General features: G+C 44.0%; 5 protein-coding genes across 13 annotated transcripts in view; 1 reads left to right on the forward strand and 4 right to left on the reverse strand.

Annotated features, from left to right (window-relative positions):
* The window catches only part of dnai7 (dynein axonemal intermediate chain 7), an 82,877-nt gene extending 79,693 nt beyond the window's left edge, over nucleotides 1–3,184 (reverse strand). For all 4 annotated transcript variants that reach the window (XM_048554092.1, XM_048554095.1, XM_048554094.1 and 1 more), the window contains exon 1: nucleotides 3,053–3,184. In XM_048554092.1, the coding sequence (XP_048410049.1) occupies nucleotides 3,053–3,055 (3 nt within the window). In that variant the 5' untranslated portion in view covers nucleotides 3,056–3,184. The remainder of the gene's footprint in view (nucleotides 1–3,052) is intronic.
* Nucleotides 3,185–3,244: 60 nt separating this feature from the next.
* LOC125463222 (electron transfer flavoprotein regulatory factor 1-like) lies at nucleotides 3,245–8,951 on the forward strand. Of its 2 annotated transcripts, none has more exons than XM_048554183.1 (3): nucleotides 3,245–3,362; nucleotides 5,552–5,635; nucleotides 8,195–8,951. In XM_048554183.1, the coding sequence occupies exons 2-3, from the start codon at nucleotides 5,591–5,593 to the stop codon at nucleotides 8,405–8,407; spliced, it is 258 nt and encodes an 85-aa protein (XP_048410140.1). In that variant the 5' UTR covers nucleotides 3,245–3,362; nucleotides 5,552–5,590; the 3' UTR covers nucleotides 8,408–8,951. The 2 variants fall into 2 exon arrangements, with proteins under 2 accessions (XP_048410140.1, XP_048410141.1); XM_048554184.2 differs by lacking the exon at nucleotides 3,245–3,362 and adding an exon at nucleotides 3,371–3,621.
* Nucleotides 8,952–9,695: 744 nt separating this feature from the next.
* Nucleotides 9,696–42,517, reverse strand: si:ch211-59o9.10 (uncharacterized protein LOC561841 homolog). The gene is made up of 11 exons (XM_059654705.1): nucleotides 42,441–42,517; nucleotides 38,167–38,319; nucleotides 37,953–38,046; nucleotides 27,762–28,404; nucleotides 25,594–25,721; nucleotides 24,435–24,488; nucleotides 19,126–19,315; nucleotides 18,249–18,337; nucleotides 17,928–18,049; nucleotides 12,802–12,901; nucleotides 9,696–11,616 (listed from the first exon to the last, which is right to left on the reverse strand). Exons 2-11 carry the CDS (start codon nucleotides 38,304–38,306, stop codon nucleotides 11,563–11,565), a joined length of 1,614 nt encoding a protein of 537 aa, XP_059510688.1. The 5' UTR covers nucleotides 38,307–38,319; nucleotides 42,441–42,517; the 3' UTR covers nucleotides 9,696–11,562.
* Nucleotides 42,518–47,683: 5,166 nt separating this feature from the next.
* On the reverse strand, nucleotides 47,684–101,004 carry LOC125463188 (GTPase KRas). Of its 5 annotated transcripts, XM_048554076.2 has the most exons (8): nucleotides 100,881–101,004; nucleotides 100,526–100,690; nucleotides 65,264–65,395; nucleotides 56,543–56,721; nucleotides 55,300–55,459; nucleotides 53,978–54,090; nucleotide 52,661; nucleotides 47,684–48,506 (listed from the first exon to the last, which is right to left on the reverse strand). In XM_048554076.2, exons 3-8 carry the CDS (start codon nucleotides 65,372–65,374, stop codon nucleotides 48,390–48,392), a joined length of 681 nt encoding a protein of 226 aa, XP_048410033.1. In that variant the 5' UTR covers nucleotides 65,375–65,395; nucleotides 100,526–100,690; nucleotides 100,881–101,004; the 3' UTR covers nucleotides 47,684–48,389. The 5 variants fall into 5 exon arrangements, with proteins under 5 accessions (XP_048410033.1, XP_048410029.1, XP_048410031.1 ...); XM_048554073.1 differs by lacking the exon at nucleotide 52,661 and having other exon boundaries at nucleotides 48,392–48,506; nucleotides 53,970–54,090; nucleotides 100,881–101,003; XM_048554072.2 differs by lacking the exons at nucleotide 52,661; nucleotides 53,978–54,090 and having other exon boundaries at nucleotides 100,881–101,003.
* Nucleotides 101,005–142,532: 41,528 nt separating this feature from the next.
* The window catches only part of LOC125463072 (prelamin-A/C-like), a 114,742-nt gene continuing 113,095 nt past the window's right edge, over nucleotides 142,533–144,179 (reverse strand). The window contains exon 17 of the mRNA XM_048553743.2: nucleotides 142,533–143,301. Coding sequence (XP_048409700.2) covers nucleotides 143,164–143,301 — 138 coding nt within the window. The 3' untranslated portion in view covers nucleotides 142,533–143,163. The remainder of the gene's footprint in view (nucleotides 143,302–144,179) is intronic.

The raw sequence follows: 144,179 nt of genomic DNA on the forward strand, positions 1-144,179 counted from the left end.
AGCCAATGATCTGGTAGAACTTGGGTGACTTTACCATTACCTTACACATTGACATAGATAGGTTAATTGAGTATGCAAAAAATTGGCAGCTGGAATATAATGTGGTAAAATGTGAGATTATGCAATTTGGCACTTTGCAGAAAGTATAAGAGAGCTGGATATTTTTTAAATGGAGAAAGACTGCAGAAAGATACAGCACAGAATGATATAGGAGTCCTCCTAATCACAAAAAGCGAGCATAAAAGTTCAGTAGGTAATAGGGAAGGCAATGGAATGTTGGTCTTTATTTAAAGAGGAAGGAGTATAAAAATCGGGCACTAGTCAGGCCACGGTTGCAAAACTGTAAATAGTTTTTGTTCCCTTATGTAAGGAAAGCTATACTGTCATTGCAGACAGTCCAGAGAAGGGCCACTAATCTGATTCTGAATATGAAGAAACTGTCTTATGAAGCTGAATGGGTCTGTACTCATTGGAGTTTAGAAGAATGCGCGGTGATGTTGTTGAAACATACAAGATGCGGAAAGATTATTTCCTCTTCTGGCAGACTCAATGACATTTATATTGTTAGCATTAATTACTGCCTGTTCCTATTGCTCTTGTACTGAAATGCCTTACCAGGACATATAAAGATCAGCTATGTAGCTGTGGGTCTGGAGTCACAGACCAGGGAAGGTCAAAAGATTTCCTTCCCTAAAGGCATTAGTGAACCAGACTGGCGTTTTTTGACAATCACAGTGATCATTAGTCTTCTAACTGAAATTTATTGAAATTTCGCCGTTTGCCATGGTGAGATGTGAACCCATGTCGCAAAAGTATTAGGCCAGATCTCTGAATTACAGGTCCAGTGATACATCTTCACAACCACCTGGCCATTATTCCGCACTCTCTTTGTCTCATGTTGCCAATTGCCTAGCTACGTCAATAGCTCGCTTTCAATTTGGTGATCTTCAGCTGTAACTAATCCCTGGACTTTAGCAAAAACCCACTGGAAGTCACACAAATAATATCCCATAATTCAGAAGATGTATTCATAACTTGGCAACTCCTTCCAACATGTGCTAGGGGTGGGCAGAAAGAGTGACAGAGATTCCTGGCCAGACATGTGAAAGTACTACAGGTTCTATCATGCTATGTATAGCTCCAGGCTACAACATACTTGGAAATGCATGTGTTGCAACCCACACTCAGCAAAACAGGCCCTGCACGGCCGGCCATGCAGTCATGCAGATTAGGTCGCATTGTATCCAGGGAGAGCTAGGTAATTGGATTCAAAATTGGCTTGATGGTAAAAAGCAAAGGGTGATGGTTGAAGATTATTTCTCGGACTGGAGACCTGTGACTAGTGGTGTGCCATGGGGGTCAGTGCAGGGACTTTTGTTATTTATTATTTACATAAATGTGAATGTACAAGGCATAATTAGTAAGTTTGCAGGTGATCCAAAATTAGGAGGTATCATTGATAGCAAGGAAGGTTATCAAAAATTACAGAGGGATCTTGATCAGATGGGGAGTGGGCTGAAGATTGGCAAATACAATTCAATACAGATAAACATGAGGTGATGCACCTTGGAAAGTCAAACCAAGATAGGACTTAGACAGTAAATGGTAAAGTCCTGAGGAATGTTGTCGAATACAGGGACCCTAGAAGAACAAGCACATACTTCATTGAAAGTGGAGTCACAGGAAGACAGAGTGATGAAGAAAGCATTTAGTGTGCTGGCCTTCATCAGTCAAGGCCCTGAGTATAGGAGTTGGGATGTTGTGTTACAGTTGTATAAGTTATTGGTCAGTCCACACTTGATGTATTGTGTATAGTTTTGGTCACCCTGTTATAGGAAAGACACTAAACTGGAAAGTGTGCAAAAAAAAATTTACGAAGATGTTGCCAGGACTTGTAGGCCTGAGTTATAGGGAAGAAGTTGGCCAGGATAGGACTTTATTCCTTGGGTTGTAGGAGAATGAGGGGTGACCTTACTGAGGTGTATAAAATCAAGAGGGGCACAGACAGTTGAATGCATATCATCTTTTTCCCAGGGATGGGGAATTGAAAACTAAAGGGCACAGGTTTAAAATGAGAGGAGGAAGAATTAAGAAGGACCTAAGAAGCAACTTCTTCACGCAGAGAGTGGTGCGTATTTGGAATGGATTGCTGGAGAAAGTGGTTGAGGTAGGTACAATAGCAACATTTTAAAAACATTTGAATAGGTAAATGGACGGGAATGGTTTAGAGGGATATGGACCAAATGTGAACAATTGGAACTGAGTGGGCAGCATGGACAAATTTGGGACAAAGGGCCTGTTTCCATGCTGTATTACTCTATGACTTTATATGATATGGAATATATCTACACAATATATCTATATTATTCTAGTGATATTAAACTATTACAATATTAATATTAAACTATTTATTACAATTAATATTAAACTACTATTCTATTGATATTAAACTGTTATGATATTCAAATTAAATCACATGATGCATTGACACAAAAATATGTAACATTTTTGATACGATACTAGGCCAGTGTTGACATGCTTACATTATATTGACATTAAACCACATTACAATACTGATATCAAAGTATGTTATAATACTGATATTAAACCACGTTACTGACATGAAACTGGGGCGGAGAGCAGTAAAGATGGGAAACTTTGAAGAGAACTTGAATGAGCTCTTTAAATGTCGTAACGTTCAAGGCTATGGGGCCAAATGCCAGAAAGTGGGTCTGGTACAGGCTTAGAGATAGTAGGAACTGCAGATGCTGGAGATTCTGAGATAACAAGGTGTAGAGCTGGATAAACACAGCAGGCCAAGCAGCATCAGAGGATCAGGAAAGCTGACGTTTCGGGCCTAGACCCTTCTTCGGAAAATCTGAAAGGCCTGTTCGGCCTGCTGTGTTCGTCCAGCTCCACACCTTGTTATCTCTGGTGTAGACTGAGATTAGTTTTCTTTTGTCGGTGGGTACTGGATGGGCCGAAGGGCCTCTTCTGTAACATATTATAGTACTGCATTTTTTAAAAAAAACCTCTCCCTGCTTGAACTCACCATCTTGGCTTCTTGTTCGAGGAGCTGTTCACAATAAAAACACAAAGTTGCCCGATATAACCGCAGACAGGTCGAAGGCCCGGCCGCGTTGCTAGGGACAAGCTTGTTTACCACGGCTCCGTTGCTGGGAGACGCTCCCGGCCGCAAGACGCAGGCGCGGCACACGTCGCCTCTCCCAACCCCCATGCCCGCTGCCGCAAAGGACTGAGTACGACAGGGGCCGGCGGTCAGTTTGCGGCAACGGCCTCCGTCACTGCACCAGTGGCTCCCCTCACCCTGCGGTTTTCGTCGTCGGTGTCTGCTGCCGCCGGTAGGGCCTGGGATTGTAATTGAGGCTCGGTTACTAGGTGTAACGGGGGGAGAGAGAGAGAAAAAAAGGGTGGGATTGACGTTTTGTTGGAGTCAATGTGAAGGTGCTGATGGTGTCAGGCAAGAACGAGGATAATGAACCACACAACATGGCTGAACATGGATCAGAATTAGGGTATAAATTGGGACAAGCCTGGGAGTGTGATTTGGTGTTACGGTCTCCATCAAAGAGCAAATCAGTACCAATCCGGGTGGTACAGGTAAAGTTTAGTGATTTGGAATATTTTTATTGCACAACTATACTTTTATTCATTAAAAAACACCTGTGCATACACAGAAAGAAAATCAGAAGTTGATGGCAAAACTCAGCAGGTCTGGCACCATCTGTGAAAAAAAAATCAGTTATCTTTTCGAGTCTGGTCATTCTTCCTCACAACTGAACTTTTGCCCGGAAGAGACAGGAGATGTTGAGTTCCCGGGAAGGGTTACTGGACCCGAAACGTTACTCTGATTTTTTTTTCTTCCCTTAACAGATGCTGCCAGACCTGCTGAACGTTTCCGGCAACTCGTTTTTGTTGCTGATTTACAGCATCTGCAGTTTTTTTGGTTTTTATATATGCACATACTGAAGCACTTCTGTGCAGTCTTTGCACATGAATAACAAAGAAACATTGGAATTTGGCATTTCCTGCAGTTGAAAAAAAAACAAGGCATTTCTTTTTTGTACATGACTGTGGTTGGGTCCATTTGACACATTGAGTGGGTTTGATAACTGAATGGATGCACATTTTAGTTTGTCAGAAAAATGCTAAATGGTGGTTCTCTCTCGGTGGCAGCTGCCCCAAGCTTTAGTGCTTACCTCAGCACATAGTCCTCAACCTTGGAATTTGAACATTTGGTTAGGTTCTTTGCAGTGGAAGGCCAGCAAGTTTTGGGCAACTCAAACAGCATCTCTGGAGTTGCTAGTCCTCTAGGTGCAGTCAGTGTTTGTCTCGATGTGCTCTACGATCTGTTCTCCAAAACGCACAGTCCTGTATCACAGCTGCGTGGGACAAACCACGACAAGAACCACTGCATCATCTTCACAACTTGGCAAAAACACATTCCCGAAGGAGACGTGGGACAGTCTGTTCGCCTAGTTCAGCTGCAGCATGTAGTGGTGGACAAAGTCTGGATGTAAAAATTAAGCTAGCAATGTCCTGGTGGTTTGTTTTGACAGTTCTTATCTATCAGCCAAACAGCGAATAGAGATGATGTTGGGAACTGAACTGGCTAGTTTTGTTCTTGTTTAACTGGTGAAATACCTATGTTTTGAATTGTGGTTATGTACTATAGTTGGAAGACAAAGCTTTATACCATCAGCAAATAAACAGATTTGTATTTAAATAATGCTTTTTATGATCACTAAAAGAAAGCAGGCTGATAGGGTCCTTGGTTTAAAAAGAACTCATCCAAATAACAGCATATCCAAAACAATGCAGTTCTCCCTCAGTACTATGCTGGACTGTAAAATTTTGTAGATAAGTCTGGACCTTGTGACTCTGACAAGAGTGCCATGGCTGATGTGAAGCAACGTATGGATGCCAGTTTTGATGAGTGAGCCACGGTCATTACTTAGAAGGCAGAGGGCAGAAGGTTTTGAGCGGATGCTGTTTTTCCCAGATGTAACATTTTTTTTCCCTACATTCACAACTTTTAACAACACTTATCAGAATGTGACGTGAATTACTTTAGTGACCATTTACAATGTTTGATCTATGATAATCTAGTGATGGTTGTTGTTCTATTACTGAGTGTTAACTTTTGTTTACACACATTTCAAACATCACGTTTAAGGTCCTTCAAGGACAAAGGTTAGCCGATAAGTGGTTAAAATGAAATTATGATTGTCCACAAAATGAGGAACTAATTTGTATTCTAAAGTCAGCAAGGAAACTTAATGACCTTCTGTTGACAAGGAGAGCAAGAACTTTCCAGAATTTGTAGTATGAGGGGATCATTCTTAGTCGAATAGTTAATGTAAATCATTGAAACACAAAACTCCATTACTCTTTGAACAGAAGTGTCAGCACAAATTCTAGACTCGAGTCTTGCAGTTGGGCTTGAATTCTGTCTTCAAGGGAAGTCTGCTTCACTGGCCTGAGACTGCTATTTAAAGTATGCCTAAACTTGACACCTGTTTTGTTACAGAGACAGTGAAAAGCTGGATGGAAAAGCTTTTGTTTGAACATGGCAAATCCTTTAAGAAGTGAAGTAATAAAACTGTATAAAAATGTAAGTTTCTGGTCATCTACTTTAACTATAAATTTAATGTTACACAGTTGTTTCAGCAGGTAGATCTACTACTTGATATGGTATTAAATCATGCAAAACCACAAATTTCCAGGCCAAACCCTTTGTTTGTAAACCTGTGCTGTCTTAGGTACACAGCAAATCAACCTCAATCCTCTTTAGGATAGGGTAGAGAAGGGTACAGAATCAATTGGGTTTCTAATTTCAAAATCTAATTATCTTTGTGGTACTTTAAAGCAACCTGCCATGACATCACCTGGGCAGGTGGAACCTTCCGCCCTAGAGGAAGGGTCACTTCCTCTACGGTACAGAGCCCTCAAACTGAAACTGAGTTCATGTCCAAAAGAAAGGAACTGCTACAAAGAGCCATTTGCAACAAATTTTCACACCACTCAGGTTCAAACTCATGCCCCTGTGGTGATTAGAATCTGAATCTAGTGCCTTAGACCAAATTAAGTATTGTATCGTCAAGTAAAGCTGAAACAACAGAAAAGATCCTCAGTGGATGTGTAGCAACACGTGTTAACAGAGACACAGTTAATGCGCCCAACCCTTTCTCAAGGTTGGACACAGTGGTACTATTAGGCAAATGTCAAAAATCCCTCAGGGTTTGGAACACTAGATGGTCAATTGGAGGATAAGAATCAGAGGGCAAGAACTAGAGGCAGGAATTTATCCCGTGGCAAGGATGTGGAATGTGCACGAGTATGGTAGAGGCTTCAATCATGGCTTTCAAAAAGAGGTCTAAGAGAGTGTGGAAATCCATAGTTTTGGCAAAGAGGTTATTGACTTGCTTGCCAAGCTGCCTTGTTCTCATTCAGATGTTTCATCACCATCCTAGGTGACATCAGCAGTGGAACCTCAATGAAGCGATGTTGTTCTACTCCATTTGGAACTTGTACTGTCTGGTCCGTTTATCGCGAGTAGTGTCATCGCTGGTTTTGATCTGTTTGGGTTTGTATATGGGATTGTATCTGTTTGTTGATAGAATTGCTTCAACAGAGGCTCCACTGCAGATGTCACCTTGGATGGTGATGAAAAGTTTAAATGAGAACAAGCCAGCTTGACAACCAAGTCAACAATCTCAGGTGTGGAAGTGGCAGGGAACTGGGACTAGATGACATGTTGTGGAATCTGACACCCTGTGGAAATGGACACCTTAGTAACTACATGAATGTTGCTTGTGACTGTTAGATTTTAAAAACACTTCATTTTTTTTCTACTGTCATTATTTTTGTGCAAAGAATGGAAGTTTCAGATGAATAAGGATTAAAGAAACTTTTTAATACATTAGTGCTTGCAAATTGCAACAGTCCATATTAACTTTGGAAAAATAATAAGGAAAAAAAAAACTCCATGACAGCCATTGCAATAGTCACATTCTTTACTTCTCTCCTCCCTGAGAAGTCAAAGTAGCAGCTTGAGTACCAATATTTAAAAAAAAAAGTGTAGAAAAAGAGCAGTGTCCTGAGTTGTTTTCACATGATGTCAGGACAGGCTATTCGCTAATGCTTCTAATGTTCACCTCCGTTGCCTGTGAAATTACAAATGAAGCATATTCAAAAGTATTGACAAAGCCCCTGGTTTTGGCTGATATGGTGGGGAATATTTGCCAAGCAATGATAAAAGGTATTAACTTGGTTAAAAGGATCTTTTCATTTCAGCACAACAAATGCCAGTCTTCCATCTAGCCTTTGACTTAATGAATGCTTTCTTAACATGACACTTGAGCACCAATCATCCCATACCTTCAACAAAGCATCTTAGACATTGGAGAAAAGGGACTGGACAGACTAGCCTGTCAGTTGTTTCAGGGAGGCTGGATAAGAAAATAGAAGAAAAAAGAAGGAACAAGGATAGAGAAAATATTCCAAGAGTTTGGTAGCAAGAAAGCTGAAAGCTTCTCCAAGGAGGCAAAGCTGGAATCATTCTGTATTATAGGAGGATAAAACAGGGTTTCAAGCCTTGCTGCATATTTAACAGAACATGCAATCTAGTACCAACTGAGTTGCTAGGGACGAGGGAGTTAAACAGAACAATGGTAGAAAGTGAAAACCCCTTCCATCCAGGCTGTCCAGTACAGTTGTTTTGCAAAGCACCCTTCTAGAAGAGGTGAGATAAAAATTAAAATCACAGGCCCAGTGGGAAGACAGATTTGGGAATTTCATTTCAGATTTCAACTTGAGCAACTGAAACTGACCCAGGAAGAGATTGCACTGGCCTGAATAAGGAATTTAGAATTGTGAATCATTGTCACCGTAGTTGGAGCATTTCCCCCCCCCCCCTTGCAAAAAGAACCACCCAACATTGATAGAGACTGTGGTCCTCCCTCGCCTACTTATTTGGAAGTTCTCAACCGAATTCCTCTATTCATCTCAAATACAGATTATTTCAAAGTTTTGAAAAGTTTTTTAAAAAGTGGATGAAAATCCCTTAACTAAATGAGGGAACAGCATGTAAAAGATACTTATTGATTTATTTTAAAAAACAACTTTAAAATACATTTCCCTGGACTAAAAGATGAACATTTTATCTTAAAAGTTGCTGTACCTTGGCAAAGAATATCCAAAAGGAGAAGACTACTTCAGAGATCGTCTTAAGGCAGCTTTCATTAAAAATAAAGACATTACAGATCCTGAACAAATCAAGGCATTAATAGCTCGAGGAGAGTTTGTGATAAAGGAACTGGAGGCACTGTATTATCTTAGGAAATACAGAGCTATGAAACAGCGTTATTATGAGAAGAATGAATGACCTTATGATGGGGGCAACTTTAACACCTCAATTTGAAGACATGCAGAATGTATCACTTTACAAGTATGGCTCTGGGATTTGGCCAAATCCTCCACATCTAGATGCATGTCTTAAAATGCTGTTTAAATTGGTTAATTAAGAATGGAACTTTTAAGAAGCCATTGCTAGGGAGTGTTCCAACAATATCTCTGTAATACAAGTACTAATGCTGGTCAGTATTCATTCAATCAGATCTTGCTATAATAGCATAATCAGCATGGAACTTGCTCAATCACTGCAACTAGTGGATATGCCAGTCAAAATCCCAAACAGATTTAAGAATGTTGGCCTTTGATCAAGATTATTGCTGCCCAATTGTGCCATGATCGTACTAAAATGAGATCCATACTTTTGGGGTAAACCAGTTTTAAAGTGTGCCTTTCAATTAATAAACAGTTACAATGCAAATGCTGAAAACCATGCAACAGTTGCAGTTTTAGGCAACTGTAATGTGTTGTAAAGTGATAATAATAAAACACTGGTGCAAAGAAGTTTGCAGACAATACAGGAGGTGTATTTTGTTTTACTTCTGCCTGGATTAGTGTTTGTAACACACTAGATACACGTGTATTAAATCACTGCTGAAAAGTATCAATTTGCAAAAAATTCAAGAACTTCATAGCAATATTTGGTCAGCATTCAGCTGCTATAAGTTGAGAAAAAATTTCAAGTGTACTAGCTTTGTGATTTGTGCATAAGTAGACTCGAGTCCTTGATTGTTTTTCTCCTCTGCAAAAAGAACTTCACATTTCCCACATTGTACTCTATTTGCCAACGTTTAAACCCAGTTTACAGAAAGTGATAAGTTGTTTGTAACTCTTACAAACTGTTTTTCCACCAACTTCTCATCTGCAAATCTGGCTATAGTTCATTCAATTTCTCCAAGCCACTTAATACTTGGTAAAAATTATGCACATCTCTTATAAATGATTGATGTTTCCATGTATTAAGCATTAAAAGAAGCAAATTCTCAGTATCACTATGTTTAATAGGCAAACAGAATGAAATGGAGGTTTCAGTTATGACCTTAGTGAATGGTGGACGCTGCTGTGCCTGCTTGGGATGCAGACAGGAAAATCAATGTTGCATCTCCATCTTGAAATGAAGACCCAGTAGTCTGAACTGGTGACCCAGTTCTAGATTTCCCCATAAAGGGGGAAAACATCTTCAGCATCTAACCTGTTAAAGTATCCACAGAATCCCACAGGTTTCAATAAAGCTTTTTGTAAACCAACATCTTCATCCTAACTTCCTAAAGGTTCCTCCTAATAACCAAAAAAAAACTGCAGCGTAGGTACACAGTCTCACTAATGTCTGAATTTTATTTAAATCATTGCGTTTGCAGTGAAGATCAACATTTCATTCACCTAATTACTGGATGTATGTGCATGCTAATTGTGTGGGGGTGTACAAAGACCCCTAGTTCCTTTTGTACAGCAGAATTCTGCTGTTTCCACGCAAGTAATATTCTGCTTTTCTCCTCCTACTGCCAAAGTGTAGACAGTCTGACTTTCTCTGCCACAGCCTGCATCCTGCAGCTGGCTAGCCATCAGGTACTGGAGATGTGAGAGCCTTTGTTCCCATTAGATTTCACCTGTAGTAATTCTGATAAGTTCCTCTTTTGCTCTGCTGGTATCATTGGCCATTTTTTAAAAAAAAAAGCAGAACTAATGTATTGACACTTTAATTACAAATTAAAACTAAATTCAGTACATTTATGTTCAAACATTGATATTGAGACAACAGATTCAAACAAAAAGTGACATTACCACACATATACATCAAGCTATTCAATAATGCTTGATAAAAATGACTGATCCTTGATACATAAAGGACCAAGTATAAATAAAATTCTATTTTCAATTTTGGATTTGTAAATAACGTGTGGATGGCCAATCTATATGTAGCCTACCATTCACGCAGATAGTTATTCATTCAACAAGCCGAGTTTAGTACTCTTAAGTGCACCCTTTTCAACACTGCTGAATGTCAGTTTTAAGATTCACAGGCTGTTAAGCACCATGCTAAGAACTGGTCAGTGCAAAAATTGTTGAAAGCTTCCAAGTTAAAGATACTGTACACAAGTTTTAAACCAAAACTAAACAGCAGTAAAATCATTTGTCTTATTTGCCAATTTACGAAGGTGTCTTTTTTTTTAAAATGCTGTGAGACTTCAAACTGCAAAAAAAAACAAACATTCAAGTCATGACATCTGTAAGTACAAATTTTATCTTAAATAATCAATTTGCAGAAAAAATGTAAAATAGATAAGCTGTTTAGTTTGAGGGAACTGACTTTAAACAGCATAACATAACCTGAGACCTCACCTTCAGTGCTGAATGTTAAGTCAGACTCTTGAGCATTTACTTGACTCAACTGATCAGCAACAAAGGGTGTACAAAACCAGGCCAGGGCGATTCCAGACACTTTGCTCCAAGGATTGTTTAGGTTCCATTGAATACCTTTGTCCTCAAAAGAAACCTGCAAATCTGTCCATTCTATCTTAACCTTGCCAGCAATGGGAGCTCCAATATGTACTGTATTGTAATCAAGACAAGTGACTTTTTAAAAAACAGGCACAAAGTTAAATCTTACTGCAACTTTTAAGTTTCCTATTGTTAGGAGCAGACAATGTGTAAGGCATGTTAAACGCCAGCAATCTTAGTTTCCATGAGGAACATAGTGGTCTTTCTTACCAGTAAGATTTATCTAACCCTATGCAAAACTGTACTAAACTGATCTTAGTGATGCTAATGCAATAATCTGGAAGATAAGTTGCAACACCCATAGCACGTTAAAGTTTGAATTGTCTAATATTCAAAAAAAACATCTATTTTTGTGCAGCAAGTGTAAGTATGGAATGTTATTCTGAATTTTAAGCTTTATTTTGGTCTTTTGTTTAAAAAGGATTCAGAGATCAGTTCTCAAAAAAGGGATATTAAACAATATACATTAAGTTGTTATCTGTTGAAATTCTTAATCATTTTATAGAAATAAAACCCTGTTAACAAAGTTTCATGTATGCACAATTGAATGCATCTTAAAAAAACAGTATTCAAGTCGTCAAAAAAATAGTTTATTGCACTAACTCATGACTCTGGTACTTCTTATGGTTGTCAAGACTGATCCAAATTCACATCGACTCTGCAGATAGGGCAACTCGAGTTTCCCTGCAGGATAGAAACCATTGAGCTTTGAATTAAATCTTGTAACACTACCAACTATTACTATCACCAAACTGAACAGATTTTAAAGCCCATCTTAGTGCATCTTGCACGTTAAATTGCTTCTGTAACAAGAGTTCTTTAAAGGACAGTTTTAAAGTGGAAATTGATCAAATGGGGGTCAAGTATAGGAATTCCACTTACAAAGAATCCAGTTCAAAAAATGTAAGCGTACCAAGTGCGACTGGCTATAATGTCAGTCTTCCTTAGCGTCTAAGGTGGTGCTGGAGAGCTGAATTGCAAACATTACATCTTTGTACAAAAAAAGGGGGTGCAAGGATAAGCCCAATAAAAGGCACCAGTTTAAATTCCAGTGGTTGATGATGTACTTCTAGAAACAATTATTTGGAATAGAAGTATAGTCACATGGATAATTACAAATATCAATTATACAGGAACAGCATGGATTTTGTAACGGAAAATCATGTTTAACTTTAAGAAATATTTTGTTAGAAACATGAACAGACAAGAGTGTATGTTGGAGCAACTAGGATGTGTGCGCCAGTCATTAAAAGTGGCAGGACAAATGAAGTAAGCAGTTCATAAAGCATTAATCTGGGCTTTATTAAATAAAAACGGGTTTACAGTGAGACTCAGACACTGGTTTGACCTCAGCTTGAGTACTGTGTAAATACCTGCATGGCAGTATACTTAAAGCATTTAGATGATCATTTGATTAGAAGTTATATACAGGGTTACAGCCTCAAGACCTGTGGAGACATGGGCCAAATTGCCTTCTTCAGGACCATCACAATTGCAATGGAATCAAAACTAGCTGCTGAATCTCAAAAGTTTACATTTACTAGGTTCAAACAAGTCCTTAAAATACACACTTACATTTTAATTGGTTTCTACATAAATTTCAGATTTTAAGTTTAAAAAGGATGTTAACTCTTTCACCCAATTGATTTTAGGTTCAGAAAAAGCAAGTTTTCATCTGACAGTAGCTAATTAGTGACTTTATATCCTCAGCAACCACTAATTCAAGAAAGTGCTTTACACATGCAGTACCTTGCAATTAAAATCTTGACTCTGCAGTGTTTATATTTTCTGCTGTCTATACTGTTTAACCTCAAATGGACCCAGCCTCTACCCAGCCACCAATGCCAGAGCATTTCTTTTGCTAAATACCTTTAACCAGCGGTCAATACATTTTCTGTGATAATCATGAAGACATGGCAAGATCCTCAACTTCTCTTGAGGCATGTAGTCATTGAAGCAGATATGACACCTGATGAGATTAACGTGAGGAATGTTTTACTAATGCACATCTCAACTCAGAAAAATTGCACTTATGTCATTTATGAAAGCAAACAAATCAAACTACCAAAACCACACAAATTAATTACACTGAATAAAACTTTGGGATAATGCAGAAATGCTGAACATCGCATTGCTAGTTCAAGAGAAGTCTCCAATGTAAATTCGGGGAGTTGGGACTAAACTAATCACTGTTTGCACTAAGCAGGATGCCACAAATAGTATAAGATAATTATCTATATTAGGGGAGATCGATTGACAGTCAAATGTCATCAAGAGCAAGGAACTCTTGTGCTTTTCTAAATCTATTTCACATGGCTGGATTGGATTGTAAACAGCTCTAAAGAGGCAGATGCTATTTGGCTACACAGTTTTCTGAAAACAAACATTAGCCTAGATTATGTTCAAGTCTCTGGATAAGTCTCAAACATTTGGTTGCCAACCATACCTTTGACATCCTTAAGTTAACTTGGAGACATGACAGGGTAATAAAGGCTCAAGTTTGTCTGCTCAATTAAAAGGACAATATTTTGACCAAAGAGCATTGCCAGGGAGAATAAAGTAGCAGATATTTAAATATTAAGAGATTAAATACATTTCACCAGAAACGTGAAGGCACAAAGATTGGTACTTGATTAACACAAAGAAATAAATAATGGGTGTTTAATGCTACACAGGAAAGAAAAAAAGTCCTGCCACAAGCAAAGCAGAAAAAGATACAAAAAATAAATAATCAAAAAACAAAACAGCAAAATTAAAGATGAAAATGGAATGAACTAAGGGTGTCAATACTGATGGATTAAAGACCCATGCTATTATGCATATCATTATCAGTATATTCAGGTATACAAATGGAAAATAAGTGTGATAATTAATAAGAACTAATCACAATTTAATAAACAAAACATGACTTGTAGATCACAGTTTTAACTTAGTCTTGAAAATAATTAAGGATCCACAAGAGCTGAAATCAGGTAAAGGATTCCAATGGAGAAAAAAACCTACACTGCTGTCCAACCCAGCAGCAAGTCTTTACAGCTATTGCCTCCGCTCTTTGATTTCAAGTATCTCATGACATCGGAGTTCGTCCAAGAAAAATTAAGTGAAATTCACAGCTGACCTTTGAGAAATCTGCATGAGAAGAGCTCACAGCAGGGGAGCAGGAAAGTGGCTTTTTAAAAGTGCAATTTTACTGTTTATTTTGTAAAGCTGAGTGGAGTGGGTTCTTTGATTATATGTTTTATTATAATCTATCTTGATTAAACTCAAAACTATAAAACATAGGTACTAAATTAGCCTGGAGCAGTGGTTTTTTTTGAAAAAGAGAACAGTAAGACTGCTATTTTCTGGATCTGTAGATTGTTAAGATGCAAAGATGGCCTTTAGTCAAGTGAGCTGCTCTTCCTGTCAGATGTGGAGATTAGGGAGAGTTTCCATATTACTGATAATTATGTCTGCAGGAAGTGTGGCTGTGACTCCGATCGGATCACATGGATCAGTTGGAGCAGCAGTTAGAGGTAATGGGGAATTAACAGAAGGCAGGGACTGTGATGGACAGATGCTGTAGGAAGGGAGAAAAACCAAATATATAGTCAGGTGGATGGGTTACTGCCAGGAAAGTTAGGAGAGAACATTTCCACCATTTGGTCGAATTAGTAACAAGGAGACACACCAGATTACCACACAAGTGTTCCCTTATCATCCACTGCAAGAATATCAGAAAGCAGAATACTGCATTGTTAAGGATCCAATATAGGTAACAATTTAAAAATTGAGCGTTTGAAAAGCAAGGTGTACGAAAGCAAATGTTCAGCTCCATTTGAAGAGCTGGAAGCAAAAAGGTTGAGGGAACCAATGGCTTTTGCTCCCATCTTCAATACTCAATGTATTTAATCAGGGGTCAAACCTTCCACCTGATGAGAAAATAAAGCCAATTTAAATCAAGTTAACAAGATATACAAGCTCGACTGATGATAAAAACATTAAAAAGGATGTTCCTGCATCAGAAACTGGTTTTCATTGAATCTCAACTGAGTCAACATCATTCATTTCAGGGATAAGTCTTCAGCAATGCATGCTATCCAAACTGGATCAGTAATCTAAAGACCCATGCTAATTCCCATAGCATTCAGATGCTGGAATTTGAAATGAGTCACTAAAAACCTTGAAATTATCAGCCAATCCAGTGGCAAACATGAAACTATTGCTGTCCCATGTAAAATGAGACTGTTGTTCTCTTAACCACCCTCTGAAATAGCTTAGTAAGTCTGTATTGAACCGCTACAATAAGTCCACTGAAAAGAATGTCAGATAGATCACCTGACATCAGCCAAGGCATGGAAACAATAGTAAATCCAGCCTTGATCATGCAGTCTTCCTTAATATCTGGGACTTGTGCAAACATTGGCAGAATTGTCCCACTGAACCATGTAAGGCTGTTGCTTGGCTGGTTTTACTCAGATTCATACTTCACAAATTCCCAAATGCCACTCCCTCCGTCCTTGCTATGGATTTGTCCTGTTGGTACATACGTACAGACATGAGAGGGGATGACGGAGTGGCAGGCACCCAGTCAGGAGGGAGCTGCCATTGGAGTCGTCAACATTGCAGTAGGAATTCAAGGTTCTGGATTCATCAAGTAAAACGTGGCAAGAGAAATCCTCTGCTGGGTGAAGTCTTTTTGCAATTGTGCAAAGTGCTGGTGAGACCACATCTGGAACACTAAGCAGTTCTGCCCCCTTTAAAAGGGAAGATATCATTTCATTGGAGGCAGTTCAGAGAAAGTTCACTTGGATGATTCCCTAGTCTTATGAGCAAAGCTTAAAGAGGTCAGGATTTTACTCCAAGGAGTTCAGAAGAATACGATGAGCTCATTGAAACATAGAATTCTTAAGGGACTTGACAGAGTAAATACTGAGAGGATGTCCCATCAGGAGAAACAGTCTCGGACCAGACGCCACGGAGAATGAAGGGGTACCAATTTAAGACAGAGATAGCATCATGAAGAGGAATTTCTTTGGAACTCTTCACTGCTGAGGGCTGTTGAGGCTGAGTCCTTGTGCATATTTAAGACTGAGCTAGATAGGTTCTTGATCAGGAGAATGAAGGGTTACAGGGAAAGGGCAGTGAGAAAGATTGGATCAGCCACAATCTTGATAATTGGTGGACAGGCTCAAAAAAGGAATAAAAGCCTATTCCTGTTGTTATAGTACCTGCATGCTCAAATAGAGGCAGCATATGCTAGACAGGGCCAATGTATCCCATAGACAAATGATCTGACCTCAGCTCCCTAGCCCTGCCATGTGCAGACATAGATAGGAATGGACAATTAGATAGCAGGAAGCAGATATTCCTATCCTCAACAATGCAGCGCTAAGCACATCAGGCAGAACACTAAAAACAAATGCATCCATTCTTCAGCCAGAAGTGCCAAGAGCATGCCACTTCCTGAGTTCCCCAACCTCATTGGTGCCAGTCATCTGCCAATGCTACTGAGCATGTACCCAAAAACTGAAGCCTATGGGCCCTGATGACATTCTGGCAAAAGTACTGAAGTCTTGAGCTCCAGAACTAGCCACACTCAAGTCAAGCTGTTCCAGTTTAACTACAACTCTGATGGGTATATGCCAATGCAGAACCCTGGCCAATTACCACCCAAACTGTGGAAAAGAGTCATGGACAATATCAACTACACTTGCTCAGTTTGAACCTGCTCGCTAACACTCAGTTGTTTCACTTGTGTTAGTGCTACTTGGCCACTGATGCCATTATGTTGTAAGCATGGGCAAAAAGAGCAGAATCTCAGAACTGACAGGAGTGTGACTGCCCTGAGTACTTAAAATAGCATTTGACAAAGTATGACATCAAGGAATCTGAGTGAAACGAATGTCAAATGGTAATTGAGTAGATAGCTTTCTGCTGAGCAGCAAGTAACAGCCAACCATTCCAAGAAGTGGCAGGCAGTGATTTTTTTCAAAAATTCACTCATGGGGCATGGCCATTGTTGGCAGGGCCTGACCCTAGTTACCAGAGGTGGTGGTAAGTCGCATTTTTGGGCTGCTACAGTTCACAGGCTGTAGGTTGAACCACAATGCCATTAGGGAAAGATTTCCAGGATTTTGACTTAATGACAATGAAGTGGTGATATTTTCCCAAGTCAGGACAATGAACGGTTTGGAGCTGATGTTCCCATCTGCTGCCCTTGTCCTTCTAGAGATAAGAGTCATTGTAGGTTTGGAAAATGCTGCCTTAGGGTCTTTAATGAACTTCTGTATCCAAGAACAAATACCACTCCATGACAGTCGTGTACATTCCAATAACGATCACCCACCAATGTCATGTGGAGGATGACCATTGACAACAGGTCAGAATTTCTGAATAAATAGTTCACTTGTCTCACCAAATACTAGTCCATCAACAAAAGGTGCAAATCAAGAGAGTGTGATGGAATGTTCTCCTACTTTCTTGAACAGATACTGTTCTAACACTCAGTTCAACATCATCCAGGATGAAAGCAGTCCATTTGATTAGCACCCCATCCACTGACTCTCATTGTGCAGTCTACAAGTCACTGCAGTAATTCACCCAGGCTCCTCAACAGCATCGAACAAACCTGTGTCCTCCACCACAAAGATGAACACGTATGTGAACGCAATCTGCAAGTTACCCCTCCAAGAAATGTCTGAAATCGGAACCATATAATTATTTCTGCACTGTTGCTGGATCAAAATCTCACACCCACTGGTGGTTTGGAAAGGGATTCTATCTACATCTTGAAAACTGCCGGGGTACAAAGCAGAACCTACCACAACTTCAAGGTGAGTCAGTGATGACCAATAAACATTGGCCTAACACCAGCTACATCCATGAATGGATCAGGCAGGCAGTTTTCTTCCCCCCCCCCCCCCCCCCACTTTTTCCAACTTAGAATCGGAAAAGCTTAAAATTAAAAGCTAAATGCTAGTACAAGCCAAAAGCAAGAACAAATTTTTACTTACTGTGTCTTTTCAGCAGCATGTGCTGGATCAAATAACTTGACTGGCAAACAGTTAATCTCAGCACTACTGAGTTTTCTCTGTGCAACAGCTGAACCCTGCCTTTCTTCATAAGCCAAGAGTTCCTGGGTTTAAAAAACATTATTGTACTTTTTAAATGTAAAGACAGCTGCTGAAAACTAGACAGATTTATAGTTTGTCAAACATGTTGGATGCAGTCTTATGGGTGTTCAGTATTAAAAAGGCTTCTTGATGCTGGTATTGCTAGCCTCCAATATTTCACACTGAAAATGCAGTGAAAACAAAAGAAATGCATCTACTCACCTCATAGTCATTACCATCATTTATACTTTCATCTAAATACACAGAAGTATGCTGATGCCGGTTATGTCTTCTGGGTCTCCTGCTTCTACCTAAACATTGGGGATAAAAAAATAGATTTTGTTATTTGGGAATAATGCAGTTTTTAAAATAATCAAAAATATTTTGCTTTCAAGTCACTTTGGTTGTGTCAAAAGCCTCAGCTAGAAGGAGGTCTGGGCAGAACACACTAGTCAAACTGCAATGTGACTAACGGTGTGAAAACGTGTGCAACAATACACAGAGGCAGAGGAATTTGCAACAAGTTTGAGGACAACTGAATTTTTTTTTTAAAAAAAGATTATGAATGGGTGAGGTGGGGGCAGGAGGAGAAACACAACATTAACATAAGTCAGGACTAGGCCAGGGTAGCACTGGGAACAACTAGTTGAAAATTTAAAAAGGAGGAGGAGAATTCCACAAATGCTTTTGGACTATATGGTGCAAGGGGGAACTAAACAGGGAAAGAATCAGAGGACTTCCAAGCTTCTCCTCATATTACCTCACCCTTCCACACTCTTCTTCCCCCCCCCCCAACCCCCACACCAGAGCTACCAGCCCCAGCCCAGTATGTGAGCCCTCTTCCCTCAGGGATGTACCTCTCCCTGGATTGGACCCCACTGCAAATGTTCATACATCATTATGTAGCATTTCATGCATGAAAAATTGAGTTCAGAATAGTACGCATTAGTGCTCCCAAATAGGCACACGAGCCCTTGTCCGCAGTTACAGGTGTCAGCATATATTGCTTTTATTAAAAAAAAGTGTAAATCAAGCCATGGATAAGATCCAGGATTTTCTGTCACGTAAGCATATTGATATCCATCAAGTACACACTTACCACTTGTCTCATTGAAAAATCTTTGAAGATCAAGAACAGGGTCAATTCTCTCAGGACTCAACATTCCACTTTGGTACTGAAACTCAGTACATCCAGGCTTCCCACAATATCCAATGTCTGAGGAAGCTAATAAACCCGCATATTCTGAACACCCAGGCAATCCACAAAATTCATGGGAATTTTCCATTGTCTGTAAAAGAATAACTTTTGTTACTGCACTTTTAAAGTGAAAAGACCATTTCTTTACTGAACCTTCCAGACGTATAGACAAAAGATGCCATTTGCTCAGTGCTGGGTGATATTCACCTCAGATGTAGGCAGGAAAGCTAACTGGCCAGAAAGTGTGGTTATACAAATAGTAACTTAGAAGTCTGTAGATCAGTGAACTTTTCACACAGTCAGGAAGAGATCACCCGAGTGAGAGATTGTCTAAGTAGAGAGTTTGGAGACAGAGTGGGAATTCAGTTCAGAGGGAAAATAGTGTTTTGCATGCTTTTTTGGCTCAGTTTCAAAGATTCTGCTCAAAACAGGATAAATTGAAGCCTAGGATCAGGGCCCAGCAAAAAGTGACATAAGTCATTGACCAATGATAGCTACTAATTTGATGGTTACAGGCCACTTTCAGATTAAAAAGTAAACAGGAGAAATATTTGCAGACTAATTAAAAGGCCAGTCTGAAACTTAAATAAAATTTAAATATTAATTAAGTAAGAGATACCCTGGGTCAGGCAATGTGTTGTAACTGCATAACTGAGCACTGATGGGCCCATTGTAATTTGTAGTGACTACATCTGTAGTAAATATCCATAATGAGGGTCAGAGTACCTAGAATCCCTACAATGTGGAAGCAGGTTAACAAGTCCACACCCACCCTCTGAACAGCATTCCACCCAGACCCATCCCCACAACCATGCATGTCACATGGCTAACACACCTAACCTACACATCCCTGAATAACTATGGGTAATTTAGCATGGCCAATCCACCTAACTTACACATCTTTGGACTGAGAGAAAACTGGGCCACCTGGTGGAAATCCACACAGGCAGACAGTCACCTAAGGGTGGAGCTGAACCCAGGTCCCTGGTGCTGAGGAGGCTGTCCAAATCACTAAGCCACCGTGCCACCATAGAAAGTTTATTTCTGACAATCTGAAATGTCTGTTGCTCAATAGCCCTTTCACACCGACAGAAGTTCTTAATTTCTAAAAAAACCACACAGTCATCTGTTTCAGTATTTTTGATAGTTGATAGAGAGATCCCAGGAAGTACTGCTAAAGGGCCCTTGGCCCTTAAACTTGTCTAAGATTCTTGTCCCCTTGGATGAGAGCAGGAACTGTAGGGAGGAATAAGCAAATTGACCACAGCATCATACCACAGGGAGTCATTTGGGGTGAGGGTGGGGAAAGCATGCAGAAAAGAGAAATGTAGCTGTAATCAGGGAAAGCACAGAGGGGATTAGATACTCTACTGTGGCCAGAATAGAGAGAGTCCTGAAGGCTGTGTTGCCTCAGTGCCTAGGTTCAGGATCTCTCATCTGGCCTGACAGGAATTGAGGTGGAAGGGCAAGATTCACGTAGGTACGATGATATAGGTTTTTTTCATATATAAAAAAAGTTTCTGCTGAGGGAATAAGCAGCTAGGGATTAATTTTAAAAAGTAGAACTAAAAAAGCAGTAATCTCTGGATTACTATGGAGCCAACAATAAATTAGCATAGGGTCAACAAGGTTAAACAAGGAAACGTGGGACTCAAAGACTGCTGTAAGAGAAACAAACCATGAGACATTGGGACCAATGTGGAAGGACAGCTGTTCTGATAGGAAAGGTTCCACCTGAATCATGTTGTGACCAGAGTCCTGGCAAACTTAACTAGGGCTATAGATCAGGTTTTAATTTTAAATAGTGGCTAGGGGGTTTAATTACATGGAGACAGTATTGAAAGAGAGATCAGGAATCTAACTTCAGGCACAGCAGTAGATGAGGGGACAGTCAATGCAGGACAGAGTGTGTTGTACTTAAATGCTCACAGTAAATAAAGCATAAGCACAGTTTGAAATGGGCAATTATGTCATGGGTATCACAGACGTGGCTGCAAGAGGACCAGGGCAGGGGAGACAAGTTATCCAGGGGTACGCATTCTATCAAAAACAGAAGAAAAAAAAGCACAGATGAGCAGGAGCGTGAGATTGCCTTGTGAGCAAATAAGTAGCACAGAGGGATATAGAAAGTCAGAAGGTAGAGAATTGGTGTGGGTAGAGTTGAGGAACCATAAAAAAAGACAAGGACTGGGTTGGGAGTTGTGTATTGGCTTCCTAGCTATATCAGGTTATGGGGAAGGTGATGAAATCAGGAGTTGGAAAAGGCTTCTAAAAAAGGTATTATTACAACAATCACGGAGGACTTCAACATGCAGGTGGACTGGGAAAAATCAGGGTTGATAGTGGATCTTAGAGAAAAAAGGAATTCATGTAATGTCGGCAGGATTGCTCCCAAAACAAAAAACAAACAGCATGTGATAAAGTCTACTAGGGAACAGGCAATTCTGGATCTGGTTACACGTAATGAGGCAGGCTTGATTACAGAGTGGAAAGCAAAAGAGGAACTCCGAGGGGACAGTGACCCTCACAACAGAATTCACCCTGTCGTTTGAGGGGGGACCATGGTTGTCAAAGTCAGGGACAACAATAAGAGCAGATAGGAAACTCCAGGCAACGTGGTGAAGAATAGTGGCAAGCTACAGGACTGGGAAACCTTTTAAAAAGAGGATAACTTAAAGCAAGAGATAATGGGAACTGCAGATGCTGGATGAACACAGCAGGCCAAGCAGCATCTCAGGAGCACAAAAGCTGACATTTCAGGCCTAGACCCTTCAGACAGGGGGATGGGGAGAGGGTTCTGGAATAACTAGGGAGATGGTGGGTGGGAGGGCAAAGAAGAGGCGGCAGACCGAAGATGGAGAGAAAAGAAGATAGGTGAAGAGGAGAGTATAGGTGGGGAGCGGATAGGTCAAGGAGGTGGGATGAGGTTAGTAGGTAGGAAATGGAGGTGTGGCTTGAGATGGAAGGAAGGGATAGGTGAGAGGAAGAACAGGTTAGGAGGCGGGGACAAACTGGGCTGGTTTTGGGATGGGGGGGGGGGGGGGGGGGGTGAGAGAAGAAGGGAGATCTTGAAGCTTGTGAAGTCCACGTTGATACCATTGGGCTGCAGGGTTCCCAAGCAGAATATATGAGTTGCTGTTCCTGCAACCTTTGGGTGGCATCATTGTGGCACTGCAGGAGGCCCATGATGGACATGTCATCTAAAGAGGGGGAGGGGGAAAAGAGTTAAAATGGTTCGCAACTGGGAGGTGCAGTTGTTTATTGTGAACAGAGAGGTGTTCTGCAAAGCGGTCCCCAAGCATCCGCTTGATTTCTCTGCCCAGCCCGTCCCCTCCCCCCAGTGCATCCCAAAACCAGCCCAGCTTGTCCCCGTCTCCCTAACCTGTTATTCCTCTCACCTATCCCTTCCTCCCACCTCCATTTCCTACCTACTAACCTCATCCCGCCTCCTTGGCCTGTCCGTCTTCCCTGGACTGAACTATCTTCTCCCTACCTATATTCTCTTCTCCACCTCCCCCCCTCTCCCTATTTATTCCAGAACCTTCTCCCCATCCCCCTCTCTGAAGAAGGGTCTAAGCCCAAAACGTCAGCTTTTGTGCTCCTGAGATGCTGCTTGGCCTGCTGTGTTCATCCAGCTCCACACTTGTCTTGAATAACTTAAAGCAATATTGGGGGGTGTCAGAATATGATCGCAAGTTTTTTTAATAGATTTTTTTTCCCCCAAAAAAAACAACAAAAAAAGGTAAGATTGTATGCATCCTAACCCTCATTGTGGATTGGTTACTACAAAGAACACTGCAGCCCATCAGCATTCAATTATGCAGTTATAACATGTTGCCTCTCATTAAATTCTGTACTGGCCTTTAATTAGCAGTCTGCAGATATCTGAAAGTAGCCTATAATCATCAAGTTAGTAGCTATTGTTGGTAAGACTTTAGAATCCATTATTAATAAAATGGACATGACTGCAGAAGACTTGGAACTGTATTGTAAAAGAGGGCTGATTAAGTACAGTTTCAGGAGGTCACGTTTGATGAACATTAGAATTGAGGTGGTAACATGCAAATTAGACAAAAGGAGAACCAGTGGACATGAATTGTTTGGATAACCAGAAAGCTTCTGACAAGGTGCTGCACAGGGAGCTACTAAAAGACAGAACCCATGGCGTTGAGGGCAAAGTACTAGTACGGATAGAGGATTTGTCAAGTGGTAGAAGGAACAGAGTAGGAACACCAATTGCCGCATAAAGGTATGGAGGCCCAATCATTGTGTCATTAAAACACAAGTAGATTCTAAATAGTAAGGGGATTGAGGATTACAGGTAAAAAATAGGAGAATGGAGTTGAGAAACGTATCAGCCACGATCAAAAGGCAGAGCAACCTGATGGACTGAGTGGTTTAGTTCTGTTCGTGTGGTCTTATGCTGGAAATCTAAAGCCAAAAATGCTGAAGAAACTCAATGGATCTAGCAACTAAACGGTCATACTGACATGAAATGTTAACTCTGTTCTGTCTACAAAGAACAAGACTATTAACATAGATCTTACAGTACACATAAGGATGCCACATTTATCTCTTACTCAGGACTATCCAGCAAAGTGTTGTTTAATTGCAGAAACATATTTAATGTTGGTGATTTGCAATATTTGGAATCATGGTGGTTTTGCACCTCAAGATCATTGGCTGTTGACAACAAACAAGGTAAAGGGGAATGCTGTTTGATGCAAACTTCTCGTCTTTGGGAAGTACACAGTCTATGGAACTGGCATTACAAGTACTGTGGAATTTCAGGGCCAATGATTACCCAAAGACTCACGGCACCAGTTTGAATTCAAAATGGGCGACAGCCATAGCACATTCATCTCTCAGGGCAGTGCCTTGAGTAAAGCCAGCCTGCATGGTTTAAAGTTTAAATAAAGCATGGCTGTCACTTGTCATTAATGGGTGCATTTCTTATGGCATCACTTAGAATCCTCTTGTCAACTAAACAGCACTCATCTAATGCAGTGCAAGTGATTTTTCCCCTTGAATTAGTATTCAAGAATTGCCCTGATAAGCACAAGACATAGGATTTGCCAACATTTTCCAGCAGTATTAAAACTGGGTTAGCTGAAGCAGAATAGCTGTAGGGGCCAGAATTAAAACACTGTCTGCAGAATAATGAATTCTTCACATTCTCCTAGGACAGAGAAGAGGTGTCTTTTACTCACCGAGTTAGTTCTTGTATGTTCAGAGTGTTGCTGAGCTTCTCTGTCAAACTGCGCCTGCCAAAACAGATAACTTAACTCAAATCAGAACACAAGCAGAAAGGCTCTTGTGGTACAGCGGTTATGCCCCTATTTCTGAATCATGTCCCACCTGCCCTATAGATTGGTGTCGAAGTTGGTTGGAAAATATCTAGAACAAAAACAAAAAAAAGCAGATAACTCCAGGAGCACAGGCAGACAGATGTGGAGAATTAATTTTAAGGAACAAAGGAATGAAGTTGTGTTTAGGGCATCAATTGCTTAGTTACGAAGCAAATGGAACAATTTCAAATCAGTGAAAATGCTGGATTAGATAGAGGTCAAAAAAAGTTCACTGCTACAGTACAAGAACAAAGCCAAACCAAATAGACAGCTCAAGAACTGCACAGGCAAGAGAAACTGAATCCTTCTATATGCTTTGTACAATTTTGTAATCTGACAATTTGTTTCAAACATTACTACACAAGTTTTAAAGTGACAATGAACGTATGCTATTTATATTTTTAGTGATACCACAGAGCAAACTGCTCTACACCATTGGGTTATGGTGACTCAGTGGGTTTAGCACCAAATTATGGATTTTTTTCACTTTCACTGTGGTTTAGGGATTATATTCTGCAATTTAGAATTCTGCCAAAACCATCAATTGAAGAGCTGATACTCTTGGAACACCGGAGATCTGATATCTATTTCTACAGAAATGCAAAGTAATTAGAAACCTAGAAATCTTAGGCTGGATAAACCAGGGTGTTTTTCAATGGAGCATGGAAAGATGACCAGTGAGGGTTATAAAATCATGAGGAGCACAGGTAAAGTGAATAGCAAGAAGTCTGTTCCTTAGGGTTGGGGCGGGAGGGGGTCAAAACGAGAGAGAGAGAAATGCCCTGTGGGGCAACTTTTTCCACACAGGGTGGTTTATATGTGGAATGAACTGCCAGAGAGAAAGTGGTAGATGCAGGTACAGTTACAACATTTAAACAGGTACATAAATAAGAAGTGTTAAAGAAGGATATGGGCCAAAACAGGACAAGTATAGTTTGGGAATCCTGGTCAGCGTGGACAAACTGGACTGAAGAGTCTGTTTCTGTGCTATATGACAGACTCCAAGTAGCTATTCACATACCTGAAGCTGTCTAGCAAATGCTTCATCCTCTTCAAGTTGTGCAAAACGAACAAACCTATCAGTCGAGTCATCGTCATCATCAACCACAATTATCGGTGGCTCCCATTTCCATTGATCTCTTGAGGGCACTTAAAAACAATTAAATTAACAGATGGAAACATAACAGTAACTACACCTTCAGCTTTAAGGAACTTGTCCAGGACAGTGTTATTAGAAGTGCAGTGAACTATAACTTCAAGCCAAATGAAATCTCAAAATGACTGGGGGGAAATGCTGTATAGTGATACCACTTAATTTGCATTCAATAAGTGACATAACAATTCTAATTGCAGTAGTGTATTGCAATCATTATAGTACCAGGTGAACACCATAGACATGAATACATATTCCATAATTGGGACTGTTAACCTGGTTCAATCATGGAGTTCTGGCAAACAGGAGTATCAGGGGTTCTGTTCAAAGCTGGCTCTGAAGAACTTGGACCAGTGTAAAGTAATATGCAGGTGTTAAATAAAAGCATGACTTGGTGATAGGATACCAGTTTTTGGAGTTATTTCCTGACATGGCTATTCTGTGCAACTCGTGACTCCAATTTACTAGCTTCATTAGATAGTAAGATAGGTGGCATTGTAACTGGAGGTTGGAAGAACACAGCAGGCCAGGCAGCATCTGGAGAAAAGCAGCAGTCAACATTTTAACCCTAAAGAAGGGCAGTAGCCAAAATATTGACTGCTCTTTCCCTCCAGATGTTGACTGGCCTGCTGCGTTCTTCCAGTCTCCTGTTTGTCTACCTTGGATTCCAGCATCTGCAGTTTGTCTCTAAAGATTGTATCCTACCTTCTTAAATCAAGCTTGGAGAATTCAGTGTCTGTCTGCAGCATTTTTAAAAACAGCCAAATTATTAGGTTTACAAGGTCCCAATTAATGTAAGGCACATCAAGAAGTGCTAAATTAGAGTCACATAGCATAGAAACAGACCCTTTCGATTAAACTAGTCCATGCCTAACATGTTCCCAAATCAAGCTACTAACCCATATGTCAGCTTACTTACAACAAAGGCTCTAGCCAGAGCCGGGTATATAATACCTAGAGGGGTGCATGAAAAATTACCTACCCACAATGTGACTCCATTAACAACAAGTGACAGAATGCAACTTAGACCCCTATAATTAGATGTTGGGCACACACTTGTGCCCATTAAGACTTTTATAATCTTGGTCTGGATGAAGTGACCCCACACATCTGTATCATGGGAGTCTGAGCGCGAGAGCGAATATGGACTGGTCAACTGAAGTTTGACAAGAAAACCCAATGGATAGGGATCCAAGGCAGACAGTATTTAAAAAAAAGTTTAGATCAGTCATTATTTTACTAACTGAGAATGGATTGGAGACAATAGCCTGTTCCTGTTCAGGTTGTGTATAGTTTAAGCTTAGTCCCTTATGTCATTGTAACACCACTCGAGATTAATTACTGCAACTCCATCACTTTCATTCATCTCTTTGGTTACTCTCCTGAATCTGAATTCCTTAAAAATGTTTTCCACTATTTGTGCCAATCTTTTAGTCTATTTTTTAAACTATTCAATATTAAACAACCTTCTGTCAAACTAGATTAATTAGGTGGATAAAGGCTTGCTTTTGACTAAGCCACAATTGAATTCCATTTTATACATAATTACTGCCTCAAACATCACCTCTCACTTTTGAATTAAAAAGATCAATTTACTCAGTTTCATTTCACAGTGCTAGATTTAATATACCTTCATCCAGTTTAGTTTTCCAAGATAGATTAAATCGCTTTGACCAGTCACCAGATGATCCAACTGGAAGTTTTCATTTTAAAAAGGAAATAAAAAAAGTGTTGAATTCTGCCAATGCTAAAACAGATTCTATAAAAATCAATTGGAATTAAAGAGTTGCTTGAACAGATTAGAGACATGGAGTGAGTAGTGAAGTGGGATTAGACAAATTGGCTCAGAAATCCTGGCACAGATTTGATGGATTTAATGGTCACGTTTCTATACCAGAAACAAATCAATGTCCTTCTGCACTGAAGTACTGCTAAAAGAAACTTAACCTAAATGCCAAGTCATTGAATTAAATAAACCTTTATGGCATCAGGCAAGTCTTTAAACTTCCATACCTCAAAAAGACAGAGGAACCTACCTATTGTTTCTTCATCATCATCATCCAGGAGATCAGTCCAATCACTTGCACCATTTGCTAAGACAGTCAGTGCTGAGCCTGGAGAAGAAGCTGCACAGCTCAAAGCAGAGGCAACTGCAAATCCACCTGCACATAATTCAAAGGCAGAGGACGCTTGTGCCGAATGTATACTTAGTCTTTCTTTCAAACGTGGATTGCATACTGGAGAACTTCTTGAAGTGGAACTGCTGGCAACAGAAAAACCTTCTGAACTTGATTTTGCCCTTTTCATTGCTGGAGACGAGTGAGAGCTGGAGACAGCTGAAGGGGAATGACAACGTGAAGCCACACAGCAGTTTGTTTTAACAGAAGCAGCACTGGAATTTCTTGACATAGACAGTAGTTTTGACTCCCCAGGAGATTTTCTTGATGGCAAGTATCTTGTGGTAGCAACAGCTTTTGCAGTGCTTGATCTCGTTGAATTTGAACTTGAGAAAGGTCTATTTTCCTTTGGTTGTACAAGACTCTTCAGCAACGTGCAGGAAGAATGAGTTTTGCTATCTTCAGCAATTAGTCTTTTGGTACGTTTTTCAGGTGTCTGTGTTGCCGTACTATTTGTCATTACAAGGCACCTCTTTGGTGGACAGGTACTATTCTGTGCTACCTAGAACAGAATGCCAGAGTTCAACAAATAAATCATTTGTATAATTAATTACCTTCATGCAGAAGCATCCAGCAATAGAGCAGCCTTACTTCCTTTGCTCAAAATAGGAATAATTGAATAAAACTCCAAAGCCAAAAAAGCCAGTTTTTCCACAACCTTGAAACAGTAAGTGTTTACAGAACCTGTCCTGAAAACTAATACTCATTACATTGCAGCCTTTTTCTTTAAAACTACATTTACAAAACATACAGTCAGGACAGTTTGCAAGTCTTTTCTCTTAGCCAGGAGAGCCGGATTCAGGTCCCACCTGCTCAAAAGATGTCTAACAACATCTCCGAACAAGTTTATTAAATAAAAATATATATTTTTACAAGTTTTTTTTCCCCCCCAATCCATTTGTTTTATACATCTCACTCTGGATAGAGCAATATGTACGGAGGTTAAAAAAAGCAATACTGAAGTTGCTGGAGATTTGAAATAAAAAAAGAGTGTTGGAGAAAATCAGCAGTTCTGGCAGCATCTGTGGAGAGGGAAACAGTTAACTTTAAGTCCAAATAACATCTTCAGAAAACCATTTTGCAAAAGTCACTTCAACCTGTACAGGGGAAAACACCAACTCTATTAATTATTTGGGTTCTATGGCAAGGAGTGCCATCTAGTGTGGAAGTCAAGACCTGATGTATCAAATTCAATGATGGGAACTATCAAAATCTAAATAGAAATAAAACGCTATTCATTTGAATCAAGTGGGGAAGGATCGGTGGTGGCAAGATAGAAAGAGGAAAATAATGTACCCCCCCCCCCGCCATTTCTCACAATGGAATTAATCCAGTACTTCACCCCACCCTTTAGCTATCTTAAACTACAGTAATAAAAGGCAATATTTGTTTAACTGGGCTCTGCAATAGTGAGCAGTACACAAGAGGTGCAGTCAAGGATAGCTTTTTCAGAGCTGGGACCCAAAAAAAAAAGTGCAGTTGCCACAACATCCGGTAGTTAGAACTGACTTTCTTCCTGAGCATGGCTGAAAGACCTGAATTTACCAAAGCTATTGGTAGGCACCAGGGAAGAGCAAGCACACAAGAGATGTGTTATCTGCATTTACCCCACATGCCTCAATTATACCATGCAGTTGCAGTCCACAAGCTAATCACTACACAAATACACTTTTCCTGAAATTCTTACAGGAACTGCACTGCTTTTTATTTATGGCACCTGGTCTTGAGTTCCCCTGCCTGGTGTTGTTTGAGAATCAAAATCTCCAAGACCTCCATCAGAAATTTAGTCTCTTCTTCACATGAAGATGCCCCAGCTTGTTCAGTGTTTGTTAAATTAAACCTCAGTTCTGTTATTCTAGAAAGTAGTTTTCCCATCTTGGCCAGTATCTCTACACCCTTTAGAAAACAGGAAAGGAGGTTTAACTGGAGAGGACTGTGGATCTAACCGAGGTATGATACATCTTTTGAATTCAATCCCACTTGAAATGACTTCTGCTTTACTTGCATTGATGTCTCAAGACATTTTTCTATCAAGTTGCATGTCACATTTACATTGTGTAATGAATGATCTAACTAGATCTCAGATCTCAATGTCTCCTGCTTTCCTGGATTTTTCAGTTCTTCGTTAACTACACAATTTGATATTGCCCACAACACTAAAATTGTCATTCTGGACTTTCACCCAAGGTAGTTTCAGTTAAAAGATGAAGTAGTATCAGCCTTTACCCTGGTGAAACCTCACCTCTCATCTTTCAGTATTCAAAGAAAAGAATCACCACAAACACGTCAGTTTACAAAACCGACTAAACCAAAACGGGTCTCCATTCTTCTGTAGGTATTGTAAGGGTGACTGCTTCCCGGTGTCTGGCCAATGTAAATCTAGTGCCGCATTGAGAGTTGATTTTAATTAACAGATTCAGAGCATAGTGATGGTCAATACTGCATTGATCATGTCATCCACAAAAACCTTGATCTTTTCATATGAGACTGACATCTTGATGAATTTAAGAACAACTTCTGATGGTCCGATGCCTTATCGTGAAGTTGTTTCAAGATTACTACTTAATACCTGGGATACATTTGGCACTTCATGTCTGCACTATACAAGCCATAGTTCCAGTTTCCAAAGTATTTTCCTTTAGTGCTTGTTTTATGTCTTGAACAAACCTTCTGACGTTACTCAGGACTGGAGATGAAAGATGAACTTGAACCTGAATCAACATTCAGACCCATCAGTTTTGCTTCAATTTCCAACCTTCTCCCACCATCACTTCGTCCATCCCTAACCCTTTCCTTGACTTCAGTGTTACATTTCCGATATTCGCTAAGCCAACCAACTCCAAAATTACTACACTCACTCATCACTTCCTGCAAGGAAGCCATTTCATTCTCCCAAATTCCTTGTTGCACCTATTCTAATGATGCCACCTTTCACCAGGAAGCCTCCAACAGCTCCTATCCCCTCCCTCAGAGACTCCCACCCTCAACTTGTTGTGGTTGACAAGGCCTTCGGCTGTGCTCCAAACCAGAATGCAAAGAGAATTGGAGTAAAACAAAAAAAACCCAAAATGGTGTGGGAGGGACAGATTGAAACAACTAAATAAAGTTAAACAGTAATACAAAAATAAAAGCAAAATAAAGATACTGCTAAACAGCATGCTAGAAATACTCAGCAGATCCGGCAACATCTGTAGAGTTCAAGTCCAATCTCCAACTGCAAAGGCTTCTGGCAACAAGTACAACTCCAAGTTTGATACAGTCCATTACAAAAGCCAACTAAACATTAAGACCTATTTCTACAGAAAACAAAAGTGGCCAGTCATAAGTGGAGTTCTTTGCAACTGTGAAAAGATACAATATCCATCCTTTCCTTTCCTGCAACATTGACAGTTGATCATACTATCCCCCACCATCATCCAACCTGATGGGGCAACAATTGTCTGATTCCATTTTCTAAACCACAGCTAAACATCTTAGCAATAGGATCTCTACTTCATGCCAGTGAGCTCTCATGCTCCAAGGATGGTCCTGTCACTTACTTGCTATCCCTCAGCAACATCCTAAAATGTTTCCACGTGTACACTGACAAAATCCAATTCTTGAGGACAGAGTTCTCCATTGTCCAAAAGGTGTCAGACTGCTTGCCTGATGTCTAACTCTGACTGAGGAGAGATTGGCTCACACTATATAACAGTAAGGTTGAAACTGTTGCAGAAACCAGGATGAGAATTTCAAAAATCATGTTGGCTCTAAAGTTGGAGCCTGCAAGCAGGCATGACAGGCAAACAGACTTTATGGGACATGGACAGAACGATGAGAACCCGAGTAGGAATTAATAACAGGGAACACGAGGCAAAAATTTAAGTCAGTGACTCAGCTCATGAAGCAGAGATTAAAGAGTGCACAACATCAGGAAAAAACAAAATTAGTGTTAAAAAGGAAACATTAGCAAGAAGTATCACGAATAAAGCAGATGAGTTCAGGCCACAGAAATGACAGCATGATATTGCTACGACAGAAACGTGGCTCCAAGAGGAGCAAGGATGGTAACTCAACATGCCTGGACAGCACTTTCAGGCAGCACAGACAAAGGGGTTTTTAAAAAGGAGCATAACATTATTAGTTAAAGAATCAGTTACAACTAAATGAAGCAAAAAGTGATGCCATACGGGTTCTGTGCAAACTAGGCATAGCCACATTATCTCCATATTAAATGCCTACAGTAGACAGTTAGAGTAGCAAATAAATAGGCAACTTGGAGAGTGCAAAAACAACATAGTGGTAATTATTCAGGATTCAACAATGTGAAAGGCAAAAGGGCACAAAATTCTTGAACTGAGTTCAAGATAGCTTTTTAAACCAGTACACAAACCCAGAGGATGCAGTTCCTGATTTAAAGAAGTGAAGGCTGGGCAGACAGATGAAGCCACAGCAGATGACCACTTTCGAGACGATATTCATAATGCACAGTTATATTTTGCATTACCAAGACAGGCCAGGAAGGAAAGTTCTCAATTGGGGAAAGGCAGATTATCGGGATACAGCAACTTAAAATGGTTCAGTGGCAAATCAAGGTGTTCAAAAGTGAGGTTCTACATGGACAGTGGGGACAAGTCTCCTCCCCACCCCCAAGAAAACAGGGTTGCACTGCCAAATCTAGGTCTGAAAATGTTACACCATTATTATTTCAAAAAGATGAAGGAATAGACCATTATACAGATTGGACAGTCTAACCTCAGCAGTGTCAGACCCATAGTATGGAAAACAGCCTTTTTGTCCAAATTGGTGCTGGTCAAGTCTCATTTTACAGCATGAGCACACATGACTAGATTCACAGAAACGAAGAACTGCCGATGCTGGAGTCAGAGATAACACATGGTCGAGCTGGAGGAGCACAGCAGGCCAGGCAGCATCAAGGGGAGTAGGAAAGCTGACGTTTCGGGTCAGGACTGTTCTTCAGAAATTGGAGGGGGGCGGGGGGGGAAGCTCTGAAAATAAAAGAAAAGAAAGAGGAGGGGTGGGGCAGTGAAAGGTGAGTGCAGGTGGGCATTAGTGAGTGATGTGGGAGCAGCGGATAGGTGGAAGAGAAGACAGACGGTCAAGGGGTGGGGATGAGGGGGAGGGTTGGTCATGGGATGAGGCTGGGGGTGGGGAGATTTTGAAAAAATAGTGAAGTCCACATTTAGACCTTTGGGTTGTAGGCTCCCAAGGCAGAATGAAATGCTGCTCCTCCAGTTTCCGGGTGCTGACACTGGAAGAGGCCCAGGATGGACATGTTGCCCAGGGAGTGTGACGGGGAGCTGAAGTGGTTCATGACTGGAAGGTGTTGTCATTTACAGTGCAGGCGTTCTGCAAAGCATCTCCGAGCCTCAGCTTGGTCTCACCGATGTACAGGAGGCCACACAGGGAGCAGCAGATGCAAGAGACCACACTAGCTGATGCACAGGTGAACATCTGTTTGAAGTGGAAGTTTTTTTGGGTCCTTGGATGGAGATGAGAGGGTAAGCGTAGGGACAGGTGTAGCACTTCCTGTGGTTGCAAGAAAAGGAGCCGGGGGAGGTGGGGAGTATGGAGCTGACAAGGAAGTCACGGAGAGAGCAATCCATACGGAAGGCAAATAGGGGTGGGGAGGAAAATAAATCCTTGGTTGTGGGCTCAGATTGCAGGTGGAGGAAGTGGCAGAGAATGATGTGTTGAATCGGAGGGTTAGTGGGGTGATACATAAGAGTGGGGGATTCCTTCCTTGTTTTTCTTGCAGGGAGGGGTTGAGGGTGGAGATGCAGTCATGAGCATTTTCAACCACTGTGGGGTGTGAAGGGGGATAAAAAGAAGTTGCAATCCTTAAAATAGGAGGACATCTGGGATGTTTCGAAGTGGAATGCGTCATCTTGGGAACAGATGCAGCAGAGGAATTGAGTGGAGGATCACATTCTTGCAGGAAGGTGGGGGAGAAGAGGTGTAGTCTAGGTAGCTGTGGGAATCAGTGGGCTTGAAATAGAAGAGGGACTGTTCCACATAGCCTACAAAGAGGCAGGTATAGCTTGGACCCACGCAGGTTCCCATGGCCACCCCCTTTGTCTGTAGGAAGTGGAAGGAGTTGAAGGACTTGAAGAAGAAGTTGTTAAGGGTAAGGATGAGTTTGGTTAAGTGGATGAGGGTGTCAATGGAGGGGGACTGGTTGGGCCTGTGGGAGAGGAAGAAGCGGAGGGCTTTTAGGCCATCTGCGTGGGGAATTCATGTGTATTGGGACTGGATGTCAATGATGAAGGTGAGTGGTTGGAAAATTGGAAGCCTTGGAGAAGGTGGAGGGTGTGGGTGGTATCAAGGTTGGGAGTTCCTGGACCAGGGGAGAAAAGAGAGTTTAGGTAAGTGAAGTTTGTTTGGTGGGGCAGGAGCAGGCAGAGAAAGTGGGTTGGCTGGGACAGTCAGGTTTGTGGATTTTGGGAAGGAGATAGAAACGGGTGGTGCAGGTTTGGGGAATGATGAAGTTGGAGGCTGTGGGTGGTAGGTCACCTGAGGTGATGGATGGTTTGGGAGATGATGTTTTGATGGTCAGGGGTGGGGTCTTGGGGTAGTGTGCTGGAGGTGGCAGAAGGGGCTGTGGCTATCCCTCATCTCTTCCTCCGATACAGTCAGTCATCGATGTGGCGACGTTGCCTCATGCTCCCACAAGGCGCTTGAACAGCTCATCAACTTTACTAACACCTACTCAAACCTCAAGTTCACTTGGACTATCTCTGATGCCTCTCTCTTCTTCTTGGACCTCTGGTGTCCATCCGGAAACTGATATCTATTTTAAGCCCACCAAATCCCACAGCTACCTAGACTACACCTCATCTCACCCACTTTCCTGCAAGAAGGCGATCTTCCTACTCCCAATTCCTCTGCTTCCAAGATGAGGCATTCCACTCCCAAGCGTCCCAGATCTCCTCGTATTTCAAAGGACCACAACTCTCCACCCACCCACCCACCCCCCACCCTTCAGTGGTCAAAAATGCTCTCGACCATATCTCTGCCTTCACACCCCTACCCACAAAAGCAAAGACAGAATCCCCCTTGTCCTTATGTATCACCCCACTAACCCCTGGATTCAATGCATCATTCTCCACCACTACTGCTACCTGCAATCTGACCCCACAAACAAGGATATATTTCCATCCACTGCTCCCTGTGTGGCCTCCTCTACATCGGAGAGACCTAGCTGAGGCTTGGAGACCACTTTGTAGAGCGCCTGCACTCTGTTCACTATAAACAACAACACATTCCAGTCACAAACCACTTCAACTCCCCATCACACTCCCTAGGCTACATATCCATCCTGGGCCTCTTCCAGTGTCAGCACCCAGAAACTGGAGGAGCAGCATCTCATTCCGCCTTGGGAGCTTACAACCCAAAGGTCTAAATGTGGACTTTACTAGTTTCAAAATCTCCCCACCCCCAGCCTCATCCCATGACCAACCCTCCCTCTCATCCCTGCCTCCATGATAGACAGGTTGTGTCAGTCTTCTCTCCCACCTTTCCACTCCCCCCACCTCACTGACCAATCCCCACCACTGCCTACCTGCACTCACCTATCACCATCCCACCTACCTTCCCCAGCCCCACCCTTCTTTGTTTATATCAGAGCTCCCTTCCCCCTCCCCCATTTCTGAAGAATAGTCCCAACCCGAAATGTCAGCTTTCCTACTCCTCCGATGCTGCGTGGCTTGTGTTCCTCCAGCTCCACACTTAACTAGAATCAGAAATAGCATTAGCTGAGATTTAGAAAGGTACAGATTACATCCAGAATATTCCATGTGGTTTTCTTAAAGGAAAATTGGGTCATACTAGCTTAATTAAATATTGGAGGAAATAACAAGGATTGATGAGTCTAGTGCAATACATGTTGTCTATATAGATTTTAGTAAGATTTCAATGAGGTCCCACATGACAGACAAAATAAAAAACCCCATGAGAGTGTTGAGTGTAGATTCAAAATTGGCTGTGACAGGAAACAAGGGCCATTGTTAAACAAATTTTTAATCAATTGAAAGCAGTTTCCAGCAGTGTGCCACATGACTCAACATATGTTGTGGAATATATTAAAAATGATGTAGAATTTAAGGAGGCATGATATTGAAATTTGTAGAAGACAAATTGGCCATTACCAAGATGGCTGTCAACTATAGAATCTCTATGGTTTGGCTGAATGGGAAGTGGCAAATGGAATTCAAACTAGAGATGAGAAGCACAGTGGCTCAGTGGTTTGCACTGCTGCCTCAGTACCAGGGATCAATTTCACCATCAGGTGACTGTGTGTGGAGTTGGCACATTCTTCCAGTGTCTGCGTGGGTTTCCTCCCACAGTCCCAAAGATGCACAGGTTAGGTGGATTAGCCATGCTACACTGCCCATAGGGATGTGTAGATTAGGTGGGTTATAGGGGGATGGGATGCTCTAAGGTTTGGTGTGGACTTGTTGGGCCGAGGGGCCTGTTTCCACACTGTAGGGATTCTATAATCCAGATCCTCAAAAATTCCAAGGCTGCTTGGGTAATTGCAGATTTAAAATTTCCTGGGCAATGAGCCATTACCTGGCATTTGGGACAATGGGAACTGCAGATGCTGAAAAATCTGAGATAACAAAGTGTGGAGCTGGATGAACACGGCAGGCCAAGTAGCATCTCAGGAACACAAAAGCTGACGTTTCGGGCCTAGAACCTTCGTCAGAAAAGGGGGATGGGAAGAGGGTTCTGAAATAAATAGGGAGAGAGGGGGAGGCAGATCGAAGACGGTACAAGAGAGTTGCAGTGGGAGAGAGATCCCGAGGTTTGTCCGAAGGGAGGGGGGGTAAACTTCTTCAGATTAGGCATCCCTCAAAGAGGCTTTGCAGTGTCGAATTCTCCAGCATCTGCAGTTCCCATTATCTCTGATACAAATTCGATGGATAGAGGATCATTTTAACTGATTTATATCCATTAATTAAACAGATCATTTTTCGGGTTTAAGTAACAGCTGCTAAAAAAAAATTGAAGCTTGGACTTCATCTGTGTTATAAATACAACTTAAAAAACAGGTAAGAAAGTAAGCAGTAAGAAAAAGCACACAAGGTCACAAAGGGGATGGGAAATCAGATAAGTGGTATGGGCAGTATACATGGGGATTTATCAAGAATGGATAAAAATGCTTTTAAGAATTGCAACCATTGGAATTCAAAACAATTTCTGCTCCTTGAATGCAAGTCATAACATTAACAAAGGAACAGCAAGCGAAAAAAAAAGGAAGACAAATTGTATCAGAGATCGTAGGAACTGCAGATGCTGGAGAATGAGATAACAAGGCGTGCAGCTGGATGATTTGAAGGGTCTAGGCCCGAAACGTCAGCTTTCCTGCTCCTCTGATGCCACTTGGCCTGCTGTGTTCACCCAGCTCTGCAACTTGTTATCTTGAAGACAAATGGTATATTTGATACCACTGTTCCAAGATCACAGGTCAAGAAGGTGGTTTGTCTCCAGAGTAGAAGTGCCCAGCTTCACAGCGTTGACTGAAAAGCAGAGAACTCAGAACTTAAAAATATAACTGCAATATTCATTCCTCCTAAAGGCATCCAAGTCTCATGTTAAAACCTCACACCTTTGTATTGAAGCACGCTCAAAGAAGTTTGCCCAAATTACTTCACAAAGGCAGTATGCTTCACATTGCAAATTTACAACAAGGCAATAGGCTTGTTCTAAAAATCAAGCAAACTACGATTGGCTCTTTATCATTTAAAAAAATAAAATTAAAACCTCATGGATGGTAACTAGAGCCATATTGTTATTAACCAAGAAGGTTGAAAAGAAAGTTCACCCCTGCTCGCTGTTGTTCAACATCAAATTTACTATTTACCCTTGCCTCTCTTCTCAGTTTATAGTGTCTCCTACACCCCTCAGTATTCCTCTCAAATTTTGCTGCAATGATGCACTTTGACAGAATTGTGGTGGAAGGAACTATTTAAAGAAAAAAATTATTTGTCCTAACTTCAGTGGGAAGCAGAGTCAAATTTGCTGATACATGATGAAAGGCCAACTCACAGATACAGGTTTTCTCCCTTCACTAGCAATTCTCCTATCCTGGACTGCAGTCTCCACTCGATATGGTTTGCTGTTCGTCTTGGAAAAAACAGGGCTTAAAACAAAAACAAGAAGAGGGGAGTGAGAGATATACAAGTTACAAAAAAAAAGTTTAGAGATGTACATAATGTCAAGACTGTTGCAAATACAGTATTTTAAGACCTAACATCAGTACCTGGGTGTCTCAGGAACTTCGAATTCTGAAGCATCAGAATCCGTATTAAATAAATATCCTTTGTTCAAGGGATCAGGACTGAGACATTTTGTTTCCTCACAAGATTCATTTCCTTCCAGTCCATCCAAACTCTGATCCATGGTATCTTCCTTACTTTAAAGGGAAAAAAAAAGTGTTTAAAAAACCTAAAGGCAATCTAGTCAAATTGGAGCCCAATTGATTTTAACAGCTAACTGTAAACTGATTCCAATGCAATCCTCAGGATCTGCATTAAAACAAAAAGATGAACATTACTACAAATCAGGCTGCAAACTTGTTATCTCCATATTCTGACAATCACCATTATTAATAAATATTGCACAAAAATCTTGTCTAGCAAAGTATCAGGTTTTCTGACAACCATCTTGAGGGCGTGGAGTTAAATATCTAATACGACTGGTCTCTTTCAGGATGCCACCCGCATTAAGAAACACTCCTATTGTATAGGAAGTCATTCAGGGACGCTCCATGGCCAAACAGAACATGACCACTGATTTTCTATGAACCTTCAAGGCTATACGCCTACAAACAAGACAGCTTCCAGTATCTCACAAAAGTAAGAACTGCAGATGCTGGAGTCAGTGATCACAACATGGCACTGGAGGAACAGAACAGGCCAAGCAGCATCAGAGGAGCAAGAATGTTGATGTTTTGGGTCAGGACCCTTCTAAATTTCTGAGGAAGGGCCTCAACCCAAAACGTTAACTTTCTTGCTCCTCTGATGCTGCTTGGCCTGCTGTGTTCCTCCAGCTCCATGTCGTTATCTCAGCTTCCAATATCTGCCGGATTATTGCAGGTACTGTGATTTCCACATCCCTCAACACTGCAGTATGGAAAACAATCAAGAAATGGTGACGTGGTGAAAATGTTCCTGCATTAATAAGGGAAGAGGCTTAGGCCACAGCAGCTGGCAGAATTTAAATTCTCAGATAAAATCTGAAATTGAAAGCTGGTGGCAAATATCTCTCTGGCTCCCAAGTACCCTTTAAGGCAGGGAATTCAACCATCTTTACCCAGTCTGGCCTATGTCACTCCAGACCCACAGGAATGTCATTGACTCTTAACTGAAATGGTCCAGAGAGTCACTGCTAATAGGGCAATGAGAGATGGACAACACTGACTGTATCAGTCACACTCACAGCACATGAAAATGTGATTTTAAAAAAGGGAGTTATCTAAGCAGGGACAGCCAGGAAGCAGACTATATCTGATTCCAGTAAAAATATCCTGCGTGCCGTACATTTATTGTAACTTAGTGGTTCAGTTTCACGCAGTTGGCTGGATTGCTGGTGAGCAATACAAACAGTGATGCCCATAGCATGGGTTCAACTTCTGCACCAGCTGAGGTTATCATTAAAACACTCCATTTCATCCCTTGCCCAAAGCATGGTGACGCCCAGGTTAAATCACCAGTCATCTCTCTAATGAGAGCAGAGTCCTATTGCCTGGCAGCACTTTGGCTGCGATTAGAAGTCTAATAGTAATCGATTTCAATTAGCATTTAATAATTAATTCCAAACAAGTTTCAAATTCTTTACTGGGGTAGTAAAGAGACCCGTCAGTTCTACTCATCCATGACAACCAGACATCCTAAAATTAATCTAGTCCCATTTGCCAGCATTTGGTCCATATCCCTCTAAACCCTTCCTATTTATGTATCCATCCAGATGCCCTTCAAATGTACCAGCCTCCACCACTTCCTCTGGCAGCTCATTCCATACACAGCACCATCTGCCCTAAAAATGTCACCTAATTCTATTAACAGCAAGACATTCCTAGCTTTAAGAAACAAGTCAGATTTGTCATTAGATGCAATTAGTGTCAATTTAAACATGGCAAAAAGGGGACAAATCAAAAGCCTTATGTCTTACATCATCACACTTCAGGTTGCAAGAAAAGGAACCAAATTTAGACTGAGAGAGAAGTGGCTGCTCAGTTAGGCTATCCATGACATGCAAACACAGCAAGAATAGTTAACTGTCATTCTTGGATCTCAATCCGGGCAGGCAAACTAATTGGTCAGGGTGCTGCCATCAGAACAGTGGATATCAGTAGTCTCCATGATCTTATTCTTTCATGAAAGAGGGTGCAAAGAGGTATTGCGTACTTGTATATCTATTGCCGAGCACGCACAAATACTGCATGACCAAATGGTGAACACGAACTGTTTTCCCGATGTAATTCTTAGCACAGGTTGGATTATTCAAGTGATTAAAATCACATCTACTATTCCGATGTTTACTAGAACACGATTAAGCATAATCAGCCTGCTGCCCACTGAATGGTCAGCAGGACATGTAGTTTGATGCACTTGGTCAATTATTGAGACACGTGGCCTACAAATGAGGCTTCACACCAACTCCCATGTTATTCATGGTAGGCAAAAAACTTTTGTTTGACAGCAGTATCCTGTTGGAGAAAACTACTTGTGGGCATATCTATCACAAATGATAACAGGATGCTGACAGCAGTTACTTATTTACAGACAAATTCATACACATTTTCATTAAATGAATGTAACAGAGTGTCAATCTGGCACTCCAATGACAACATGCTGACCAACCAGTATCTGCCTGGCAGGAGTGTGACAACTGACAGTTAACATCTCCGATACCTGCTACATCCCCACACCAACTAATGTAGCGATGCTGTCAGAATTACTGTCCCTTACCAGCACCTTATCACATGGCCTCCTTTACCACTGACAAACTTCTCCTCCGTCCAACATCCCAAATCCCTAACCACCCCTACTCCTTCTCCAACCCAGCACAGACTCCCTGCCACTTTGATAGTACAAGAAGAGTTTCAGACCAAGTTAGCACTAGTCTTAAGCTTTAAAGAAGTGACCGAGAGGCTACTAGTTACCAATAAGCTGAAGAGAAGAGGATAGATGTCAAGAGAATGTTTGCTACTTACTGCACACAAAGACTATAACTACAGTTATTTAAAAATCAAAGCAGCACAATTTGTGTGTCCTTATAAGTGGACACTACGCTGCAACAGGAAGTAGGTCAAGCAGGTTAGATGCTTCCAGAAACAAAGCAGACAAGTGAAAAAGAAGTGTACTGAGAAGCCAACACCTGGTGCACAAGCATGTAGCACAGACTGGGTGGGCCAGTCAGTATGTACTGTATGCAACACTTATTTTACCATTCACAAAACAACACACTGACACAAGCAACAAATAAAGTTCAATTTTCAGTGAACACACTGCATAGTTGGCAAGGCCCAATCTGCCTTTGCTCTTAGAAAGCAGGGGCCTTCAGTATCTCTACCATTACATACTTTCCTGAAGCAATGAGATTAGGTCATTCAAACACAAGCAGTTTGAGAAATCATTTCTATGACAGGACTATATATTGGCCCCCATTTAAGAGCTGAAACTGCTTTCCAAACAAGAGTCATATGGGACTCAATGACAATTTTGTCTTTCCACTGCTGCTGCCAGACAGCTGATTTCTGTCATAAGATAATAAAATGTGAGGCTGGATGAAGACAGCAGGCCAAGCAGCATCTCAGGAGCACAAAAGCTGACATCTCGGGCCTAGACCCTTCATCAGAGAGAGAGAGAGCTCTCTCTCTCTCATGAAGGGTCTAGGCCCAAAACATCAGCTTTTGTGCTCCTGAGATGCTGCTTGGCCTGCTGTCTTCATCCAGCCTCACATTTTATTATCTTAGAATTCTCCAGCATCTGCAGTTCCCATTATCTCTGATACTGTCAGCTGATTTCTGTCTGTAGTTTCTACTTTCATTTCAGATCTCCAGCATCTCAGTTTTATAACTGAGCAAGTACTGAAGAACAACATGTGTATTTGCTAAAACAACTTTTAAAAGCTGATCAGCTTGTAGTATCTTTAAATTCCTTCAACGTGGTCACCACCATCCAGCTTGATCAAGAAGGTGTGGGGCAGGCAGGTGGGGGTAACACCGCCATCCAGCCTGGCAGGGTTAGGGCACACTACCATCCAGCCTGGTACCTGCCTGGTAGGGGGGTTGGGGGGAAACACTACCACCCAGTCTGGTAAAGGGGCGGGGAGACATCATTCTACCATCCATCCAGCCTGGCCTGGCCTGGGAGTAAAGAACTGCAATGAAGCAGTACAGGGAGAAGCCTAAGCCAGCCCCCAGCGCCTTTTGCCATGCTAAGTGCAATAGTAGCGGAAAGGGCATGAAGAGAAAGGATTGACGGAGGGCGAGGCGGGAGGGTAGAAAATGTTGGGGAGAACAGGCCTCACCTACCGCAGACGGAACCACTCCTGCGCACCAGACTCCCACTGCGCAGACTCAGCACCACACAGCCAGCCACTACCACACTTCCGCCTTTCAGGCGGCCCGCCGCCGCGCGCGTCACCGCCGGTCCCAGCTTCCCATTGGCTGGCGCCGGAGAAATCGTCGTTGCACATCCTGGTGACGCGAGTGACCGTTAGTGCCCAGCGCGCTCCCCTTTGAAAGGACATCTCTGATTGGCTGGGACAGGTAAAGGCGGGACATTTATATCAAATAATGGCAAAAGGAGTATTCATATGTCAGCCTGGGTGAATCAATGGACAATAAACAATGGTTCCTATTACCAGCTGACAATGGGTTGTGTGTGTAATAGCAGCCCATGTGAAGACAAGGCCTGGTGCGTGGGGATTGAGCAAAGGGCATGGAAGAAGTGTCTGAGGTCCTCAAGTTGTTGAACTCAACATTGAGTCCAGAAGGTCTTGTAGGAATTTCTGACCAATGAAGAAGCTGCTGTTTGAATTATGGTGAAAGAGAAGGTAGTCCAGACACTTGTGAAAATAAAAATTGGTAAAGGCAAGGTTTTTGATAGGCTGTTCGTATTTAAAGTTGATGAGCCACCAGAACCAGATATGATGCATCCAAGGATATTAAAGGAAGTGAGCAGAAATTGTGGCAGTAATGCCCATGATTTTGCCATCTTCCTAAGACACGTATGGTGCCAGGGGACTGGTGAAATGCAAAAATACCCTTTTAAATGCTGCCTACCTAGTCATAACGTTGCAGTGCTCACCACCACCATCCCCCCTCCTTTACCCTTTAAGAATCACCCTCTCCCCGCCATTCAACAGTGGTCAGCCGTCTCCAAGTATGTTACCTCTCAGTTTTCCGGGTTGATTCTACTTGCTACTTTTCTGCCTAACACTGCCTCTCAACACTGATACTTTAAAGTGTTGAAGGCATTACTACACCCAAAAATTTTGTAATATCAGCTTAATTCTGGTGGTATGGAGCATTAAATTTAGAGAAGAGGGAGTTATGTAATCTAATACTTCTGTAATCCCATTTATTGCTTTACAGTGACTTTAACATTGTATTCTAAAATTGCTATTGATGTCTTGGGAATCTGTAACTGTTCATTTTTCTGTGATAGCTGTAAATCAATTCCCTTTTTATTATGCTCATGCTTGGGTGATATTTTACTTGAGAAATACTTGGAGTCGGGGACATTGTAAAGAAAAGCATACACTACTGAGTTACTAAATAGTTTGGTGCAATAACAGAGTATGAGATATGAGGGTTATTCTGAACATATGGGGCAGAGAGATAAAATGCATACACAGGCTGGGAACAGGGAATAAGGTAGTGAGGAAGACATGCATGTGAACAGCATAAACATACTGTTCAAAATATCAGACACAAAGATATAGTGTATTGGTGCAGAAATACAGTTGAATAATGACAGTAAATACATGGAAAATAACATCAAATCTGCAGATGATGTTATCAAGAAGGAATAGTAGATAGATCAGGAAAAGGAGATAACTGAGAATTTGGGTGAGTGTCAACGCCAGAGAAGAATCGACCACTGGTATTGTGGTGTTTAAACATTGGAATGTTTAAACAGAGAATAAAATGATGAACCATGCCAAAATGCCACAGCTATGTCTAGAATGGCAAGAGAAAATAAAGTCAGCCACAGAACATCATTCAGTACTTTGTAAAGACAATCCCAAGGGCTGTGAGGAGGGTGAAAGTCAGATTGGAGCAGTTGAAAGATAGAGTTTTAGTAAAGATGGAAATAGAATGGTGAGGTGAAAACCATTTCAACACCCTTAGAGAGTGAAGGATTTTTAAATAATTAGTTTCCATGATGTGGATGTCACTGGAAAGGCCATTTGTTTCCTGTACCAAATTTCGCTGCAGTCCATCTTGTGAAGATAAACCGACCATACTGTTAGAAAGGGAGTGCCCGGATTTTGATGCAGTGACTGCACAGGAACAGCAATATTGATCCAAGTCTAAAACAGAAGTTGCTGGAAAAGCTCAGGTCTGGAATCATCCATGAAGAAACAATCAATCAGAGTCAACGTTTCAGGTCCATTGACCCTTCCTCAGAACTGATGGTAGTGAGGAAAATGTCAGTTTATATGCAGAAGATAGGGAGGGGGTAGGGAGTTAAACAGTCTGTTTGGGCTCTATCCCCACCTAAAGAAGAGCAGTTAAATAGATAAAGGAGTTGATATCGATTTGGCTAGGAAGGTGAACAGCTGTTAATGGGGACGGTTTGTGACTAACAATAGGTAGTGTGTAATGACAGGCTATGTGATTACAAAGCCTGATGTGGGTAGGGGATAGGACATGGGAGAGTTTAGAACCTAAAATTATTGAACTGATATTTAGTCCAGAGGGCTGCAGGGTCCCCAAGCAGAAAATGAGGTGATGTTAATCCAGCTTGCGCTGAGCTTTGCTGGAACACTGCTGCAAGCCTGAGACAGAGATCTTTGCCAGGGAACAGCATGGTGTGTTAAGATGGCAGGAAACTGGAAGCTCAGGGTCTTTTTCGCAAGCAAAACATAGATGTTCTGGAAAATCTAGTATACTGCTTTTGTTGCTCACAATGTGGTCTCCTCTGAGCTTCCGGTTGCTTGCCACTTCAACACACTATCCTGTTCCCTGATGAAGATCTCTGTCTCAGGCTTACGGCAGTATTCCAGCAAAGCTCAGGCAAGCAGGAAGAACAACATCTCATTTTCCACTTTAGGATCCTGCAGCCCTCTCTACTCAATATTGAGGTAAATAATTTCAGGGCCTGAACCCTCCCATGTCCTAGTCCCCTACCCCACACACCAGGCCTTGTTAACACACAACCTGCCATTACATACCACCTGTTGTCAGTTACTAACAGTTCCCATTAAGAGCTATTCACCCCTCTAGCTGGATTGGTATCAACTTCTTTGTCTATCCAACTGCTCTTCTCTCTCTTTGGGTTCTATTCCCCACCTATCATTTACTCCCTACCAACCACCCCCCCCCCCCCCACCCCCACTATTTTCTGCATATAAACCAACATTCTCCTACCAACATCAGTTTGGAGGGTCACCAGACCTGAAATGTTAACTGTTTCTTCACATTTGCTGCCAGACCTGCTGAACATTTTCCATGAATTTTTGGTTTTGTTCCTGATTTACAACAGCCACAGTGCTTTCAGTTTTTAGATGCAAGTCTAGATGGTGTACGGCAGAGGTTGTGGCTTTGAAGGAGCAATTGAGGGTTTGCTGTTGTACATCTCATAGAGGGTACACACTGTCACTGTGCAACAGAGGAAGGGTGTGTTTAAGGTGGTAGGTGGGAGGGATGCCAATCAAGCAAGCTGCTGTCAGAGATAATGGGAACTGCAGATGCTGGAGAATGAGATAAAGTGTGGAGCTGGATGAACACAGCAGGCCAAGCAGCATTTTAGGAGCATAAAAGCTGACGTTTCAGGCCTAGACCCTTCATCAAAGCAAGCTGTTGTGTCCTGGATGATATTGATCTTTAAATATTTTTGCAGATGTACTCAACTAGGTGTAGTTGGAGTATTTCTAAGTACTAACCTGTGCACCGTAGATGAAGGCATACTTTAGAGGTGGCTATTAATGTCAGAATTCCCAGTCTCTAACTGACTCTTGTAGCCATAGTATTTATATGGCTGGCCCAGTTCATCTTCTGGTGCATGGTACCCTTCCAGGATGTTGATGGAGACTTATCCAATGATGGCAATGCTGCTCAAATCTCCAGTGATTACTATCGGCAGGATCAGTAACTGAAATAACTCAGAGTTCCATTTTCTCACCTTAAAAGCAGCACAAGGAATGGATCATTTATCTGTCTTAAGGCATGGCAATGAAGTAAGTGTGCAAAACATAAATTAAGAGAAGTTGACCATTTCCCCCATGCTGTTTAATAAGATTATGGCTGATTTTATGCTTCAAATTCCCATCTAGCCCTGATCTTCGTGATTTTGGTTAAGGGAAATCAATCTACCTCTGCTTAAAAATACTCAATAAGTCTGCCTTCACCAGAATAATACAGCAAAATGCCAAATTGAAAATCAAGACTCAAGTACAAGAACACAACACAAATTCACATGTGACTGAGTTTTCAAATAACAAGGCTCTGTAATCTTGCTAGGTATTTTTCATAGAATACCTACAGTATGGAAACAGGCCCTTCAGCCCAACAAGTCCACACTGACCGTCAGAGCATCCCACCCAGATCCATCCCCCAATAACCCACCTAATGCATACATCCTGAACACTACAGGCAATTTAGCATGGCCAATCCACCTAGCCTGCACATCTTTGGACTGTGGGAGGAAACCAGAGCACTTGGAGGAAACCCACGCAGACATGGGGAGGATGTGCAAACTACACATAGTTACCCAAGGCTAGAATTGAACCCAGGTCCCTGGTGCTGTGAGGCAGCAGCGCAAACCATTGAGCCACCCTACCACCCCAAAGTTGACACCCTTTAATTCGTTGTCACTTTGACAAGTTTCTTTCACCACACCAAACAACATAACCCTACACTCAAACTGCAAAAAGGAACAACTACTGGATTTCGAATGGAAATAACTCTATACTGGAAAAAAGTTTCTAAAATACAGATTAAGTATGAAAGAACCTTTTTCCTAACAGGAAACTAGACAAATAGCAATGAGCATTAAAAAAATTCACAGATGTTCGTTGAATATACATTATACAAATATTAAAACATGGATTTTAGCCAGGCCAGAAATGCATTCCCTGCTCAAAACTTTACGTCCAATGCTATAATTTGAGCATATTTTCCAAATTGATTTACATCTTTCAGATGAGACACATGCTTACACACAACAAAAAGAGCAGGCACATTTCTCTCAACTGATCTGGTCATTGTTAAATTGCTGTTTGCGGTGCTTTGCTGTACACAGATTGTTATAATGTGGGAAACGTGGTGACCAGCAACTGTGCTTCAAAATGTAGTGTGTGGGTTGTACAGCTTATCCAGACAGAGATTTTGGAAGACGCTATATAAATTGTGACTCTCTGTTCTCAAACTTTTCTTTGGATTTTCACGTAAAAATAGTCCTGGGCTGCAGAGTTATGACATCTTGTATCACCAGTCCTTCATAATAACAGTGACACTTCTGTCAGATCAGAACAAAATACCTTTATAGTCAGGTGTGGGTCAATGATGCCATGGGTCCAAGTACACACAGCCAGAGCACATCTTTTAAAATGTCAGAACAAGGTTGGATTGCTTTATTTTTTAATCACTAAAAGTACATTTTTTTTGTCATCAAAGCCATTACAACAAATATCAGACAAACTTTCTACAGTATAAACATTACAAAGTCTGACACTGGCCACTTGTCAGTTCTTTAGAACATTAATGAACATTCTCAAGTCAGCACAATTAAAAGAACTGAGAGAAATTAAATCATTGACAAATAAAGCACAATGTATAAAATGTGCACCTTTTAAGTTTTACAACCATACAAAGATATTAAAATATATCCCAGGTAAACCATTCATGACAAGTGGAACCTAGCAGGCTATTGGCACTCAAGAGGAAATATACTTTTCCATATATATATTTTCAGCATGATAAATAAAGACAAAATGTATTTAGAAAAGCATAGTTACATGCACAAAAGCCCCAAAACAGCAATCAGTTTGTTTTCAGAACAACACAGTTGTGCTATTTAACAAAACAATGACAGACGGGGAATACTGGCTTTGGAAAGAAATTAAGGTTTTTTTTAAGAAAAGGTTCAGGCCATGACCCGACAGCTGTCAGTTCTGTTAAACTAAATTTGATTAAAAAAAAAGGACAATAACAAGAAAGCCTAATAATTTAGTGTAATGTACAAAAAAATACAAAAAATAATCAGATATCACTTTTCCAGCTAAGCATACATCTACACCAAAATGTATTCACATAATTAAACACTTCTTCTTGGTTTTGTTTTTCTTCTTTTTTTCCCCTTTACTCATTTTCTCTTTGTGTTTTCGAATTTCACGGACTAGTGTGTAGAAAGCATCGTCAACACCCTGAAAATAAAAAAAACACATCATTATTTTCCCTCCAGATGCACCATCTGCAAGTGCATAGTCAGTTGGTTTTGTACTTTTAATCTCAGAGATATATGCCTCTTTAACAAATAGTTGTTTGTCTCCATAGTTCTTCCCTCCTACCAACCATGCCATCTTACACAGGAGAGGAATGTCAAATGCAGCCAGCCACATGGAGAACACAAATTGCTTTTTCTGTCTCCTAGGAGGTACTGAGGCACATGCAAACTAAGGCATGGCACATTCTTAGATCAAAGCTTTTCAGTAACAAAGACACAAAGTGCAAGAGACTTTGAAATGTCAGGGCCTTCAAATTGAGCAGAGAAGGGAGATTAGATTTAGAGAAGCTATCTGATGGGTTAATATCTGGCCTGGGAGTTGCACAGGAATCCATCAGCAGCTTTAACTGCTATTCCTTTTTAACGTTCACTCACAGGACATGGGAATTACTGGCTGGGTCTGCATTTATAGCCCAGGTCTGGCTACCCTTCAGAAGATGATAAACTTCTCAAACTGCTGCAGCTCATGTGGTGAAGGCAGATCCACAATGCCAAAAGAAGTGCCAGTGACAGTGAAGGAACACCAATACATTTCCAAGCCAGGATGGAGACTTGGAGGGGAATTGTTTTGTCTGTCCAGGCAGGATGAAGATGCAGAGTTGCTACCAAAGACTGAGCAACCATTTATTACCTGGAACGTCAAGTGGCAGGAACGGCCATAGCTCCCTTGTGGAACCAGCACATTCTTTTTCCCTATTTCAAAAGTTTCAAGAACCTTCTGATCCCTGCCAAGGAAACTTTTTGACCAATCTCTTAAGTTTTCTTATTAGCAGCTGCTAACTCATGTTCTCTAAGCTGGAATGTTGCGGTACTATCTCCTCTCAAAGCCATTGTTCAATGCCAGCTGGGATACTGATGAAACAGGACTTAATACAGAGGGTGCCCTTCCTGTCTGCATGGCAACATAGTTAATGATAGGAACAGGCCCAGCCACACTGTTTCGTCTGGTTGCGAGGGTTAAACTGCACACCACCCTAACTCTGCAGGTGAAACTCCTGCAGTCCAAATTTTGTAGGCTTTCACTACAATGCACAATATAGTTATGATAATAAACTGTTGGAAAAGGTCAAAAAAAAAGCAGCAACGACCCAGCCAACAGCCCAATAATCTCCACTATGGCCATTTCACAAGGGTTTTCGCACTATTCAGACACAAATGTCACATTTAAACTGATTCCACATTATTTTAAAAGACAGACAAAACAGTGCAGAATTCAAAACTGTAATGGTATAAGGAAGCTACTGGAAAACACTCCGGTCAGGCAGCACATATGGAGTGAAAGAGTTGACGGTTTGGGTCAATGACTTTTCATCACAACCTGTTCAAAAATCAACAAGTTAACTTAGTGTTTTGCATTCCAGAAACACTGTCCGAGTCCAGAGGACTTTCTGTTCATATTTCAGATTTCCAGTATCTGCAGTATTTTCCTTTAATTTCAGGGAAGCATGAAGAGAGCTACTCATGAAACAAAATGAAATGATCTCTTGGTGAACTAGCCGGAGGTATGATAAGTTAAAAGAAAGCACTTGCGTGACATTAGAGATCTCCGACATTGGAAAAAACAAAAACCCAAAACAATACAGAGATAATAGTAAGTTGTGGGGAAAGAAAGAAAAAAAACTTGGAATAAGTATGAAAATGGAGAACACTAGTTTTAAAACAAAACCTTAATATGCTAAAAGAATGAGGGCAGTTAGAGTAACGGAAGCACATTAATGATATACATAGGTGATACTGTTAATTGGCAAACTTAATAACTACTTTGAATTGGACTTCATTGCAAAGAATAGGAATAAAATACCAGAAATATAGGGAAAATAATTAAAAAATAAATCATTGGAATTAACTAACTAGATTCAACATCAGTAATACTAAAGATAAATCCCCAGGAACCAACAGAATCCACTCCATTGTATTAGAAGGTAAGGAAACTTTTAGTGCATTAGTCATGATATTCCAATTTGTGCTTGGCTCAAGAATAGTGTCCTTGGAAAACTGCCAACATCACTCCACAATTGAAGAAATTAGATACGAGGTGAGAAATTTACAGCCCATTAGTCCAATGCCAGTTGCAGGGAAAGTACTGGAATCTGTTTTTACAACCAAAGTGACTTAGTATTGACTGGAGGAGTAAGCCAGCAAGGAATTGCAAAAAGGAAAAGGAAATGTTGAATTTAATGAACTGAGCTGAACTTTTTCTAGAGGCAACTAACATGGCAGGTAATGGAAATATTTACAGAGATCATTTATCTGAGCTTCCAGAAGGCATCCATAGGCTCTGTTCAAGAGACAATTAGCCAAATGACAGCATGTTGCCAAAAGACTCAGATACAGAATTGATTGGGATGAAGGAGACAGAGAGTTAGTCTCAGAATCCCTACAATGCGGAAACAGGCCATATGGCCCAGCGAGTCCACACCAACCCTCAAAGAGCATCCCACCAGACCCATCCCCCTACCCTTCCCTTGTAACATTTCCTATGACTAATCCACCTAACCTGCACATCTTTGGACTGATGGAAGAAACTACAGCACCCGGAGGAAACCCACGCAGACATGGGAAGAACATGCAAACTCCACAGAGACAGACAGTCACCAGAGGCTAGAATCGAAGCCTGTCTCTTAGGGGCAGCAGTGCTGACCATTGAGCCACTATACTGCTGTAGATATGTATTGCATACATATTAGCAGGATATATTACTGGTGGAGCTCCCGTGAATCTCTTCTGGAGCTTCAATCTTCCACTGTATTTATAAAGTGATTAGATGGATGATGGAAGTATCATCGATCCACATTTAATGATTACATCTATACTGTGACAATTTAAATGGTGCTACCAGAGAGTTGCAATGGAATTTTGCTAGGTTAGGTCCTTTTAAATTCATCACCGGGATGAGGGCATCACTGATCAGGTGGCATTTGTTGCCCATCCCTACTTGCCCAGAGGTTAGTCAAGAGTCAACCACATTGCTGTGAGTCTGGAATCACGTGTAGGCCAAACCAGGTAAGGATGGCAACTTCCTTCCCTAAAAGGACATTAGTGAACCAGCTGGGTTTCTCCAACAATTGATAATGGCTTCATGGTCATTATTAGACCCTTAATTCCAGATTATTTTTTTTGAATTCAAATGCCACCATCTGCCATGGCAGGATTCAAACCCAGGTCCCCAAAACACTACCTGGGTCTCTGGATTAAAAATCCAGCGATAATATCACTTGGCAATCACCTCCGCAAATGGGTAAAACTGTGGCAGAGTTCAAAATGGGCAAAAAAAAAGTGTCAAATAATCCAATGTGAACCCATACCCGATCAAAGCCCTCACTAAAATAAGTGAGATTTAGGATGAGACACACCCCATTGACACCAGATTGAAATCTCCAAAAGCTAATGGACAAAATCTATGCACGCCAAAGATTAGTTATGTTACAGCCTCACATTGATCTGGTCAGATTGCATCTGGAATTCAGTTCTGCTTCACACAGATTTACTAGAAGGAGAAAGGATAAAGTAGATTATGACAGCACATAGCATAAATTAGGCTTGTATTCTCTTCAACAATAGAAATTACAGGGATGAGATTAAAGTTTTTTTTAGGGTGGGGGTGCTGGAAGAGGAGATGAGGCAAAGAGAAGAAACAAATTATTTTGATGTTTTCGATGACAGGGACAAGTTAAAAGGGAGTACAATCTTGAAACTTGAATTGTTCAGTGAGGGATGATGACACGAGACAACTTAATTCAAAAAGGTAAAAGAAATTTAATTCCTAACAACGCACAAACTATTGAAGCTGGCAGTCAATCGAAAATTTCAAATCTGAGATTTAAAAACCAACAGTTTTAGTAGTTAAGTGTCAAGGAACTGAGGTAAATGCTCATCCATTATTTAATGATAGAAAATGCTTGAGGGGGTGAATGGGGTAGTCCTGTTTTGGTGCTAGCAGTTTAAATTAGAACAAGTGGTGTGTTTTGAATTTTGCACTTGAGCCAAAATTGAGACCTGGAACCTTAGACTGGTTCTCCCGCAAGGATTTCTTCTTGACATGTCTGGCAACAGCTTTGCAATATGGTGTGCCACCCTCAGTATGAGTAACGTCACACAGAGGTTCAATTTCCATAATTATTTTTCCTAAGCTGATGTTCTAACTCCACAATTTATATTTTAGTCACAGTACACTTGCAGTATCACCCACGAAGTAACACACTCCCATGTCCGTTTTTCCAAGAATCAGTGGGTTTCCGCTTTAATTAGCTGCAGGATTCTTGTTCCCAGTTTCCTACCTTTCAACCTACAACAGTATTTTCCTCCTCCAGTCTTGCAACCCCAAATATGATCCCATTATTCCGTTGATACAGGTTATTCCTGCTGTTTTCAGTGGTTACGGTTCAGTACTGGAGAAATTCCTGTGGTTAGTAACGTGTTGAATTGGACCAGTCCACTACACTAGGGACAAAACAGCACCATGCACAATTTCACAATTCATTAATACCTGGTTGTAAAAATGCATTAATTTACTTTTCCAAGTAATAGTGAGGACTTTAACATGGAAGTTACAACCATACAATGTAAAAATGAACAAAGTCCTACATTCTTGTGGTGCAATATGCTTTAAAACAGTATTAAAATTTATGATATCCCATTTTGTTATCATGCACATTGAAATGAATGTCAGAAGTGCACCAGAATGCACAAGCGTTTACTGAACAGGTTTCCAAAGTCTGACAAACTAATTCTAAATATAACAAGTTTTTGTACCAGTAAACTAATGTATCTTTGAAGCATGCTATTACATGTCAAGACTTCAGGTATGTGGAGAAAATACACAGAAGCTGGAAATACCCCTAGGAACAGAAGTTAAAAGGGAAATTTAACAATGTTCAAATTATAGAACATTAACAGTTCAGAGAGAGAGAGGGAGAGAGAGAGTAGCTGGGCAAAAGTTGTACAATGACTAGAAAATGCAAAATTTAGATCCGTGGCCAAAAAGATCCAAGGAAAGATGAAAAAGTTTACCTATGCAGTGAGTTTTTATTATCTGAAATGTGCTGCCTGAAAAAAAAAGAGGAAATCAGATTTTATAACAGCTTAATTTTCAAAAAAAAAAGAGGAAAACTTGTTTTGAGAAAAAAAAACAAATTAGCAGGAAATGAGCAGGGAGTGGAGTAAGTGGATCATCCCTTCAACTCATTACAGGCATTATGAACCAAACAAGCAGTGCTAACCTTCTACAATTCCAAACGATTGTAGCAATTCACTTGGGTGTTGGTGGCAACATCACATTAAAAAAAAGGGACAAATGCAAGTCATCGTTCATAAATGTGTCCCACAAAGTTCTCCCCACCCACCACTAAACCACAGGGTCTTGTTTTTGAAGCTCACAACTTACCATTTTACATCACAACACATTTAAAGGGCACACAGCGTGCAGTCTTCTCTTCAGTGTTGATTTTTCTCAACCTATACTGGCGAATCTCACGTACCAGTGTATAAAATGCATCCTCCACTCTCTGCATTGCAAAACACAACTCCTTCAATAATCAGATAAAACATGTACAACGCATGGAGGTCTGGAGGAACTCAGCAACGATTTGAAATTTTCACAAAGTTCCATGTTCATTTTCTGTCCAAAAGGTTAAAATAAAGTTTTGAAGAATAGCATTAAATTGATTTATCCCTTGCCCCCGATCAGTAGCAGACAAAGGAGTTGTGATTTTAGCCATGCAGAGATTCAAAAGATTTTGTTTTTTAAAAAACCACCACCACAGTACTGAATTTACAAATTAGAAGCTTTCAGGTTTGTTCTCATTATTTTGTTACAGAAAAGGAGGCAAGATACTTGTACAGATATGAATTAATTATGCAGAGGTTCAAGGAGCAATGAAAATCACAGAGGTTAACACAAAACAATTTTGTCCCCATCATCGAGCAGTACAATGCAGCAATTTCAAAATAAACACAAAAATTTAGAGTAGCATCTTCCAAAATAAAAATTGCAGCAAGTGAAAAACTTTCACAAGTCATCATTTGAAGGCTTTCTGTAATTGAGAAGACATTACCACATTACACAACTGATGTAATGCAGGCAACAGAATCTGTTGTAAAGCAAAGTTGCACAAATCCACAATTGTGCAACACATTTTTCGTAACAATGCACAAATTGTTCTTTCAGACATATTGAAAATATCAGACATTTCAATGAGTGTTATTAAGCAATGAATTGAATGGAACATTCTTGCTCTATGCTTATCAGAAAGTGAGAAACACAAATGAAACTTTTATCACAGGAATTCATCCCAAAAGATAGATTTCACATCTATTTATTTCATCAAGACAACTCAGCCATATATGTTCCTTTCATTAGCTTTTTTACTGATGACTTATTAAACTGAAGCTGATGAGCTGGGAGTTTATACAAACAGGGCAGCCACCGATTAGTTAAAGACAGATTGTTTAAATGCCAAATTAAGTCCCAGCTGTGCATTCAGTCTTGTCTAATGCTTGAAAAATTTGCAGTTTTTTTATAAAGCTAACTTGGGACATGTCGATGTCCTAGAATACCACTATCAATGGATGTATAATTAAAAGAAAGAGAGCTATTCAGAGCATTTGCTGGCAACCAATGACCAAAACTGGATTGATGCTTTGTTTAGTCTTCAGATAAATCATGCTTGTTCTATATCACAACTCTGTTCATTTGCTTTTGCTCCAATACTCACCTGTCTCGTTTTTGCTGACGTCTCAATGAAAGGAATTCCATAACTGCGCGCTAGATCCTGAGCTGGTTTTGTGTCTACTGTCCTCGAGGGCAAATCACATTTATTTCCCACTAGGACCATGGGGACATCATCAGAGTCTTTTACCCGTTTTATCTGTTCTCTGAAACGGAAAACAAAGTTTTATAGATCTTAATTCAGAAGTATACTAAAATTCACTCTTCTGGTGACAGGTTTGACTGTTTGGAATAGCGACATTACATTGGGTACATGCCGTTTTTCAGTCAATGCCAACATTAAGCCTGCTCAGGTGAGGGGAAAAAAGTACAGCCACATGCAGAGTAAAACTGCTCCTACACTGCCTGAACAGCTTGCCATAACTCCCCATTGCAGGAGAACAGCTCTGCTGCAGGGTTGTGACATATTCACACTCCATAATTGTTTGTGTTTCTGGTTTCAAAATCTGGAAAATCCCATTTGGTGTTCATCTCCACATAATTTTAAGATATTCTTGTGCCAGTTCCATAAGAAACAGACAGAGACTGTCCAACTCATTTTGTGAAAAACCTATGTATCAAACAGGGAGAAGCATGGGGATTTTCTTCACTTCAATCTGTATTCAATTTGAATTCAGCAGACAGAGACCAATTTCCCAACCTACCGTGCATCCTCACCCTGCAATAATATTATGGAAGTGGCATTTCATGAAGGGGGGGAAAAAAAACTACAGAACTATTAGACAGCCAGATCTCATGTGGAAATAATATTTCTAAAATGTTAAATGGCATAGTCAGCCACTTCACCTATGTTGATTTGAAACAACTGTTCTATTAATTCAGAATTATCTTTCACGTCCAGTCAACTAGTTCTGAAGAAAGGTCGCTGGACTCAAAATATTAACTGTTTCTCTCTCCACATATGCTGCCAGACCTGCTGAGTTTCTCCAGAAATTTCTGTTTCAGATTTTCACCATCTGCAGTCCTTTGTTCTATTCAACAAATGCATTGTGAATGTTTCCCTTCCTTAGTTAACATGGAGAAAGATGCTTGTAAATTGCACTTTAACAAATCAGAAACTTTTTCTTTATTCTCAAATAGTCAGTCATACAAGACAGAAGGGACTCTTCAGCCCAATAAGTCTGCACCAACCTATCTGCACTAATCCCACTTTCCAGCACTTGGTGTGTCAGGTCGGACAGAATAGGGATTAGAAAGTGGAAGAACCAGACTCCCCTTCTAAAACCCACCTATAATGATGAATATCTTCAAATGATTTAGTGTTATTTATGGCAAAGACACATAGGAAGCCCTCGCCCGTCCTCATGTACTGATCTCTCATTGCACTGTACTCCTCTTGACCTGCTGTGTCGAGAATATCTAAAAGACACGTTTCTCCGTCAATTACTACTTGTTTTCTGTAAGAATCCTGAGAACAAACCAGATGAAAGATGAGTTAGAACATTAAAGGTGCAACCTCCTCAAAAGTAGTAAACGATATATAATCGTGAAGCATCACTCAAGAACTTGAGGAATCTTAACGAACTTGCAATTCAACATTAGCCACATGTTGCGCGTACTCTAAGACTTTGTTATTAGTGAAGCAGAAGTTCAGGATTGGCCAAAAAGCCAATAAATACTTTCACCCCACAGCAGGACAGCTGAATTATATCTTCAAGTATTTACAGAACTGGTTAAATCCACTCGCTCGTTCAGTCATTCCCAGAACCCAAAAAGCAGTCAATATGTAACTTCCATATTTGAGAACAGGCATAGCAAATAGAGAAAATAAACAGAAAATTACAAGAATGTACAAAACAGTATGGTAGATGGCTATATATATAAAAATAACCAATAAAAAAAGGGCCAGTGTCACTCTTGAATAATGTTTTTTGCCTGCCTACTCTTAAATTCCTGACTTGCCTAGAGGACAGAAGGAGGTTTCACATGTAAACCTACCCTTCCAAAATGGTTATAAAAACTAAAATCCATTTAGATTAAGGGCATGACATGGAGGTGACTAGGGCAGTCAACAGGAAGTTGAGTTTAAACCACACCCCAGGTTTAATCCTGATCCACTGGGAGCACGCCAGATGTGCCATTAAAATAGCAGTGGTCATTTGTTCACTTTTAAATCAGCAGGCTATTTCATCCACTGTCCTGGTCAATATACTTCCTTCGATCAACACCCCAAATTGTTCATTTATCTCTATTGTGGACTGTAAGACCTTGTATGCACAGTTTGGTTTTAGGGTGTAATGCCTGTTCACACATTCTCAATACATAAATAATAAAGTATTTAAAAAGCAAAAGCAAGTTTAGTCAGAGAAAGAGTTAGTTTGCCTAGGGAGGTAATGCAGAAGTGAAGCAAAAGAAAGAAAGTGATTACCTTGGGGGACCTGGAATGGTTCAAGGTTATCATAATTATGTATCAAAAGCACATCAGGGTAATAGAACTAGAATAGAATATAGAGCTACAGCTACAGAGAAGCACTCTGCTTCCTAAAGTCTACAACCAGCTCTTTCATTTTGCTGACATTGAGGGAGGAGATTTTTGTCTTTACATCATGCCACTAATCTGTCTATCTCCTGGTTGAAGTCACTGGCTACAGTCAACAAGGCCTCAGGGTACTCCATCTCAAGGCTACTTGTACTCTGTCTCCTCAGTGTTTGAGATCGGACCCACTACCATAGTGTCATCAGCAAATTTGTAAAAGGCGTTAGAGCTGAATTTGGATGTATAAGGGGTAGAGTAAGGAGCTGAGCATGCAGCCTTCTAGGACACTAGTGTTGAGATTATTGCAGAGGAGGTGTTATCACCAATTCTTACTGATTGCAGTCTATGGATTAGGCAGTCAAGGATCCAACCACAGAAGAGGGAGCCAAGACCTAGGTCTCAGGAGTTGAAAAAGAGTTTTGCTGGAATTATGATGTCGTAGACAGAGCTGAAGTCAATAAATAGGAGCTGGACAGAGATGTTCCATGGGATGAGTGTGGGGCCAGGGAGAAGGCATCTGCCATGAAACTATTTGTGACAGTAAGTAAATTATAGCAGATCAAGGTGATCTGGAAGTTAGAAAGTGTGGAGCTGGATGAACAGAGCAGGCCAAGCAGCATCTTAGGAGCACAAAAGCTGACGTTTTGGGCCTAGACCCTTCATCAGAAAAGGTTTTCCAAGATGTTGCTTGGCCTGCTCTGTTCATCCAGCACCACACTTTGTTATTTTGGATTCTCCAGCATCTCCAGATCCAAGATAATGGGAACCACAAGGTTAGATTTGATGTGTACATTACTAAATTCTCAAACACTACCTAATAATGGAGGTCACAGCCACCGGGTGGTTGTCATTGAGTTTTATTGCCTGATTTTCCTTCAGCGCTGGAAGGATAGTGGTCTTCTTGAAGCAGGTGGGAACCTTGCATCATAAAAAGAGAAAGGTTAAAAGATGTTTGCAAATACTCCCACCAGCTGATCCACGCTTGATCTGCAAGCATGGTTTGGGATTCCTTCCAAGCCAGTCACTTTCTGTGGGTTCACCCTCAAGAAGGCTGATCTGATGTCTGCAGCAGTGACTGTGGGTACAGGTGCATCAGGTGGTGTTGGGGCAGGGTTGCATCATTTCACTAACCACCTGTTCAAAACGAGCATAGAATGCATTGAGCTCCTCGGGGAGGGATGCATCGTTGTCAATGATTCTACTCAATTTCACTTTGTAGCCCATTGTATCGTATAAGCCTCGCCTCAAAGTGTGTATGTGTCGTTAGTCTGGGTTTCTAGTTTAGTCTGGTATTGTCTCTTGGCATCCCTGATGGCTTTGCGAAGATCATACCTAGATTTCCTGGATAGGTCAGGGTCACTCAACTTGAAAGTCTCAGACCTGGTCTTCAGTAGGGAATGGATTTTCTGGTTCATCCAGAGCTTCCAGTTGGGGAACACTTGGATTAAGCTCTTTGGCACACAGTCCTCTACACACTTACTGATGAAGTCTGTGACGACAGTGGCACACTCATTTAGGTTGGCTGCTGAATTCTTGAATATCGATCAGTTCACCGACTCCAAGCAGTAATATAGGAGCTTATCCGTTACCTCAAACCAGCACTGTACTACTTTCTGTACTGGATCCCAACACTTCGGTTTCTTTGATAATGGGAACTGCAGATGCTGGAGATTCCAAGATAATAAAATGTGAGGCTGGATGAACACAGCAGGCCAAGCAGCATCTCAGGAGCACAAAAGCTGACGTTTCGGGCCTAGACCCTTCATCAGAGAGGGGGATGGGGGGAGGGAACTGGAATAAATAGGGAGAGAGGGAGAGGCGGACCGAAGATGGAGAGTAAAGAAGATAGGTGGAGAGGGTGTAGGTGGGGAGGTAGGGAGGGGATAGGTCAGTCCAGGGAAGACGGACAGGTCAAGGAGGTGGGATGAGGTTAGTAGGTAGCTGGGGGTGCGGCTTGGGGTGGGAGGAAGGGATGGGTGAGAGGAAGAACCGGTTAGGGAGGCAGAGACAGGTTGGACTGGTTTTGGGATGCAGTGGGTGGGGGGGAAGAGCTGGGCTGGTTGTGTGGTGCAGTGGGGGGAGGGGATGAACTGGGCTGGTTTAGGGATGCAGTGGGGGAAGGGGAGATTTTGAAACTGGTGAAGTCCACATTGATACCATATGGCTGCAGGGTTCCCAGGCGGAATATGAGTTGCTGTTCCTGCAACCTTCGGGTGGCATCATTGTGGCAGTGCAGGAGGCCCATGATGGACATGTCATCAAGAGAATGGGAGGGGGAGTGGAAATGGTTTGCGACTGGGAGGTGCAGTTGTTTGTTACGAACTGAGCGGAGGTGTTCTGCAAAGCGGTCCCCAAGCCTCCGCTTGGTTTCCCCAATGTAGAGGAAGCCGCACCGGGTACAGTGGATGCAGTATACCACATTGGCAGATGTGCAGGTGAACCTCTGCTTAATGTGGAATGTCATCTTGGGGCCTGGGATGGGGGTGAGGGAGGAGGTGTGGGGACAAGTGTAGCATTTCCTGCGGTTGCAGGGGAAGGTGCCGGGTATGGTGGGGTTGGAGGGCAGTGTGGAGCGAACAAGGGAGTCACGGAGAGAGTGGTCTCTCCGGAAAGCAGACAGGGGAGGGGATGGAAAAATGTCTTGGGTGGTGGGGTCGGATTGTAAATGGCGGAAGTGTCGGAGGATAATGCGTGGTATCCGGAGGTTGGTAGGGTGGTGTGTGAGAACGAGGGGGATCCTCTTGGGGAGGCAACTCATATTCCGCCTGGGAACCCTGCAGCCATATGGTATCAATGTGGACTTCACCAGTTTCAAAATCTCCCCTCCCCCCACTGCACCACACAACCAGCCCAGCTCTTCCCCCCCACCCACTGCATCCCAAAACCAGTCCAACCTGTCTCTGCCTCCCTAACCGGTTCTTCCTCTCACCCATCCCTTCCTCCCACCCCAAGCCGCACCCCCAGCTACCTACTAACCTCATCCCACCTCCTTGACCTGTCCGTCTTCCCTGGACTGACCTATCCCCTCCCTACCTCCCCACCTACACCCTCTCCACCTATCTTCTTTACTCTCCATCTTCGGTCCGCCTCCCCCTCTCTCCCTATTTATTCCAGTTCCCTCCCCCCATCCCCCTCTCTGATGAAGGGTCTAGGCCCGAAACGTCAGCTTTTGTGCTCCTGAGATGCTGCTTGGCCTGCTGTGTTCATCCAGCCTCACATTTTATTAACTTCGGTTTCTTTAAAGTTTTGACAAAGATCCATAGCTCAGGTTGTTGACTTGCTCACTGAGCTGGCTTGTTCTTGTTCAGACGTTTCATCACCATCATAGGTGACATCAGTGGAGCCTCTGATGAAGCAATGTTATTCTACTCCACTTGGAACTTGTACTGTCCAATCCGTTATGGTGGGTACTCTGAATAACGTCTGAACAAAAACATGCCAACTCGGCGAACACGTCAACAACCTCACTGTTTCTGCTTGTAAGCTGAGAGAAGAAACACAGCATTACAGTCTGATTTATCAAAATGCAGACAGGGAATGGAGTGGTAGGTGTGTAGCAATGGCCCAGGGCGTTTAGGCCTCTGATGGGACAGGAGACGTGTTGGTGGTATCTTGGTAGCACACTCTCGAGGTTGGCCTGGTTGAAGTCACAGGCTACGATGAACGAGGCCTGTGGGTATTCCATCTCAAGGCTATTTGTAGCATCAAGCGCACTCTTCACTTTGATGTGAGGTGGAAGTCCAGCACAGAGTGATGTCGAACATCCCTCCAGGGTACATTCTGTAACCTTGCCATCCTCAGTACCTCCTTCAAGTGGTGTTCAACATTGAAGAGTATTGATTCGGGGTGACAGGTGGTTTCCTTGCCTATTTTTGACCTGCTCTCATGAAACTTCACGGTATCCAACAATTTTGAGGACTCCCAGGATAACTCCTACCCAACGGTAAACCACAATGCACCACCTCTGGTGGGTCTGTCCTGCTGCTGAGACAAAACAAAGCTAGGAATGGAGATGGTGGTGTCTAGAAATTGACTCATACCTTACAGGCAGTGTCAGGCTGTTGCTTGACAAGTCTGCGGGACAAAGTAATAAACTGTTAGCATCCACGTTTAGCATGAAAATACGGAAGGCAAACAGGATGTTGGCCTTTATTTCAAAGGGAATGGAATATACAAGTACGGAGCTTTTGCTAAAACAAGGCACTAAATCAGACCTCAGCTGGAATATGGTGAACAGTAAAAAAAGTGAAGTGCAGATACTGGAAATCAAACTCTAGAGAAGGATCAGTGAACTCAAAACAAAATAGCTGTTTAAGTTCCCAAAGACGTTGCCAGCAACTCATGTTTTTGTTGCTGTAAACAGCTTGGGGCTGTTATCAAAAGGAAAGATATACAGGCATTGGAGACAGTACAGAGAAGGTTCACTCGGCTGATAATAGGTATGGAGGGACTATCTTACAAGGAGAGGTTGAGTAGATGGAACCTGTACTCATTGGAGTTCAGAAGAATGAGAGTGACCTTATTGAAACATACAAGATTCTTAGAGAACTTTACAAGATTATTGCAGACAGGTTATTTTAAAATCCTTAAGCGAGAGTCTAGGAGTGGAGAGCATGATTTCAGAATAAGGGAGTTGCACGTTTAAGAGAGGTGAGAAGGAATTTCTTTTCTCATAGGTCAGTGAAACTGCATAATTCTTTACTGCAGGGGTCTGTCAAGGCTGGACGATTAAGTACATTCAAGGCTGAGATTGACAGATTTTTAATCAGAAAGGGAATCAAGGGATATAGGGCAAAGGCAGAGAAGTGAAGTTTTGAATTATCAGATTCGTCATTATCGAACCGTGATGCAGACTTGATGGGTTGAAAGGCCTACTTCTGCTCCTACATCATATGGTCACCTTTTCCAATTTTGATACAAAATCGCTCTGATGTCAGTTCGGAGCACTTTGAAGATGGACAGAGCTGTGGTGTGCCATTGCCATTTCCAGCACCTTGAAGATGCTGGGTGGTCAGTTCTGAAGAAGGGTCACTGAACCCAAAACGTTAACTCTGCTTTCTCTCCACAGATGCCGCCAGACCTGCTGAGATTTTCCAGCAATTTCTTTTTGTTAATGGGTGGGCTGTTCAGTTTCAGTCCTTTTATCAGATAGATATTGTAGTAATTAGTTCCAATGGAATAATTTACTAGACTGTTTACAAATCAATCACACTGATGTGGATCTGGAGTCAATGAATGCAGACTAGGCAAAGATTGCAGATTTCGTTCCCTAAGAGGACAAGATTGAACCAGGTGATTTTATACAACAATAGTTGTATTAATTAATTTGATTTTGTTTAACCAAAAGCAAATTTCACCATCTGCCGCAGTGGGATTCGTACCCATATCCCATCTCTGGATTACTAGGCTTGTGACATCAGTCAAGCACCGCCTCCACGTGCTTGCGTTTTTAGTATTTTATCATCATCAGGAACGTCCCAAAGTAGTTTACAGGCAACTAAATGTTTTCATAGTGCAGTCACTATTGTAAAGTGGGGAAACAACAGCCAAGATACATATTGCATTTTGCTATAAATACCAAAGAGATAACGATCATGATAAAAAGATAGTGTGGAGTTGGAGGAACACAAGGTCAGGCAGCATCAGAGAAGCAGGTAAGCTGACGTTTTGGGCATAGACCCTTCCCAAGAAATCTGAAGGGTCCTGATCCAAAACGTCAGCTTTCCTGCTCCTCTGATGCTGCCTGATCTGCTGTGTTCCTCCAGCTCCACACGGTGTTATCTTTGACTCCAGCATCAGCAGTTCTTACTATCTCCGATGAACATGATAATGAATTTTTTTTGTGTTGTATTTTGAGAGATAATTATTGGTCAAGATGTCAAACAGAACCATGACACGTTTTTCAAGACAAACAGGGGAGTTATGTTCAGCCAGTTGCTCAAATCAGACCAGTTTAACACCTCAGCTGAAAGACTATTATGTTGGTTAACTATAAACTATGTACAGAAGAACAGGCCTTTGTGAATGCCCCTTCCATTGGGTCTCAATCCCATGCAACCTAACTGACATGACTGTGCAAATGCATGAAGAATTATGATTGTTGGTTTGATACAGTTAATCCTTTAGTCTATACTAATGACGGAACACCACAACAATCATTATTACAGCTGGATATTCTGGGCCGATGTCTTCATGTTACAGTAACACAGTTCCTTCACTAGAGGGCCTCAACTGTAGACTGACTATAAAACAAAACTGCAAAGCTACACATCACACCAGTATGTCATTCAGGGTACTGGAATTGTCATTGCTGAAAGTCCAGGATGCAACTTAAGTATACAAGAGGTGAAGCATCAGTTGGAGCTATGTAAACGTCTAGGGGCAAAAGGGTTAAGCTGCAAGTAATAACCAAGGGCACAGCTTAAAAGAGAAAGGATAATTTTACAGAAGACTTTGTTTCGCAGTTTCTACTTATTTCAAGTGTCCTTCCACTTGCTCAAAGCAGTCTCTAGATTTCTATGGGACAGAAAACATCTCAGCACAGTTTCAAAGTGCAGCAGCGGTACTAGTTTGTGTCACATTAGTCCTCAGCATCTCAGCAAAAGTGCAAGCGCTTGTCATTCACATAATCCTGATGGCAGGATCTCAGCATACATAAATTGGCAAATAGACAAATGCGCTTCTCCAGAGACCGCAAACTTCAAACTGTACTGCATTGACAGTGGATTGTTTTGGAATGCCATGAAAGGAACTGGGCAAAATGCAACATTGTTTCTCTGACCATTTATCCTATTAGCTGTGTCTTTTTCAATTAGGAATGTAATTAGGTTTATTACTGTTAATATCTGTCTTGTGAATTTGAACAGTCCAGCACCTCCAGTGTTAGAACAGTGTGCTGTGCGCTGGCTGTTCTCTAAAAAAAAAACACTACAAAGTCAACTAATTTGGCATAAGAAGCCAACTGTGCTCACAGCCCCCTCCACCACTTGCTGAATAGGCAAGGCTCATTGAAGTTATAATGAACAAACATTGCAATTCATTCAGAATATACTGCTGTTCAGACATGGAGTAGATTCCATATTCTCCTGCAGCTGATCAAGTTCAGCACTATTCTCTCATTGGGAATCACTTCGTGGGACAGGCGCTGAACAACAAACTGCATGAGTACCACTCAGTCATCTCTCCTCTGGTCTATTAAAATGTCATTCTTGAATCTTTGCACCCTTGCAACCAACTCATCTGGTGGTGGTATTGCTTGCTGCTCAATTTTTCCTCATGGACTTACCTCCTGTATCAGAAACCCAAGCAGGGCAGATAATCCAGTAAAACTGAAGGCTAAGTGTCTACAATAGCATAGCAATAACCATCACTTCAGACATATTTATACAGAGTATTCTGTTGCCTTTCTAAAAGTTAAACGTACAGAATTTAAACACAAACATGAGTCTCTTAGAGAAGAGAAATAAAAACTTACTTCTATCGTGGGATCATACTCATCTACAAAGTGGTTCTGAATAAGCTGGATTGTCAGAGCGCTTTTGCCTACGCCACCAGCTCCGACCACCACTAGTTTGTATTCGGTCATCTTTCTTGTTCAGAGACAGACCTATGTAAGCAAATAGCAACATTAGCAACAAAGGAACAGAAGCAAACATGGCAGTGCAATGATTGTGTTACTTTATTTATTCTCTCTTGGGAAGTGGCAGCTTGAAATCGTGTCACTGATCCTAAATGCCTTTGAACTGTATGGCTTGCTGGGCCATTTCAGAGGGCAGTTAAGAATCAACCACATTGCTATGGGTCTGGAGTCACAGGTAGGCCAGACCTGATAAGGACAGCAAATTTCCTTTGCTTTAGGGACATTACTGCACCAAATTGGTTTAATCAATGAACATTGTCATGGACAGTCATCAATTGAAACTAAATCCCGTGGTTGCTCTGATGGGATTTGAGCCCAGAGCACTGCCCGGGGTCTCTGATTTACTAATCCGACGACATTTCCCAAGGACACTCGAGCCAGCAAGTTATTGTTCAATCACAAATTTGAATTCAGTTCTTTTTAGAACAAAACAATCTGGAAATATAAAGCTGGCATCAATAATAAGGCTGATGCAAAATCATGAAAACCATTGCTTTATTCGCTTTCTTTAGGGAAGGAAACCTGCCTTTCATTCTGGTCTGCATGGTCTCAAGATCCAAAATAACACAACTGCACCATCCATATACAACCAAAGGCAGCTCAAGGTGGACAATAATTGCGACCAATGCCTTCCATGCCACATATTGCCAAGTATGGGGCAGCATGGTGGCTCGGTGGCTAGGACTGCTGCCTCACAGTGCAAAGGACTTGGGTTCAAATCCAGTCTCTCTGTGTGGAGTTTGCACAGTCTCCACACATCTGCATGTGTTTCCTCTGGATGCTCCAGTTTCCTCCCACAGTCCAAAGATGTGCAGGTTAGGGTGGATTGGTCATGCTAAATGTTCCATAGTATCAGAGATATGTATTTAGTGAGTTAGCCATGGGAAATACAGGGTCACGGGGGTTGACTTTGGGTGCAATGCTCTTTGGACAAATGGTGTGGACTTGATGGGCTGAATGGCCTGCTTCCACACTGCAGGTATTTAATGTACTTCATGTGAAATGGACTGGACCAGACCAGACTCTATACTCCACCTGAGTACTGTAAGGAGATAGCCTAGACCCCAGCGTTTATATTTATCTAAAGGCCAATGTAAAGGTGCTATATTCCACGTGTGTTTCAATTGGTCTACCACTAGGCTTTCATCAAGACACACTTTATCGTTTCAACAGTTAAAAGTACAAAAGGAAAAAGAATTGATATAACATTATCTTGTTATGTATTTTAATAGTTAATGTAGTATTTAATCACTAATCATAGACTGTTCCAATGTAGGCAGCATCCCACAAACACGTTCTTTGGTAAAAATACAATTCTGCAAAACAGCTATGATCCTCACATACTGTCTCTCTCCAGTCAAGAAAGAAACAAGCTGCTCCGTTGGATTTTTAAGAGGAAGCCTCTAACGCTTTGCACTCTCAGTTTGCAACTCAAACATTTAGCTCAGCAGCGAACAGATATCTTCTCACTAACTGAAAGCAAACCTGCAAACTCTGGGTCTGAGAGAGCCCTGACCACACCAATCATGATTCTTTTGTCTCATTAAAAACAAGCCCAGGGATAACTCAAAGCCACATACTCGCCTCCCGCCTGAAGCGAGCATTCATGTACCAATGTGGCAACACCCTCTGCAAGAGGATCAACACCGAAAACATCTCTTAAAAGCACTGTACTATCACACAAGAACTTTTTCTTCTAAATGTGAAGGTCAGTCAGCTCTTTTTGATACAGCTCTACCATTTAATTAGTACATGTTATCACATGTATCCGAACCCTATGGAATTCGGATATAGTTAAAACTTGTCACCCCTAACGATAGACACTGTGCAATATTACTCAGCAATTGCTGAGCTGGATTTCGGTGTCAGCCATGGCTGAGTAGCAATTATTACTTCAAGTGTGGAGTTCATTCCCATTCCAGAGACTTGAATTCATACTTCTGCGTGGCACTCTCTCAGTATTGCACTGTCACTGATGCTGCCATTCAGATGAGACACCAAGCCAAGGTCCAAGCTGCCCTCACAGGTGCAGGAAAAACATTCCCAGTCTCTCTAAGAGAGGTGCAGGAGATATCTCCCACTGTCCTGGCAAATACGCAAATCTTTTTACCAAAATCCGTATATATAAAGAAAATAGCAGGATTCTACAAACCAGGTTAAGAACAAATTGGCTGCCTCATTTCCTACATTACAACAGTGCTTTAAAGTCAGTGGCTACCTGGCACTTCAGCATGGCCAGAGGTCAGAAAAGGCACTAATTAGAAACAAACGCTTGCTCTAATGCAAACCCTTTCAACAACGCTGTTGTCGAGCAATTGAAGAGTTCAGATTTGTCATACACCTAAGCAGTTATTTAAAACAAGGCCAAATCTATTTCAGTAACACAATATAACCTGCAAACCATGCCTTTAAAACTCCCACAGTGCGTCAGTACATTAAAAAAATGATTGCGACAGCGTTTGAGTAAGGGCCTGATCTATAATCAGTTATTTATGTCACAAAAAGACAGAATTATTACTTATTTCAACCTCTATTTTAAATTTCCCAGAATTATTTTGTTACATCTAAATGTCAGGAGTCTTCAATTATTTCAGTTATGACAGTACAAAGCGTTTTTACTTTGAAAAAGACTGAATAGGCATGTAAACATCAGTGGGCACATGTGTGAAATCTGGACAATTCACGTCATTAGTGAAAAGATTGGCATCAGCAGACTGCTCTCTGACCTGATCACGAGCCAGGCTTCAGTATTCAGTTTTACCCATCCCCCATCCTGCTCAGAGGCTGAAAGGCTAGTGTCTTAGATTAAGACTTGAACTTTTGAGAAATAGAAAATCAAAAAAAACAACACAATCTTAATGAGAATGATTCTGACCCAAGGTTATACAGAATTGCACAGGATTTGCCCGTAGCATTTGAAACAGGGTGCTGTTATCTTTTTAAAGAGCAAAGCAATGCAGACCTATAAACACACACACACACACACACGGACTTGCTTTGAAGGCTAGAAGATGTACTGTGCTGTACAGTTCTGAACAGAAGTAGACCATTCCGCTCAGCATCTGCTTTGTCATTCAATGAAATATGGCTAATAGGATTAACAATATATGGTGGGTATTTAAAAAAAAACAAGATTTAGCGTTTTAAAAAGGTTTCATACTAAGGGTGGTCAGATAATTCAAGACTAATTTCAATTGATCTTTTGAATGGTACTCAGCCAGTTACAGATGGCTCCGAGTGTTGGCTAAAAGGTTTTAAAAGTGTCTCGTATTAATGACAAGAGCTTACGCTTCAATTGCAGGAAGGAATGGTATGTGTATTCCTGCCAGTAACCCCAAGTCCTCAGCCCCAATTCCCAGAAAACTACAGAGCCAAAACCCAGAGGAAGAGGAGATTAATAACCACACCTAAAAGGAACAGAACTCCACTGAAAATACTTGGGAGTGTCACTGTGACAGATAGTGCTAAAAATAAACGTCTACAGCAACTCTGATTACTCAGTTCATCAGACACCAGAACTTGTTTTAAACTTGAAATGGGAGAAGGCCATTCAGCCCCTAGTCTGATGTGCTATTCAATGAAAACTTGGCTGATTTGTACCAGATGGTGAAATTATTTCAATTCTTACTGAAAAGGCCAGCGAAGAAATTAAAACAAACTAGTTGCCATTTAGGACTTTTTCTTATTCAATGCTGATTTGAGCAAGAAAAAAAATAAACCAGCAACATGCCAATGGTCTCGGGAGCACAAGTACATAACAAGCTACAAAAAAAAGAGGCACTCCCGGTGCTGGAGTCTGAGATAACGAGGTGTACAGTCGGAGGAACACAGCAGGCCAAGCAGCAGACAAGCAGGAAAGCTGATGTTTCGGGTCTGGACCCTTCAGAAATGGGGGAGGGGAAGAGGGTTTGAAATAAATCGGGAGAGAGGGGGAGGTGATGATAGAAGTGGAGAGAAGACGGACAGGTCAAGGAGGCGGGGACAAGATGGGCTGGGGAAGATTTTGAAACTTGTAAAGTCCACATTGACATCATTGGGTTGTAGGCTTCCAAGGTGGAATACGAGGTTCTGTTCCTCCAGCCTTCGGGAGGCATCATTGTGGCAATGGAGGAGACCCAGGATGGAAAAGTTGTCCAAGGAGTGGGAGGGGGAGTTGAAGTGGTTCACGATTGGGAGATGTTGTTTGTCACGAACCAAGCATAGGTGTTCCACAAAGTGGTGTCCAAGCCTCCGCATGGTTTCCCCAATGTACAGGAGGCCACAACAGTAACAGCGGATACAGTATCCTGCATCAGTGGATGTATAAGTGAACATCTGTTTAATGTGGAAGGTTTTCTTGGGGCCTGGGATGGGAGTGAGGGGGAGGGTGCAGGGGTAGGGGTAGGTGTAGCACTTCCTGCGGTTGCATGGAAAAGTGCTGGGGGTGGTGGGGTTGGTGGGGAGTGTGAAGCAGATGAGGGAGCCATAGAGAGAGAGTGGTCCCTCTGGAAGGCGCAAGGGTGGGGAAAGAAATATGTCCTTGGTAATGGCGTAAGGTTGCAGGTGGCAGTAGTGGCAGAGAATGATGCTTTGAATCCGGAGGTTGATGGGGTGATACATGAGGTCAAGGGGAATTCTGTCTTTGTTGTTATTGTGGAGAGAGGGTGAGAGGGCTAAGGTGCAGGAAACGCGAAAGATGCGGCTGAGGGTGTTTTCAACCACTGTGGTAGGGAAATTGCAGTCCAAAGAAAAAGGACATCTGGGACGTCCGGGAGTGGAACACCTCATCTTGGAAGCAGATGAGGTGGGGGTGAAGGAATTGGGAATAGGGAATGGCATTCTTGCCAGGGGGTGGGTGACAGGAGGTTTATTATAGGTAGCTGTGGGAGTCGGTGAGATTGAAATGGATATAATTTTCCAGGCTGCTACCAGAGATGGAGACACAGAGGGGTCCAGGAAGGAGAGGGGTATCAGAGATTGTCCAAGTGAACTTGAAAGTAGGGTGGAAGGTGTCAGTAAAGTGGACGAACTGTTCAAGCTCCTCATGGGAGCATGAGGTGGTGCTGAAACAGTCATCAATGTAACAAAGGAAGAGGTGGGGGAATAGGGCCAGTGTAGCTGCAGAAGAGGAAATGTTCCACGTAACCTACAAAGAGGCAGGCTTGGCTTGGGCCCATGCGGGTACCCATGGCCACCCCCTTTGTCTGCAGGGAGTGGGAGGAGTTGAAGGAGAAGTTGTTGAGGGTGATGAGGAGTTCGGTGAGGCATAAAAGGGTGTCAGCAGAGGGGGTTGGTCAGGCTTGCGGGAAAGGAAGACGTGGAGGGATTTTCGGCCATCTGTATGGGGAACGCAAGTGTATAGGGACTGGACGTCCACAATGAAGATGAGCTGTTGAGGGCCAGGGAATCGGAAATTTTGGAGGAGGTGGAGGGCATGGGTGGTGTCACAGACGTAGGTAGGGAGTTCCTAGACTGGAGGGAGAAAATGGAGTCAAGCTAAGTGGAGATAAGTTCAGTGGGGTAGGAGCAGGCAGAGTTAATGGGTCAACCAGGGCAGTCAGGTTTATGGGTTTTGGAAAGGAGATAGAAATGGGTGGAAAGAGTTTGAAGAACAATGAGGTTGGAAGCTGTGGTTGGGAGGTCACCTGAGGTGATGAGATTATGCAGGGTCTGGGCGACGATGTTTTGGTGGCCTGGGATGGGGTCATGATCAAGGGGTGGTAGGAGGTGGTGTCAGAGCATTGGTGCCTGGCCTTGGTGACGTAGAGGTCAGTGCACCATACCACACCCGTGACTCCCTTGTCCGCGGGTTTTATAGTGAGGTTAAGGGCCAGGAGTGGGGTTTGTGTTGTACTGGTAAAATCAAAGTCACTTAAAGCACAGAAAGAGGCCACTCATTCCACTAAGTCTAAGCCAGCTCTCCATAAAGCAATCCAGTCAGTTTCAATCCTGTCCTAAACCTACAACTTTGCAAGTTATTTCCCTTCAATGGCCACCCACTTTCCTTTTGAAGTCATTCATCACCTCAGCTTCCACCACCTTGGAAGTGAACAAGTTCCAGGTGATAACCACTCACCAGTTCTTCCTCACACCCCTGCAACATCTCTTGTGAAACCTTAAATCTGTATCCCTAGTCCTTGTTCTATCAGCCTTTCTTTCCATACTGTACTTTATTATGCCATAATCTTGGACACGTCTATCTGACCTCCCCCACAATCTCCTTTGCTTCAAGCAAAACGTCCTGCTTCTCCATTCTAACTTTGCAGCTAAATGTCCTCATCTCAAATCATTCCAGTCAATTGCTGCCACATCTTTCCAAGGACCATCACACCCTTCAAAGTATGGTGGGAAGATCATCTTTAGTTGAACTCCATTTGAGACTCGATGAAAAATGGTGCAAGTTTTTAACAAGTGAACCATTGTAATGTTTTCTACAGGTGTAGAAAGTGAAAATGCATTATTGAACGGAGACTTCATAAATTTGTTTCCTGTATAGCCTTGAAACACAAAGCATTTCTCATTTAAAAAGTGGGCAGAAGTTTGAGATCCCAGGTACTTACCAAAACAATAAAGTCTGAAGATTCCAGAACAATTGAAAATTAAACTGTTCTAACTTGATGCAGTAAAGTTTGACAATCTACAATATATTTTCTACTTATAGTCTACCGTGCAAAATTAACAAGGCAAAATTAAGTAACAGGCAAACTGTGGTTGAACACCTCACTGACTGCACTTTAAAATTGTTGATGCATTCAAGACAAATTCTAAACAGATGTTAATAATATAGTAGGTCACCAAATGTCATTGCAACCATCTCATTAAAAGGCATTCAAACATTTTGCTTCCAGACATGTAGTCTTGAAAGTCCCCAAAATCCCATTCCATCAGACTACCTGAACAATTGCTTGTGGCTCCTGGTTGCTCAATTTCTTCTCAAAACTGCATTTTAATCTGATTCTGAAAGCTGCAGTGCCTACTCATAGGCACAATTCCTGTTCTTTTGCAGGCAATTAGCTTCAGAAAGCTGACACTATCCCAGGCAGCTCTAATATTTCTCCACTGCACTGGACAATCAATGGCTTCCAGAGACCTCCTTTATACTAACTGCCTGACGTCTGCTAACAGCAACACAAAGTCTGAAGCCACATCTTTGTATCAATGCTCTGCCAATTTCTAGCTGCAGTTGCTGCTCATCACTCCAAGCAAAGGCACCCAGAGATAATGGGAACACGCACTGTGCCTGATGCTCTTAAACACTGCAGGCCTCATACTAGATGAGCCAGATCCCCTCAGAGCCACCAAGGCAGGCTTCTGGCAATGTTACCAGATCCTGAACACTGTTCCTGTTCCTTCCAAAATTCGGATTACTAACTTTACAGCTTCTCCATCCCCATCCAGAACCTCCTAACCAAACTTTGGTGAATGCTTGCAATCTGCCAGATCACATCTTCAGTCCTTGCAGACTTGCATGCTCTATGATCTCAAGGAGTTTTCAATGATCTCTCACGGCTGTTCTTGCTATGATCCTTTATCTCAGGACCCACCGTGACATTTCCAAAGACCCTCCTCATAGTAGCCTTTATGCCAAAACTGTGTTGCTATATACTGAAACCTCATCCTGGTACATAGCCAGTGTCCTACTGTTCCCAGAGCCACGTATTCTGTCAGTGAAGCATTACGTCTGCTGAAACTATTTGGTTTAACACCTGACCTTATGATAGCCTCAATTAATCATGAACAATGCAAAAGATATCCGCTGGTAATGCATCAAACATCCTTCCCCTGCCTTTAAAATATCAGTTATTTTTTGGAAATGGTTGTCTTAGTAACAGTAATAGAGATTGCTAAAAAGATAAAGACCAAGGTCTGGCTAGTTCATTACCACCACGTTTGATAGTCACAGGGTACAGGAATAACCGAGATCTGTTTGCTTAGTTGTCAAATCTCAAGCAATTAATCTAGGAGACTCTAGTAAAGGAAAACCCAGTGGAGAGCTTCCAGAACCATACCACTGTTCTTAGACCATAAAATGCAAGCAGAATTAGACCATTCAGCCCATTGAGTCTGCTCCACCATTCAATCTTATGTTGATATGTTTCTCAATCCCATTCTCCTGCTTTCTTTCCAAGCATTTTGCATTGAAGACATTATGTCTCACAGACTGTATCTTAAAATAAAACCAAAGAGTATTTGCATTTGAATGAATCAAAAAAAAACCCAGTGCCACCATCTACCCAAGGAGACATTCCATAAACTGGCGTCTCACTCATTAAAACGCATCTTTGGAAACTAGATTTCAAAGTTGAACTTACCCTCCATCCCCAAATCTATTTTATTTCTGAATAATTTCTCCAAGCTTGATTCCACAAGGCAAGGGGCATTGTTTCTCACTTACTTTAACCCCCAGTGGGTGTCTGAATGCCCCATCCCAGAGACTTCCAAGTCAGGCCAATAGCCCAGTGGACCTTGACATGATGGAGCCTGTTGTCAGCACGTGGCCCTCCTACGCTCCTCGCCTCCTGGCTGTCTGAACTCTAATCTTCAAAGATTTCATAACATCCCCACAATTAAAGAGAAAAAGTTCTTTCAAGAGTCTGCCTGGCTGAGAGCACAACCTTGGAGATTGTAAGGCAGTGAGTACCACCTCAGGAGTTAACCATCGGCTTGCATGGCAAGAATCACATCTTAAATAGATTTGCCTGGCAGCAAAATAGTAATGTCGGCTACTTTGAGTTAGTTACGCAGAAAAGTCTTCCAGAGATTGAAAGCATTGAAATCTAAGCTCTTGCATTAACATCCATTCATAATGCCTAGCACCCATAACTCATTCCTCAGTTATCTCACCCAATGTTATGGGGTTGTGTTTAATTATTGGCAGGGAGTGGATGTTAGAGGGATTTAGGGCTCTTGGTCTGAGTGCTATAGTGGCAGTGGTAATATCCCTACTTGTGAGCCAGGAGGCCTGGGTTCAAGTCCCATCTACTCCAGCTGTGTGTAATAACATCTCTGAACGGGTTAATTAGACAATACGTAAGGTTCATAATCATTTTGATTTCATTCCCTCCCCCTCTCCTTACCATTTCCCTCACTACTGTCATTGCCCTTGCTAGGCATTGCACAGTTTGCTTAATTGGAAACAGGGGTGGTTTAGTGGTGATGGACACTAGGTGAAAAGTAACATGGGTGATTTTTTTTGGGGGGGGGGGGGAAAACAGAAAAAAAAATGTTCAGTTGTATGTGAGATTGCTTCTAGGTATAGTGAGGAATAAAGGGTTCTTATGTGAGAAGGGCTCTTGTAGCACACTGGTAGTGTTCCTACCTGAGCCACAAGGCCCAGGTTTAAGTCTGCTCTGGATGTGTATAGCAACATTGCTGAATAGGTCAAATAGAAAATACCTACATAAACACATTACACTTATTATTGAAATAGTTTGGTTATGATCACATGTCTACGCTTGTAACACTCCTCCGTGAATGAATACGAGTTGGAGTAAAGGTGGATAGAGTTCAGCACTATTCTACCATCTGACCCTCCAGCCGAGAACACCCTTATCATTTAGCTGCCACTACTCAAATTACTATTTCTGAATAATCCTGAGAAAGGAGTGATTTCTTCCCAGCAACTCATCCATTTCCACACCCCAACTTAGTATAGTTCATCCAGCCCAGTCCATATCATAGGAGGTGCTCCTCTTATTAAAGATCATACTTACGCAAACATCTTTACAGCAAGATCAATTCAGTTTCCAAGGAAATTTCCATGATGTTATTTACAGATGTGAGTTTATTGTACTTTTTTAAAAAAGAAATTACAGAAAGTGGAGTCCCCTAGACTACATTCAATGCCTTTTGCTAAAGGAATTTTAAAAAAAAGTGACTTTATCCTGCCTAAAATATCTTACGGTTTGTATTCAGCTTCATAAGAATAAATTCCATTTTGTTGAAGTGTAAACAGTATACAAGTGGTGTAAATCTAGGCACAAAGATTTATGCGGTGTACACAATTAAGCAGAATTATTTTAGACTTGGATGTTATTGCAAAATTGGTCATATGCAAGGCATGAACTTAAATTGAATTATCAATGATATTCCTCTGCACAATTTTAAATACAGGAGTTAGTTCACTTGATTCAAAGACAAACACCTCTTTTATAAAGAGTCAATTTAAAGTGTCTTTTCATTAATTTTGAATTATTGGAAAACGAGTCCTCAATATCGCTGCACAACATCATTGTTTCAATGCTTAACTAAAACTGCTCAAGTCAAGCAACTGCTGCCTGCAATATGTGAAGTGTAACTGCTGCAGATTGACAAGGAATGGGCAATTATAGCCTCTCAAAAGGGAGAAAGCAACAAGCATGCAAACATTAACACATCATTTCTCACAATCTGTTCAAAATCTCAGATTGTTAACATTAAGGAGTCATTGTAAACTCAAACTCCCGCTCTACTTGGTTCTGGCATGAGATCATGATTCGTCTAATAAAGTGTAATTCACATCATCCACATCTGGGAAATAGATCAAAAGAATAACTTGACAATCTGCTGATTATCAGTGTCTTAGGGATATATTCACTATTGTGAATTCTGCAGTGGGACCGGGTCCCAGCCTCTTGACCAGAAGCCTCCAGGACTCTGTATCGAATTCCACAATTTTAGAGCTTGCCCTCTGTATCCTTGATTTCTCTTGCATCCTGCAACAGCAAACCACACACACCACCCCCAGCCGTGTCTTGTTAATGTCTCCTCGACTTTGGTCTTATCAAAACAACCCCATTTGCTCCTTTATATCGCTATCATCCCTACAACACCGTTAGTGACCCCTTATCTTTCACTCTGGGCACCTTCACAATCTGTTCCACTTGCTCCCTCTTCCAGTCTCTATTTACAGCATAAAAAAAATGCAATCTTACAATCCCAATCTGAGAAAGAGTGATATCAGACTCAAAACACTAAATGTTTCTCTCCTGCACATGCTGCCATCCCTCATGAGTTTCTCCAGTAATTTTGTGTTCTTTCTAGACCAGAGGTTCATATTCAAGTCTCACCTCCAGGTGCAATGACCATGTAGGTTTGTCACAATGAGACTGAAACAAGTGGATTTTAAATTTAGCTCGAGTGTTTTTGCAGAACAGCGGTGTCTGAGTATCTTGCTGTGTTATGAAATCATGTGACATAGCAAGGGCATTCATCCTAAAGTATTGTGCAGACTATTTGCAAAAAAAGCATTATCATTATCCTGCATCCACTTGTAAGTCAACCTGCTCAAGTTGTGTTCACTTGAGCACTGCTACAAAGTCCCTCTCCCTGAAAGGGATACAGACCCCAAATGAGCAATACTGTACAACTAGAAGTTAACTGCAGATCCTAAGCATGCTGATCCATGCAATCAGATATGCTTGGTTTTAATGTCACACTCTCTTCATCCAAGGCAGAGCTCATGGGTTCAAGTCCCATTGCAAAAATCTGAAGATCCAATCCAAGCTGAGGAACTAGTGCTTTCCCATTTGGATGAGATGTATAACGGAGACCCTGTCTACCCCCCACCCCCAGTTGGAAGTGAAAGATTTCATGGCACTATTAAAAGCGTGGAAGAGAGCTCTGATTGATTAACATCACAAAAACAGATTATCTGCTATGTTCTCAATGCTATTCATGGGAACTACTAGCTACAAATTTCTTGCCGTGCTCCTGACATTCAAACAATGATTACATAGAAGACAGGAGCAGGAGGCGGCCATTCAGCCCTTTTGAGCCTGCTCCACCATTCTTCACGATCATGGCTGGTCATCCAACTCAATAGTCTAATTCTGCTTTCTCCCCATACACTTTGATCATATTCACCCCCAGTGCTCTATCTAGTCACCTCTTGAATCCATTCAATGTTTTTGCAATACATTAAATTAGCTACAATGTCTTGGAGCACTTTTGCTGTCTGAAATGAATCATAGAATCCCTACAGTTTGGATACAGGCCATTCGGCCCAACAAGTCCACACCGGTCGTCCAAAGACCATCCCCAGACCAAGGTGCTATCTAAATACAAATGCAAGCCCTTTCCTGGCATACAATGGGAAAGACTGCTGGTATGAATGTGTTCCATAAGTAAACGGAATGTCTCCAATGGAGGAAAGGGCAAAAATCTGATGCGAGATTTCCTGCTTTATCTTTGGGCAAGTTGTTAGCAGTGTGCCATCTAACAAGGTTTCAAATTAGACTAAAAGTCTCTATGTACTTTTTTTTAAAATGGGAAAAGTTGTCACAACAGATGGGGAGAAGAGGTTGACCAAGTACTCCAGAGATCAGTACCTGTTGTTTCTTAAGTCAACAGCGACAATATATGGAAAAAACAACATTATGAGAAGTTGCAAGAGTAGTGAAGACAACAAATAAAAAATAAGATTTTTGTATATATAATAAAGATATTATATTTATATATTAAATATAAACATAGAAGTAAGCATTGGTAGAACACTAAAATCAGTGATGCAATTAGGGAGATGAATAAACAATGAAAGTTAAAGCGACACGTGTAAACTGGTGTTATGAAATTAATTAGCCATTAGCCATACCTGGCTGACTGGACATCTCGATGTGACCAACGAATAATAATGAGAACACGCTGGACACAATAGTCAATAAATGGGGAACTGGATAAACACAGCAGCTCAGACAACAGGTGAACAAGGAAGTCAACATTTCAGGCTGAAACCCTTCATCAGTGCTGGGGAGGGGAGCCCAGAAATAAATAGTGGGTGGGGGTGGGACTATGAAAAGGTAGGTTGGAAGGTGGATGCAGGTATGGGTCATAGAGATTGGTCAGTGGAATGAGTGGAGCAGATAGGCGAGCAGGAAGATGGACTGGTTAGGACAGGTCAGGGAGGGGAGCAAGGGATAAGGCGGGGGGGGGGGAAATGGGGGTGGAGGGATTTTGAAGCTGGTGTAGTCAATATTGAGGTCATTGGGCTGTAAGGTAAGGTTCAAAGGCAAAATATCAGGTGTTGTTCCTCTAGTTTAGATGTGGCCTTACTGACAGTGGAGGAGTCCATATAAACTGGAGGAACACCACCTGATATTTTTATCTTGGGAGCTTACAGCCCATAAAAAGTCTGAATAGTGACTTCACCAGCTTTAAAATCCCTCCACCCCCACCTTATCTTTTGTTCCCCTCCCTAACCGGTCCATATTCCTACTCGCCTATCTGCTCCACCCTTCCTACGGATCAATTACTATAACTCTTTACCTGAATCCACCCATCACCATCCTTGAAGAAGGTTTTTGACCCAAAACGTTAACTTTCCTGCTCCCCTGATGCTGTCTGACCTCCTGTGCTTGTCCAGCTCCAAATTTATTGATTTGGGCTTCCAGCATCTGCAGTCCTTACTGTCTCCTGGAGACAGTAGTGTTGGTCCTGTTATATCCTTTATTCACACGCACACTTAAGTGGTGAAATGGTTAGCATAATTTGCACATTTGATTGTTGCAGTGTTTCACCTCCAGAGCCAACAAATGGAAGGCCACTATCTTTATACAATTAACGAATGAAATACATTTACCTGCGTTGAGTGCTTATGAAGTGTTGACTAAAACTTAGCGTTGCTTTAAAAAAAAGTGATGAAGGAGCAGCACTCAAAAAGCTTGTGATTTCAAATAAACCTGTTGGACTATAACCTACCTGTCAAGTGACTTCTGACTATGTCTACTCCAATCCAACACTTGTACCTCCACATCACCCAAGTGTGACTGAAATCTCAACTCTAACTAGTCAAATGATTTCCACTGTAATTTATTTTCGTGAGAGCAATGAACTTTCCTCTGGTGCCTATCCAATTTGGCTTGATAGACTAATTTGGTTATGCAGAACTTGTCAAGATTTGAATGTAACATTTGACCTAACAGAGAGAAGACTATTAGTGGGGCATTGAGCTCCTGTCTCTGCCGTGCAGCACTAGAACCAAACAGCAGCGAATAGGATGCTTCAGTAAGTTGTTGTACATCTTCTGAACAGTAACATTTAAACTCCTGAAAAGTGTGAAGGCTATTTCGGATACAACACATTAAAAGGAAGGAGCAAGTTACTGCAGATGCTGGAATCTGTACTGAAGGCAAGAAATGTTGGAGATTACAGCAGGTCACACAGCATCCATGGAGAGAAAGCAAGCTAATGTTTCAACTCTAGCTGACTCTTCAAACTCTGAAGAATAATCCAAATTCGAAATGTTAGCTTGCTTTCTCTTCAGGGATGCTGCCTGACCTGCTGACCCACCGTGATCCCCAGCATTTCTTGCTTTCAGCATATTAAAAAAAGAAAATTTGTTGGCCTGAGGCTGGATAACATTCATCAGTACAGTCCAACTTACTTGAATGCCATAATATTTTAGTGCCAACCATTTCCACTTTGAATGTCAAAACGTGTATTCATTAAAATTTCAAACCTTCCCTCTCTACACATCTTTCCACTCTTAAAATTAGTTCTACCTATATAACACTATTTCCATTTGTACGAAATTGACAGTAGAATATCGAATAGGATACTTAATCTGCCCAATCTTAGTTCCATTGTTCTTTACAATGTCAGTTCGACGTAAAAAGTCAAGTACGTGGCTTTAAAACGGTGCATTGGCTTTTAGGATACAGCTGGAAACCTGGTGGTAAAGCACCAAAAAACAGAACATGGAAAAACATTTCAGGGCTGAACCTGAAAAACTGCCTAGGATAACAGCTTGTGGTCAGCTTGATCACACACGTTGACTGTACTACATTCTCCAGTTTTACTTGTATATTGCTGAGCATGTGCTGTGGCTTTGGCAACTTGGAACACTGGCATATGACAGATACCAATCCAAACTTCCTTTCAGGCTCAGCAGACCTACTTACTGATGGACTGAAGCTTTAATACAAACAGGGAGGTCTGAGCCTCAAATTTTCAATTACTGTGGGAGTAGAAACCCCAGATCTGGCGTCATTAGTTCCTTTAGCCAAGAGACACAAAGAAAAACAAGCAAAAACTGCGGAAAACTGAACTTAAAACACAAAATGCTGGAGATACTTGGGGGTCCGACAGCATTGGTGTTAAGAAACAGAATAAATATCAACCAAATGCTCCCAGGGTATTAGCAGCAGGATGCAAAACGGGAAGAACAGCAAAACAGGCAAAGACAAAGGAAAAGGGACCTATCTGGTGTGACTGACAGGAGCAAACTTGGCAATACTGAGTGGCACATTCTGGCCCTCCTAGCTCCCAGCACCCATGGGAATGGACTAGTTACTATTCTGTGTTTGAAAGACTTTGGCCCCTTTCAAAAAAACTCAGCTGAATCTTGCAATTCCAAGCCAGAGAAATTAAGTTGGTCGAATTCCTACTGTTACTGTTAATCTTTATACTGTCTCACCACACTCAAAATTTGTCCAAATTTTGCCCAACCCATCTCAGTCACCTCCATCTGCAAAACGTGCCAAAAATCTTCCCAGTTTCAATTCTGGCTCCTAGTGCTCCTCTACCCCCAATTTTTTTTTCCATTGCCAACCTAATGGCCATGCATTCAACAATCCAGACCCTAAAAAAAAAATTATTCTCCTACCAGACCTCTCCAACCTTCCTTCTTCACCTGGTCTGTTAGCCTTCCCCCAGTCACCATATTACTTTGTCAATTTTAGCCACAGTACATGCCTCAGAACACTACAAAAGGTGTTATTATTACACAGAGTCTCAGTTCAGTCATCATCAGCCCAGTGCCAGTTGTCCTCAGTCAGCAACATGATTAGACTTGATTGTGATGTTGCCACCACAGTTGACTAGTTGTCAACACCCACTATCAAAACTGACATTAGTAATGCCTGGTTGAGCACACCCAGCAAGCAGTCAATGTCTTCAAGTCAATTTCCTTTGGAATTGCTGATATTTTCAGCTAGCTTCTTCTACACATTCTCCTCTCCCACTCACACGAGTGGGTACATTGTTCTGTAACTCTGGTCTCAGTTTCTCCATTTCCCACCCCCCACTCCTATCTCTGCTTCTCTTTGCAAAGTTAAACTACTTTAATACAAGGAAAGGAAACAGAGTAAGAGGGAGAGAGATTAAGATGACATGAAAAAGATTCCACTGAATTGCAAACGTAGAAGGCAAGTAAATTTCAGTAGGGAGAGCGCAGTGCAAAAGTGATCCAATATAAAGTCTAGTAAAAGTGATGAGAAAATAAGCAAGGCACAGAAACGCAAAATGCAAGTCAGTAAATATTTCTCTACCTGATGAGAGGTTAAAATATTTATTCAGAATCGGAAACAAAATAAATTCCTGCTCCTGCCCAATGGTACAGTGCATGAATTGATATTCCCAGAACACTGAGCTCTTGCACAGGAGTAAAGCATAGTAAGAAATAAGTACTAGAATTCATATAGGGTATTTTGTGGCCTCTGGACATCCCAAAGCATTTTGCCATTCATTGAGTATTTTAATACAGTTACTGTTGAAACGTGGCAGCTAGTTTTTTTCCCCCCCTCACAGTGCTTCATCTGCCAGGGAAAGCATTCGTAAAAGGTTTCTTTGCAGCTCACATTAATATGTTTCACACTTTTTCTTAAGTTATCAACTTCAAATACATCCAATCATCCATAAAGCTTAATTAAGGTCAAAGTGACTGTATACCCTAGCTATCTCAAACAGTAGACAGTGTGGGTGCATATCCAATAACGTAATGCAGGTAAAAGACAGGGATATGCAAGGTGACAGAGAGGCACAACATCTACACTGGAATACACGTTTGGATGTTGCAACGTGTTGCACTTTCAAGTGTAGGAAGCAGTGTTTCTTGTTCTTACTGGTTTCCCCTCTCCTTGGAAAGTCCTGTCTTCTAACAGCTGCTGCTAATGCAAATCCTGTAACTATTACAGCACGCCTTAGCTTTAAAGTGACAGAGAACCAACCAACAAGACACATTCAGGAGGGCTGTGTGGCACAGCAATGCTCTCTGCAAAATGGAACAAGGTCTTCAGCAGGCAGGTGGCTGAGTAATTACAGGGCCCACCAGCATTACTACTGGCCCTCATGTGCACTCAATCTGCCCATGGGAAGAATATCACATTTCAAAACCTGCACTTGTGCTGTTGAAAACCTTGGGCGTCCTGACACTCAGGAGATTGTTAAGTCAAGTCTCACGGTCTGTACACCTTTAAGAGACATGTTCATGACAGAATCACTGCAAAATGGGATGTGATCTCCCAGTATAAAAATCTCATTCTCCATCCTAATTTGTCATGCTTCAAATGATCCATTCTACTAGAAGAATGCTCCTGCTGTAACCTAACAGCTTAGTATTAGCTCAACCTCATATGCCCGAGGAATGTAATGCTGCTGCATAATAGTTAACGATAATAAGTGTCTGCTGGATTCCTCAATAACCACACCCAATGTGTGTTATTGCAGATAAGAAACATTGCCACATCATGTAAAATACTCTGCTGGAAGTGCAGAGATGAGTTGTCAATCTCATTTAATCTCCATCTCTTACTTCTTTCTCTAATGTGGCCTGTCTCCATATTGTTTCTGCTATTGCCCTTCTCCATTCTGGCCGTTTTCTGTGCACCTTTGATTTCAGTTGCTCTACCAATAGTCGTCGTCAAAACTTCAGCAAGCCAGGCCTAAGCTCCGAAATTCACTCCCCCTCCCTCTCGCCCTCTTCAGAAGCACAAAACCCACTTCTTTGACTAAGCTTTGGTTAAACATCTCTTGGATTGGTAGTAAATTTTGACTATGCTCCTGTGACACCCCTTAGTACATTGCTTTATAGCAATTTGAATGACACTGGAGGGGAAGTAGACAAGGGAGTAAGTAAAGCAGCAACATGGGTCTACCACATGAAGAAAGTAGCAACAAACAGAGGTAGAGGCTGTGAAAACAGGAACGGAAAAAGGAGAGAGAATTGCAGGTGGCACTCGTATAAGCAAAATTGTTTTGCCAGCACTTCTTAAAGTCCCCAGTTTTTAAAAATAAAATTACACACACAATATACCCACAGCTATAACTTCCTTAAACAATTGATCATTTTCTTCCCTGGCCAGCCTTAATTACTGAAGGGTCATACTTTCAACATAAATCATGGCAAACACAAAGGACTCAGAACTGCATTGAACAAGGAGACTCCCTCCTGTTTCAAGCAGGAAAGGGCCTGCTTAAAAGTTGAAGCCCACTTAAAAATGGCAGGTGGTCAACAGGACCTTTCTATTTCATTGTTTTGGTCTCATACGGAGTTTTTTTTATTACTACTGTGATTGCAGGTTGATACAGCGAACCCAGGGTTAAAATTACACCAAATCTTTTCAAATGAAAAATTACAAACATACTGCTGGGCTGGATCAATAACCTTCAGAACAAAATTAAACAAGCGTATCGGCCTGAATAGATGAAAGATATTTCTGCTCATCGCAAACAATGCAAATAGGAAATGTACACCAACTTGACAGACTCTTAAATCAAGACTCTATAATCAATATTTAAACATGAGCTTTCATGCCTAAAATTGAGAATTAAGCCTTCAACTTTTTTGTGCAGGAGTATTGAATTGATCTTGACTGGACCTAAAATTACAGCATCCAAGAGGCCACTCAGTCACGGCCAGCCTACTCTCCTGACTACATTCCCTCATCCAGAGAGGTTGGAAAGAAAATTCCACTTCTCTGCCCACCCCCACCTTTACTTCTGTTTCCAACACCAAACTGGCCTTGGGATTTTGATCTAGTTTCTTCAGCCTTCCTACAACCTGAAGAGGAAGCGATCTCTTTACACAGGATTGGCAAGTCGGATGGACCAGCTCTTCTCTATTCGTGGTCTTTGTACACAGTTGTTAAGCACACAGGTTGGCTACAGCTGTAGGAAGAATCCCAAAAGTCAGAAGTTGCATTTGAATTATTGTGCCTGATTATGTATGCCCTTATCCCAACCTCCCACGTAGGAACATGCAGCTGCGCATTACTGCGAGGAAAAATTGACTGAATGCACACAATTAGGAAAAGAACATGCATATAAAGCGGTGTTCTTTGGTTCTGCTTTAAAAAGGGCCAGCATTAATATACCTTATTCCAATAGCCTGTGTCCCCCAACACCTGAAAGCCATCGAGGCATTTCTGAAGCATAAAGGACTTTGATATTGTAGGAAACACAGCTGACCATTTACATGCCTTAGGACCCTTTAAACCCACAACATGGGAATAGCAAGTTAATTATTTTGTGGAAAAAGGGATATTGGTTGAAGGATAAATATTGACCGAGGCACCAGGAAGAATTCCCTGGCACCTTTAAATACAGCATATCTTTTACATCTACCCAACTAAATAAACAGGTCTCAGCCAATTGAGGGCACTCTGTCAGGTGTTGGCCTTGGGCTTGTGATCAGGATCCCCTAAATGGTCACAATGATGGTGTTGCACATTTCTGCAAAAAAGTTAAATCTGAGTCCAGCTGCCAGTATCCAATTCAAAGCAAACGTGGCCACAAAGCACCCGACCATACAAATGCAAGATCTGCACAAATTACAGAGATGCACAGATGTGTAAAAATATTTAACTGGGAATTAAGAGATATCACTGAAAACTCACTAAAGGGATTTAAATTGGGTCTTTTTTCTGGTCAACTCCCAAGAACCACAAGGTGGAAATTAGCAGTCCCTGGAATGCCAATGCTTTCTATGAAACAGGATTAATTTTTTAAAATCAAAATCAACAAGTAACAGCAGCCAACTTAACCTGTGACTGAAGAGCAAATGATTCTTTAAAAATAAAGTAGGTTGCCTGGATAAAGAGAGAGAGATTCAATTTCAACCAATCTGGGAAAAACACTGCAAGAAGAGCGAGGCACAGCTCGAAGTTGTTAGTGGTCGGTTGGAGAGCAACTGGGCAGCTAAACGGGAACAAGCAACTTGTAAACATGCCCCCTCCCCAAACTGGATGTCTTGCTAAAGTCTCCCTGTTTAAAAAAAGTACCAACTATCCAACTACAAAAGCCATCACAGCAGATGGATTTAACCTCCAGTGTTAACCTCTTTGCTTCAGCGACAAGGAACTCTAGTAATGAGGCACGACAGTGTGCTGCAGTTTAACTAGGACTTCCTTCTGATAGGAATGCCTGTCTCATTTGGATTTCAAATTGATAATACCTGTCTATCACTTGAGTTAAAGAGATAAAGTTATTATCTTCATTAACAGCTTGCTGCAAACTAACTTAATCTGTGTCTTTTTGGCTGAGCTACTTGAACCACACAAATTTAATAAAGAAAGGGGGTTAACGGAGTTCACTGACCATATGATGGATATGCAGGGTGGCTGTGACACTACAACAGTTTTGGTCCTATAAAAAGGACGAATTTAAATGCTTCAACAGTTCAGAGAAGGTTCACCTGACTGATACCTTGGATTGTAGTGGGGAGAGGGAAGAGCCCTCAAGTGGTAATGCGGAGAGGTGAGTTGGCCTATGTTGAAAGGATGGAGAGGCTTGTATCCATTACAGTTTAGGAGACCATGAGGTGATCTTACTCAACATTCTGAAAGGTCTTTCCAGAAAGAAAAGGGTAATTCCCCTTGTGGGAGAGACTAGAACAAAGCAACACAGTTTAAGTGGAACACACAGATTGTGGGAACTGCTGATTTGGGAGAATCTGAGATAGCACAGTGTAGAGCTGAATGAACACAGCAAGCCAGGCTGCATCAGATCAGGAAAGGTGACGTTTCGGGTCTGGGCCCTCCTTCAAAAATGGGGGACGGGAACGGTTCTCCGAAATAAGTTGGCCGGGGTGGGGGTGGCACGATGATGGAAGGTGGGTAAAGGAGCAGATAGTCCATCTTTTCTTGACCTACACCACCATTTTTAAAAGATGTCACATTTCCACTCCAACCATCAAGTGTCTTTGGAACACTCTTCCCCAATTAGCACTGGAAGCAAAGGGTCACTGAATAACTTCAAAGCAGAGGTACATAGGTTCTTAATGGACAAGGCAGTTGGTGGTATCAGTGGGTAGTCTATAAATAGGTAGGAATGGAGGCTAAAATCAGATCATCCATAATCCTATCAAATCGTGGTGCAGGATGAGGGCTGGATGACCCAATCCTGATTTAAACGTTGGAGTGAAGCCTTCTAACCATTAGTGGAAGTGCTTGTCACTGAACCCTGGCTGACAATTGTTGAATGGATAGCCAGTAAATCTAGTCAAGGTGCTATCAGTTCCAATAACTACAAATAACAGCAGCTCCTTCAAAAGGGACTGCAGTCAAATGATCCCAGATACATACACAGGAAGTAGCAACTGATTCCTGTCACTGAACTGTGCCTTCAATTTTTTAAAAACTATATTTTTATTGCAAATTAAATGGAAGATCATCATCCTCCCACCCACACCAGTATACCATTTAATTCTAGAAGTGCAAGTAGCTGGTGAGTAATATCGCTATAGATAGTAAAAGCAGAGGAAACAAACATTATTTGACATTCATGAGTTAAATGTGGAACATATTCATCAGGAAGAGCGCAAATAATTTAAATTCATTAGGCCTTTGATATTGGCTGCCCTTTTCAGTTAAACATTACATGCATATCATTTACAAAACTCAACACTGCTAATGATGAACAGCAAAAAACAAAGAACAGAGGCCAAGAAAGAGTTGAAACCATTAATTTCTCCCTGACCATCAGGGCTGTTCATAGTGAGATAAGATGTGCCACAGGGTCAGGCTCAAATCCACTGCATCCAGCTGTACTTTACTCACCAAAATTCAGACTGGCATTCCCAGGAGTTTGGGATTGTAAATTCCATGTTCGACCGATTGTACTATCAATACAAATTAATCCCCTCCACATTAATAATGAACAGATTAAAAAAAAAACATGAACCATAATATGACGAGGTTTTAGCTGTGTTTCAGCAGGTAGCATGTTCACTTCCGACTCAAAACGGCCATGCGTTCATGTCCCAGTTTCTGGAGACTTCACCAAAAAAGTCCAAGATGATACTCCAGTGCAGTACTGAGGGAGGGCTGTATTGTCACACTTCAGATCATTTAAAAACCAAGGTACTCCTGCAGCCTCAGGCAAGCACAACAAATGCTATTTCAAAGAGCAGAGGAGTTCTCTCCAGTTGTTAAATACGAGAGGTTAAACACTGGTTCGACAGAGTGTCCAGGCAAACATTTACCTAATCAGAGTTTATTCTAACACTCACACCACCAGTAACTCCCCCATTGCCTGCTTACTCCCATTGTATGCATGCACCTAATCAAAGTCTCACACAATTATATAATTTTCTAGTTGATTTCTTCAGAGATATCATTTCACATCTCAGGAGCAAGTAGGACCTGAACTTGGACCTCGGACCTCTTGCACCCGAAGAGTCAGATTCTCACCGGATTCTTTAACGTGTCACCTGATCTCTAGTTCTATTTGGTCTTAGAAATCCATACAGACCCTATGAGAAAATAACAGTGTCCCTTCTCTTTTAGGAAAAGAGATAAGTTTATCATCTATGTACGCAATGATGAAAACAACAAAAATATAAAACATATTATGTTCCTACTTTATTTGGTGTACATTTGAGTTTCAAACATCCTTTTCCCCAATGTTTCTTATAGTTTAATGAAGAAATGGACAAGCTCAAAGAAGCTATCAAATAGCTGACTGCAGCTATCCACCTACTTACATTTGGGGATTTTTCCAATCTCCAATCTGTTTTAGAACTGCATTGTTGATCCACAGTCTTTATTCATGCTCTGCAATCCCCCAAGTCAATGGCCTACTTAATAACTATTTCAATTCCATGCAAATGAAAGGATCGATTTCAGCTATTTTACAAAAGGGTTCGTACTGGGTCATCCCCGGCGGAACTCAGTTCGCTTCACTTTGTTCCAATCTTTATTTCTGGGTCTTGGTAGCATTGCAGCCAATCTACTCCACACACTGTAGAAGTACATCCATTGTCTAATACTACACGTGATTCCACCACCAACATATTCATCATGAAACTGGAACGTCTTGTGATCAACGTAGGTGTTGTTTCATATTTACCTCCATCACTTCCCACCTTTTCTTGTTTGCTATAAAACTCTATCACTCTAAAACAGTTAGTGATTTGGATCCACATGCAGCATGGATTGACTACACCCTTTGAACTTTGAACTCTTTCTGTAAATCCCAAATTCCCGTGCCATCTCAAGATTGTCAAAAAACATTTTTTCCAGCTTTCTTTTAATAAAAATGGTCACCTGCTTCTCAGCAGACTCATCAGCCCACCGACAATGTGTCCTCTGTTTTCTATTCTTTGGCCAATTCCCCATTGCCAGAAGTGCTACTGGAAGGAAAGCTGTCCAAAGACTGTTTTTAAAAGTGCTTCTGACATTTGTTCAGGCTGCGTGTATTTAATAAATTTAACTCCTGTCAAAACTAGAAGTCTGTCATGAAACAGGATACTTTGCCACAGCCTATTAACTTAAATACCAGCATCAACTGGGCAACTTGCATATAGAAATTCTGCAGTCTTGCATACAATCCACTGAATTCCATTCTCTCTGCCATGGACCTACACTTTATGAATGCGTCAGATTTTGACCAAGCAATTAGTAAGTTATTTTTTTGATAAATTTTGTCCAAACCTTCATGCATTTTCAAATCACCTGTCCTAAATTCTGATTTTAAAAAAATAAATTTATCCTGCTTTTGTATGGTAGCAAAAAGTGCCAGGCCATGTCTCGTTACCTCCTTGTTGATGAAACAATGCAGGTCCACATGGTTGCATCATTCTTCCATTGGTCATTTAGAAAATATTGTGGTATGATTTCCCACTCTATCTTAAGATTTTCTAAGGAAGGGTCACCGGACCCGAAACGTTAACTGCTTTCTCCTTCACAGATGCTGCCAGACCTGCTGGGCTTTTCCAGCAACTTTGTTTTTACTCAAGATTTTGATTCAGTCATCTGAGGTTTCTTTCCCTCAAATCGCTCTTTGGTTCGAATATGTTTAGTTCTTAACTCTGAGTTACAAAATAAAAGTTCAGCATCCTCCACCACCACCCATTATGTGCCAGAGTTAAACATTAGAATCTAGGCCTATGTTATAATTGGAAAATTGGCTTTGTAGAGCTGGGAAGGTACATTACAAAAAAGGTAACTGGTAGATAGGCAAAGGCTGACTTATAAAAAAGTTAAAATATGGCCTACATAAAATTAACATTCCTTTGCAACACAAAAAGCAGCACAGGAATGGATATCTAAACACTGATAACAAGAGAAGTTGAAAATTAGATTAAAAGTTGCCGAAAAGTAGTAAGCCTGATGATTGGGAACATTTTTGAATTTAAAGGAGGATTAAGAAACTGATACAGAGAAACTAGAACACAATAGTAAGCCAGCAAAAAAAAAAACTAGACTGTACCGATTTTTGCAAGCATATGAGACACAAATATGAGCAAGGACAAATGTGGGGCATTACACAGGCAGAAAGAGAGGTGATAAAGGGAAAAATGTCACAGATCACCCACAATCCAGTGGAATAGCGGACTCTGGAAGAGCTGAATGGGCTGCACCAGCTCCTATTCCTAATGTCCTGAACAGGAAGGGAATTAATGCACAGTATGACTGTTAAATCACTGAAGCATCTGAACTCACTTCGAGCCCTTGCAAGTGACCAACCCTGAACCCACAACCTACACTCAATCGCTATTTGAAAACAATGCTCAGGCGCAAAGACAAGAAAACCGATTATATGCGAGACAGCTTGCAATAGCAATTGTACAGCCACAATTTAGAGGCTTGGACCAATGCGTAGGAGTCACAAGTTCAAAGCCTGCCACGAAGCCAAGGGTATTTATATTTTATTCCAGATTTATTAGCGAACCAAACATTTAACAATGATGCAAATAAACACTACATGGTGAATTACAGGGAGGACACCCACATATCCCACATTTAGGCGCAGCATTGATAAGCTGAAGATGCTCCTCTCCGGGTTTAAGTTCAAACACGTTTGATCAAAAGTAACAAAAAGGAGGAAAAAAATTCTCGTTCAGACCAAACAATAGCCTGATCTTGTACAGTAAGTATTGAAAACTGTTGGGATTTAACGCTGGAAAATCTCATTAATCTCCTATTTAACATGTTGCCCTCAAACGCATGCATGATACAGTCTGCCACGTTGCCAATGCAATTATAAACATGATTTCTGGAGCATCTCAACGGCCCTTGTGGCTCGAGCTAGGGAAACAGATGAGCGAGGCGGCCAATCTCTCGGAGATTGCGATGTCAAATAATAGCATGGTCCTGATTTTAACTGCAGTGCTGTCTATGTCCATTTCCATTTGGTTGGTACTGGAACATAAGCTGACACAAGTTTGGCTCTTCTAGAGGTGAAAGAACTTCGACTTATCATACAAAACAAAGAAACAAGTAGGCCACTTGGCCCTTCCATTCTGTTCTGTCATTCGTTAAGAGCCCAGCTGATTAGATTTTCACCTCAACTCTGCATTCCTGCAGGGAGATCTCGCCGTCTTCGTGTATGAATCAGAGAAAACTTGAATGCAGGTACTAAGGAAGACAAATGGAATTCTGGTATTTACTGTTAAAAAAGGAATCAAGCACAGATTTAGGGAGGTGTTGCTGCAACTGTACAGGCATTAGTGTGACTACACCTCAAGTATTGTGTACAACTCTGGTCCCTTTACTCGCGGGTGGATGCAGTTGTATCAAAAGGCAGTTCAGAGGAGGTTCATAGATTGATTGCAGAGATGAGGGGTTGTCTTAAGAGAGATTCTGCAGTGTAGGCCTACTTGCTCTGGAATGAAGATGAATGAGAGACCTTAATTGAGTTTTAAAAGACATTAAAACAGGGGTCAACTAAAGTAGACATGGAAAGGATGCTTCCTCCTATGGGACAACGCAGAACAAGGGGGTTAAAGTTTTAGGATAAGAGGTTGCAGATTCAAACATTAAGTGCAAAACTCTCAAAGATGAAATCAATATGTACCAAGCAGTCTTAATACCTCAGAATCCCTACAATGCAGAAAGAGGCTGACCAGCCCATTGAGTCCACACTGCCCACCCAGACTGATCCCCCTGCATCTCCCATGGCTAATCCACTTAGCTTCACGCATTCCACACTATGGGCAATTTACTATGGCCAAGCCACCTGACCTGCACATCTTCAGGCTGCAGAAGGAAACTGGTGCATCCGGAAGAAACCCACGCAGTCTCAGGGAGAACATACAAACTCCACACATACAGTCGCCGGAGGCTGGAATCAAACCAGGGTTTGACCAGACCAAAGTTATAAAGGGACCTGGCATTGAGACAGCTGGGCTAGTCAGTGTGCCACTGTATGGCCAGATTATTGCTTACCCCCTCCTCTCATTTCCAAACCTCCTTCATCTAACTTACTCCAGTAACACTTTAAAATGGAACTAGGAATCGATTTTGTCGATTTCAGTCCTGGTCGTTTTGCCTTTCCACAGACACATCACGGCACCTAGATCACATCTCAACACAAGCTACTCAAAACAGAGAAAGCCTTGGTTGCATTTTCAGCAAGGGTGCAGTTGAAGAACCAACGTAGTAACAAGTGAAGACATAGCAGAGAAGAGATAATGGACTGGAGTCATGTGGAATTAGAGATCTCTCACAAAAGGGACACGCAAGAGCAAATATTCTGTTATGAAGGGCACTGTCAAAAAAAAGAGGAGGAGAAATAGTTTTCTCTGGCAGGAGGGTCTGTAACCAGAGGTGGTTGAGGCAAGACAATGAGCAAAACAAAACAAGGTGGAATAGGGGAAGAAGAATTTCCAAATAAAACTCAATTACCAGGAATGCACTTCCTGAAGAAGGGCAGTTGAACAAGAATCGACTGTAGCTCCTCAAAAAAAAACAAAGGAATTGGACATGTAATTAAAGAAAAAGAAGGAACGACTTAGAGCTATGGAGAAGGAACATGGGCATGGGATGAACTGGGTAGAGATAACACACAGCAAACATGTACCCCAAGCCAAGGAGCCTCCTTTCGAGGCTGCAATATGAAGTGAGGAAACACACCAGACCTGAAAGCATTTCAGCAAAATACAGGAGAGGTGATGAATGCGGCAAATAATGGACTCACAGCAGCCTGCAATTGTTGGAACAGGAGTAGGCCATTCAGCCCCTTGAGCCTGTTCCACCATTCTATGATATAATTGGCAACGTTGCATTGATCAGAGACCTTGGGACCTCCAAGGCAGTATGTACACTGCCGTCAGTTCACTGCTAAGCTGAAAAGCTACTTCTAATTGCAGGGTACCCTACAAAGTAGAGGTAATAAATTAATCACTACCATAGCCAAGTAAAAACTTGAGGTTGTTGACTTGCTCGCTGAGCCGGCTTGTTTTTGTTCAGACATTTCATCACCATGCTAGGTAATAGCATCAGTGAGGCCGCCAATGAAGCAATGTTATTCTACTCCACTTGGAATTTATATCGTCCGGTCCATTATGGTGAGTAGTGTCATTTCTGGTTTTGATCTGTTTGGGTTTGTAAATGGGATCCAATGCTATGTGTTTATTGATTGCATTATGGATAGAGAACCATGCCTCTAGGAATTCCCGAGCGTGTCATTGTTTGGCTTGGGCTACAATGGTTACCTTGGCCCAGTTAAACTGATGGCCTTCATTGTCTGAGTGTACAGATATTAAGGAGAGTTCAGCTAGCAGCAAAACAAACTCTCCTTAATATTAGTACACTCAGACAATGGAGAATTCATTGTGAAGAACTGGACCCCATGCAGATCAAAACCAGAAATAACACGACATACCATAATGGACCAGTCAGTACAAATTCCAAGTGGAGTAGAACAACATCACTTCATTGGAGCCTTCACTGATGTTACCGAGCATGGTGACGAAACGTCTGAATGAAAACAAGCCAGTCAACAACCTCACCTACAAACCAAGCCACAAAGCTTCGCTAAAACCTTAAAAAGTAAAAACTTGCACTGCAGCAACTACCAGAACTTCTTCCAAACCCCACCACCTCCTCCTCCAAGGGGGCAAGGGCAGCAGACAAGTGGGAATACCATGATCGGTGCCTGCACAGCACCATGACTGCTAAATTATATCACTGCCCCTTCGCGGGATCCATATCTAGGAGCTCGCTCCTAGAGAGAGCGCCGTGGGTGTAGCTGCACAACAGAGATTCCAATGGTGGCTCAGCACTGCCACCTTCTCAAGGGTAATGAACATGGACCTTGCCAACAACACCCACATCCCATGAACAAACAAAATAAACTTCTTTATCCAAAGAGAAAGTGGTTAGAATGTGGAACACATAACCACACTGAGGTGGATATTGTAAATGCCGTGGAAGGGAAAGCTAGGTAAACACGGAAAGGAGTAGTAACAGAAGGATATACTGATAAGGTTTGTTAAAGGAAGGATGATCATATGAAGCACAAATGCCAGTAGGGACCTGTTGGGCAGAACGGGTTGCGCTGCAAATTCAACTTAATCGTTTCTATGTATTCCAGTTCGCCTTGCCTTGTGCCAGAAACTAGGTCAGTTTAAGTGAGAGCATTTGCCACAGGGCAAGGTCACTTGTGTGTGGTTTGTGGATTGACTGTAAAAGCTACAACATGCAAGGCTGAAGCACCTTTGCCTGCACTTGGCTCATGAACGTGCCACTCAACAAGCCAACAAGAATGCCAGAGAGAGCCCACCCCAGCAGCATCGCCCCCTTCAGTTTCCAATTCAGTACACTGTGGTTTGGTTCTCCTTTTGCTCAAAGCTTTAATGAGATTGAAATGATCAAACTTGAACACTTTTCTCCAGCCTCCCACCACCTTTTTAAATGGAAGACACCAATCTTCTAGAGCTAAGTGGAGCAATAGACTGCTATTAATTCAGATGTTCATCCGGCATAAAGAGAGAGCTAGGCTACAGATGCTGTTAAAATATATCCCATTTCAAGCAAAATTAAAGGTTTGCTTTTGGAAGCACCAAGTTAAATGGCCATTCATTTGAAGAGTTCTGTTTTGAAGATGTGGTTGAAAATAATGACAAAAACACAGCACACCCTAGACCTCAGACTCTCCTGTTGCTACGTGACACTGGGTCACATGAAGATAAAAGGAAGGCACTAAGGACTGCAGGGCTCTGTAGAAACATCAGTTGTGGTCCCTGTGAAGACACTGCATTCCACTTGTAACGGTTCAGTTAGCCTACAACACAGCCAAGTTTGAGCTATAGGGAGAGGCTGAATAGTCCAGGGATTATTTTCACTGGAGCAGAGGCTGAGGGGTTACTTAATGGAGGTTTATAAAAATCACTATGGACATGGAAAGGGTGAATAGCCAAGGTCTTACCCCAGGGAAGGGGAAGCCAAAACTGAAGTGCACAGTCTTAAGGTGAGAGGGAAAGCTTAAAAAGGGGACCAGACCAAAGGGGCATCTTTTTCCAGAGAGGGTGGAGCGTGTATGGAATGAGCTGCCAGAAGTGGCGAAGGCTGGTACAATTAAACATTTAAAGAAGGATCTGTACGGATACATGAATAGAAGGGGTTTAAGAGGGATAGGGGCCAAATGCTGCCAAATGGGACTAGATTAATTAAAGATATTTGGTCGGCACAGATAGGTTAGACCAAAAGGTCAGTTTCCAGGCTGTATGGGTTTGAGACATTTGAGCAGACAAAGTGAGAGTGCCCAATGGCATGAGGGCATGGAGATTTGAAATGCTACTGTCACGGCCATACACAGACACACCATACAAGACCACTGCCAAGTGCAATCAGAACAGACAGTTGTTTGATATCTGGCAAGGACACAATGAGCCAAAATACCTCTTTCTGTTCTGTAAAACTTGACTCCAAGGCTTCACAAGTGAGTAGTACATCCCTGGCACAATACGGCACCAAAATTCCCAGGCTGCCCGACAGACAAGGGTATGCAACAAAACCTTGGATTTACTAAAATGAAGTAAACTGTTCCTCGGCACTTTCCAACAATGTGACCAGACAAAAACTGACATTGCGATGAGGAAAGAGACATTATTACAGGTCACTAAAAGTCTGGTCAAAAAGGCATGTGATAAGCACTGCCAGACAGAGATAGAGAGGGGAAAATAAATATCTTATAAATTGTGTAAGAAAGAAAATTAATTACATTTCACATCTATTACTGTTCATCACATAGGTGAAATGGATAATACATAATGCACCCAAGTTGGGGAAGTGCAAAATTATTGTAGCTTAAAGTGCTAGAGAATTAGAATAGCAAGGCTACAGCAGGATTGGAACATATTTTTAAAATTTAATGCATCAGTGGCCTATTATTCCACATACACGGCAAACAGACAGGGTGATGTTAGGGTATGGGCAGAGTTTTGGGTAAGTTTAACTTGTTTGGAAGTGTTGCGGAGGTGGGGAGGAGAGAAATCAGTTGTCAGAATAGTCGAGAGATAATGGGAACTGCAGATGTTGGAGAATCTGAGATAACAAAGTGTCGAGCTGGATGAACACAGCAGGCCAAGCAGCATCTCAGGAGCACAAAAGATGATGTTTCGGGCCCGCACCCTTCATCAGAAAGGCCCGAAACGTCAGCTTGTGCGCTCCCGAGATGCTGCTTGTCCTGCTGTGTTCATCCAGCCCCACACTTTATTATCTTATGTCAGAATAGTCAAGTCGAGGAAACAAAGTACTTCAGCAACAAAGAACTTGAAGCAGGTTTGGTGACATAGCAAGTGGTGGTGATGGAAGTGAGATTCCAACCCCCAATTACATGGAGACCTCAATGTCTGATGACCACACACACACACACACACACACAGCACGTACATTCCCTTTGTTGTATTTTAGCCATCCGAAAATCCAAAGGCACCTCCTCCAGCCTGAAAAGGTCACAACACAATGGGTTATCAAAACTTTTCAGAAGTGTTTACATGAGAAGGTTAAAATAGAAGGCTTATCATGCAAATAGCAGTTTGATAAAAATATGTATCTGTTTTTGCTGAGATTGTGTTGAACAATTACAGAATCAAAGTTTTCAATATATGAACTACAAACAGCTTCACTCAACAAAAACTTCTGGTGAAAGAGAGATGATTTGGGGCTTAATTCTTTGCAACAGGAGAGGGCTGTTCGGACAGGCGAGGAACCAAGCTAGCTGCTGTAATTTTAGCAAACCTTTGTACAGCACCTTTATTATGTAAAAAAAGGCCCCCACCCCCTACCGAGAGGATTCACAGGAACATTTAAAAGGATATTAGGCCACCCCCTGAAATAAAAGTGTATGAAATGGAGAGAGGGGAGATCAAGGAGAGGCAATGTAGTTTGACAAACAGGAGCTACACAGCAGTGGTAAAACAAGGCAGACAGGAAGTGGGCTGGTGTCAGAGTGGCAGAAGGTGCATGTGGGCAATTGAGACTCTAAAGCACCAAGCAATTCGAAGACACAAATGAGAATGGAGCTTTAAAAAAATAACTTTCCTCCATGATTCTCTTTCTTCAGAAATTTCAAGTCAGGTTGGGTAACTCACCCTAAAACTCCGGCTCAATTCCCATTCAAATCAAACCACCTACAATCACAGCCTGAACCCTAACCCTATCTCAATCTATCCACTATCACTGCCAATAATACCTTCTGTGATAATTTCCCTTTGATTCTGTGAACAAAGTTCACATTCTTGTAATGTGTTATCGGAATAACGAAGACGTGTTTCAAGGGCAGGAAGAGGTACGGGAAATGCCTGCATGCCACACAAAGAAAAAGTAGCAGTGGTGATTAAGGAGGAGAGAGGGACAACAGAACACTCCAGTGAAGCATCTCAAAGCCTTTGTTGTATTGATACAGCATCTGAGAGCAGTTGCTGTTGACAGCCTAAATTAAAGCAGCAAGGGGTGCTTAACAGCAGCACATCCGTGCACAGAAAGTTCCCACAAGCAGTGTAATAATGGCCAGATAACCTGGTTTTAAAAACTGTTGTTGATTGGAGGATAATTACTGACCAGGACACAAAAGGTTGACCCACTGCTCCCTTGTGAAATAGGATCACGGAATCGGTTCTGGCAAGGAGGGTCTTATTTTACAGCCTCATCTCCAACCATCTTCCTAAATGTAGTATCTTACTTGATTATTTTTAATGAACCTGTCATTGTGTTAAACATAGGAAGGTGAATTGAAGCCAGACATCTGAACTCATGACACAAGGGTGACCCATGTTGACAAAGGACTTCCTGGCAGCGAGGTCTCTTCAGCAAGTCACACACCAATCACTGGGGTCAGAAAAATTCACTAGCTGACTATCATCCTGCTCCAGACAATCCCTAACTTTATTTTTATTATTCATTCATGGGATGAGGGCATCTGTGGTTAGGTCAGCAGTTATTGCCCATCCCTAAGTGCCCAGTGGGCAGTGAAGTGTCAACCACATTGCTGTGGGTCCAGAGTCACATGTAGGTCAGTGCAGGTAAGGGTGGCAGTTTCCTTCCCTAAAAGGGCATCAGTGAACCAGCTGGGTTTTTCAGACAAATGACAATGGTTTTGAGGTCACCATTAGATTCTTAATCCCAGACATTTTAAAAATAAAATTCAACTACCTGCTGTGACAGGATTTGAACTGGAGTGCCCAGAATGTTACCTGGGTCTCTGGATTAACAGTTCAAAAGCAATACGTCAGGCTATCGCGTTCCCAGCTAATACAAATCCAAAGCAACAAGCAAATTAAACAAAGCTGGTATCTGTAAAATAACTGTGAAGGGGTGAGATTCTCAAAAAAATCCAACTGAGTCACCAATGCTTTTATAGTTAACTAGGAACACTGCCACTTTGAATTTCATTTACCCATATGTGACTCCAACACCCCTCACCAGCAAGCTAAGCTCCCAAGACAATAGTCTAGCACATCACATCAAGGGTCCAGCAGTTCTAAAAGGCAGATCACTACCATTTTCATTTGAAAAGAAGGGGGAATTGATTTCCCTTGGGAAGTAGCTCCTTTCTAAATGCCAACATCTACACAGGCAAGGCAAAGAGCTGGCATTCCAAAAACACCCAGTTCAATAAAGTTCTGAAAAAAGGTCACAGGAGTCAAAACGCCAACTGCTTTCTCTCCACAGATACTGCCAGAATTGCTGAGCTCCTCCAGCAATTTCCAGTTTTGCTTTCACTCAAAAAGAAAACAATGTTTCGTGTTTCAGATTGGTACTGGATGCCATTTGAAGTTCCTGGTACATGACGTAACAACATAGCATACCCTGGAATAGTTTCAGCCTGGTCAGAGTTGTTCATTCACCCATTAAGACCGCCATCATACTCATCACTTTGACCTTTGTCTCAAGGTAAAATTAAACTAGTTTTAATTCCAGTGGTGCGTCAGTCAGTGATGCTTTCAACCAATGCTCTGCAGCACTCTCTTACTATTTGAAGCTTGCTTCTTAACTCTAATTGGACTCTCTCCTTTCTCTTTCAAGGGCATTTCACTTGTTCCAACCCTACAACATCTCCCCCACCTTTTATATCCCCATACAGAACAGTGAAGGCTCCATGGTTCACATAATCTACTCCTGCTCAGATCTCTTGTACTCCCTCCTAAAGATTTGTAAACCATGTCTCCTCTATTGCTACATTATATTGCCATGCAGCAATCTGTGACTGTAGCTTAACCAAATCATGTTCATTTGATGCACACTATTTATATTTGAGCTCTATGAACCTTCTCTGCACATTCCTCAGCGTCTTCTAGACATTTACAATGTCGATGGTAGCCAAGATGTGGAGATGCTGGTGTTGGACTGGGGTGGACAAAGTCAGAAGTCACACTCCTCTATCTGATGAAGACACACAGTGTCCCAAAAGCTTGTGATTTTGAATAAAATCCATTGGACTAATATCTGGTGTCATGGGAGTTCTGACTTTATAGACATTTACAATACAGAAGGTGATCATTCATCCCATCGTGTCTATGCCAGCCAAAGATGTGACTACACTCCCTTTTTCCCAAGCTTTCGGCCCATAGTCCTGGAGGCTATGACAGCACAAGTGAACTGTCCTCCTCAGCCTGCTCTTATCTATTATAAATGACACTCTCCTCCTGCAAATTCCAACACACTTCCTGCACTGTAGGCTGCTTTTCAAATTTATAAACTGTTAACCATCCTTTACCATAAAGATGATTCAACTGCAGGCATTAGCAAATAAAATCACAGCCTAATTACGCAGTGATAATTCCTTGTAATGTTTTATTGATTAAAAAAACAAATTCAGTTCAAAATTATGGTGAAAGCAGAATATCATACTAGTTTAAAACTGTTGAGCGTTTGATGCACTTTATCTAGACAAATTACAACCAGCATCATAGTTTCCAGTGGCTGGCAGCATATATATGATTCCATCCCAACAAGCCAGATCCAGTTGAAACCTCACCAGAACAAGCCAAGGCATAGAAATAAATAATACTGGGGTAAGAGAGATGACAGACCACGTCTATCTCTGGGAGACAGCTAGGCCTCATTGAATACAGTCCCCTTCAATACGTGACCGAAAGCAGCCTCTGAGCACGGAGGAATCGAGTGCTCTCCAGCCTTTTAAAAAAACTTTAAACATTTTAAAACCTGCGAGCACGTGGGTGGCCCAACAAGCGTTTAAGGCTGTGAAATAAAAGCTCGCACCATGGCCATTTAAAAAAAAGTTCAAACTAAAAAAAAACCGTAGGCTGATACCAATCAGCAAGAGCACTAAAAAAAATTCCCCCGCCACCTCCCCAAAAGCAGCATCCGACCATCGCTATATTTAGGTTTCGTTTCCGTTTTAAGAACTGTTTAAAAAAACTCTTTCAAAGGTTTCACTACAGATGGTAACGTGCTCGAATTAGCTCCACACAAGCAGACGGGTAAAGTCCACTGCAAATGCCCCTTCTCCCGGGGGGTGAAGGGACAGAAAAATAACTGGGCACACTCTACGCCGGGTTTTTCGGTTTGCTCAACAGCAGCACCCAGTAATATGTATATATACTTTATTTTTAAAAAAAGAGAATCGAGCTTGTCCGACCCAGAAACAGGCAGTCCCTCCTGCCCGTGTCTATCTGCATTGCAGGGCCCTGAGCAGCAAGGGGCGGTTTTTGAAATGGTCACCTCACCGGCTCCTTACCTCCTCCTCCTCCTCCTCCTCCTCGGCGTGCGGGAGAGACACGGACGGCCAGCCCCAGGCAGGAGGTCCCACTCAAATCCCCCGGTTTGCAGACTGAGACGGGCGGGGGGAGAACAGCACCGCGCTGGACACCCCTGTGCGGGAGGCGGGACAGACACGGCGAGCCTGTAAACGGGATACAATGTAACATAAGTCCCCCTGAGAATGTCACACACAGATACACATTAACTTACTGTTTCATTCCACACACTCACGCCGCGCAGTTGCTGGCTCTCGCAAATCGTTTCTTCAGAAAAAGGTTAAATTTTCGAAACGAAACCAAAGCTCTGACCCGCGGGGGGAAACAAACTCTTACCCAGGCTTGGCCGCTTTAAAGAAACGAGGAGTGGCTGCAGTCCTCCTTCACCGTGCAGTAAAACCTCCCCCTCTATCTATTTCTCCCTCCTCCTCTCTCTCTTCGCTGTTCCACAGTCCGTCCCTCCCACTCGTGGCAGCACTTATTCAACCTGGAGTGCGAACGGGGATATGAGGGTGTGGACTATCTGGGGCAGGGGGTGGTAGAGAAGGGAAATGGGTGAGGAAATTCGGTGGGAAGGGGTTAGCGGAGTTGAGGATGGGGCCAGGGAGGAGAATGTGGATGTAGGCAAGGCCGGGGGGGCATAGGAAGTGGTGGATATGAGGAACGTGGGGAATTAGGATTTGGGGAGGGGGATGTGGATGTTGTGGGGGATTGGGGGAAGGGAATATGATTGTGGGGGATTTGGAGGGGAAGGGAATATAATTGTGGGAGTGGGCATATTGGAGAGAGAGGGATGGGGGCATTGGGATGGGAGAGAGGGATGGGGCATTGGGGGCAGGAGTGAGAGAGACAGGGGCATTGGGGTGAGAGAGAGGGGGTGTTGGGGGTGAGAGCGGGACAGGGCATTGGGGTGGAGAGAGGGATGCGGGCGTTGGGGTTGGAGAGAGAGAGACGGGGGCGTTTGGGGGCGAGAGAAAGGGACGGGGGGTGTTGCAGGGGGAGAGAGGGATGGGGGGACGAGGGGGGAGAGGGATGCGGGGAGAGGGATGGGGGCGTTGGGGGGAGAGGGGGGAGAGGGATGGGGGCGTTGGGGGGGAGAGGGGGGAGAGGGATGGGGGCGTTGGGGGGGAGAGGGGGGAGAGGGATGGGGACGAGGGGGGAGAGGGATGGGGGGACGAGGGGGGAGAGGGATGGGGGGACGAGGGGGGAGAGGGATGTGGGGAGAGGGATGGGGGCGTAGGGGGGAGAGGGATGGGGGGACGAGGGGGGAGAGGGATGGGGGACGAGGGGGGAGAGGGATGTGGGGAGAGGGATGGGGGGACGAGGGGGGAGAGGGATGCGGGGACGAGGGGGGAGAGGGATGCGGGGAGAGGGATGGGGGCGTTGGGGGGAGAGGGGGGAGAGGGATGGGGGCGTTGGGGGGAGAGGGACGGGGGCGTTGGGGGGAGAGGGGGGAGAGGGATGGGGGCGTTGGGGGGAGAGGGGGGAGAGGGATGGGGCATTGGGGGGAGAGGGACGGGGGAGAGGGGGGAGAGGGATGGGGGCGTTGGGGGGAGTAGGATGGAGGCTTTGGGGGGAGTGGGATTGGTGCGTTGGGGGAGAGGGATGGGGGCGTTGGGGGGAGAGGGATGGGGGCGTAGGGGGGAGAGGGATGGGGGGACGAGGGGGGAGAGGGATGGGGGGACGAGGGGGGAGAGGGATGTGGGGAGAGGGATGGGGGGACGAGGGGGGAGAGGGATGCGGGGGACGAGGGGGGAGAGGGATGCGGGGAGAGGGATGGGGGCGTTGGGGGGAGAGGGGGGAGAGGGATGGGGGCGTTGGGGGGAGAGGGACGGGGGCGTTGGGGGGAGAGGGGGGAGAGGGATGGGGGCGTTGGGGGGAGAGGGGGGAGAGGGATGGGGCATTGGGGGGAGAGGGACGGGGGAGGGGGGAGAGGGATGGGGGCGTTGGGGGGAGTAGGATGGAGGCTTTGGGGGGAGTGGGATTGGTGCGTTGGGGGAGAGGGATGGGGGCGTTGGGGGGAGAGGGATGGGGGCATTGGGGGGAGAGGGATGGGGGTGTGGGGGAGAGGGATGGGGGTGTGGGGGAGAGGGGGGGAGATGGATGGGGGCGTTGGGGGGAGAGGGACGGGGGCGTTGGGGGGAGAGGGACGGGGGCGTTGGGGGGAGAAGGGAGAGGGACGGGGGCGTTGGGGGGAGAGAGGGATGGGGGCGTGCGGGAGAGGGATGGGGGCGTTGGGGGGAGAGGGATGGGGGCATTGGGGGGGGAGAGGGATGGGGGCGTTGGGGGGAGAGGGATGGGGACGAGGGGGGAGAGGGATGGGGGGAGAGGAATGGGGGCGTTGGGGGGTGAGGGATGGGGGGAGAGGAATGGGGGCGTTGGGGGGAGAGGGATGGGGGGAGAGGAATGGGGGCGTTGGGGGGAGAGGGGGGAGAGGGATGGGGGCGTTGGGGGGGAGAGGGGATGGGGGCGTTGGGGGGAGAGGGGGGAGAGGGATGGGGGCGTTGGGGGGGAGAGGGATGGGGGCGTTGGGGGGAGAGGGGGGAGAGGGATGGGGGCGTTGGGGGGGAGAGGGATGGGGGCGTTGGGGGGAGAGGGGGGAGAGGGATGGGGGCGTTGGGGGGGAGAGGGATGGGGGCGTTGGGGGAGAGGGGGGAGAGGGATGGGGGCGTTGTGGGGAGAGGGATGGGGGCGTTGTGGGGAGAGGGGGGAGAGGGATGGGGGCGTTGTGGGGAGAGGGATGGGGGCGTTGGGGGAGAGGGATGGGGGCGTTGGGGGGAGAGGGATGGGGGCGTTGGGGGGAGAGGGATGGGGGCGTTGTGGGGAGAGGGGGGAGAGGGATGGGGGCGTTGGGTGGAGAGGGATGGGGGCGTTGGGGGGAGAGGGACGGGGGCGTTGAGGGTTGAGGGGGATGAGGGATGGGGGCGTTGGGGGGAGAGGGATGGGGGCGTTGGGGGAGAGGGATGGGGGCGTTGGGGGGAGAGGGGGGAGAGGGATGGGGGCGTTGGGGGAGAGGGATGGGGGCGTTGGGGGAAAGGGGGGAGAGGGATGGGGGCGTTGGGGGGAGAGGGATGGGGGCGTTGGGGGAAAGGGGGGAGAGGGATGGGGGCGTTGGGGGGAGAGGGATGGGGGCGTTGGGGGGAGAGGGATGGTGGCGTTGGGGGGAGAGGGATGGTGGCGTTGGGGGGAGAGGGATGGGGGCGTTGGGGGGGAGAGGGATGGGGGCTTGGGGGAGAGGGATGGGGGCGTTGGGGGGAGAGGGATTGGGGCGTTGGGGGGAGAGGGATGGGGGCGTTGGGGGGAGAGGGACGGAGGCGTTGGGGGTTGAGGGGGGTGAGGGATGGGGGCGTTGGGGGGAGAGGGATGGGGGCGTTGGGGGAGAGGGGGGAGAGGGATGGGGGCGTTGGGGGGAGAGGGGGGAGAGGATGGGGGCGTTGGGGGGAGAGGGATGGGGGCGTTGGGGGGAGGGGGGGAGAGGGATGGGGGCGTTGGGGGGAGAGGGACGGGGGCGTTGGGGGGAGAGGGACGGGGGCGTTGGGGGTTGAGGGGGGTGAGGGATGGGGGCGTTGGGGGGAGAGGGATGGGGGCGTTGGGGGAGAGTGGGGAGAGGGATGGGGGCATTGGGGGGAGAGGGGGGAGAGGGATGGGGGCGTTGGGGGGAGAGGGATGGGGGCGTTGGGGGGAGAGGGATGGGGGCGTTGGGGGGTGAGGGGGGATAGGGATGGGTCGTTGGGGGAAAGGGGGGAGAGGGATGGGGGCGTTGGGGGGAGAGGGATGGGGGTGTTGGGGGGAGAGGGATGGGGGCGTCGGGGGGAGAGGGATGGGGGCGTTGGGGGGAGAGGGGGGAGAGGGATGGGGGGAGAGGGATGGGGGCGTTGGTGGGAGAGGGATGGGGGCGTTGGGGGTAGAGGGGGGAGAGGGATGGGGGCGTTGGGGGGAGAGGGATGGGGGCGTTGGGGGGAGAGGGACGGGGGCGTTGGGGGGAGAGGGGGGAGAGGGATAGGGGCGTTGGGGGGAGAGGGACGGGGGCGTTGGGGGGAGAGCGGGGAGAGGGATGGGGGCGTTGGGGGAAGAGCGGGGAGTGGGATGGGGGCGTTGGGGGGAGAGGGACGGGGGCGTTGGGGGGAGAGGGGGGAGAGGGATGGGGGCGTTGCGGGGAGAGGGACGGGGGAGAGGGGGGGAGAGGTATTGGGGCATTGGGGGAGAGGGGGGAGAGTGATGGGGGCGTTGGGGGGAGTGGGATGGAGGCTTTGGGGGGAGTGTGATGGGGGCGTTGGGGGGAGTGGGATGGAGGCTTTGGGGGGAGTGGGATGGGGGCATTGGGGGAGAGGGGGGAGAGGGATGGGGGGCGTTGGGGGAGAGGGGGGAGAGGGACGGGGGCGTTGGGGGGAGAGGGACGGGGGCGTTGGGGGGGAGAGGGATGGGGGCGTTGGGGGGAGAGGGATGGGGGCGTTGGGGGGAGAGGGATGGGGGCATTGGGGGAGAGGGGGGGAGAGTGATGGGGGCGTTGGGGGGAGTGGGATGTGGGCGTTGGGGGAGAGGGATGGGGGCGTTGGGGGGAGAGGGATGGGGGCGTTGGGGGGAGAGGGATGGGGGCGTTGGGGGGAGAGGGATGGGGGCGTTGGGGGGAGAGAGGGATGGGGGGCGTTGGGGGGAGAGGGATGGGGGCGTGGGGGAGACGGATGGGGGCGTTGGGGGGAGAGGGATGGGGGCGTTGTGGGTGGAGAGGGATGGGAGCGTTGGGGGAGAGGGATGGGGGGAGAGGAAAGGGGGCGTTGGGGGGAGAGGGGTGGGGGAGACGGGGGGAGAGGGATGGGGGCGTTGGGGGGAGAGGGGGGAGAGGGATGGGGGCGTTGGGGGGAGAGGGATGGGGGCGTTGGGGGGGGAGAGGGATGAGGGCGTTGGGGGGAGAGGGATGTGGGCGTTGGGGGAGAGGGATGGGGGCATTGGGGGGGGGAGAGGGATGGGGGGGAGAGGGATGGGGGCGTAGCGGGGAGAGGGTTGGGGGGAGAGGGGGGTGAGGGATGGCGGCATTGGGGGGACACGGATGGGGACATTGGGGGAGTGGGGGGAGAGGGATGGGGGCGTTGGGGGGAGAGGGATGGGGGCGTTGGGGGAGAGGGATGGGGGCGTTGGGGGGAGAGGGGGAGAGGGATGGGGGCGTTGGGGGGAGAGGGATGGGGGTGTTGGGGGGAGAGGGATGGGGGAGAGGGATGGGGGCGTTGGGGGGAGAGGGGGGAGAGGGATGGGGGCGTTGGGGGAGAGGGATGGGGGCGTTGGGGGGAGAGGGGGGAGAGGGATGGGGGCGTTGGGGGAGAGGGATGGGAGCGTTGGGGGAGAGGGATGGGGGCGTTGGGGGGAGGGGGATGGGGGCGTTTGGGGGCGGGGAGAGGGATGGGGGCGTTGCGGGGTGAGGGATGGGGACGAGGGGGGAGAGGGATGGGGGGACGAGGGGGGAGAGGGATGCGGGGAGAGGGATGGGGTCGTTGGGGGGGAGAGGGATGGGGGCGTTGGGGGGGAGAGGGGGAAGAGGGATGGGGGCGTTGGGGGAGAGGGATGGGGACATTGGGGGGGAGAGGGATGGGGGCGTTGGGGGGAGTGGGATGGGGGGGAGGGGGGAGGGGGGAGAGGGATGGGGGGAGTGGGATGGGGTGAGGGGGTGAGGGATGGGGCGTTGGGGGGTGATGGGGGAGAGTGATGGGGGCATTGGGGTGTGAGGGGGGAGGGATGGGGGCGTTGGGGGGTGAGGGATGGGGGCGTTGGGGGGTGAGGGTGAGAGGGATGGGGGCATTGTGGGGAGAGGGATGGGGGCATTGGGGGGAGTGGGATGAGGGACGGGGCGTTGGGGGTGTGAGTGGGGAGAGGGATGAGGGACGGGGGTGAGGGGAGAGGGCTTTGGAGGGTGAGTGGGGAGAGGGACGGGGGCGTTGGCGGCAGGAGTGAGTGAGACAGGGGCATTGGGGCAAGAGAGGGGGGCGTTGGGGGGGGCAAGAGAGGGACGGGGGCGTTGGAGGGAGAGGGACGGGGAGTTGGGAGCAGGAGTGAGAGAGACAGGGGCGTTGGGGGGCAGGAGTGAGTGAGACAGGGGGCATTGGGGGTGAGAGAGGGGGCGTTGGGGGGGCAAGAGAGGGACAGGGCGTTGGGGGGAGAGGGACGGGGGCGTTGGGAGAGGGACGGGGGCATTGGGGGCAGGAGTGAGAGAGACAGGGGCATTGGGACGAGAGAGGGGGGGCGTTGGTGGGGGCGAGAGGGGGATGGGGTGTTGGGGGCGAGAGATGGATGGGGGCAAGAGAGGGTTGGGGGTGGTTTGGGGTTGGAGAGAGGGACGGGAGCGAGTGAGACAGACAGAGAGACGGCATTTGGTGGCAAGAGAGAGGGACGGGGTGTTGCAGGGGGAGAGACGTATGGGGGCATTGTCGGGGGGAGAGGGATGGAGGCGTTGGGGGGTGAGGGGGGAGAAGGATTGGGGCATTGGGGGCTGAGGGGGGAGAGGGCTGGGGGTTTTGGGGTGAGAGAGGGATGGGGGCGTAGGGAAGCGAGGATTGGGGGCATTTGTGGGAGACAAAGGATGGAGGCATTGGCGGGGAGAGGGATGGAGAGGTTGGGGCAGTGGGTAGATGGGGAGCGTTGGGGATATGGAAGTTGAGATGGCGGGGAGCAGGATGGTTGATAGAGGTGGGACGATGAAGGGGTCGGGGGGAATACATGGAGGTTGAGGTTATTCGTGGAGGGAGGGAGATTTGAAAAGAAGATGGTTGGGAGGTGAGGTCCTGGATGTGAGCTGGGAATAGGGAGACCTGGGAGGAGGAATGTGTTGTGTGTTTGGGGTGGGGTGATGATGAGGGGCTTGTTGGCTGGAACTGGGAATGTGGAGGCGGGGCGAGCGGTGGGGTCGTTGTCGAAGCTGGGTAAGAGGAGGGAGGTGTGTCTGGAGGGCAGCTCAAATCCCCTTGTCTGGTGCGGGTTGGCAGAAACATCCCCATGAGCCTGCGTCTTTTATATCTATGGGTTTTACTCATCCCTTATCAAACCTTCAATCCTCACACCCTCTTTGAAAATATCACATCGTTAAAGAAAAACAAATTAACTCTGCATGACTGTTCCAATGACGTCAGCAGGTAGCTGGTGTTTCCTGGACGAGGTTTTCTTAAGAAACAGTTTCCTGGAGCCCATCGGAGAGCCCGGACCAAACAGAGGGAGAGAGGAACCCAGGATCCAGCTGGGGCACAGCCACTAGTCTTCCCTCTCCACCCCTTCCTCAGCTGTTCCACTGTCCCCTCTCTCTCTAACCCTCCTGCGCTGTTCCACTGTCCCCCCTCTCTCTCTAACCCTCCTGCGCTGTTCCACTGTCCCCTCTCTCTCTCTAACCCTCCCGCCCTGTTCCACTGTCCCCCCTCTCTCTCTAACCCTCCCGCCCTGTTCCACTGTCCCCTCTCTCTAACCCTCCTGCGCTGTTCCACTGTCCCCTCTCTCTCTAACCCTCCCGCCCTGTTCCACTGTCCCCTCTCTCTAACCTTCCTACGCTGTTCCACTGTCCCCCTCTCTCTAACCTTCCTGCGCTGTTCCACTGTCCCCTCTCTCTCTAACCCTCCCGCCCTGTTGCACTGTCCCCTCTCTCTCTAACCCTCCTGCGCTGTTCCACTGTCCCCCCTCTCTCTCTAACCCTCCTGCGCTGTTCCACTGTCCCCCCTCTCTCTAACCCTCCCGCCCTGTTCCACTGTCCCCCCTCTCTCTCTAACCCTCCCGCCCTGTTCCACTGTCCCCTCTCTCTCTAACCCTCCCGCCCTGTTCCACTGTCCCCTCTCTCTCTAACCCTCCCGCCCTGTTCCACTGTCCCCTCTCTCTAACCCTCCTGCGCTGTTCCACTGTCCCCTCTCTCTCTAACCCTCCCGCCCTGTTCCACTGTCCCCCCTCTCTCTCTAACCCTCCCGCGCTGTTCCACTGTCTCCTCTCTCTCTAACCCTCCCGCCCTGTTCCACTGTCCCCCCTCTCTCTCTAACCCTCCCGCCCTGTTCCACTGCCTCCCCACCTCTTTTGTCCTGTTTTACTACACCCCCACCCCCCACCCCCACCACCCCCCACCCCCCACCCCCACCCCCACCCCCACCTGTCCTGTCCCCTCCTGTTCCACTATCCTCTCTCTGTCTAACCTTTCTGCCCTGTTCCACTGCCTTCCCCATCCCCTTTGCCCTGTTCCACTACCCCCTCCTCTCTTGTTCCACTGTCCCCTCTCTCTCTGTCTCTCTAACCCTCCTGCTCTGTTCCACTACCCCCTCACTCTACCCCTCATGCCCTGTCCCACTGCCCCCACCCTGTTTGCCCTGTTTCACTATCAGCTCTCTCTACCCTCTACCAACCACCTCCTGTCTCTCTCTACCCTCTCCTGTTCCATGCACCCCTCTCCACCCCCTCCACTCTTTGGAGAAGGGATAGAGAAGAGGTGGAGAAGGCTTAGAGAAAATGCTCTAGCCCCTCCCCTGTGCTCTCTAACCCCTCACTGTCTCTGTGGCAACAGAGAGCACATCTTTAGGGTGTAACCATCATCTGCTTGCGATCCAACCAACAGAGCCCTCACTTAAGAGTTCCTTCAGTGTTTAGACAAGGATGGAGCAAATAAGGAAGAGCTGTTACTATTGGCTGGAGACTCGGTAACTGCAGGGCACATTTGAGTTCAGTGACAAAACAATCAGAGGCGAGATAGGGAGGCGGAACAAAGCCAAGAACTGGCGATGTTGGAAATCAGAAACAGAAATTTCCAAGTAAACTCAGCAGGTCGGGCAGCATCTGTGGAGAGAAAGCAGAGTTGACATTTTGGCTCCAATAGTATTTCATCAAAACAGTTCTGAAGAAGGGCCACTAGATGCACTCTGCTTTCTCTCCACAGATGCTGCCCGACCTGCTGAGTTTATCCTGAAATTTCTGTTTTTGTTGCAAGATAAGGAAGATATTTTGATCTGGAATCCACTCCCTGGCAGACTGGTGGAAGCTGATTTAATATTGACCTATAATTTGCTGCCTAAGTACTGGCATGGCTTATAGCACTTGCTGCACGAATGGAAGGTGAGGGAGTGTTAGGAAATCTTTTCAACATAATTAAATAATTCCCCACTTGTGTCTTGCCCAAATGCCAGTTTATTACTCGGGCACGAATGGTATAATGATCATTACAGGTAAGAAACAGATTCATGCTAACTTATTTCTTGCAGGCCAAAAAATAATGTGACCTCTCTAGAAGTTGACCCTCAACTGGCCTGTGAATTTGTACTTTAAAGAGGTCTTCCTCTTTGTTACTACATTGCCATTGTGTGAAATATATTGCATGATATTCCCAACTTGTATCCTGAAGTAGCTTCCTTTTTACCCAACCTCCAGATTTGGCATCAGAGATAATGGGAACTGCAAATGCCGGAGAATCCAAGATAACAAAGTGTGGGGCTGGATGAACACAGCAAAGATGCTCCTAAGATGTTGCTTGGCTTGCTGTGTTCATCCAGCCCCACACTTTGTTATCCAAATTTGGCATAATTGCTGTCTTGATGGTTTCAGGGGTGGCTTAGTTCAGTTGGTTGGACAGCTAGTTTGCAGAGTAATGCCAATAGTGCAGGTTCAGTTCCCACACTGGCTGAGATTACTGTGAAATCCCCACCTTCTCAGCCTCGCCTGAGGCGTGGAGACCTTCAGGTTAAACCACCACCAGTTGCTTCTCTTAAATGACAGAGCAACCCATAGGTCTATTATCATATATATAGAACAGTAGCAACTCCAGTTACCAATGCAAAGCAAACAGATTTGAAGAGAAGATTTCAAGGAAAAAGAAGAGGAGAATACAGAATATCTATTTCAGATGCCTTGAATACTGAAGGAGGGTTTTGACAAATGAAACAAATGGCACCAGGAAGAGATGATGTGGAGATTCCAGTGTTGGACTGGGATGAACAAATCAAAAATCACACAACACCAGGTAATAGTCCAACTGGCTTATTTCAAAAATGCAAGCTTTTGAAGCTCAGCTCCTTCCTCAGGTGTAGTGTAAGAGATAAGACACAGAATTTATAAGCGGAAAGGTAACAGCCCGCCTCTTGTTGAATCTTCAATGAGTTAGGAAGGAGACTGCTGATTAAAATACAAAATCCAGATTTCTTTCCAGTCACTATCCCAAGATAATTAAAGGTTTTGTCATTGTATACAAGAGTATTTTAGGTGTGAGGCCTTGTTTAGAGTTTAATTTTTAAACTGAGGTCTGGTTTTGTTTTGAGCAAAACAGAATATATCTGCAACTCCACAAACATCTTGGATAATAATTTGTGTGCGCGTGCATGTGCATGCACGTTTGAGAGAGAGAGAGAGAGTATGAAGGAGTGTATTTGTGTGAGAGAGTGTGTGTGTGAGAGAGAGGGTCATGTAAGTGTACAAGTGTGTGTGGGAGTATGTAATGTGGAGGGATCACCTGTGTTACGACATGAACCCAAGATCACAATTGAGGCCAACTTCATTGGGATGGAACTTAGCTATCATCCTCTGCTGAGCTATTTTGGGTTGTTGTGTACTTGGAAGTCTACCTTGGAAGACGCTTAGCCAAAGATCAGAAGCTGAATCTTCGGGTAAGTGCCCTCCAAGGTGAACTTCGAGACAGACAACAATACAAAATCGCTGAGTAGAGGCTGTTAGCTAAGTTCCATACCAATGAGGACAGCCTCAATCATGATCTTCGGTTCATGTCACACTACAAGTGACCCCACCACACTACATACTCCCACACGCACACACACGTGAGCACATACACACACACTCACACTGACCCTCTCACATTTGCTCACACACATACACTCCTTCACACACTCACTATCTCAAGCACACACACAAATAATTTCATCCAAGATGTTTGTGTTTTGCAGATACAATCTGTTTTGCTCAAAAAATACTTTATCCCAGTTTAAAACATAGACAGATTCTAAGCAGGACCAAACACCTAGAATGCACTGTCTGACCTGAGAAGTCACTTTTTTGTATATATCGATAAAACCTTTAATTATCTCAGGACAAAGACTTGAAAGGAATCTGGATTTTGCATTTTAATCGGTAGTCTCCTTCCTAACTGATTAAAGATTCAACAAGAGGCAGCCAGTTTTAGGGTCATTACCTTTCTGCTTATAAATTCTGTGTCTTACACTCTCCCTCTCACACAATGCCTGAGGAAGGAGCTGAGCTATGAAAGCTTGCGCTTTCAACTAAACATGTTGGACTATAACCTGGTGCTGTGTGATCTTTGACCAGACAGAGGCTTGGTAGGATCTACTACTAGTCACAGTGTACACAATGATGAATGATGATGACAAAATGAAGAGGGTTTATGTTAGATATTGTAATGCATGTAATGAGCTAGCAAATAATTAACCAAAGAGCTGTAAACATTTCAAACATCCAAGGAAAGAGCACGTGACCAGTTAGACAATCTCAAATAGTTAAGTGGTACTGCTTCTGCATTCCCATTGTTCTGGTCAGTACCAGCTTCTCATACCTAACAACCATTCAGACCATTGAGTTCACACCAACCCTCAGCCCACCCAGATTCACCCCATCTCTGTAACCCCCGCATTTCCCATGGTCAATCCACCTAGCCTGCACACCTCTGGACTGTGGGAGGCAACCCGAGCACCCGGAGGAAACCCACGCAGAGATGGGGAGAACGTGCAAACTCCACACAGGCAGTCACCTGAGGCTGGAATTGACCCCGCGTCCCTGGCGCTGTGAGGCAATAGTGCTGACCACTGAGCCACATATTGTCAGCATGTATGTTATGGTTTCATTTGCCATTGTTCTGGCTTATATTAGAGCATTAATTTGTCTTAAGATGGTTAATCACATCAAGATGTAATTAACTATAGGACTTGGGCAAATTTTAAAAGTGGGTAGTTGAACATGGATGTCTGAAACCCACCGGGCAAGATGCATCATTGCTGTTAAATGTCATGAACCCAGCATGGCACCCTGACACCTGCCTCACCACTCACATGCTTTGAATAGCATATGAAGTTATAAAATATTTGCAGCCCAGAACTGGAAGGATCAGCCTCATGAGGGAGTGCAATTATTTATGCTCCTCCCACCTCTCCATAGCTTAAGCTCTCACACCAAATTCACATCCCCTTTCAGGTTACTGATTTGGAAATATATTGTGGTTTCTCAGTCATCACTGGGTCAAAATCTGGGAACTCCAGTTCTAACAGCATTGTGGAAGTAACTTCATCAATAGGCTGCCGTGGTTCAAGAGGATGACTCAGTGATGGGAAATGTTGGCCCTGTCAGCGACACTCACAAATCATGAATGAACTTTAAAAATGATTTTGCCCATTTTAACAAACTGTTGAATGCTGTCACTATCCTTCACCTTATTTTTGAGATTTGTATATATACAAAATGCCCATAGATACAGTTATAAATACAGTGATATCACCTCCTGGGGGACACTGTGTTGGAACATCATGCAGACTGAAAAACAGCCATTCATATTATTATCAGCTAGGCAACTACTGAGACTCCCAATGCCCCTTCCAACACTTTGGCTTTAATTTGTTGACCAGTCTATGATGTGGTTCTTTTGTTAAATAACCTTTGTAACTATCACTGTAAATCCAGATACATATTCACCATGGACGTCCAGTCCCTGTACACCTGCATTCCGCATGGAGATGGCCTCAAGGCCCTCCGCTTCTTCCTGTCCCGCAGGCCCGACCAGGCCCCCTCCACCGACGCTCTCATCCGCCTAGCTGAACTCGTCCTCACACTCAACAACTTCTCTTTTGACTCCTCCCACTTCCTACAGACTAAGGGGGTGGCCATGGGCACCCGCATGGGCCCCAGCTATGCCTGCCTCTTTGTAGGTTACGTGGAACAGTCCCTCTTCCGCACCTACACAGGCCCCAAACCCCACCTCTTCCTCCGGTACATTGATGACTGTATCGGCGCCGCCTCTTGCTCCCCAGAGGAGCTCGAACAGTTCATCCACTTCACCAACACCTTCCACCCCAACCTTCAGTTCACCTGGGCCATCTCCAGCACATCCCTCACCTTCCTGGACCTCTCAGTCTCCATCTCAGGCAACCAGCTTGTAACTGATGTCCATTTCAAGCCCACCGACTCCCACAGCTACCTAGAATACACCTCCTCCCACCCACCCTCCTGCAAAAATTCCATCCCCTATTCCCAATTCCTCCGCCTCCGCCGCATCTGCTCCCACGATAAGACATTCCACTCCCGCACATCCCAGATGTCCAAGTTCTTTAAGGACCGCAACTTTCCCCCCACGGTGATTGAGAACGCCCTTGACCGCGTCTCCTGCATTTCCCGCGACACATCCCTCACACCCCGCCCCCGCCACAACCGCCCAAAGAGGATCCCCCTCGTTCTCACACACCACCCTACCAACCTCCGGATACAACGCATTATCCTCCGACACTTCCGTCATTTACAATCCGACCCCACCACCCAAGACATTTTTCCATCCCCTCCCCTGTCTGCTTTCCGGAGAGACCACTCTCTCCGTGACTCCCTTGTTCGCTCCACACTGCCCTCCAACCCCACCACACCCGGCACCTTCCCCTGCAACCGCAGGAAATGCTACACTTGTCCCCACACCTCCTCCCTCACCCCCATCCCAGGCCCCAAGATGACATTCTACATTAAGCAGAGGTTCACCTGCACATCTGCCAATGTGGTATACTGCATCCACTGTACCCGGTGCGGCTTCCTCTACATTGGGGAAACCAAGCGGAGGCTTGGGGACCGCTTTGCAGAACACCTCCGCTCAGTTCGCAACAAACAACTGCACCTCCCAGTCGCAAACCATTTCCACTCCCCCTCCCATTCTCTTGATGACATGTCCATCATGGGCCTCCTGCACTGCCACAATGATGCCACCCGAAGGTTGCAGGAACAGCAACTCATATTCCGCCTGGGAACCCTGCAGCCATATGGTATCAATGTGGACTTCACCAGCTTCAAAATCTCCCCTTCCCCTACTGCATCCCTAAACCAGCCCAGTGCATCCCCTCCCCCCACTGCACCACACAACCAGCCCAGCTCTTCCCCCCCACCCACTGCATCCCAAAACCAGTCCAACCTGTCTCTGCCTCCCTAACCGGTTCTTCCTCTCACCCATCCCTTCCTCCCACCCCAAGCCGCACCCCCAGCTACCTACTAACCTCATCCCACCTCCTTGACCTGTCCGTCTTCCCTGGACTGACCTATCCCCTCCCTACCTCCCCACCTACACCCTCTCCACCTATCTTCTTTACTCTCCATCTTCGGTCCGCCTCCCCCTCTCTCCCTATTTATTCCAGTTCCCTCCCCCCATCCCCCTCTCTGATGAAGGGTCTAGGCCCGAAACGTCAGCTTTTGTGCTCCTGAGATGCTGCTTGGCCTGCTGTGTTCATCCAGCCTCACATTTTATTATCTTGGAATCTCCAGCATCTGCAGTTCCCATTATCTCTGATACATATTACCTGCTCTACCTTCATCAAGCATCTCCATTTTCTCATCAAAGAACTCAATGCCTTGATCAAATCCATGCTGGTTTTAATTTATCCATTCACACTTTTCTAAATGCTAGTTTGTTTTGTCTCTGTAAGTTTCCCCACCTCCAACAATTGGTTCATCAGCACTGGATTCATCCTTTCCAATGTTTTATTTTAACAGGGCTGGAACATTTGCAATCCTACATCTTCAACACTACCATATCCAATAAGATTGAGACTTGGAAGCACTATAATGTCCATCTATATTTCTCTTATAACCTAGACTTCATCCTAACCAACTAAGAGACTGTTCTTCTTTGGAACTGCTCACCTTTTAAGAAATACTCCTTATCTAACTCTACCCTATATAAAATGACACTTGCCTCCTGTCTTTTGAGTTACATTGACAGCACTGAGTTTTTTAGTGAGCCAAATGCAAGATGCTCATTTTGCTTATGCACTTGTTGGACATGGGATGGCTGGCCAGCATTTTATTGCTTGTCCCTAGTTGCCCTTGAGAAATTGGTGGTGAGCTGCCTTCCTGAACTGCTGCTGTCCGAATGATGTAGCTTGACCCACAATGCTGTTAGGAAGGATTTTGCCCAGTGTTACTGGAGGAGTGACAATATATTTCCTTCAATATTGTCGCTAAACCCTCTTTTTTTTTTGCCTTGTATCTTTCTTGAGTACCTTGTATCCAGAAATGTTAAGTTTGCAATCTTCCCCTCTTTCAGCCAGGTCTCTGATTGTCAGTATATCATCATCCCAAGTGCTTGCAGCTTACCATCTTATAACCAGGCTCCACACATTTCCACACACACTCCAAACCACTTCTGAATACGTTGCATTTGCCCCTGCCTGATCGCTCCTGTGTCAGAACTAATCTTTACACTAGTGCCTCTCCCAATCTTATGTGCAACCTTTTCTCTTCTGGTAAAGATCTTGCCACTGTCTCTGTCATAAGGGATAACGTACTTGACAAACTAATAGGGCCTGCAGGCAGACAAGTCGACAGAACCAAATGGTTTACATCCAATGGTTGTAAAGGAAGTGGCTACAATGTTAGAGGAGGCATTGGTTGAAATATTCCAGAACTGACTGGACCCAGGAGTCTTCCATCGGATTGAAAACTCCTGTTGACACTCCTGTTTGAGAAGGAAGAGGTTCAAAGCATGAAACCCATTAGGCTTATCAACGTTTATAGTCCTTTCTACATTGGGGTAACGAAGCATAGATTGGGTGATCGCTTCACAGAACACCCAACTTATGTCTGTAAAGGAGATCCTGAGCTTCTAGTTGCCTGCCCCTCCACCACACCACCCTGTTCCCTGGCCAACATCTCTGTCTCAGGTTTGCTGCAGTGTTCCAGAAAAGCTCAGCACAAGTTGGAAGAACAGCATCTCATTTTTCACTTGGAAACTCTACAGGCTTCTGGATTCAATAATCAAGTTCAATGATTTTAGGGCCTGAAGCATCTTCTTCTATGTTCTTACCCAGGTACCCCCCCCTCCACACACAGGGCCTTTTTACCCCATCGTCTGCTATTACACACACCCACGAACAGTCCCCATTAACAATTATTCATTCCTCTGGGATGATCATTATCCACTCCTTTGTGTGTCCAATTGTCCTTCTCTCTCTTTGGGCTCTAGGTCCACCTATCATTTACCCCTTACCCCCTCCCCTCAACCTATCTTCTGCATAAAAACCAACCTTTTCCTAGCTACTGTCAGTTCTGAGGAAGGGTCACTTGACCCGAAACATTAACTCGGATTTCTGTCCACAGATGTTGTTAGACCTGCTGAGCTTTTCCAGCAGTTCCTGTTTCTGTTGCTGATTTCCAGCGTTTGCAATTCTTTCAGTTCTTATTAAGATTAACATTTGTTGGGAACGTGCTAGAGTCCCTAATTAATGAACAAACAGGATACTTAGAAAAGGTTAACCCATTCAAAATCATGTCAACATGGTGTTGTGAAAGGGAAATCACATTTGACAAATTGACTGAAGTTCTTTGAGGATATTACAGGCAAAGTTGGCAAAGGAGATCCGATGTGAGTAGAAGAATGTCAGAAGAAGCAGTCCTATGGCCTCAGTTATTATGGACATTAATGACTTAGAAGAAGGGGTGGAGTGTAACATATCCAAATTTGCAGACAATATAGATATGGTGGGAGGGCGTGTTGTGATGAGGACATAAGGAATTTTCAAGGGGATATATGGTGAATGGGCAAACAAACCTGGTAGATAGAGTTCAATATAGGAAAAGGTAGGGTCATGCTTTTTGGTGAGAGGAATCAGAAGGCAGATTATTAATTAAATGGAGAGAAACTCCAAAAAGATGTAGTACAGAGGGAGATAGTAGGAACTGCTGATGCTGGAGTCTGAGATAACAAGGTGTAGAACTGGATGAACACACAGGCCAGGCAGCATCAGAGGAGCAGCAAGTTTCGGGCTGAGACCCTTTCTTAGAAATGGGGAAGGGGAAAGGGACTCTGAAATAAATAGAGAGGGCGAAGTGATGATGGAAAGTGGCTAGAGGAGCAGATAGGTGGAGGGAAGACGGAGAGGTCAAGGAGGTGGGGATGAAGCCAGTACAGGTGAGTGTAGGTAGGGAGTTGGGATGTGGGTTGGTCAGTGGGGAGGGAGGGGCGGGCAGTTAAGAGGATAGACGGAGAAGTCAAGGAGGTGGGGATGAGTAGTAGGTAGGAAGTGGGCGTGGGGTTTGTTCAGTGAGCGGATAAATGGGAGAAAAGGCAGACAGGTCAAGGAGGAGGGACAAGGAGGGCTGGTCTTGGGATTACAGAGGGGTCTAGATATTTTTGCACATGAAGCACAAGAAATTAGCATGCGTGTGCAACAAATAATTAGGAACGCAGGTGGAATGTTGGCCTGTAATGCCAGGGGTTGGGGTTTAGAAATAGGAAACTTTGTTACAACAATACAGGGTGTTGGTATAAGGCCCTGTAGTTAAGAAAGGAAATAGGTGGCAGTTCAAAAGAGATTCAACTAATTCCTGAGATGAAGGAGTTGATTTATCAAGAACAGCTAAACAGGTTGGAACTTTATTCATCGAAATTTAGAAATTTGAAGAGTCATCTTATTGAATTGTAGATGAATCTGAGGGGGCTTATAGCATAGACATTGAAAAGATGTTTCTACTAGTGGGGAAAGCTCAAACTAGGGAATAGAGTTACAAAATAAGGGAAAAATAATTTAAAACTGAGATGTGAAGGAATTTCTCCTCCCAGAGGATACTGAATGTCTGGAGTGTGGAGGCTAGATCACTAAAAACATACAAAGAGGAGGTGGATAGATTTTGAATTTGGGAGTAGATAGCTATGCTGAGCTGGAATAAGAGGTGTTAGGCCTAGAGCAGCTCAGTCATGATGCTACTCAAGGTTTGAGGGCTGAATGGCTTACTTCTATTTCTTATATTCTTTGTTTCTCTAATGTTTGATCCTGGTGAGCCCCTCTGTGCTCACCTCCTGCCTCCATCAAATTAGTTGAACTCTGCACCCCACATAGCTGCTAACTGTTCTGGAGGACAGTGACATCAACTGCCTCCTGTTCACCCCATGAGCCACAACTGGTTTGCAATGCTACAGTAGGTTGGTGAGGCCTCTTCTGGAGTACTGTGTCCAGTTCTGGTCACCCAATTATAGGAAGGATATTATTATGCTGGAGAGGGTTCAGAAGAGATTTACCAGGGCGTTGCCTTGTCTAGAGGGTTAGAGTTATAAGGGAGAGGTTGGACAAGCTGAGACTTTTTTCATTGGAACGTAGGAAGTTGAGGGATGACCTTATAAAGGTTTATGAAATCATGAGGGATATAGGCAAAGTGAATGGTAGGTGCCTTTTCCCTAGGGCGGGAGATTTCCAGCCTGGGGGCATGTTTTTAAGGTGATAGGAGAAAGATTTATAAAGATGCGAGAGGCAAGTTTCTTATATATAGAGTGGTTCACGTGTGGAATGAACGTCCAGAGGAAATGGTGGACACAGTTACAATTACAACATTTAAAAGACATTTAGATAAGTACATGAATAAGAAATGTTTGAAAGAAAATGGCCAAGCGCAGGCAGGTGGGACTAGTTTACTTTGGGATTATGGTTGCCATGGACTGGTTGGACTGAAGGGTGTATTTCCATGCTGTATGGCTTTAAGAAGCTGAAGCCATTTCTCCTATACCTCCTTCAGCCATGCATTAACCTGTACTCCCCGAGGTTCCATAATCACTAAGGTACTGCACTCGGAGGAATCCAGAGACAGTCACAGTTGAGGTTCTCCTTTTTAACCTCCTGTCTATCTCCTGAAATTCTGACTGTAGGAACTCAGTCCTCTTCCGCTTCTAAGACATTGGTTCTCATGTGAACTAAGACTTCTGGCTATTGTCCTTAACCATTTAAACAAATGCGCACCCTCTGTACTGGCTCCAGGGAGGCAATACACTTTTGCAAGACTCTCATTGGCAGTTGCAGAAACTGCGTTCCCCCACATCCATGAAAACCCCCGTGCTGTCTGCAAGTGGGATCATGAGCAGGTCCCAGAAGTGGGATATGGGGTAAATTAATCGGATGGAAGGCGAAGGGGTGAGGGTGGGGGTGGAGGGAGGCTGGAGTGGAATGTGCACGAGGAAGGCCACACTGTCTGGGGAAGGGAGACCACCTGGGTGGGAAAAGGTGGGACAGCCGGAATATTTAGCAGCAGGCCATGAAGCTCTTGATTCCGGGGAATGAATGCCTATCTGGGAGCCCTTTAAGGAGGGTAGCAGGGCCTTCAAAACTTCAAAATAATAGTAGGGGCGGACACTTCCAGCTACAACATTCCTTGCGCATCCCTCACATGCATATAGGTAATCACAGAATCACGAAAGAAGGCCATTCAGCCCATTGTGCCTAGAAATGCTCTTCAAATGAGCATTATTACCCATGAGGTAATGAGTTGATAACAATGAAATCGTGCAATAAAAGCCTAAGCTGCCCTGGAGTGGAAATGGCCCTCCCTTCCTTCCTTTCAAACATCCATCCTGGAATGGAAACCATTGCATGTACTACAGCACTTTGCCTCGCTCACCGAGGCAGTCATTTTCTGAGAATCTGCATGATTTGTTTGGCCATTACTCCAATGAACATACAGCTGTGTCAAATCTTATATCTCTGTTAAACAGAATTACCAGCACCACCCAGCCTCTCCCATTCCTTTGCAAAGATTCAGGCCATTTTTCATAATGATTGGACACAGGAGAAAACAGCTGTCCTGCAAAACACAATAACTAGCCAAGAACTCAGTAAAGGTTCGACTGTGGCTAAAATATCTTACAGTGGTTTTAATTAAAGTGGACTTCTCTTTTAAAGAAGGCTGGTTGTAGAACTCGAGGTCACGATTCAGGGACAGACAGCCCTGCTGTATCTTATTACTGGCTCTATCCTTAGATTTTCAGCTTATTTCCTCCACTCATCTCCACCCGGCCATGCACAGGCTTTCAGCACATGATCAGTAGCAGAAACATTCGAGTCCCTGCTGTATAGTCTGGAGCTCACTTTTAAACTCGTCCTTAAAAACATCAGCAAAATATCTTCAACCCGTTTCTGGTGAGCTGTCCCAGTTCCCTGACAGCTATTCAGTCTCCTGTTTCCTCTACACAATGCTTTGGAAGGCGATGTTTTCCGTATTAAATACATATTCTGTGGGTTGTTGTGAATCATATGAAAACTGTCCCTTTTCATTACCATCTCAGTTATGTCCTCTGAGCAACAGCACTTTCTTGTGTACTTCAGTTACAAGTATAGACCAAGGTTAAATCTATCTGTCCTTTCTCTGTTCCTTGTTTTTTTTTAAATTCCCTCACAAGATGTGGACATTGCTGGCCAGGTGGTCTTTATTGGCCATCCCTAATTGCCTCAGAGGGTAGTTGAGAGTCAACCACACTGCTATGGGTCTGGAGTCACATGTAGGCTAGACCAGGTAAGGATGGGCAGTTTGCTCCCCTAAAGGACATTAGTAAACCAGATGGGTTTTTCCCAATATTTGGCAATGGATTCGTGGTCATCATCAGACTCTTAATCTGAGACTTTTGTTTATTGAATTTGAATTCTATCATCTGCTATGGCAGAATTTGAACCTGGGTCCCCAGAACATTACTTGGATCTCTGGATTAATAATCTAGTGATAATACCCCTAAGGCATTGGAGTGCCTTTGGATTGGTCTATGATAATGGCGACAGCAGTGAAATGGTTTGCCATTGGTGCCTGACCAGGAGACTCTCCTACTTGTACTATCTGCCATCAGGAATACTGAAAAGTTCTGTTACAATACATTACAAATATACCTTCTATGGTCAACAAGTCCTGGCATGGGACTCAAGACCGGAGCTTCTGATCCAGAGGCAGTGACACTACCCACTGTGCCTCCTATGTGTTAAATTCACAGCAATTTGGTTAAATTGTAAATCCATTTTGAATGCTAATGAATAATAGGCTGGAAGCTTGGAGCAACAAAACTGGTCTGTCCTGATTGGTGGGCATGCTAGTTGCAATCTACAGTCTGCCCAGCTGGTCTTTTGTAGATAAGCACCATACAAACATAGTGCTGATATGTCATTATCATGTTAATGGCCTGGGGCCAAGTCTTTATCTTGTTGCAGACGTTTAGTAAGGTGGAGCCTAACCGCAGTATGCTCATATCATGGTGTGTGGTTAGCAACATTATACTGAACTATTGGAGCAAGTCAAAAAGTGGAAAATGGGGTCCAAGGCTCAAGAGGGTCAGAAGCAGTGCTGCAGATGTGAGCTGTGGAAGTGGAGGGATGTTTTGGCTCTGCCAGGGGCCACAAAATGTCTAATGACCTCAAGAGGTCGGTCAAGGGCAATGAATGCAACCTCATGTGACTTCTCCCACCTACTGCACTACCAACACTTCACAGTACACTATGGTAGGGGAGGTGATGGCCTAGTGGTGTTATTGCTAGGCTGTTAATCCAGAGGCCCAGATTATGTTCTGGGGACCAAGGTTGAAATCCCACCGTGGCAGATGGTGGAATTTGCATTAAACAAAGTATCTGGAATTAGGAGTCTAGTGATGACCATGAGCCCATTGTTGATTGTCAAAAAAAAAGCTATCTGGTTCACTAATGTCCTTTAGGGAAGGAAACTGCCATCCTTACCTGGTCTGGCCTATATGTGGCTCCAGGCCCACAGCGATTTGGTTGACTCTGACTGCCCTTGGGGCAACTAGGGATCAGGCAGTAAATGCTACCAAACCAGCGATGCCCTTTGTCCCATCAACAAATTTTAAAAAGTAGCACCACAAGACACAGGACCAGAAGTAGGCCATTCAGCCCACTGAACCTGCTCTGCCATTTAATGAGATAACAAGGTGTAGAGCTGGATGAACACAGCAGGCCAAGCAGCATCAGAGGAGCAGGAAAGCTGACGTTTTGTGCCTCGAAGGGTTGAGGCCCGAACCGTCAGCTTTCCTGCTCCTCTGATGCTGCTTGGCCTGCTGTGTTCATCCAGCTCTGCACCTTGCTATCTCAGATTCTCCAGCATCTGCAGTTCCTACTGTCTCTGCCATTTAATGACGTCATTCTCAACTCCACTTTCCTGCTTTTTCCCCGTAGCCCTTGATTCAACTGCTGATTTTTAAACCTGTCCATCTCAGCCTTGAATAGACTGACCCAGCTTCCACTGCCCTCTGTAGCAAAGAATTCCACAGATTCTTCACCCTCTGAGATAAGAAATTCCTCCTCATCCTTGCCTTAAACCTGTGAGGAGGAATTTCGTCTCTCAGAGGGTTGTGCACTTCCTGGCATTGAGAACTTCAATCTAACAGTAAAATTCCACACTGCACTCTCACACACCAGCAAGGCTATCAGCTTCACGCCCTAATGATCACAGTCCCCAGCTATTCAGCAACGGTGGGCTTGTCACCAAATGCAGCACCACACAATCACTGGCTTTTTTTCCTTCCTCTTGGGGGTGACCATGGCTGTAAACCACACCGAAGATGATGGAATGTTCCTGTCTTATGTCACTTCTCAACTTCGGGATCACCCTCATCCTGCTGTCCTCCATGTCTGATCGGCTTGCTGATGGTGTGATCTCTTCTTCCCTGGCCTATAGCAATCCTGTCTCTCATTTCCTGCTTCCAGACACCCGGAATCTACCACCTGCCCAGCTCCTGGAAGAGTGAGACAGCACAGATCGGCTGAAAATGCCCCAGTGGTTAGTCTCAAACTCACAGGCACCACTGCACAAACTGGCAGAGTATGCATCTTCGAGGCAGGTAGGGTGGAGGGGTCAGCATTTGGAGACATCCAGGCACAATTGTAACAATTGCCCATTTACCTCCTTCCTCCCCCAGTATCCAAGGGTCTAAACACACCTTTCCAAGCAAAGCTGCCCTTTACCCATGCTTCACTCAATCTAATCTACTGTAGTCATTGCTCACAACGTGGCCTCCTCCACACTGGGGAAGTGAAGCACAGACTGGGTGACCTTTTGGCAGAACACCTACATTTCATCCACAAAAATGACCCCAAGCTTCCAGGTGCCTGCCACTTCAGTACACCTACCTGTCCCCTGGCCAACATCTCCATCTCAGGCTTGCTGCAGTGCTCCGCTGAAGTTCAGCACAGGCTGGAAGAACAAAACCTCATTTTCCGCCTAAGAAATCTGCAGCCCTATGGACTCAATATTGACTTCAACAATTTTGGGGCTTGATCACCGTCTCCCATGTCCTTACCCCAACCTCCAAGCTTCAGGTCTTGTTATCACATGAGCTGCTACTACACACAACCCATTATCAGCCATTAATCAATGCATTAGCAGTTATTTATTATCCCAGACTGACCTTTAGCCACTCCTTTGTCTGTCCAACTGTTTTCCTCTCTCTTTGGGCTCTATCGTTTACTGTCTGCCCTCCCTCCATTCCACCTTCTGTATAAGTATCATCATTTTCCGAGCTACCATCAGTTCTGAAGAAGGCTCTCTGAACTTGAGGCATTAACTCTGATTTCTCTTCACAGACGCCGCCAGATCTTCTGAGCTTTTCCAGAAATTTCCATTTCTGTTTTTGTTACTGATTTCCAGAAGGGGTACTGAACAGATCCACATCCCAGTCCCTGGAAGGTGAGTGAGCAGACGAGTTTGGCTACAGAGGACACAGTAGAGGGTTGTCACAGGAGCCACCCGCAGGAGAATGCCAATGGACAGAGCGCAGAGAAGATCTCATGTTCCCAAAGGCTGTGGAGGCTCAGCCATTGAGTCTATTCAAGATAGAGATCAACAGATTTCTAAATATTACAGATTTCTAGGGACATGGGACAGTGTGGGAAAATGGGGTCAAGTTACAGATGGCCATACAAATTGGTAGATGCCTGATTTCATTGAATAGTGTAGCAGGCCTATTCTAGTTCCTGGTTCATATGTTTGGTAGCGATTCTTCACAACCTTCCAACCCCAAGTGCCTGAATTTGTAAAAACCAGGCCTGAAACAGCAGTAGAGAATTGAAGGCCCAGTTGCTGGAAATAGGTCAGCAGGGCTTGGGCCATAAAAGCATTCCTTCAGGAAAGGACAGGCAAACATCGGAAGGATGATGGATGAATCCCAGTTAGTTTCAACGACAATTATCAATAGCAGTTTGTGCAAGCAACACAGAAATAACTCTACAGATACCTGCGCAGATCTTGCACAATGCAAATAATGCTCTTATTTCCAAAGCACTAAACCCAACCACCTTCAATCCTTATCCTAACCAGCCTCACCACCACAGCCCACCTCCCTGCCCACTGCCAACAGTTCTAATCCAAGCTTTGGTATCAAAAAACACCAAGTAGGACAACTGCAACACTAAATGAAACTGAAAATAATTGGCAGGGTATTAATTTTAGATTGTCCAAAAAGATTATGTACTTCATTGTTTCTTTAAAAACATGCAGAAGCAAATATTAACTCTGCTCAGAACACTTCCAAAATCAATAAATTGGTTGGTATTACTTTGGTGAATTTGGACATTGTGAGGTAACAATATAAATGAAAGTTCTATCCCATTTTCCTCCTTAGTAATTCTTTTCTCTGTTCTGAACTCGGGGAGTTGTCATCCCACAACTAATTTTGCTCGATCTTTATAGTTTCCTCCCCCTAGCCCTTGTCAGACTATCATTTCTAGCATTAACCTTTGATTGAAAGGTCATTGAGAAATGCATTTAGTGAATAACTGAATCATATAAATCAGGAAAGTCCCCAGAACCGTCTTCAGTTTCCATTGACTCATTTATTCTTTTTGGGCAGTTCAAGTGCTATAATTGATCCCTGGATCGAGGATTAGAGAGTGGAGAAATCCTCCATTTTTCCTGCTGTCGATCAATATCCAGTGACTGTTGGGGGTCAGTGATTGTTGGCAGAGTGAGGAGAGATTGACTTCTGACTGACTGGTGAGTGCCTATAAATACTGTTCACATCGACCACTCCCTGTCAGAGTGAGTTTCAGTTTCTCGTCACTGTTTGTGTCATAAAGTTTCTTGTGAATTTTCTCTTGGATTTCTTGGAGACTATTGCATATTGATGACAAATCAAGTACACCTCATTAGCTACCTAATGCTTTGGTCATACAAATAATCGATATGAATCCAGCGATCTGAAATACGCCCAAACAATCTGTCTGGGAAAACAAGAAACAGATAGCAGATCTGGCCACATCTGTGGAAAGCGGAGCAGAATTAACATTACAAATTCATCAGAACACATAATGTTGGTGAAAGAATAAATATTAGTCAGGCTACCAAGTGAAAGTCCACATGTGCACCCAGTAGCGTCATAGGATTCCCCCAAGGGAAAAGTTTATTTAATCTCCTTTTTCAGAGGCACTTTCATTTTGTTCACTGGATTTTTATTCAAGGCTGTTCCTTCAATTGTTTATTTCCTTCATTTCGGGAGTTGTCAGGGTTGTCCCAGCACTCATAGCTTGTTGGCAGAGATGAGCGGCTCACTGTATTTATTGGTTAGAGCTGCCATGACAGATGTGTTGAGAGTTAAGCCAGTTCTCCATGTTTCCAGCTAAACTTGGCCTGGTGCAGATGGTCCAGTGAGGGAAAATAAGTCCCCGCAGTGTATCAACATCAAAAATTCCACACTCCCACTTCTGTCATCTGCAACGTAATGTCGCCTACAGGTTAGCCTCAGGGTTTAGGTTTGACCAGCTTCTTGGCATGGGGCTGCGAGTTGGAAAGGCTGGCAAGATGCCAGGAGATGGCAATGGATGATGTGTCCCATGTCTTCCCAGCACTGTAACTGTTTGCCAGCAACTGGGCAGCTACCAGGCAGCTCTCCCAGGAGAGGTAAATTGCACCCATCCAGTGGACAAATAAGGGTCTCCTCCTGCCTTTGTGGGCATTTTGCCAGCACTTGCACGGGCACTGCATTGCTCAGGGCTGCTGTCAGCTAAATCCTGGTAGCCTTCTAGCAAAGTAAGTGGAGTGAGGGTGCATTCTTTGGCGCTACTTTGGCAATGTTGCTTCTGCACAACCCAGCTATGATAGTAACCCCCTCACCTCTCCTAACCCTCACCTCCTCTACTACACCCTGAACCTGCTGACATCTCAGGGAGGGGGCACAGTCATTGATGCACCTTTCCACCCAGGTACAGTGCCAGCAGCAGCCACAACTTCCAGTGGACTTCTGAGGGTGGACAGTTCCAGTTCCCTCCCCCGCTTTCAGGTCCCACTGACTGTTAAAGTGGGGTCACTCAGTCCTTTTGGCCCCAACCCTCAGACCTTTGCCACTACTGCTAAATCTGGCCCAAGGACAATGAAGCATAAATTAATTCATGAAGGCTCTCTAATTTGGCTTGTTGGAACCCCAGTACTCTGATGTGTCCTCATAATGACTCCCCCACACTGAATTCAAGAAGCAACGGACTTGATATCAGTCGTCTATTTGCATATCAGTTGTTACATTTTCTAGCAACTACATTGACTGGCGAATAGTCTGTAGTTAGAGTCAATACTTCCTTTGCTGAGGCAGAGGTAGAGGCAGGAACTACTTGAACAGGGCATGTATGCATTTTACAAAGCCTTCTTTCAATCATACATTCTGTTCTTAATTGTACATTTCCATTGTAAATTCCTTTGTTCTGAATTATAAGCAAACCTATTTTGTGTAAACGGATCATGATGCATCCTCCCACCACTGCTGCCACCTGAAGATGGGAGGGCACAATTACAACATGGTAGCTCTACAGTTGCATTAGCCTCAGGACCAGAACCTTGGAGTTCAAGTCCCTCCTCAGCACTTGATGACCACTGAAAGAGCATTCATAAAGCAGCCAACCAAGTTGGCCATCAACTGCAAATCCTTCCAATGGCAGGTGGTAAGAGGCAGAGACTTTCCTGTTCAGTCAGAACCATGTGGGTGTTAAAGTGATTGTAATGAGGTCAGCCAGGTGGACCTCACAGAATATGAGTTCCCTGATTGAGGCTGTTAATCTTGTACAATCAGGGACCCCTGGCTGACAGATATAATCTGGAGTGTCAAGAGGTTCTGTTCAGTCTGAGATCTGACTCTGAGGGAGCTGGATCAGTGCCAAGGACCTTCCATTTCTAAATAAAGGGTGACTTAGTGACAGGATATCAGCCTCTGTGGACTTATTTCAGTGATGACAGGAGTGGGATTAATGATGTAATTGTACAGAAGCACCCACTAGCTGGAGCCAAAATGGACTGCAAATAGGTACAACAACTGGCTTTATCATTGGAAAATGTGTTAAGTGGTGCAAATGAGCTGCGGGGTAGTCCGATGGAAATGGACACCCTCATCAGTCTGACTGAGCTTGGGGAATGACAGGTGACTGAAGGCAATTACACTGAGGACATACCCTGAACAGAGGGTCAGCTCACAGCTAAGCCCCAAAACAAAACCAAACCTCGGCCAATTGGTTTATATTTTAGAACATAGAACATAGAACATTACAGCACAGTACAGACCCTTCGGCCCTTGATGTTGCGCTGACCTGTGAAACCAAGCCCATCTAACCTACACGATTCCATTATCATCCATATGTTTATCCAATGACCATTTAAATGCCGTTAATGTTGGTGAGTCTACTACTGTCGCAGGCAGGGCATTCCATGGCCTTACTACTCTCTGAGTAAAGAACCTACCTCTGACATCTGTCCTAAATCTATCACCCCTCAGTTTAAACCTATGTACCCTCATGCTAGACATCACCATCCAAGGAAAAAGGCTCTCACTGTCCACCCCATCTAATCCTCTGCTCATTTTGTATGCCTCTATTAGATCACCTCTTAACCTTCTTCTCTCTAATGAAAACAGCCTCAAGTCCCTGACCCCTTCCTCATAAGACTTTCCCTCCATAACAGGCAACATCCTGGTAAATCTCCTCTGCACCCTTTCCAATGCTTCCACATCCTTCCTATAATGTGGCGACAGAGCTGTAAGGATTAGGGCCTGCAAGCCATTGTAATTGCTTCTGATGAGCAGACTCGAGACAGCAAATGGTTCCCATTAGACCTAAACTGAGTAAGAGAACTCATAGGCCAGTATCTGCAAGAGTACACATCCTGGAAAGTCCACCTACATCTGGTTTAGAGCATTAAATTACTTGGCAACATCTAAATCAGAGCCGATCAAAACGAACCCTTAGAAGAGGTTTTGCAGTGGGGTTAAAATTGTTTCAGAGAGAGTAGGAACTGCCGATGCTGGAGAATCTGAGATAACACGGTGTGAAGCTGGATGAACACAGCAGGCCAAGCAGCATCAGAGGAGCAGGAAAGTTTGACGTTTTGGGTTGAGACCCTTCTTCAGAAAATTGACCCAAAACGTCAAACTTTCCTGCTCCTCTGATGCTGCTTGGCCTGCTGTGTTCATCCAGCTCTACACCGTGTTATCTCAGATTCTCCAGCATCGGCAGTTCCTACTATCTCTGTAACAATCAAAATGAACGTCTGGTTAGATGGTCGCCCAATTCTATTGGAGGTCAATACCAGTGCTGATACTGCAGTGATCATGGAATCAGCCTTTAACAAAATTCACTCTGGACTCCAACCCTCGAGTTGTGCAAATCTCAGCTCTACAGAGAGCCTGTACCAGGGAAGCCCTACAGATTAAAGGTACAATTTTGGTTCCAGTCTCTTATGAGAAGCAGCTGGTTCAGTTACCACTGACTGTAGGAAAAGGCTTGGGGCCAGGCCTGATGGGGGTGGAATTGGTTGAGAAAGTTTTATCTTGATTGGCTCAACATTTTTCGACTGGAAAATGGCTGCCTGAGTGAAGTCCTAATTAAATACTTGGAAGTCTTTCAGGAAGGCCTAGGGACTATCAGAAGAGCCAGGGCCACATTTCTCAGTGAGGAGGAAACAAGCCCACGATTCTGTAAGGCCCACCTAGTGCCATCGGCCTTACAGGGTAAGGTAGAGGCAGAAATCTAAAGGGTGGAAAGTGAAGGAATCATCAAAGCAGTCCTGTCTGCAAAATCAGCATCACAGGTCAGATGGATTGCGAAGCCCGATTGGTTAGTTTGCCTTTGTGAGGGTTTTAAACAAACACAGCTGGATAAATACCCAATCCTGTGTGCACAGGATTCATACACAAAGCTGTCATGGGGGCTGTCCTTCACAAAGCTGGGCATGGGCCGTATGTACTTGTGATTGTGGTTAGATGAGAATTCCTGGAAGTATGCTACAATTAATACCAGTAAGACATTTGGGGTATTGTCAGCCTGTGCCATTTTTTAGCAGACAATGGAAAGCATTTTACAGGTCTACCCCAGGTCACCATTCACCTAGATGACCAATAGAAGAAGACCATAGAAGAATGGGCATAGTCCTTAGACATTTCTCCCAGGTGGGAATTCGCTGTAGAATGGAAAAATGTGAGTCCCAGGCACCCCAAGTGACCTACTTCAGCTACAGAATTGACGAGACTGGAAGATAAAGTGAGGGCAATCAATGGTGCCGCAGCTCCCATGTCTGTACTGGAACTTAGGTCCTTCCTTGGGCTGGTGAACTATTACAGAAAGCTCATTCATAGCTTGGCCCCTATCCTGGCACCATTGCATTAACTCTCAAAAAAGGGTCAGTCTCAGAAACATTTGTGTAGCCAAGCCATAGTTTTCAGGGAAGTGAAGAAAGAGCTATCATCCTCTAAGGTGTTATTACACTGTGATCCCAAGCAAGGTTTAGTATCAACATGCAATGCCTCCCTATATGGCAATGGGGGGTGGGGGTGGGGTGGTGTTAGCTCAGAGGTGGCCCAATGAAGAGGAGAGCCCAATAATGTAGGCATCCAGGAGTTTGGCTAATGCAGAGTGTAAATATTCCCAGACAGAGAAAGGCGGTTTGGGGGTTATATTTGGAGTCAGGATTTTCCACCAATGCTTGTACAGACATAAATATGTAATAATAATGGATCACAAGCCCCTGCTAGGCCCATTTAAAGGGGACAAGGCAGTGCCGCCCATAGCTTCAGGCTGAATGCAGCAGTGGGCTCTCATTCTAAGTGTGTATCATTACATCGTCCGGGAAGCCAAGTCACAAATGCATTGAACCACCTCCCACTGGCAGATACACCACCAGTGGCACTGCCAATGGAAGAGGCCGTAATGGTTTTAAATTTTCTGGGCACACTTCCTCTCACCGCTGATAATACCAGACATTGGACACAGAAAGGTCTGGTCCTGGTAAAACTGAACCAGCTGGTGGTGACGAGAGAAACCAAAGGGCCATCACAATCCAAACTGAAACCTTGTTGGGCCCAGGGAAGCCAGATCGCCGTAGAGGGCAGCGTATTATCACGGGGAGCAAGAGAGATTGTCCCGAGCAAGGGTCACCACCAGATACTGGCTGAGCTCCACCAGCGTCAGCCAGGGGTTTCCAAAGTGAAGATGTTGGTGAGAGGTTATGTCTGGTGACCGGGACTGGATGTGTTGGTGGGTGGGTAGTGGGTGGGCAGGGACAAAAATTACCACCAGCAGCTCCCCCATTCATGGGAATGGAAGGGTAGATCCTGGACTCTGTTACAGGTTGACTTGTAGGTCCTTTCATGGGGGTCAATGTTCTTAGCTAATGTGTGCGCCCACTGTAAGTGGCTGGACGTGCACAGAGTTCATTTGTCAAACACAGGGATGATGATAGAAAAATTGTGAGCATTTTTTGCGATACACAGAATCCCGGAACTATTAGTCACAGATAATGGGCCATCGTTTACTGGCAGGGAATTTGAGTATTTCTTAAAGTTGAGTGGCATTCGACATATAAGGACAGCTCCATACCATCCATTATCCAATGGTCTGGAAGAAAGAGCAGTCATTACCTTGAAGGCAGGCTTAAAGAAACAGCTTACAGCTTGACTAGATTCCAAACTGTGCTGTATCCTGTTTGATTATAGGACCACCCCTCACGCAACTACAGGGATAGCTCCAGCTGAGTTGGTAATGGGGAACAGTCTCTGCGCCGGATTACACCTGATCTTTCCAGACCTGGGGGTGGGGATGGCGAGGGTGAAATGGCACCTGGAGTGCCAATGCCCGACACAAGTCTCTGCTAAGTGGGAGAGGCAGTTTACTTCAGGGGATGAAGTTTAGTGTTGGACCCACGCCAATGGCCCTGCTTGGGTAAGAGGCATGGGTCGATGCGAGGTCAGGTCCAGTGATGGCTAACATTCGGATAGGTGCAATGTTGCTGAACAAACATGTGCAGCTGCAAACTTGCAAACGGCGAAGGAGCAAAACATACTGGAATCCTTGACAACCGTTGCAGAGCCAGTGTGTTCTCCCTGCCCAGCTGCTGTTGAAAATCTGGGATGTACAGGACTGCATCGATACCTTTGCTGCCTAAAGAAGAGAATGAATTTCTTCTGAGCTGCTCTGAGTGCAAGAGCTGAGAACAGTGTATTACATTCTGCCTTATCAGAAGCAGACTTTTTGATTTAATTTGATTTATTATTGTCACATGTGTCTAAGTCTGGTGAAAGGTTTTGTTTTGTGTTCAGTAGAGGCAGATCATACCCGTACAAAGATCATCGAGTGATTGAACAGAGCGAATAATACAAAGTTACAGCTGCAGAGAAGGTGAACAAAGAGCTAGGTCAACATTAAGTTTGAAATTTGAGAGGTCCCATTCAGAAGTCTGATAACAGCTGGGAAGAAGCTGTTCTTGAATCTGTAGGTACATGTGTTTAAGCTTTTGATTCTTCTGCCTGACCAGAACAGGTTGGAAGAGATTATAACCAGGTTGGGATGGATCTTTGAATATATTAGTTGCCTTGCTGAGACATTGAGAAGTATAGATGGAGTCAATGGATGGAGGTTGGTTTGTGCGACAGATTGGGTTGTGGCTATAACTCTCTGTAGTTTCTTACGGTCCTGGGCAGAGCAGTTGCTGTACCAAACTATAGTACAAGGATACATAGGATGCTTTCTATGGTGCATCTATAAAAATTAGTTTGGGTCTTTATGGACATGCTGAATTTTCTTAGCTTCCTGAGGAAGTAGCATTGTTGATGTCCTTTCTTGTCCATCATGTCAACGTAGGTGGACCAGGGCAGATTGTCAGTGATCGTCACTCCCAGGAACTTGATGCTTTTGACCATTTCCACCACTGATACAGACAGGGGTGTGCCCTTCACTCTGCGTCCTAAAGTCAATCATCAACTGTCATTTTGCTGACATTGAGGGAGCCATTATTATCTTTACACCTAGGCCAGCAAGCCCTCCATATCTTTCCTGTATTTTGTTGCATCATTGTTTGACATCTGGTCTGTGGCAGCAGTAATGTCAGTGAATTTGTAGAGGGAGTTCAGACAAAATTTGGGCACACAATCATGAGTGGACAGGGAGTACAGTAAGGAGCAGAGTATACGGCCTTGCGGGGTGCCGGTGTTGAGGATTATCCTGGAGGATATGTTGTTGCCTAAACTCACTGGTTGTGGTTTCTGGGTCAGGAAGTCAAGGATCCAGCAGCAGAGGATGGAACAGAGACCCACATCTAAGAGTTTGGAGATTAGTTGGGTCAGAAATATAGTGTTGAAGGCAGAGCTGTAGTCAATGAGTAGGAGCCTCACATAGGTATCCTTGTTATCCAGATATTCCAGGGATGAGGGTACGGCCAGGGAGATGGTGTCTGCTGTGGACCTGTTGCGACAGTGGGCAAATTGCAAGGGATCAAGGCAGGCTGGGGGCCTGGAGTTGATGTGAGCCATAACTAACCTCTCGAAGGACTTTAGAATCAAGGATGTCAGAGCCAACGCACAGTGGTTATTGAGGCACGATGCATGAGTTTTCTTTGATACTGGGATAATGGCGGGGGCTTCTTGAAGCAGGTGGGGAATTCAGATAATAGTACGGGGAGTTTAAAGATTTCAGCAAATACTCCAGCTAACTGATCAGAGTTGGTGCATTCTGACCCGGTGCTAAAATGCCCCAGGAGAAGCTACCAAAAACAAGAACCAGCCTGGTCTCAGAGGGGGAGAGATGTAATGATTGTAACAAGATCGACCAGGTGGACCACATTGGAGTTCCCTGATTGGGGCTGTTAATCTAGTCCAATCAGAGAGCCCTGGCTGACAGGTGTTAACAGGAGTGTCATGGGTTCTGTTCACACTGAGGGCTGGCTCTGAAGGAGCTGGATCAGTGTTGAGGAATCTCCATATGTAAATAGAGGGGGCTTGGTGATGGGATAACAGCCTCTGTGGAGTTATTTCAGGTGTTGCAGTGTAACAGTCTGCCCTCAGTAGAAGACTGAACTTGTACATTCTTAGCGTTCTCAGGGAACCACCACACACAGGCCCCATCCCTGCAGCCTGCACAGTGCACAGCTGGCCCTTGCTCAGCTCTTCCATCCAGCCATGCTTGGTTGGGAAGCCTCTTGTGTCTGGGAGAGTTCACTTGACTGTAGCTCCTTAGGTCTCCCAGCAGCATCTCTGTCTGAGAGTGCCTGGCAGAGATGGTGGTAGTCCAGTCATTAACGTCACTGAATTGATAATCCAGTGCCTCAGATTAATGCTCCAGTCCTGTGAATTCAAATCCCACCAGGGTGGGAGGCAGAATTTTAATTCGGTAAATATCATGGAATTTTAAAAAACACTGGCCTAGGGATGATCCATCTCGATTGCCGGAAAAACACAACTGTCCTTTATGGAAGGAAACTGCCATCATTACCTGGTCTGGGCCACGTGGGACTCCAGACCCACAACAATGCGGTTGACTCTTAACTGCCCTCTGGGCAATTAGGGATGGGCATTAAATGCCAGTTCAGCCAGTGATGCCAATATCCCATGCACAAATTAATTTAAAAAAAATGGGGGTGTGGGCAGAGGGAGTCTTCCCAGGTGTCTTCTCTACTCTTGTGATTGCTGCTGTTTCTGAAATCCAAGACAAGATTTGGACAGGACTGTGTGACCTGCGGCCCCTTGCATGAGAAACAGTCGCCCGGAGGGCTGGATTCTTCATCCTGCCTGCCCTCTCTGTTCAGGTGGGGAACCTGGAGATGGGATGCTCTGGGTCAACAGGGTTCCTGACTCACAAATGGTCTGGAACCAAACGGTAGGGGCTATTCCTAAAATTCTGCTCCCAGAATGGGCAGGCCGAAAGGTTGGCCGAAGCAAATTCAATAGGACCTTTCAACTGTACACCTGATAAGTGGCAAAAGGGAAAATATTTGCAGGGCTAGGCAGAGGAATGCTGTCACAGACACATGGGATGAAGGTAGTCCTTCTATATTGCATGTTCAACTCGTCTGTCACAAAATGTTTTGGGATTTGCTTAGATGCTGGAAAGTGGTGTTAAAAAGGTAATGTTTTCATTCTTCAATCTCCATTCACTCCGGGGAAAGTGACTTTCAATCTCATGCCAGCGTTTCGACAGCAGATCGCCTAAAGAGTTCCCAAGGAAACTCTACCCCAGGTTTTCGGAAGTGCAGGAATTAAGTTCAGAGGCATTAGCCATACCTGCAGATCGGCGAGGAGCTTGGTAGTATTTCGTAAGCACATAACCGGTCTCCAAGGATACGCGAGAGCAAGTTGAGTCACATACCAATGTAAACAATCATTGTTGGTTCTCGGCTGTTGCAATTGAAAGAAAAAACAATGACATATGCTGACGCGTTTTCAAATTTTATTCACGTTGTATAGCAATATCATGCCGGAATAGTTAAACTGGAAAGATGAGCTCACAAAGTAAACACTGAATATACTATTCTGTTCGTCCATTTAAAATGAAAAGACCACATTTCTGCCCCAGGTTTGGACCTGTTCAGTAATAAGTCTGTATAGATGGCGATCTGTGCGGAATGTTGACTTGTACCTCATACAACTGCGGGAGGAAAGTATCTCCTCCAAAATTTATGTGTATGGGCGGCATTCTTTCGTTGGCCACGAGGTGGAGTTCCTTCACCGAATTAAGCCCGGGGGAAGGGACAGGGACCAGACCAATGTTGTCCGACGTCAATCGGGTTGCGGCAGAGGCTGCAGTTTGCATCTTTGACACAGAGAAAAGGTCGTAATAGATAAAAGTAGGTGAGATACAATAAAATGTGCCTCAACCATGTGGTATGATTTCTGCATTCTGAATTTACAGACCAGTACAGAAGGGATTTTTATTTTTAGTTAATCAGCAGAGAACACTTTTAGGACAAAACGATGGATATACTTACCTACCCAGTGTTAGCAGTCAAGGCAGAATGGTCTGGGTTCCCCAAGGCTTGAGTACATGACTGGGGCCAACACTTGGATGAGGGAACCCTACGCTGTCAGAAGTGCTGTCATTCAGATGGAGCTATGAATTGTGGTGCTGTCGGCTGTGTATTGGAGGAAGAGGAGAATTTGCCTTGTCACCTTAGCCATAGTTATCACTGAGCAATGCCGATTAGATATTGCATTGCCTGTGGACCCGTGAGAATTGGTAATTGTGTACATTGGAACGTTACAGACAGTTCCCAATGTACGAACACCTAATTTACAAACGCATGCACTTAGATCCCATACAAGGATGTATTAATGTTAATTTTAAAGATTCCTACATGCAAACTTTTGCTTATTCTTCCAAACACCTATTTATTATTGTCGACTTACCAACATACTTGAGAGCAGAACTCATTCGCAATCTGGGGACTGCCTGCACTTGAAAAGACTGTGAATATTTAGGCTGTCCCAAGGCATGTTTTTTGTCCTTTCATTGAACATGGGCATCACCTGCAAGCCAGCCTTTGTTGCCCATCCCTGATTGACCTGCTATAGGCCATTTCCGATTCGTAGAGTCCTACAGCACGGAAACAGACTCTTCTGTTCATCCAGCCCATGTGGACCATAATCCCAAACTAAACTAGTCCCACCTGCCTGCTCCTGGCCCACATCCCTCCAAACATTTCTTATTCATGTACTTATCCAAATGTCTGTTAAATGTTGTAACTATACCTGTATCCACCACTTCCTCTGGGAGTTCATTCCTTGCACAAACCATGCTCTGAGTGAAAAAAAATGCCCACGTCTTTTTTAAATTATTGTCCTCTTGCCTTAAAATATGCCTCTTTATCTTGAAATCTCTACTATGCCCGTCATAATTTTATAAATCCCTATAAGGCCACCCTTTAACCTCCTACGCTCCAGTGGAAAAAAATCCCAACCTATCCAACCTCTCCTTACAATTCTGGTAAATCTCTTCTAAACCCTCACCAGCTTATTAATATTCTTCCTATAATGGCGCAACCAGAACTGGACACAGTACTCCAGAAGCAGCCTTACCAATGTCCTGTACAATCTCAAGAAGTTCTAACTCCAATAACTCAAAGGTCTGTTTAGTTAAAAGTTTGAATCTGTACATAAGCCAGACCAGGTAAGATGAGCAGATTTCCTTCCCCAAACAGCATTAGCGAACTAGATGAGTTTTTCCATACATTGTACAATTACAACAGTAGTTTTCATGATCACAATGAGACTAGCTTTGAATTCCAGTTATTTATTAATTGAATTTAAATTCCACCATTTACCACCATGGGATTTGAAGTAATGTCCCAAAAGCATTGGCCTGGACTCCTGGAAATGAAGCATGATAATTAAAGTATTTAAACAACACCTTGCACAATGGTCTGCAGCACATCTAGTGCTACCTAAGTGAATGTTCATTGTTTCTATCCATTTATTCATTTTTATTTCTTTTTGTCTCATAGTTATTGTTTCAGTTGGACAGTGTCTATTTATCGTGCTTGCTTTTATTGGTTGGGGAATTGAGTACAAGAGTCAGGATGTCATGTCGTAGCTGTATGAGACTTTGGTTAGGCCACACTTAGAGTACTGTGTTCTCTTCTGGTCATCACATTACAGGAAGGATGTGGTGGCTTTGGAGAGGATGCAGAAGAGGTTTATCAGGATGCTGCATGGATTAGAGGGGTATGAGCTATAAGGAGAGGCTAGAAAAACTCGGGTTGTTTTCTCTGGAGCGGCGCAGGCTGAGGGGAGACTTGACAGAAGTCTATAAAATTATGAGATGCACTGATAGGGTTGACAATCAGTATCTGTTTCCTGGAGTTGAAATTTCTAACACTAGGTGTCATGCATTTAAGGTGAGAGGTTGAAAGTTCAAAGGAGATGTGAGGGGCAAGTTTTTTACACAATGGAAGGAGTCTGAACCGGTGGTGGTGAAGGTAGATATAGTATGGGCATTTGAGGAGCTTTTAGATAAGTACATGAATATTCTCGGAATAGAGGGATATGGACCAAGGGCAGGCAGAAGAGGCAGGTTTAATTTGGCATCATCTACATCAACAGAACTGAGGTTGAGAGAGTGAAGAGCATCGAGTTCATCGAAGTGATGATAAACAATGACCTGTCCTAGACTTTCCATGTAAATGTGACAGTCAAGAAGGCACAACAATGCTTCTACTTCCATAGGCGGCTCAGGAAATTTGGCATGTACATAGGACCCTCACCGACTTCTGCAGATGCACCATTGAAAGCATCCTGTCCGGGTGCATAACGGCCTGGTCTGGCAACTGCTCTGCCCAGGCCACAAGAAACTGCAGAAGGTGGTGTGCACAGCCCAGACCATTACAGAAGCCAACCTGCCATCCATGGGCTCTATTTACATGGCTCACTGCCCCAGAAAGGAGGCCACTATCATCAAAGATCCATCCCACCCTGGTAATGATCTCCTACAGCCTCTTCCACCGGGTAGAAGATGCAGAAATCTGAACGCGCACACAAGCAGGTCCAGGAGCAGCTTCTTCCCAGCCATTCTCAGACTGTTGAATGGACTCTAGTCTCAAATAATGTAACCTGCAATGTAACCTCTGTGCCTCTAAGTTTTTTGATCTGTACATCCTTTGTTTACTGTGATCTGTTACTCATAAACAAAGCTTCTCACTGTATTTCAGTACACGTGACAATAAAATCAAAATCAGACATGTATGGCACAACATCGTGGGCTGAAGAGCTTGATCCTGTGCTGTACTGTTCTATGTTCTATCTCCATTTAACAGAATGAGTCTGATCTGAATAGTAAGTTGCGTCAAAGGTTTTATTCTTCAGCCCATAACAAATGCAATAAGTTTACCTTTCTAGTGTTTTATACTAGACTATGTAGCATTTTTCAGATTCACACAAATATGTCATGGCCTGAATTTTCCCACTGTCACTTGCTCAGTGCTGTTAGCTCAGTGAAAATATGTAAATATTACTGTTAAATTGATGCATTTGGAATTTAGGGGTGAGAGACTTAAGTCATGTGAGCATGTGATTTATATTTACAAATTGATTTCCCCCGTACTTTTCAGAAATGTACTTGGATTTCCAAATTTCCTACTGTTGAGAATGATTCCTCAGAGCATTATTGAGGAGCACTGCTCAGTTCAGATACTTGAATCCAATGCCCTATCTGTCCTCACAGTTAATTGCAAAAGATTCACAGTAATCACTTGAAGAACAATGAGCTTCTCCCTGGCGTTCTGGCCAACATTCATACCACATGTGAATTGCTGATGTGCCCTGCAATGCCAGTCTCTGCCTCCAGAGTGCACTGTCAGTGAATAGTGAAAGTGCCAGGATAGTCACGATGCCAAAGTCCATGGGTCAGGAATGTCTGTGGATGATGCCCAAGGATTGTGCCCTGGGCTGCCGTTTGGTCATAGGCAATATGGTAGCTCAGCAGTTAGCACTGCCGCCTCACAGCACTAAGAATCCCAGTTTGACCCCAGCCTTGGGTGACTGCCTGTGTGGAGTTGCAGACACGTTCTGTCCCTGTCTGTGTGGGTTTCCTCTGGGTGTTGCAGGTTCTTCCCATTGTCCAAAGATGTGCAGGTTAGGTGGATTCAACATACTAAATTGTCCTGTAGTGTTAACATGGGTCTTGATGGGATGCTCTTTGGAGGGTTGCTGGTCTGAATGGTCTTGCCCTGCACTGTGGGGATTCTGTGATTTTATGAAGGTGGCTCAAGCCAAATCCACCAGGTAGTTTCCTTCTCTAGCTTTCCCACAGTCTAATTTGTTTGGTAAAACCTCAATATTACGCTTTTGAGTTGTGTTAACAAGGGGTTTTACAATCAATAATGACTATCAATCCCTGCTCCCAGGTGAGAATCTCATCCCGTCACTTATGAAAAGCAGAAAAGGTGGAGTAAGAGGATCCTGATGTTGAGACGGGCTTTGCTGTACTTGTCACCTATTCTATCACACACCTCACTGTAACCCATGTCAGTTAGACTCCTGTACATTTTTGTCTTGTTCTGCAATGAGCTGGAAAACACTACTGAGACATCCTGAGGTTTTGCAAAGGTGTGAGACTCCAATTGCCCATCACAGCACCCCATGAGTTAAAAGAACTTTCATTTGTACTGAACAGGAGTGCTTAAATAAAGTTTAGTAAAAAGGCAAAGTTGAGATGTTGAAGGAAAGTGTAAAGGATGCTGTTTCAGTGATAAAGTAATTGAAGAGCTTAAAGGAACTACATAACCATGATAGCTGGATATACAGTAAGTGTACTTTCTTTGTTGTGTGTTTACCTGAAGTTTAACTTTCCTCTTTTCCTGTATTGTGCTTTAACATAACTCTGCCTGGAATGTAGAGACTAAAAATAGACTTGGTGTAAGAGTTTTGAGTGAGCAACTATTTATTGTAGTCATGCTGGAATTGAGAAACATGACAGATGAGGCTCTGTAAGTGAATCATGAACTTAGTGATCGTGAATCAGCTAATGGAATAGTGTGGTCTGATTTGACTGAATGTTCATGTTGGATTGTGTAACATGGGTTTGTAAAGAGATTGCATTCTGTTGTTGCTCACAGCTGTATAATCCTGTGTTCGAAAAAGGAAAGCAACTTAGAACAGGACAAGGATGAGTTCTTTACATGATAATGAAATAGATACAAACCTTATTAAGCACAGACTGCTTCTGTATCACTCTGTTAACCATTGCTTCAGTAATTGAACAAGTATTTATTAAACCAGTGAATGGCACTAAGAATGGTTGTATTCGTTATGTACTGCAAGACTATGAAAGTACCACACTGTTTTTAAAAGGACATCTTTTTATTCAGATCAAACATAAAGCAAACATCTTCAGTGACATTCAACATGTAGCAAAAAGCACAGACCAATCTAAAAAAAACTGACACTTGTTACTCCCACTGTCACACTTGTACCCTGATTGTCTCACTGTAATGACTGAAGGACAGTACAGCAGAACAGATTTCCGAGACATAGCAAGCTGCCCTATGTCCAGCCAGAAAGGAGGGAGTCCCAGAATTCCAGCTCACACTAAAAGTTATGAGCTGTTCTGTCAGGGCCCAAAACTCTAAAAGAACTGAATTTCTAACTAGGGTTTATTAGCCTTCCTGTTGGAGCTGTGACATCACACTTCTCCAAACCTGACTGCTCTCTTAAAAAAAAGACTGAAAGATCTGCAGATGCTGTAAATCAAGAACAAAAACAGAAATTGCTGGAAAAGCTCAACGTGTCTGGCAGCATCTGTGAAGAAAAGTCAGAGTTAACTTTTTGGGTGGTCACCGGACCTGAAACGTTAACTTTGATTTTTCCTTCACAGACGCTGCCGGACCTGCTGAGCTTTTCCAGCAACTTCTGTTTTTGTTCCTGGTTACTTTCTACATGTTCCTGGAAGAACAGAAGCCGAACTCTAGAAGCAGGAAGGAGCACCTTTTTGTTTTGGAACTTCTTTACATTCCTGCAACCAAAGATCTTGCTTCATACACCCAGCAAGAAAAAGATCAAAATCTCTTTGGTGAAGGCAGTGATTCCTATCATTCGAATGCAGTTCATCTAATTCCTGAAAAGAGCTGTGGGCCTTGTTTTGTCAGAATAAACCATGACTGGAAAAATCAAAATCCAGTCTCTAAACTGATCATTTCAAGACAAATTATAATGAAATGGTTGACATAGAAACATAGAGCAGAGAAGCAGAAGTAGGCCATCCAGCCCTTCAAGCCTGCTCCACCATTTAACATAATCCTGGTTGATTGTCCCATTCAGTCCCCTCTTTCAGCTTTCTCCCTCATACCCTTTTACACCATTAGCCTTAAGAACTATATCTAACTCCTTCTCAAAAACATTCAATGTTTTGACCTCAACTGCTTTCTGTAGTCATGAATTCTACAGGGTCACCATTCTGCCAATGAAGAAATTTGTCCTCATCTCAGTCCTAAATGTATCTTTGGACTGATACCCCACCTCCCAGCCATCAGGAACATCCATGTTTCCTCCTTCCAGTTCTGTTTGATGGTCATAGGTCTCTATGAGGTCCCTCTCATGTTTGACGTTCTTTGGTGTAGCGGTGATGGGGATGCACCACACTAAGGTTCACAGATTCAGCTGGTAGCCAGTCTATAGAGCTACTTGTATGGTGGGTTGGCAGCTGTTCTGCCCTCCTGACAAGGAACCGCACATTGGGAACGTTTAAAGCTGGAATTATTTATAGAAATGAGACTTCTGTGATTTACTTAGGAACCATTTTCAGTCATTGAATGATCCCACTTTCTGAAGTGCTGAACTAACCCTTTACAATGTAGTCTACATCTACAGGAAAGGCAGCCAACCCTTCACCCATACCCTGAAGATCGACCTAGAACTAGCAAGCTCCTCTTTACTATGACTTTTAATGACAAAACCTCTTTTTCCTGTCTCCTGCCCTGCTCCACAAGCTACCAATTCACCACCCATCCATGTCGGCTGAAGATTTCCCCTCTCCTCCTTCCCGGGCCAAACCGCTAACCCTAGTGACACACCCCCTTCCCTCCACAACCAAAACCAGTCAGCTACAACTTCAGAGATAACACAGTGTGAAGCTGGATGAACACAGCAGGCCAAGCAGCATCAGAGCAGCAGGAAAGCCTGACGTTTCAGGTCGAGACCCTTCTTCAGAAAAATGTGAAGAAATTCTGAAGAAGGGTCTCAACCTGAAACGTCAAACTTTCCTGCTTCTCTGATGTTGCTTGGCCTGCTGTGTTCATCCAGCTTCACACTGTGTTATCTCAGATTCTCCGGCATCGGCAGTTCCTACTATCTCGCCAGCTACAACTTCATCGAGTTACTGTTTCTGAATCACCTCCCTCCAACAGCTGTCAATTCTCAATCTAGGCTACCAACTCCCTCCCCCTATTGTTGGCCATTATTAATTTCCCGCTGCCTATATCTGATGCTATCATTTAAAAACAGTGGAAATGAAGTGAGATGTAGTGTGGGCGCTGATCCAACGGCAACCTCACCAGTCCACAGGGCAAATGTATCCCACAATTCCACAAGTAACAACCCAGCAACAGGAACTCCTGAATGTCTAGGCTATTGGGTACCTCACTCGCTGATAAGCCAGCCATAGACTCAGGCATGACCTTCCAGTTCCAAATCAGGTCATTACTGAGGGGTGTTTCCTGTTCAGTCCCTTCTGCAAACTGTAATTATCATTTAAACACCGCACACTCCAGTATTAGCAGGAGGACCTGCCCAGATCCTCTGCACTCAGATTCCAAACATCAATTTGTCACATTAAAAAAAATACATTTCACACTCCTTGTTGGTTTCAAGCTATTCTTCAAGTTTCAAACACACAGACTGACAGAGGGTGCTAATTCCAAGAAAGCGATATTGCTGAAATTCATTTTAAAGGTTAGAGAGGGCTGTGGGACCCAGTGGGCCCTGTTTAGGGACGATGATATTGCTAGAAGCCTTGGCATAAAACAGTTGCAAAGGTGAGGCAGATGGAGATGGATTCATGCACAGCACACCTCGATGATAAGGCTGAAAAACAACAAGACACCATTACATAGAATTGCCAGCCCAAATGCTCTCTGCTGCTGTTTAATGCTGTACATAAACCTATTCCAACTTACTTTGTCACACCCCATCATCATATTGTTCAGTTCCTTCCCCTTTCATCCACTTGTCTGGACACCATTTAAATAGAAGCAGTCTATTAAATAGTCCTCAATATATTCAATGACCCAGCATCCACAGCTCCCTGGGTACATGCAATTCCAAAAATGAATGCCCCCTGTGAGAGAGAAGCTATTTCTCCTCATTTCCGTATTAAATTTGAAACTGTGCAACTTTTTCTACATTCTCCCACCAGAGGAAACTTCTTCTCAGTTTAAACCTCCTCAATGCCTTTTATGTACCTCTCATTCTTCCAAAGTACAATACATAGTCTAGGCACAACCCGCTTTGTGTTCCTGATCAGATGGCTCCTTTGCCAACAATCAACATCATGAAGCTTCTCTGAACTGTAATGTAAATATGTCCATCCTTAAAAAAGGAAACTGAAACTGTACTCATTACTCTATGTGTTGTCCCATCAATGTCCTGCACAGTTGTAGCCAGACTTTGTTACTTTTATAGTCCAAACCCCTAGTAATAAAGGCTAACATTACTTTTTACTTCCTAATTAGTCACCGTGCCTGAATGCTAATTTCTTCAGATTTGTGTCAGGGGTTACCCAGGTTCATCTGTATTGCAGCATTCTGAAGTCTCTCTGTTTAAATAATACCCAGCCTCCTTCTCAAAATTTGCTTTCCCATCACTTTTGGCATCACAAAACAAATTTGAGTACATTATATTTAGCCCGTTCATCCAACTCATTCTTATAAATTGTATAAATGTTGAGGCTACATACATTAGGC

Source organism: Stegostoma tigrinum, chromosome 25, assembly GCF_030684315.1.
Source record: "Stegostoma tigrinum isolate sSteTig4 chromosome 25, sSteTig4.hap1, whole genome shotgun sequence".
Lineage (NCBI taxonomy): Eukaryota > Metazoa > Chordata > Chondrichthyes > Orectolobiformes > Stegostomatidae > Stegostoma > Stegostoma tigrinum.

Coding starts and splice junctions, on each gene's coding strand:
- LOC125463222 (XM_048554183.1), top strand. CDS start 5,591: ATGGCAAATCCTTTAAGAAGTGAAGTAATAAAACTGTATAAAAAT. Junction 5,636..8,194: donor TAATAAAACTGTATAAAAAT/GTAAGTTTCTGG, acceptor TTATCTTAAAAG/TTGCTGTACCTTGGCAAAGA.
- si:ch211-59o9.10 (XM_059654705.1), bottom strand. CDS start 38,306: ATGGATCAGAGTTTGGATGGACTGGAAGGAAATGAATCTTGTGAGGAA. Junction 25,722..27,761: donor TGATGATGAAGAAACAATAG/GTAGGTTCCTCT, acceptor ATTGTTTTTAAG/TGCCCTCAAGAGATCAATGG. Junction 24,489..25,593: donor CATTTGCTAGACAGCTTCAG/GTATGTGAATAG, acceptor CTGTTTTGGCAG/GCGCAGTTTGACAGAGAAGC.
- LOC125463188 (XM_048554076.2), bottom strand. CDS start 65,374: ATGACCGAATACAAACTAGTGGTGGTCGGAGCTGGTGGCGTAGGCAAA. Junction 56,722..65,263: donor AGTATGATCCCACGATAGAA/GTAAGTTTTTAT, acceptor GTTTGTTCTCAG/GATTCTTACAGAAAACAAGT. Junction 54,091..55,299: donor CGTCAGCAAAAACGAGACAG/GTGAGTATTGGA, acceptor TTTGCAATGCAG/AGAGTGGAGGATGCATTTTA.